Source organism: Phyllostomus hastatus, unplaced genomic scaffold, assembly GCF_019186645.2.
Source record: "Phyllostomus hastatus isolate PE091 unplaced genomic scaffold, TTU_PhHast_1.1 phas_contig_34, whole genome shotgun sequence".
NCBI lineage: Eukaryota > Metazoa > Chordata > Mammalia > Chiroptera > Phyllostomidae > Phyllostomus > Phyllostomus hastatus.
The window spans coordinates 57,231,406-57,348,654 of NW_025333857.1; the positions used below are offsets into that span (position 1 = coordinate 57,231,406).

At 41.2% G+C, this 117,249-nt stretch overlaps 2 protein-coding genes across 2 annotated transcripts; both read right to left on the reverse strand.

Moving 5' to 3' along the window:
- Positions 1–332: 332 nt before the first annotated feature.
- TMEM245 (transmembrane protein 245) lies at positions 333–82,632 on the reverse strand. Its single transcript, XM_045840224.1, has 17 exons — positions 82,006–82,632; positions 71,930–72,047; positions 70,370–70,471; positions 64,276–64,392; positions 61,599–61,811; positions 58,575–58,744; positions 51,014–51,118; positions 46,562–46,644; positions 43,374–43,464; positions 36,784–36,882; positions 35,700–35,831; positions 32,820–32,942; positions 32,545–32,690; positions 21,803–21,903; positions 20,259–20,433; positions 17,860–18,054; positions 333–5,285 (listed from the first exon to the last, which is right to left on the reverse strand). Exons 1-17 carry the CDS (start codon positions 82,591–82,593, stop codon positions 5,240–5,242), a joined length of 2,604 nt encoding a protein of 867 aa, XP_045696180.1. The 5' UTR covers positions 82,594–82,632; the 3' UTR covers positions 333–5,239.
- Positions 82,633–86,892: 4,260 nt separating this feature from the next.
- Positions 86,893–116,772, reverse strand: FRRS1L (ferric chelate reductase 1 like). The gene is given in 7 exon segments (XM_045840885.1): positions 86,893–92,685; positions 95,653–95,899; positions 99,476–99,614; positions 102,205–102,289; positions 116,361–116,633; positions 116,636–116,744; positions 116,746–116,772. Coding segments are annotated over 7 exon segments (1,053 nt in total). The 3' UTR covers positions 86,893–92,512.
- Between the last annotated feature and the right edge of the window lie 477 nt (positions 116,773–117,249).

Below are 117,249 nucleotides of genomic sequence, written 5' to 3' on the forward strand. Positions count from 1 at the left end.
ACATTTTTTCCACCCTCTGACCTCTTCCTCCCCAGCAACCCCCACCTCACCATTTCCTTACCTCCCCACCTTAAGGCCACCTTATCCTGTGTACTGAGGGCTCCAACCTCAGCCTTGGACCCTTTCTTTCGCCTCTTTAAGGTGCCCAGTATCCACTCCATGGACACATTTTCCGTTATGTAAGTTGCCCATATTTCATAAAAATTCAGTGGAGGCACTGGTGCCAAAGGAAAAGATATAAGACCTAAGAGGCAGATGGATATATTTATGAAAGTCTGACTTCACCAAAGATCACATTTCTCAACGGAAATAAGACTAAGTTTACTACCTGATTCATTCAACACTGATTTTATTTCAAAATATAAATATTTTACATTTACAAAGAAGTTACATCAGTAGGTTGTCAAAGCAAGTTAAAGCTAAGAAACAGCATTTGTGAGAGAATAAAGATCTGTTGTTGTAATGGAATACTTTTTTACTTTCGAACCCTCTCTACTTCGCCTGAGAATGCAGAGATGACACATTTTCCAAAATTACTTAAGCAATCACACCATATTGTCCAATCTTGGTTTAAAAATCAAATGGTATTTGAAATACACGGCAGCCACCTACACAAATGGCAGTGCAAGGAACAAAAGAAGAGTTTTCTTTGGGAGAGTTATAAAAGGAGTTACATTTTCTGAGTCACCACAATAAAGAAACGGTATTTGATAATAAGCCAAAATGTACTATTTTAAGAATTGCTTCCACACCTTTCATTGTAAAATATAAATCTAGAAGGGAAATGAGAAACCAGGTGTGAATAATTCTGGACTTGGAGTCAGAAATCCTGACTGAATTCTGGCTCCATTATTGTGTGGTATAAACTTAAGGGAAAAATCACAGAAACCCTTCTGAGCCGCCAGTGCCTCATTTGATAATACGTAACATCTGCCTGTCTCACAGGGCTGTTACAAAAGCAGTCCAAAAGCACCATACAAAAGCGTTATTAAAACGCAGTATCAATGTATCACCACTGTACCTGCACATTAATTGATCCTTGCAAAACTTGCAAAACTAAACACAAATACTGATTTCACACACCATAGGGGGAAAGACTATACTTTAGGTATAGCTCTGAAGGGCAAGTAAGTCTGCTTTCTAGTATCGCACTGAACTTTGAGGTTCGTTACAATTACAGGGTACCATGGAAAGAGATTTACCATTCAGACTTCCCATTATGGATGTCATCTCCCACAAGAGCTGTAAATTTACTGCAGAGCCACGTTTCCCAAGGGACCAGCAGTATGTTGAGATGCTCTGAGGAAAGGAGGATGGGGGCGCAGTTTAAGGTCAAACAAGTCTAAGGAAACAGTCTTTGTCCCTTAGACAGTCCTTTATAACTGTCTAAGGAAACAGTTATAAATTCACACTATATAATTGCACATTCAAACCCTTTAGAAGTCCTACAGAAAGAACACAAACCAAGCATCCCTCAATTTTAATTAACCATGGAGTCCCTCCCCACATACACACTTTTATTTTCTTATACCATCTAATAGCATACCCTTGAACTACTGCTATAAGGAACACATTTTTCCAAAAGCCACTCAACTACAAGGAAAAGGGAAGGGAAGTAGAACAATGGGGTGAGAGAAAAAAGAACGTATATTCTGTGAATTCTGTTACTAGCTGGCTTTGTGTGTGTTACAAAAACCACCTGAACCTATGGATTTGTTTCCTTCTCTAGAAAATGACAGAATCACTGAAGTATACAGGCCCATTCTAGCACAGAATGTCTATGACACTAGCAAATAGTTAAAAAAAAAAAAAGAGAACTGTAAATCAGGTCTATCAAAAATAGTTATGGTTTCAGGCAGTATGCACTTTTTTTGGTAAGGTCCTCAGTTAATAAAATGAATGTATTTTGATGGCAAACATGGAAAGGGGAGTAATTAATAAAAACAAAAGTATCTGTTCTTAGCTGGAACTAGCCTTTGCAAGTCTGCTGTCAGAGAGTATTTCTACTGTGGGTCTTGGAAGACGCTCAGAGGAGACCAGACACCAGGACCAGAGTATGAGCGGGGGGTACTTGCTATAAACCCGAGGGTGAAAGCTCTGGCTAGCTCACTTAAAATCACTTTGCTCCAATCTAACCCTCGTGGCCTGAACTTCCGAGCATTTCTTGCCCAGCAGTGACGCGTCCTGAGGCACTGAACACAATGAAAGTGAGAACTAGCAGTACTAGGAGGCCCTGAGCGGTCAGGATGGGTTCAGATGAGTTCCCATTGAAAACACCAAGGTTAGCCAGAGGGCCCTATCTGCAAGCCCTTGAGCAGCTAGCCTTTTTAAACTGAATAAACATCTGCTATTTTCAAGGGCTACTGACGTTGTTTAAACAAAGCATCTCCACAACAATTCTTGGGTATCCTTCCACTGTCCAGGGTCAACCTCCACCAGTCTCAGAAGTCAAGGGAACACCCTGCCAGCTAACCACCTCTAATGGGAGACAGTGTAGGATTCTTGCAAATTTAAAAATAAGTAAGACTGGTATCTAAGGCAGTCTGACAGAGATCCCTTCCAGAAACACTGAGAGTGGTAAGAATTGTGAAACTGAAGTAGGATTCATATGACATAGAGTTTATGCTGAATGTCACATGCCTTGCCCTCTCTGAGAGGGGGGGCCACATTGGTGTGGAGAGCGTTTATCTCCTCCTCCACTCAGTTCACAACTGAATAGTCAATGTGAACTAATCTTGAATACAGCAGTAAAATGCAGGCCATTGTGGTAGGAGTTCTGTACTCTGTTTGTACTGAAGCTACTTCTACTTCATCGGTGCAATTTCTCCTTTCTGGGTCAAAGCCTGAGACTCTGAGGGTTGGTCATCCTTGAGACTTGAGCTTGAGATTCCTATCTTTTCATACCACTTGTCAGCATGCCCTGTTAAAATTCTGCAGAACCCCTCTCCGCATCTGAGGGGGCATGTTTCTGCTTCTGAGGGTTCCAGGAAACCCTCTGCTAGCTGTCCAGCTTCCCAGTCCTCCCAGTTGCTGGAGTGCTGGGCCACTTCACATTTCTTGACCAGGACAGTGCAGCGCTGTGGGCCACCTCTGTTCCTGACGTTCAGGGTGACGTTATTACATCACTGCCCATTTGGGAAGCTCTAATCTATTCTCTCAGAGCACAGAGTTCTCCCCACTATACCTGATATTCACACAAATAATTATGACAAGCTACAGCCATACATTAGCTCAGGTTTAGTTTTTGCAACATCACTTTGTACAGCTCAAACCACTTGGGAAGAACATAATCTGTATATGCACCCTAACTCATTGTGTATACTTACCTCTTACAAATATGTGCTGATTATAGCCATAAACTTTCCTTTATGCAATTAACAAAAACAAACCTGATTTCTTTTTTAACTCCTTTAATAGAAAATTTTCTTTTTAGCAGTATGTATGATCTGGCTACACTTTGATGTGAGAGAAGGCCTTCTCATGAGTTATTCCCTACAGTACCCTGCACAGCATCTGGCAGGCAACCTAGAGTCTGGCAAACTCCCAGTAAAGGTTTTGCTGAATGAATGATTAAACAACAGGCTGCAAAAAATAATGAGGTATTCAGTGGCCGAATGAAATACCTGGTGTTATATCAAATTATAATTGCTGAAGGATTCATAGTAAAAATACGAGACCTGCATGCACTCTCCTGTATGAACAGTCGAAGACCTTATTGTAGCCTCCCTTCTAGACAGAGTTTTTCTTAAGAAACATCAGAATAAGTTTAACTTAATTATCACTAACAATGCTTCTTGGTGAGAAGGGTCTTAGAAAAAATAGTTTCTACTTTTGTTTTGCAAAAAACGTGATCTCTGACACTAAAGAGCCATTTCTCCTCCACATTCCCTCAGGGGCGGAGAAAGAGCCCAAGGACTGTTTTCACTTAACGGAAAGGGCCCAAGGCCGGGAGCTCGGTCCTAGTCCTGGCCCTGTGGTTAACTGCAGGACAAGTCCAAGGACACCTATTCCATCTCACTGCACTGGAAACACTGAAGAGATTAAGGAGAAACACGACAGTATAGCAGAGTTTGAGGGCTTACGGAGTCAGAGAGTTGAGCTCAAATCTTACTAAATTCAGGGCTTTGAGTTGGTCGCTTTTCTGAACCTTGGCTTCCCCATCTGTGTGAAACTGTTACAAAACAAGATAAAGCTGTACGAAAGGTTATGTGATGTTGTTGTGAAATAATTATACTCAGAGAGACTCTACAAAACGTAAAGCACTATGCTGGTTATTGTGATAACTGACATACTTAAAAAGTCACCTAGAGAGTCTTGTGTGCAAGGCACTGTGCTGAGTGATGGAAAAATGCTACATAAATACCAAATCCTACTCTATCAGTACCTAAGGGGCAGAATTCCAAATAAAGAAACGGATACATTACCAAATCAAAGTACTGCTGCACCTGAGATTTTTCACTTAAGACATTTTGAAAGGAAAAAAATCACAACTTGAATTCTATCATATTGTTACCATTAATAATAGCAGCTTATACATATTTCACTTCAATGTGGTCTGCCAAGTTTTGGAATTTTGGCAACGGTGTGATGGGGGATGGAGAAAAAAGGAAGTGGATAAAAATCTTTAGTCTGTCTGTCTCTCCCATGGTTGCGACATAAAACTAACTGAACTTGAAATAAGCCACTCCGCCCTAACACTTAAGATTAGTCCTTCCTCAGAGAGGACTGTACACTGTGGGAAGACTCATTTTCCTGCTCAAGTAACTACATACTCAAAAGTGAAAGCCCTTTTCATCGAAAAGTGACTCGTCAAAAAGTGTATGAACAGATTTCTTAAAACAAGAGAAAAATTACATTGTATGCCCTGTTACAGCAGGTAGTTTAAGGGCTCTTAAAAATAACTTTATAAATACATATTCTAATCATAATATAGACAAGCAAAGGGGGGAAATTTCAAGCCATGGTACCAGTGTACAAACGGAAACTTTTCAAGCCATCTTAGCAACGGTGAGGTGTGCAAACCACATTTCGGAGCGCTAACGCTGTGCTTTAAAATGGCAAAGCAGCCCACAGCCAGTTCGCTCTTGTCCGTGCCTGCGGTGTGGAAGGCCAGGCGGCTTCTGCTCCTTCTCCTGGGCTCTGCGTGCTAGGCACAGCTGAACGGACAGAAGGCCATAGCTGAGCTGAACTCACAGTCCAGGATGAACCTCCTAGAGAAATCACTGCAGCGGCAGCTGTGTCAGTCTACCGAAGATTTCACATCTTCAGAAATGTCATGGAAAGTCCTAGGAGAAGAAAAGATAAACTGATTACTTTTGCTTTTGGAAATGAGGGCGTGGGAAGAATAAAACCACAGATACTAAAAAAGAGAAAGGAAAAACAGCATCTAACCAGTAATTAATTGCCATAGAATAATACCACCTTGTTTTTATCATCTGAGAGCCTTGATGAGGTGAGATAGTCATTTTTAATACGTTCACAAGTTGACATTTTGAATCCTGTTTCAAAGTCTGCTAGGTGTCTCTCATTCTTTAGTAACAAGAAGTCAAATTCTTTTTGCTGAGGCCTTTATCTCCCATCCAAAACACTATTTCCCTTGAAACTAATGACCATGTGACTAAATTCTAGCGAATGCGATGTAAGTGCAAGTGTTGTGTGACTTCTGGGCCGTGTCCTTAAAAGAGAGGGTGATCTTCTTCCCTCCCCCACCCTTCTTGCTGGCTGGCAAGTGTACGTAACGACTTTAAGAGAAAAACACTAAAAGATCAAAGACCAAACACTAAGTGGACAAGTTTTATAGCAAAACAGGAAACCTGACCCAGCAGAGGCCATGCTCTGAGGGATGTGGTTCTGGGCAGGAAAAGTGGGCTTAGGGCTTCTCATCAAATTACCTGGTACTGAACTGCATCTGACCCACACCGGGCAAGCTGAGTGAATATTACTACTTGGCAGGTAATACCTGGGCTGGATAGAGGTGGTGTGCTGCACCTGTGAGGTGCCTACCTCAGGACGGTAGTAGCTACTTTGCCTTTACTACATAATTTATATGCCCAGGCTAGGAATGTCACCGAGTCAGGTCTGTATCTGTGTTGGCAGCCAAATGGCCAGGTCAGAGTTTATCAATGAGTGTCAGCTCAAGCATCCATCTTTGATGAAAAGACCTCACACCAAGGCTGGCAGAATATCAAGGAGGGAGGCTCAGCATGCATGTTTGTGGAACAGTTATGCCAGCCCTGTACTGCCTACTTACGGGCTGCTTTCGTTTGAGGGTAATACACTTCTTGCTTGTTTAAGTCATTTGAGTTCTGTTGACAATGGGTATTTTGAGTTTGTTTTGGGTTATATAAAGTCAAATCTATCTTAAAGGGTACAACTATGAAGCAGAAGTTCATTACCACCCTTTTTGATAGAAGTTACCTTGCTCCTATACAACATCACAAATTAGGAAGACAGTAACACATCTGAGCTTAAAAAGCTTGTTTTCAAAACAATTTTTAAAATTAATTATATTTTATTGATTATGCTATTACAGTTGTCCTGACTTTCCTCCTTTGCCCCAGTACCCCCCATCCCCTCAGACAATCCCCCGCCATTGTTCATGTCCATAGGTCATGCATGTAAGCTGACTACTCCATCTCCTATACTGGACTTTACATCCCCGTGACTATTCTGTAACTACCTATTGGTACTGCTTAATCCCTCATCTCTTCACCCATTCCCCCTCACCCCTCCCATCTGGGAACCATCAAAATGCTCTCTGTATCCATGATTCCATCTCTGTTCTTGTTTGCTTAGTTTGTTTTTTAGATCCAATTGTTGATAGATTTGTATCTTTTGCCACTTTATTGTTCATAGTTTTGATCTTCTTTTTCTTAAATAAGTCCCTTTAACATTTCATGTAATAATGGTTTGGTGACAATGAAGTCCTTTAGTCTTTTTTGGTCTAGGAAACTCTTTATCTGCCCTTTGATTCTAAATGATAAATTTGCTGGGTAAGCAATGACCTGACCTGGGTAAGGTCCCTGATTTTCTTCACTTTGACTATTTCTTGTCAATCCCTTGTCAGCCCCCAAAGTTTATTTTGAGAAATCAGCTGACAGTCTTATGGCAACTCCCCTATAGGTAACTAACTTCTCTTGCTGCTTTTAAGATTCTCTCTTTATCTTTAACCTTTGGCAGTTTAATTATGATGTCTTGGAGTGGACCTCTTTGGGTCCATCTTCTTTAACATTCTCTGTGCTTCCTGGACTTGCATGTCTAGTTCCTTCACCAAATTAGGGAAGTTTTCTTTCATTACTTTTTCAAATAGACTTCTAATTTCTTACTTTCTCTTCTCCTTCTAACACCCCTATGACTCAAATTTGGACCTCTTGAAGTTGGATGAGGGGCTGCTTCCACTATCCTCAGGAGCTTTTTAAACTTTTTTCTTCTTGTTGTTCTGCATGGTTGTTTTTTGCTTCCTTGTGTTCCAAATCATTGATTTTATTCTCAGCTTCATCCAATCTACTGTTGTTTCCCTGTAAATTGTTTTTATTTCAATTAGTGTATCCTTTGTTTCTGATTGGGTCTTTTTTATACTGTTGAGGTCCTCACTAAGTTCCCTGAGCATCCTTATAACGAGTGTTTTGAACTCTGCATCTGATAGATTGCTTAGCTCCATTTCATTTAGCTCTTTTTCTGGAGTTTTGATCTGTTCTTTCATTTGGGCCATGTTTCTTTGTCTCTTCATTTTGACAACCTCCCTGTGTATGTTTTTATGTATTCAGTAGAACTGCTTTGACTCTGTGTCATGGTAGTGTGATCTATTGTAGTAGGTGTCCTATAGGGTCCAGTGGCACAGCCTCCCCTATCACCCAAGTAGGGTACTCAAGGTGTGACCTTAGTGTGGGCTGAATACATCCTCCTCTTGTAGTTGAGCCTTCATTGCTGTTGGCAGATCAATGGGAGGGATTTTCCCAGGCCAGTCAGCGGCAAGGATTGGCTGTGACCTCGAACCATCAACCTCCATAATTTGTGGAGGATCAGCTGTGCCAGGGCACAATGGTGATGCTATGACATGGTCTGTAGCCATGGTGCTGCTTGTTTGAAAGGATTTAGGAAGTTATGAAGCATGAGCCAAGATCAGCCATTCATATGGAAAAGCAGCTTGGGCAGGCCCATAAGTGAGGGAGGGGGTCGAAGTCTCTGGGGACCTCCATGGTGGGTCAAACAGTGTTAGCCAGGTTGATGGGAGTCTCAGATATGGCACCAGCTTGCTGGCTCTGTGGGGGGAGGGTTTAGAAAAGGGACAATGGCCTCTGCTCCCTTTGATACCAGATACTTCAGTTTCTTCTAGTATGCCACTGGTGCCTTTCAAGCTGCAACCCCAGTGCTGAAGCTGAGAGGAAGTGAGTCTGAGTAGGTGATTCAGTGTGTGGATTCTTTAAGAGGAACTACTTGGGGCTTCAGCAGTTTCTTCCACCAACTCAATCCCACTATTTTTTGCAGCCAGAAGTTGTAGGGACTTATCTTCCTGGCACTGGAACCCTGGGCCGTGGGTCCTGGTGTGGGGCTGGGATTCCTTGCTCCCAAGATATCCCTCCCGAATTTTTATCCACCACACGTGGGTGTGGGACCAGCCCATTCCACATCTGTGCCTCTCGTACCAGTCTGGATGGATGTGGTTTCTTTAATTCCGTAGGTGTCAGACTTCTATTCAACTTGATTTCTGACAGTTCTGAGTGATGGCTGTTCTATATTTTAGTTGTTAATGTGGTTGTGTGAAGACGTGAGTCATATCTGCCTACGCTACCATCTTGACTAAAAGTCTGCCTCAAAACGATTTTAAAATCTTCAACTTATATTAACTTGTAGTCACATCACTAGACCATGTTGTTAATTCTTACATTATCATTCAAATAAAGCTCATTTTATTTTCATACCTGTAACCAAGTATTAAAAAGATTACTTAACTTCATTAGAAATAGGCCTAAAATAGAATATAAGAAGTATTCCAAAACTTCAGGGAAATATTCAGTCATAGAAACAAAAGATAACCAAAAGTTGTTATTAGGCACAAATCCACACCCATGCCACCTCTTACTCCTTCTGTCTTCCCACTTTTCAGTTCATATGAATATTCAGGGTGACTATGGTTGCTAGAGAGGGCAGAGATTAAAGACGAACCTTTCGTACAAGGTTAGGAGTACTTCACTCTCAAGAGGGGCACGGGAAAAATGTCACAGAGAAGAGACTGCATCAAGGATGCTCGATTATCCCGAGGCTCTTTCAGTGGGCGGTGTCCCAAGTCTCCGTCTGAAGCACGCCTCTAATTAGCACAGCTCTGCTTCCCAAGGAACAGCTCGGAGGAAGAGGTGAGCGAGCTTCCTGGCCATGGCTCCTGTGGCTTTAATAGGGTTTATGTGTATGACATGGCTAAAACCACCATATTGAATATATGCTGACAGACCTAGGAACTGAAATAAGTTGTTTCCTTAAATATTTTCATTCTGAGAAAAATTCCACCAAACTAAGATTTATATATACACGCATGTCTTATATGTATTATCTATCAATCGATCAAATCAGGGATTCTCCATAGCATCCCTATTGACATTTTTGTACGTTAAAGGTTTAGCAGCATCCCTGTCTTTACGAACCACAATTGTTACAATGAAAAGGTGTCCAGGCATTGACTAATGTCCCTTGAAGGGAGCAAAAGTACGCCCCCCCAACCATTGTCCTATTTACTTATATCATTGCTCTAGGTATCAGTTTATTTGTGTGTCTACTTTTCACAGTCTCACCAAAATTTGTGTGTAACATCTGTACAGAGGCAAAGCTGACTACCAACTGTCTCAGCCGACAAGAACCCTAGGTAGCACTCAATTCTGTGAAGCCCTGGAAAAGCTTTACAGCCAACAGCCAAAAACAGGCCAATACCACAACTCATTTCCACAAAAACAGATGTTTTTATTCATCCCCTGACATCTTTTCAAATTTCTAAGATACCTGCAGTTTTAATCTCTATTAAATTCCTCTAAATTATGAATGAAAAGTTCTGCCTCGGGGCAAGGATGCATGAAATAAGATTAAGACTGTGGTTGGCCTGCTGACTGCCTTCCGTTGACAAGTAAGCTTAGCTGTAACCTTGAAATTCATACCTACTATTCCAGTCTGCCTCCAGGCCAAGAAAGCTTCCAGATGGACTCAGAAGAAAGAAAACAAAATTAAGCAAGCTGAGAAAACAGTTACTAAGGGTTTTCCATCTCAACATTATATATTCTTTAGATGTTTAGGGTGGTGATGTTGGTATGCGTGTAAAACTCTACAGACGTAACATTCAACTTAAACAAGCTTCCAAGTAACTCCTAGAAAACAAACCTCAAAACCTAGACATGGAGAAATAATTTCTTCTAAAATGCTTTTTAAAAACTGAATTTATTTAAAACAAAAATACAAAACAAAAATAGTTTATTCATCCTCTATCTGTTCCCACCCCCACTTCCAGCAACCAAATTGCTCTCTTTATCTGTGAGCTTGGTTTATTTATTTTTTCAATTCCACACATAAGAGACATCATAAGGTATTTGTCTTTCTCTGATTTCTTTCCGGCCTCATCAAGAGGCACAGAGCTAACTAATTAGCAGGGCTCTTACAACTGTAACTCTCTAGATTAGGAGGAAACAAGAAATAAAGACTACATTGACAGCACGGTAGTGTCTTATCTAAACTACCATAGTAGAGTCTTCTTTCCTAAACCGTAAGGACGGTTATGCTCCGAAGAGCCCTGTGGCCCAATGAGCAATGCACAATGGGAGCACATGTGGCGGGCGAACAGAGGACAGCTGCTCCTGCAATGGCAATGGGGACTGTGAAGTGTGGTTTCTCACTTACAACCTTGTGCTCCTTGAAAATGTTCAGGGATCTGCTTCCCAAAAAAGTTTCAATGCAATTTTTAAAAATTTCATTTATGTAAATCTTTAAATCTTTTCTGATTTAACAACTTAAGAGCTGTTGACTCTTAGCCCCCCCAAGATGCAGAAAAAACTTTGAACATTTGAAATACAAAGCTTTAAAGTGACTAACTGAACTTCAGTTGGCTGGGCAGGCTGAGTTCCCAAGCCCTCACCGGCACACAGGCACGAAACTTGTGATCACTGTCATGTCACGTCAACACTATTACGCATATCCTTCCCTTCCAACAAATACGGAATACAGTTCTAAGAACAAGGTTTACTACGTTCCCTCTGTCTTTATCAACCTCAAGGTTATAGTGCAATCATCTTTTTATCAAATCTTCTCTTGGTTTCACTAACCTATTAATTCATCAGATTTTCACCGAGCACTTTCTTGTGTGCCAAACAGCAAGCTAGGAATGGTAAACAGTGGTAAACAGGTTTGCCATAGTTCCTACTTCAGAAGGCTTACCAACTAGTGAGAAAGACAACTAATTAAGCGCACATTTACATGTGTTAGGTTCCAACAGGAGGAGTACAGTAGGCTATGGGGACACGCAGCAGGGACATCTTGTTGTCGGTGGAGATTAGGCTCTTCCACAGTATCACAAGGAAAGCATTCCAAGGACCCATGCATGGGAGACCGTGGGGTGACAAGATGGTTTATTCCTGTGGAAATAGAAGCTCCCCCCAGGTTCCCAATGTCCCATCTCCCTCTGTCCCACCATGGAAAAGTCCAACTGTGTCCTCAGCAAGACCAAGACAAAAGCCAGTGTCCAGAGCTGCTTCATATTAATGCTTAGTCATCTGGAGCCCAAAGGCAGCTGCTAAGTGATCTCAGTCCCCATCCAGGTAGCTTACTTAGCTTGTTCCCAGAAGCTCCAGTGGCGGAGTCCATAAAACTGCTGGCCAAGTGGCCGCTAAGGCCACAAGGCTATGGAGAGAGAATGCGCAAGCTCATGGGCAAGCACACCACCAGGTGGGCAAGAGAGAGAGCTCAGTCCTGTCGGAGCCCACGCCACCTGCTGTGAGCCCCGGTGCTGCCAGGCCCACATGGTCGCTGTTCCTGGGCGAGACAGTGAGCGAAGGAATGGTGAGTGCATTACAGGGTGCTGCGGGCATGGGGTGGGGGCACCCTTGCTTTTTATCCTTGGTAATATATTAGCTTGGGCCTGGGACAGACCAAGTGCTTTTTCAAAAGAACCAATCATCTTCTCAGGTTTTTGTGGACTTGGGATGGGTTTACCTCCCAACCAATCCCTTCTCTCCCCAGGCTAGACAGACAGGCCTCTTTGCTCAAGCATCTCCCCCCATTCCCCGCAACAACCCAGTACTGGAGAGAGAGAGGCATAGGAGGATTGTTAATCCGCCTGGCAGAGCAATGCCGAGACTCCCGGGAGTATGAAAAGCTCTAGCTTCCTGGTGAAGTTCACAGGCTCCTGCTTCCCATGGTCGTAAGCTCAACATCTAGTCCCCTTTCCCTTTTTCCCTTATCAATATCTAGTTAGTTAAATACCAACGGTAACAATCGTACCCAGTCTAGAGAGTTCCAGCAATGCTCTTCAAAGAAAAGTACTTTAAGTACAGACCATAACACTGGGGCTCAGCTAGGAGGGTAGTGCTCTTAGCAGAGGGGAAAAAGTGCAAAGGTGCCACTGACCTCAGGGAACGAGAACAAGTTCAGTAAGGCTAGAAATAAAACACAAGGCAGGCAGCAGAGAGGTGAGTCTGCAGAGGTAAACAGAAGACACAGAAGGTCTGACAGGCCAGCTTAACGTTTCAACTTTATCTTTAAGACCAGGGAAAGCCACTGTGGGCATTTAAGTGTAGGGGGCATAACAGTCACATTTCAGGAAAACCAGAGAGGCTGTGCGGGAGCACAAAAAACAACTTTCCTCCCACGTTCTAAATATTCCTATCTGTGCTAAAAATCCAATTAACATGAGAAAGATGAACAAAAACAATGTCCAAAATGTATTCCAGATGCACACTTGGACTGTCATCAGAGACCCAAAGACACACTGGACAGTTGAGGCTTATATGCCACTTGGGACAAAGGAGAGGGGAGGCAGGGGTTTGGGAGTTCCAAGGAAAAGCAGGCAAATCACAGGTAGCTGAGAAAGAGCAAACCAGGTAAACAAATTCCTGCTGGGCCACCCAGAGACAATGGGACACAGAAGGGAGCTCAACAAACAGGCTTTGCTAGATTTCTCCCTGCCTGCCACATTTGGTTTATATTAAGATGCTAACGAGATGTTCCTTTCCCTTCATAGGTTTTTCTATCTGAATTCCTTTAGGCAGGTAAGGGGGGAAGACCCAAGGTTCTTTCTGAGTCTCCTGTTTGTTAATAACCAGCTTAAAAATCAATACCCCGAAAGCCATGCACTGGGATGGCAAAACACCGGCCCCCCTCACCTGCACTGTGGAGAGCTCCCTGGAGGCAAGCAGACTGGAGGGGCCGGGACCAGCACTGGGTCACCCCACTGGAAACACAGAGGAATGAACAGGTCCAGGTAACTTACAAGCAACAGAGTCAACGAAGAGGCAACAGTGAACAGAGCGGGGAGCTCATTAGCTCCCTGTCCAACTCTGGATTTCTCTCCTTTCCCCTCTTTATGCCAAACCAGGACGATGGGAAGTACGCTCCAACTAAAATCCTAAGGTTAATGTAAAGGTCTGCAGGTTCTCCAAAAACACTACCATCTCTGGAGAACATCTTTGTTATCTCATTTTGCAAGGATTGGAAAGAAAATTTCATGAAATAGCAGTGAGTTATTACTATCTCACTGAGAAAAATAAAGCCAAGCTCCCAAAGGACCACGGTGGTCTGTCACCTTTGGCGGAGTGAAGGTGTGACCGAGGGCAAAAGAAAACTACTGCAGAGAACAGCGGTCCCTGGAAGAGTTCCTGGGAGAGTCTCCTACTTTCTCATTATAGGTTTTCTGAGCTTACTATTCAGGGATTGCTGCTCCGTTTTTGGTAGGAGTGAAATAAGTACATCAAATCAAGTCTGATTATCCTGTCCAAATATCAAGACAGCACTCAACATGCATGACTGCAGGAGTGTTTTTGTCCTTCCTCACACTTTCAACAGCCCCGGTGTAAACAGAGACAAGAGAAGACGATGAGCCCAAAGCTGTGCTGTGTTCACAGCACCCACCACCATCAAATACTGCATTCGCCACTATGGACAGGGGTCCTCCCTCCTTCCTCTCTCCTCAGGAGGACCGATGACCATCCATCTGAAGATAAGTGGTCATGCACTGAAATAGTCTTGCAAGTGGGTCTGTTCAGCCACCAGGGCCTGCATCAGCACTTAGAAGGTTAAGTCTGCCTAATCAAACATACCCCCTCTTTTATCACAATGTAACAACATCAGTTCCCAAGATGAGCCAAATCCTTCCCTAAGTCATGCCTCTGTAGAGACTATTCCTTCATAGCCCATTTGTTCCTCCAACTAGGAATTGAACACATTCCAAGTACAAAACACTGTTGACAGGTGCTGTGGATACATCCGTTAACTAAAACTGACATGCCCCTGCAGTAACAGCAGCCACAGTCAAGTGGGAAAAGACAGACAGGCCATCAAGAGTATAAATGAAAACTGTCCTGCAGGGGCAAGCTACAAGGTGCTGTCCGTGAGAGCATTAGACTAGCAGGAAGGGCGTAACCTAACCTTGGGCGTAGGGAAGGCTTCTCTGAAGAACTGACGTTTGCGCTGCAATCTGATGAATGATTAGGATTAATTAAGCAAGGGAAACTGGGTGGAGGGGAAGAGTCCATCCATGTAGAGAAAGCAGCACGTATGAAGGCCCAGAGTTTGAGTGGGGCCTGGGGTGCAGCTCAGAGAGCCTGGGGACATGTTTTAGCTTCAGTGAGACAGGCCAGGTCACAGTGGGTAGAGCCTTATTAGCCACATCTAGGATTTTCGCCTTCCTCCTAAAACCAATGAGGCCCGTTTTGGTAGAACGACCGCAATGAGATGTGCCTCCATCCTGAAATGGGGGATGGACTGGAGAACAGAAAGAGCGGAGGCTCGGCGAGCAGTGGGGAGACGAGGATGACCAGAGCAATCGTCCGGGCGAGAAACCCAGCAGCTGGGCCCACTTAGCCCAGGGGTGGCGCTAAGACCAAGATGCAAGGACAGATGTGAGGTAAAGAGGGTGAATGAGGAGATGGGAAGTAATAAGGATTAGTACACAATGAATGGCACATGGAAGTGGAGGGTAATATTTACTGACAAAGGAGAGAGAGAATTTTTTTTCTTTTTAATCTTCACCCGAGGACACACCTACTGACTTTAGAGGGGGAGGAGGAGAGAGGGTTAGAGAAATATCAAGGTGAGAAACATTGATTGGTGGTTGCTTCTCGAAAGTACTCGGGAATGAACCCACAACCTAGGCATGTGCCCTGACTAGGAATCGAACCTGTAACTGATTCCTAGTTTGACTGGTTTACGGGACGAGGCTCCAACCACCTGAGCCACACGGGCCAGGGCAGGAGAGTGTTTTTTTCTCCTGTGGAAGGGATGGTTTGTGAGGAAGAAAGGCCTTTAGCTGAAACACACCAGCCCAGCTGATTTTTAGCTCTGTGACTACAAGCAAGTTATCCTCTTTAGAGAGGATAACTTGATTTCCTCATCTATGAAACACCAAAAACAACCATTCCTAATCTCATGAAAACAGCAGACAGATTAAGTAAAATAAGACAATGCATGTAAAGTTTTATCACAGAACTTCCACACAGGAAGTCCCAATAAATATCACCAGTGGTGGTGGTGATTACTATTTAAGATGTGATTTAGACTTCCCACCAAAGAGGGATGTATTGAACACACATTTCCTTTAGGTCCTCTCAGAACCCCATTATAATGCCAGTAAAAGTATTTTAAGTCACAAATCTACCTGAAAAAAGGTAAAACAAAAGAGCACCCACGAGGCAAGAGCAACAAACTTTCAGGAGGTGGGAAGCAGATGGGCAGCTGCTTTGTCCCCCTGCACCCTAAAAAGCAGAATCCTAAACCAGCCGTGGGAAAAAGCCCAGAACAATCTAATTTATTCTGCAAAATCCCCCATGCGGCTCAGGAATTGGAGATATCGAGTAACTCTGGAAGTGCGGCTGAAGGTGGGGCTAAACACAGAACCACCTTCAAGTCTGCTTCAGAAGCAGCAAGGCCCACTGCTCCAACATCCTCACCCAGCCAAGCAACTGCCCCGACCCTTGGCAGAAAATTAGTTTCCCCTCCTCGGGAGAAGGTAAAACAAAAAGTCCCTGGACTAGGAAACAGCAGGAAGAGATGGGGGCGGGGAAGTGCACTGACAGTGGATGATTAAGTGAATGTTTACATCTTGAACACTGTCCAGCCCCTCTCCCTGCCTTGGCTTCCAGGATGTTGGCAGCCAAGCCTCAACCTGCAGGCAGGAGATTAGAAGACCTTTCTCTGAGGAATTTACTAGCCCCAAAGGGGAACCAAAAAGCACTGACAACGAAGGCTGCAAAAGCCGATGGCCCTGCCAGACCACACACACAACCTGCCCACAGCTCTTGAGTGAGGGTCTCACTCTTGTGACGAGACAAGAGCCCAACATATCTGATCTCTGATATCATGATTATGTTGTGTTGATACAATACAAATGAGGGGTTTTTATGGATACAATTAAGGTCTCTAATCAGTTGACTTTAATCAAAAGAAAAGTATGCTGGCTGGACCTGGCTTAATCAGGTTAGCCCTTTAAAAAAGGGTTTTAGCGGAGACAGAAGTCAAAAAAACACTCGCCGCACTGGCCTTAAAGAAGCAAACAGCCATGTACGAATGGCCTAGAGGGGTAGCCTTCAGGAGCTACAAGGCTCAGTTCCACAACTGCAAGGACATGAATTCTGCTAATAATAAGCAAGCTTGAAAGAGGACCCCGATCCACAGATAAAACCCCAGCTGCAGCTGACACCCTGACCATGGCCTTGTCACATCCTAAGCAGAAGATCAAGCTGAACTCTGCCTGGTCTCCTGACCCATGGGGATTAATAAATGTATATTGCTTTAAGACACTAAGTTAGTGTAATCTGTTATATATCATTAAAAACTGATATAAACCTGTATACTAACAAAGGTAAATTTTATTTACGTAAATATTACCTCAATAAACCAGGATGAAAAAAAATATGATAGCAGACATGGAAACCTCTTTGGAGGTTTCGAAGATAAAATAGGAGAAATCACCCAGAAAATTATGATTTCAATGTCTGTACTTGCAAAATAACAACTTATAACTCCCTACTGATACACTCAAATATTTTTTCCCAACTTTCTGTTCTGAAAAAGTATAAACCTGATTATCAGAAAGACCAGTTTTAGATTCACCGGCTGTTAACATTTTGCTAGTCACTTTCTCCCTATCTCAGCTTTGGCTGCACTATCTGAAAGTAAGCTGCAGCATCATGACATCTCAGCCCTGAGGGATATTCTCCACATAGCCAAAGCCTCACTGTCACGCCTGACAAATGTAACAGTGGTGTAACAGTATTACTTAATGTACGGTCCATACTCAAAAGTCTCCAACTGTTCCAGAAATGTTCTCTATAGCTTCTTCCCATTCCAAATCCAAGACCCTATTACAGAGTCATGCACTGCATTTGATGACCCTACATCCTGAGTCTCCTGTAACCTGGTGTACCATGTCCCCAAACAGTCTTTTATATTTTTCATTTAATTTTGGTCATTCATGACATTAACAATTCTGACCCAATTTAGTATTCAACTGTTCCTGGTATACAAAATCCAATGGTTTTGCTTCATTAGTGCCTACTACAGTCTTCAGCAGAGTGTAGGCACTGAAATACCTGCATTCTGACAGTCTACACAGGTCAAGAAGACAGAGACAGGGTAGTTCCTTCCACCATTTAAGGTCCCTCTACTGTGACTCACCGCTGGGTGTGAGCAGGCCACGGGGTCTGGTTTGGCATGGGCACTGAATTCGTGGGACTCACAAGCATGGCACTATAGATATTGGAAGCGACCACAAGGATACAGAGGAGGATGGGCCCGATGATTGCCCCTTCAAGGCCCAGGTAGTATGCTCCACCAGCCACCGCCAAGCCGGTCAAGTAAGGATGGCCACCTCTGGAATGAAGAGCACACAGATTAGCTCACGACTTTCAACAAACACGAACCCCGGAGTAAATCTGAAACACATTCTCTAACACCATGTGCGTTCTCTAACACACAGGCTTTTGACTACATTATCAGCTTTCTTCAGATTATCTCAATGCGAATAACTGAACACTGTAATAACACTGAGATGCAAGAATTTTCTGGCTCACCTACACAACACGTCTGACATCTGCCTTGCATACAGGCCCAACAGCTGAAGGAGTGAAGTCGGCAACGTGAACTGGTACCTTGCACCCATCATGTTGCTGCCCGAAGAGGGTTAATGCTGGCTTAGGATCGGAGTATATTGGACACCTCCATCAAGAATAATTAAGTGAGCCCAATTTAGCATGTAATTTTTTAATTGTGCTTTTTTAAAGATGACAACAATACAATAGCATTCTTGTTACTCATAGGGCAGCCTCCTAAAATACAGTTTTTAATACAGGTTGTGATAAAGTCATCAGGAGGAAAACAGCTGCCACGAACCTGAATATTTTATCACGGGAGAGTCATCACTGCCCTCCAGCTTATCACAGTACCACTCACAAACTGGATGAAATAAGATACTTTATGGCAGCCCAGCACACTGATCACAAAAACAATGGCCACTGACATCAGGGGAACTTGGAAAAGGTATGGTTCTGGGTGTTTCTAGTCTTTAAACACACATGACTACAGTTTAGTGAGGGGCAAATGACAAATATCCTGGAAGGATGTTTTGTATTCTACTATAGTTCAATAAGTGATATTTAAGGTAAATGAGTCTTCAGGAAACCAATACATTATATTTACTTGTCTTCCTTATTCCAAAAAAGGATCCAGGGCAATATTCCATATATGCTATGTCAATAAGCTTCTCCCCTAAATGATATATCTAAGTAAAGTTTCCATCAAAAATGTTTACTGCTTAAAAACATGTCTGAGACCTTTTCAATAAAAGCCTAATTTATTAAAAAGTAAAACAATTTATCCCAAACCTTGCATGTCCTAATGATGCTGGTTAAATAAGGTATTATTTTATTAAGAAAAAATCACATAAATCTTCAATTTTACCTAGAAACCTTAATATAGAATGTGCAGTAAAGTTTAAAGAAAGGAAGGCGCTTAGCTATCGACTGCACCTATTCCCACTGTTTAAATTTGAACTTGAAGCACTAGCTAACTGCCCTCTGATGTTTTCCTTCAGCCCTTCATCTTCTCTCTCAAGTATCAGGCATAAAAGCTCCTGTAAGTACGGCTGGTTTATGGAGTTGATTGTTGTGTTTTGTTCTGGGTTTCTGGGGTTTCAGAGTAGTTCTACATCACTTGTTTTCTATTTCAACTTACTAGAGAGAAAACAGGTGACATTCAATTTGTCCTTTATATAATTTCCAATTACCTGAAGAGTGTACTCTTTCTATAAACTTGGACCCCATCTACCCTTATTGTGATGTGGTTTACTTTAAGAAAACTTAGTACTTCATTATGATAGCTTCAGTAGGCTATAGCCTGAATTTGAGAAGCTGATCAAAATTCAACATGTGGTTACATCCTAGATTTTAATAAGTAATGCGAATCTGAATACGTAACTAAATGAGAACTAGCTTGATTTAATGCAATTTCTAGAAGAAATATCAAATCCTACAAAAGTATACATTTATTTTTGATATTATTTGGCCAAAGTTTGGCTTCTGCCTTGTATTTAACTTGTACTCAGCAAAGAAACATACTATACAATATCGTAAGTAAAAAAGCTGTTTGTCCTATATTAGCTTGAGGAGGTCTGATTTTACATGGAAATCGCCAGACATACAACGTAATGATGTTTTTCTCCAAAAGCAAAGAAGTTCTGAAAATATCACTAACTTGTTACATTAAATGTTTTATGTACTTCTAGTAATATTTCTTTCCTAGATTAACTGTCACTAAATCAGATAATTATTCACAATTTTGTTTTAACCCATGCTCTCATATATTAAGTAATATATAATACCAAAATATCTTACAAACAATATTAATTATATTAAAGTAAACTTCAGTTATATCAGTGGAATCACAGAAGGCGACTTCACTAAAAACTTCTACCGGCTGTCCTTTCTTCTAGTTTCAAAAGAAAAAGAAAAAAAACCCTCTTCAAAAAGGACACAGAAATCCCTGGATATGATTCACCGGAAGTTCTGTGGAATACTTACCCTGATATATCAGAATAGATGGCAGTATCTACAAAGTATGTTGGCAAGAGATGAAAAACCAACAGTAAGATGGCTTTGCACCCTAAGCCTTGTGTGAGCCACAGGTCCAGAACTGCAGGTATGGCTGCCCAGTACGTCCCCAGAAACGGCACTGCTCCAAGGATTGCTGCTAAAGCTAGTAAAAGATTAATTAAGAAATGCAACTGAACACCATCATCAAAACAATAACAAAAGAACAGAACACAGACACTAGCTCATCCTACTCAAAAATTTCCACCAAACAAGTTAAATATCAACTCAAATTTTCGGGGAATGATACGCCCTTGTGGAACTGACTTTGCTAGTTAAATGAAGGTCCAGTATGTTAAAACTTTGTACTGAAAATCTTTCTAAAATGTGTGTTTACTTCATAAGTCTATTCTTAGGCAACAAAATTTTTGCATCTTGCAGTTGTTATTTTGAATCAATGATTAGTTAATATACAGTTTTATAATGTGACTATAGAACATTGGTCAAAATTTGTACTGAGCCCAAAGCCAAATCAGAAATTAGCTTCTATCGCTCAGATATGACTACACATTCTTTACCTTGATTCTTTCTAATAAAAAATGGAATGCAATTTAAAAATAGCAAACACTCAGCTAGCCCAAGGACCTCATTACCCAAGCTTGTCCCCTTCCAGAGCAGTGTGTTAGAGCGCTCTACACAGCGCGTGGCTCTCCTGACTACGAGTCAAGCAGACGTGGATCCGTTAGCCAAGTCTGTGACCCCAGAGAACTGTGGTTCCTCATCTGTGCAACAAGGACCTCACCCACCCTGCCTGCTTCACGGGCCTGTCGTAAAACCACCTCACAGGCTCCCGGGGTGCTCGCATGTCAGAGGGTGGTTTTGTGGACAACAAAGTAGGAGAAAACCTGGATGAACTTGGGAACGTAAAGAAAGAAGGGAGCACAAAGCAAAGAGGAAAACAATGGTGGTACAGGCAAATGTGGAAAGCAGATGTATCTAGGAAGACAAGCAGCCACAGAAATAAAGAAAAAAATGGGAGGAGAGGAGCAGAGATAACATACAGGAAAAGTAAAAGGTCATTAAACCATCCTGGTGCTCATGGAATGTGGGTATTATCAGAACAGACCTCAAGAGGGGTGGACAGAGTTTATGGGCCCTCAGAAGCACTCATCTCGCCTGTGGGACCGTCTCCTTGCTGGGACAAAGCTATGTGACCAACTCATTGCTCCCTGCCAGTAAGTTTGATTCAAACATTTACTGAGCTCCAATTACGTGCTAGGTGTGCTTAGTGGGAGGGCATTCATTCATTTAACAAATACTTATGCAGAGCTTTCTGTGTGCTGGGTATTGCTCTAGCTACTGGGTATACAGCAATAAATAAGCATTAAAAATCATATTCCTGCTCCTAATCTGGACTAGATTAGATCTCAAAACTCAGTATTTTAAATTTGAGGAAAATGACACTTCCCAGTGTATGCAAAATGGCTTAACTTTCCTTAAATAGAGGGCAGCAGAAGTTATGACACCACTGTTACCTGATGGTATGAAGACAATGTTGATGCCAAATATAGTATGAGTCAGCCAGGTGTACAGTCCGTAGAAGCCAGCCATTTTGAGGGAAGCATCGAACACCCCTCTGGAATGCCCAAAGATAAGAGGGAAAGTAAATAAACACAGCAGAGTGCGATGCAGAAAAATCACTATGTCTAGGCTTCTGGCTACTTCATTACAAATCAGATAACAGCTTCAATTTTACCAGTGCCCAAGGATGCTGCTTTTATTTGTTTCATAGAAACATAAAGACCGTATTTTAAAACCCAGAAATATGTTTCCTAAACTATTGTTTCACATTTCTTTCTAGTGAAAAGATAACTGAAATGAAACACCTTTATATACCCTGGTCACTGAAATAATTAATTTTTCACTTCCAAAGCAGATCTTTTACTACCAAAACAGATGAAAAGGAAATGCAGCGTGAATATCATATTTCTGAGGATTTAGTTAAACTCGAAGGCCTCCAGGCCGGGGCCAGCCCTCCCCTTTGGGAAGAGCAAGTGAGGGACAATATAACTCGATTAACTCCGCAGTAACGTCTGAGATGAAAATGCAAAAGGGGTAAAAGCAGACACACATTCAGTGATTAATAGGACGGAAGCCCATAAAAATCTGCAATCTCAGGCACTTCGTTTATGCTTTTCAACTAGAAGATTACAAAGACAACAGTGCACAGGGAGGAGAAATAAGGGACTGCTCGGAGAGCGCACAAAGGCAGCGAGCGAGTCTTCAGTCACCACGGGCATCGCACAACCACAAAACCAGGATCCCGATTCCGGAGGGCCCAGGAGAGGGGCGCTCGTCTACTCGCGAGGGAAGGAAAAGCTATCTGCAATGGAGAAAGCAGAGGCTGTGGCAGCAGCGGTGCACTGAACACAGAGAAGGAAACACCACGTTTTTCCAAAGTGCCCCAAGAGGTTTACTGTAAGAATACAGTCAAGCTCTGAAACCTGGTGACTCGGTCATTCAATAGGGTTTGGAGACAGGGATTTGGTGACAGAGTGGCTCCCCAAACTGTGAAAACTTCTTTGTCGTCCCGACCAGCAGTTTTTACTCAAGAATGTCTCAAAGGTGCCATGTGACCTCTGGCAGTAAGGTCACAAACTAAAGTGGTTATCACAAAGGCCAAAAGGAAGGGAGATGGCCCATAGGAAACAGACAAGGTCTGAACAGTAAAACTGACTGGAGGAGACAGAGGAAAAGGAAAGTGGCGGGGAGGGGGGAGAATGGCAGCATCCCGCAGACCGGGAGAACCCAGAAAGGGAGAGGACATCGAAGAAAAGGCCACACATTCAGTTTGGTCAACGGTTAGAAAAAGGATGATGACAGTACCCTAAGGTAGCTGGGAACAAGAGACAAGGCTTGACAGAGGACAGAAGATCTGAGGTGGACCAGAATGGGTTAATCACAGGGAAGGATGAGATCTCCCAAGCGGGAAGCGTAGAAAATGGGGCAGTGGGCTGTGTTCTCCTAAGGGACCTCCAGACAAAGACACACCAGCCGAGAGACAAGGAAACCATTTCTGGAGTGGGAGGAAAATCACTAGTGTGGTCTTCCCAGAGACAAGGGAGGAAGAAGCTTCTGAGAAGGAGGGGATAATAAGATCAAATATCACACAGAGATTAAGGAGAATAAATCTGAGAAAAAAAGTACAGAATAAAGTCAATGAGAAAAAATGCAGATGTAGTACCTTCATCAACCTTATGTTATTTTTTTTAAACTTTAGGTTATTTTAACAATTTGAAGCTGAAGATAAGCTGACATCAAAGGTTCAACAGAACATCACAACAGAATCGCCTGTCTGGGTGGCGAGTAAGCGCCACTCAACCCAAGGAGGACAACTCCAGCAAACGGCACGTTCTTCCTTCTTCCGTCTTCAGGAATACTGACTGTTCATGATATTCTCACTAAGGCAACGTTCAAGTAATTTTGTGAACGCTAAATGCATCATATATTGTTTGCAGTTACTAACATATTCATGTAACCCAAAGAGAGGAAAAGGCAGTAATTTCCCTCCATCTTATGACTTATGATCTGACATACAGCTTTATAAAACAGCAGAGGAAAATCTCCTAACAATTTACTAAGAAAAATTTTTAATTCCCTCAAATTCCTAGCCATGTTTCTTTTTCCTGTATCAGCTTTACTGAACTATAATTTATGAACAATAAAACTCACCAACTTTAAGTACATAATTCAGTAGACTTTGACAAATGTCATAACCACCACTACAATCAAAATCCAGAACGTTCCTATCACCCCAAAAAGTGCCCCCTCGTGCCTTTTCATAGTCAGTCCCTCCCTAAACCTGGGTCTCTGAAAGCCACGGTGTGTGCCTTCTCCAGCTCTGCCTTCTCTACAGGAGTCAGGGAAGGCAACGAGGACAGAAGAAGGGGTCAGAGAGGAAAAGGGGTATGAAGGTACTAAGCAAACCGGCCTTGAAGGCAGAGGAAGAGGCCACAAGCCAAGGAGTGCAGGCAGCCTCTAGAAGCTGGAGAAGACAATGAGACGATTATCATTTATTTCTGAATCTACGTACTAGATCATTTTGGGACACTAACTCAAAATCTAAGCACCCAATTCAGTAAAGGCCAAGATGTCGGGTGAAAATTTATTTCTGGTATCCAGATTTCTGTCATATATTACTAATATTTTCCCATGCAGGTCGACCGGATACCTAATGGTCCTCGAAGCCAACAGACCACCCAACAGGAGCGTGGTCAGTTGCATGACAGCCTGAATCTGGTCCCCGCCAGGACCTTGATGACATAATGGCTATCCTATCCCAGCTGACACTTCCGAAGGGGAGCTGGAGCTCAGTATGTACTTCTTCAGACAAACTGGGGTCTTGTTCACCCCACTAGAGTGAAATGTTCAGGAAAACAGAAGTGGATCATGGGGGTGAGGAGCAGAGGCACGGGGAGCAATGGGACAGGCCACAAATGATGCTCACAGTGCGTGCGCCCACGCTCGCCGGCACAACTTGAGGCAGAGCTCCTGTGTCCCACTCTGGCCTTCGGTGAGCCCGGTGCCTGGACCCGGAGGTAGTCTGCCAGCGATGTAGTTCCTGGACACAGCAACTGTGAGTGGGTCATCCTTGCCTTTCCATCTGAAATAGCCCAGGCCCTCATTTGAAGGTTTTGTTGTTGTTTTTTAACTGAACTACATTCCCAGTTTAACTGATGTCCTTGATTTCTGACCAGAGGTCTCTTTTCTGGATGAACAAGGGGACCTAACAGGAATCAGTGAAATTATATATGCGTCATGTAACACAGAGCTTGACACAAACGTTAGGGCAGAGGATGGACTGAAAAAAAGGATGAGACTGGAGATCAAGGGCTCAGTGCTTAGGAGGCCACTGAGAGACAGAACAGTGGGAACCAAAGGAGTGGCAGGAGGGGGAAGACAGGGATGAGGTGAATGAGTGAGAAACGTTAGGGAAGGAAGACTAATAAGACATGGATTCAGCAGATAGAACAGGGAAATGGGAGTCAGGAGACCCGAGACAGTCTGGCTCTGTCACCAACTGCTTTGGAATTCTAGTCCCAGCATTTAACCACGACGTGACCCTGAAAACCATATAAATTCAGAGCCTCACTTTCCTTGAGGAGATAACAGCAGTCACTTTGTAGTGTTATTACAAAGATTAATAATGCAATTAAAGTGCTAAGCTTAGTCCCTGGTACACAGTAAGAACTCAATTAAATTGGGGCTATTATAGAATTTTGTCATTATTTCCAATTAGCATTACAAGGCTAGAAATAATGCACATAGTTTCTCTTTTCTCCTTCCAGGTTTTGGAAGTATACTTATTTTTGCTTTCTGCTGAAGAGGTACAGGGTATGACAATGCTGAAAATTCGAGTAGCATACCACAAAGTTTTGGATTAGTTATTTTAAATTATGAGACACTGATCAGCTTACATGAGCAATAACCCAAAATACTGAGGATGCGATTGATCACTCATCTCTCAGGAATCTAAAACTCAATTTGCTAGAATGATTCACTTTCACAATCAAAGATTTATCTGGCATATAACTAATGACATGAACAATACAGTTTGAATGGGCTACCAGAAATCACTAGTGTAATCAGTGCGAGCACATTCTTACAATCATACCAATGAAAGATCATCCTCTTACTGATATCAACCCATTAATCAATACTTTTTGGATCCTCAGATTGGAGGAGTATTTTCTCATCTTACCTACAAGACAGATATTATGAGACCCTTCATCAAATCCCTTTCAAAAATCACAACAGCTATGATTTGTGGCATTTTCTAAGAGTGGTTATGTATGCCTTGTGCTAGGTGACTACATGGTACCATCCAGCATTACCCTTCCCTTCATAAATGCTCACAACCATGTATCAAGCCTCTACTGCAGAAATGTACAGAAAACCTATGTCAAGTTCACCAGTGTAATGTGTATGAAACAAAGTGTTCCTCCACTTTCTACCTCAGTCCTCTATTTTGAATAGTTCTTGTGCTCAGTCTTCTGGGACTTCTCCTTTCAGTGATTCTCAAATATTGACAGTTGCTTTCTAACTACATCTCCAGGCTCTTGAAGAGAATTAAATTCAGAAGACTCTGGAGGCTCCTTTCCTCCCTGCTTTTGGTAGCACAGCTGTGTTCACTTAACGGGTCTGATTTAGCTCAATGGAAGAAGAGACTGGATTGATAACAGCCACTGAGTGTTTCTACAAGGTCACATCCTCACTCAGACACCTTCCACTGTTAGATGTCAGTCCTATGGACCTCTGGGACCCAGCACCATTGCAGACTGCTCTGGGGCAGGGTCCCCCCTACTGGAAGGTATGCCATAGTGCATCCAATCCAGTTAGGCCCCAACAAAGCACACACCTGAGAAGAAAAGTTGCAGGTCCAAGCTTTTTGCTTCTAAGCTTTTCCCTGAAAAATGCTATTGTATATTTATACTGCAGTGTGCAGTACAGATGTGTGTGCCCATGCCTCATTAACACAACTACATCTCTAACTCCTCTGCACCAGGGGCTTGAGCCAATTTCAAATGATTCGTTAGAATTTTAATTCTTCTTCATCGTTATAACCTCCACCTTCATTCTTCATAAACTCTAAGCTGAAACTGTAACTCTTTCACAAGCTCCCTAAGACTATTTCAGTTATCAGTCCTCTCTCATTTCTGACCAAAATATTCTTCTCATTACTTTTCTAAGCTGAATGAGAGAAAACCAGCCAGGCAACTTAGGATTTGATCAGATAACCTGCTTTTAATGGAATGAGATCTGAATCACAAAAGGGAGTAGGGAGAACGGCAGACCAGAGTGAAGAAGCTCCAGGCCCACAGAACACGCAGGGCCCTTGACCACCAACAAGTAGGAAGCACACGTCTAAGGAAGAAGAGAAATGAAGAAAAGGAGAGGGAAGTGTCCACAGTAAAACTCTGCCTACTTCTAACATGTCCTCACACTGCTTCTGCCATCTTTTCTTTCTCAAGGCCAAACAGGAAGACCACCAGACTACTATTACCCCAGGAAACAGCAGACATTTTTCCTCATCAGCACCTGACCCTCCCTGCGATACACTGCACCTTAAGTAGGTGAGCTAGTGGAGGGGGCAGGCCAGCTTCCAGAGACACAGCCCACAGTCGTCTCCCCTTACCCGCAGGGCACACGGTCCAAGCCCCTCAGTGGTTGCCAGAAACCATGGATAGTACCAAACCCTACATACGCTGTGTTCTTTTTCCTATACATACAACCTTTTCACTTGAAGGAAGCACTTTACAGCTTTTCTTCAGCATGTCCAGACTGCCAGCATCACTGCTCTTGTGCTTTGGGGCCATTATTTTAAGTAAAATAAGGGTGACATGAACACAAGCACTGCCACACCCCAAGTGCCGACCTGATAACCAATAAGGGAGCTAAGTGGCTCACGGCAGGAGCACACACAGCGTGGACACACTGGACAAAGGGCTGATTCACAACCCAGGCAAGATAAAGCAAGACAGCGTGAGATTTCATCACACTCCACAGAACGACACACAATTTAAAACCGACGAATTGTTTATTTCCAGAATTATCCATGTAGTATTTCCTGACCACGGTTGGCCACAGGTAACTGACACCATGAGAAGCAAAACTTAGGATAAGGGGAAGACTACCGTATAAAATCACCAGCTGGAAAAGGGATCCCCCCAGCTCCCTTCATTACTTCCTAACCTCTTGAGAAGTTCTATCTCCTTCCCTTTCCTGGCTCGTCCGCCTCAGTAAAATGTACCAAAACCTGGTGAATGCTGGGGGTTCCCAGTCCGGAGAGGAATGGTCATACTGCGTGTGCGTGCAGGCCTGGAGCACTGCGGAGGGGCCCGGGGAGCAGGCGCTAACATGGAGACCTTCCGTTCCCACTGGAAACAGTAGGTCACACACACAAGCACACTCCAGTGCCATCACATTCGATCACCCAGAGACCTTGGCCTCAGGAATATTAAGTCAGTAGTTGTAGCTCATTAATGCATGGTTTTGTGTCTTCAACAATGCGTAGTCATTACAGATGCTTTCTCCAATGCTAAGCAAATAATTAACAAGGGGTTGTTTCAATAATATAGGCAAAGAGCAAACAGCAAACATTTGTATCTCAACACTAATTCTAGTATAACCCTATTAAAATAAATTTAGTAATATTTAAAGCAACACAATGAGAAACTAAATACAAGGCAAAGTTTCTTAAGGTCATTTTCCTTGGAAACTTAAGGAAGTAAAAGATTAGGTTTATTAGACTGATCTTTAATCAGGTAGGTTAAATAGGCATTATATTTACTGATTATTTGATTATTAGGTCATTAAATTAAAATTAATTAGAATTTATAATTATAAATTAAAGTAATAATTATTCATTATTACTGATACTATTTAAGATCTCTAATTTAATTTCTTAATTATGCATAAGAGATTCCGTCTCTCAATCTGATGTTAAGGGACATATCTCTTCAAATAGATGAAAATACATTTTCTAACAGCTTTAAACTCTTCCTTATACACTTTAATTTAAACATATGTTTTTCCCACCTTAAATCCATAAGAATCTTTCCAATGAACATTTAATTTGCTCCAAGTAAAAAATGGAAATACTGATTTACTAAATTACCAACGCTGATTTTGTTAAAGACCAAGTACTTTTAATCCAACAAAACTGAGGGATAAGAGGGGGAAGCATGTTCACTTTCCAAATGAAAATCTCACAATACATACATTCTCCCATCAAATTCATCAGCAGGAGTCCCACCCACTGGCACCGAAAGCTGTGATCCCACAAGCAAGAGCCATACCCGTGTGCATGCACTCATGTGAAAATATCACACACACTAAATTGCACTGAGGCCGTGAAACATGCAACTTAGTAATGTGCAATATCTCCACCAGAGCAAGCAGAATGGGAGCATCGGGGAGGAAGGGTGCGAGGCAAACATTCAGGACTCAACATGCTCTAAGGGTGGGAGAATGGTTTGGGGATGAAGGATGCATGCCACTCACTCAAAAGTTCATGAAATGAAAACTCAACCACAAATGTGTTTCATTTAGAGTGCTTATTCAGGCTTGCAAAACAACTAAATTTCAAAAATTCAATGAGACAGTGATTACAAAGTAGCCATGTATTTCAAAAGGCAAAGTTTGAAAAACAAAGACATTTTCACTGTCTAGTCATGCACAATAACTCTCAATTTCAATTCCACTTTTAATTTATTAATACATTAATAAATATAAAATGACATTAATGACCGGCTTAACTGCAACGTCGATAATGACTACAATTGCTTACTGATATTGCTAATAATTTGCAAACTAAATTACATGCCCAGGACACTATAGTAATATTTTCATAATCATTCATATAATATTTTTCCACTTAAAGTGCTTCTCCAGAAAGAAATATATTCCATGTTGAACACAGTCATTCAGAATGAAAAGTTGGACAAGAGCACTGAGGAACTTGAACCCACTGTTCTCATACACAAGACAGGATTCTTGAAAGGCATCGATGTTAAACTTGTACATTTTTATTTAAGTCTTAAATTTGACCCAGTAAAGATGAAAATAGACCCAAAGCACATAGACCGCTTAAAACCACCCTGAATTATAACCTTTAATTTATGTAACTTGAAATAGCAGTGGTTAGAAAAATGGCCCAGGCTGTAACAAGTTCTCTAGTCTGCATAATTATTTTCAGACTCACAAAAAACTATCAGTTTTGACAACCATTAGGATTTTAGTTCTGGTACTAAGGATTATTAAAAATAATTTTCTGTATTAAAAATAAGATAATAAAATAAATGGGTTTTGTCCAAGTACACTCTGGAACCAAGACAAGGGCTACCGCTAAGAGTGAGTGATTAGTGTGTACGAACCCAAGATAATAAGGCAAATCTAATTTGTAGAAAGACACTGATTTCCTAGTATACCTGTAGATGACCACACTCTTCTAATTTCAAATTCCCTCCTGAGCCAAAGACCTGAATGTTTAGCTGTCAATTTCATGTGTCCACTGACAGTCTTAACAGAACCACAAATTTAACTCACGATGTTCTCCCCCAGCCAGCTCCTCCTGGAAGAAGGTACCATGGTATACCAGAAGGATAATGAGCTTTCAATCAGCTGCACCTAGGTGCAGGCCACAGCCCTGCTTACCAGTTCCAAGCAACGATGACATTGAAAAATTGAGTTTAAAACAAAAGATAACTTGATTTTCATACCAAACATGCCATGAAAAAGAGGTGATTCAACGACCAACATTCAGAGGATGGTCAGCAAGTGGTTCACTCTAAGAAACCAGAACTAGCCCTGGCTGGTGTGGCTCAGTGGATTGAGCACCAGACTATGAAGCAAAGGGTCGGTGGTTCAATTCCCAGTCAGGGCACATTCCAGGGTTGCAGGTCCAGTCCCCAGTAGGGGGTGCATGAGAGGCAACCACATATAGATATTTCTCTCTCTCTCTTTGTCCCTCCCGTACCCTCTCCCCTAAAAATAAATAAACAAACAAATAAGAAAGAAAGAAACCAGAACAAGAAAAATTTCAAACACTGAGATTTGAAGGTAGAAAAACTTTTGTGAGAGTAAGAGCCAGTGCTAATAAAGATTACTTTAGGAAAATACAGTATCATCTGTCTTGAAGTTCTTTATAAACAAGGAAGACATTTTTCTGTAAAGCTTGGCTTAGCCACACTGACTATAGAGGATTCTGCCAGGCTTTGAGATGGCGGATTCAACAGCTTTATTCCATTGGGAAGACAGAAGGTTATTTTCCTTTTTGGTAATTTTTTTTGAGTCAGATGTCACTTAGATAAACTAAAATTACTCTACTGCTGGAGTTTCATTGTTCATTTACTCAATAAAGATGGTAACTAACAGTCTCACAGGATTAGAAGGCATGCTAAATTAAAGCCAGTAAGTTCTTTGTGAAGAATAGCTTCACCCTGAAAGCTCCCAAACTTGGAATATTTACATGGCTGGGCCCTATGATACCCAAGGGCACCAGAGAAGATGAGGACTTTTTTCAAAATTCAAAACAAAAAAATGATGTCTAATCAAGGAAGCAAGATACCGATGAAGACTTCACCCAGGCTTTGCTGGCAGGAAAACGTCAGAAAACCTACCAAAGTTTCCAGAGAGAAGATATTTCAGCTGCACTCATCCTTTTTAAATGTAAGAGGGTTTTCCAAAGCTCAAAGGGGCATCTTTACCAACTGTTACATGAGTACAGTGAAAAAATAAGCCAAGCTCAGTCAGACAGGATTATCAGGTCAAATTAAGATTTCTGCAGAAGATTGGTTCCAAGCATAGTAATTTTTACAAATATGTGGAAACAAAAATGCCAGCCAAAGATCCGCAATTCAAGAGAAAATTACAACCAACTGGCTAACCACTAATTAGAAAAAGCAGCACCAATGGATAACATGAGAATTTACTATGAGCAGCTATTCATAAAAAGTAAAAACGGAGTCAAGTGTTAATGATAAAGTCAGAGCAATGAGGGACAAAGGCAGACCTTCAGTCTCTCCCTACTGAAAATGATGAGGGGGAAAAGTAAAAGGGGGGCAAGAGACAGTCACCTGGAGAGGGCACAGGAAGAATAAATATTGAAGAATCATCTCATTCAGAAACCAAGCCTGCAATACACAGACCCCAGAAGACATGATGGAAGTTTCTGGACAGAACCAGCAACACACACAGAGCCTAAGACTTAAGAGATAACCAAAAACTTTGCATCGCTCTAGTATCCAACTTAGCCCCTGCAGCGGGCCCAGCCTGGCTGCAGAGGGCCCAGCCTGGCTGCAGGGGGCGAGAGGAAGAAACAGGGAGGCCACCTGAGCCTCACCGGACTTCCTGAGAACAGAAGGGTTCTGAGAGGAGGCGAGGTGTACGTGTGTGTGAGGAGGGCTTTCCTGAGCAACTGCCATAATGATTAGCAGCTAAAGCAAGAGCCTGAGGAGGAAACGAATGGGGACAGGCCATTAAGTCTTTGTAAACCACAGGCTGGAGAACAGGATATTGAAGCTGTTTTGAAATTTTTTCTTATCAACATCTGCACTGCTCATATTATTCTCACAAAAGGAGATTAAAAATTTTGAAGACACTGGCTCCCTCACTACTTTCACACTGAATGTTACCAGGAAGGCTCAAGACAGAAAACAGGCTTCTGGTGGGAAGGAGATTCTGAAGGAAGGAAGAATTGCATGAATCTTATCCCTACCTGATAGCTTCTTCCACAGACTGGCCAATAATATTAGAAGAAGGACCTGGCTGAGAGAGTGGTGTCAGGCTTATCACCCACTTCACTGGCTTGTAGTACTCATCACTGGAACTTAATAGATAAAATAGTGTGGTCAGGAAAATTATCTGCAAAACAAAGGACAGTATCTCCTAAAAAATCGCATTTGGAAATTATAGGAAGGAAACACAAATGGAACCAAGACGATGCTTTCCTGTGGAAGGAAACGTGATGTGTTCGTATCTGCGCGTACATACCAGGGACAGCACGAAGTTGAGAAGGGCCGTCCCGCTGTAGAAGAGGATGGTCAGGAGTGTAGTGACGGTGGTGAAAAGCAGGCTCACGTTCCGGCTCATCACAATCCACAGAGACTCTAGGATCTGGGAGGGAACACAGTATCAGAACTAATCCTCAGGAAAGAAATTTCTACAGGTATATAGTGTGCTTTTTATTTTTAATTTTTTAAAAAATTTACTGATTTGACAGAGAGAAAGGGAGGGAGGGAGAGAGAAATATCAGCTTGTTGTTCCAGTTATTGATGCATTTGTTGATATTTTATTGGTTGAGTCTTGAATATGTCCTGACTGGGGATCGAACCTGCAACCTTGGCATATTGGGACGACGGTCTCACGAAGAAAATGATTAAGTGAATTATGGTGAAGCTATAATATTAGGCCACCATTAAAACCATCTCTATTATATAGCATAGGAAAGTATTTTATGATAAAATGCTCAGTTTAAAAAACAGGATAGGAAAACTTTATACATAGCATGATTATGATGATGTAAAAATGACTGTGCACAGAAAAAATACCCATAGGAGAATATGTCAAAATGCAACCTGTGGTTATACTTAGCTTGTAGGCTCAGAATGTGGTCATGAAAATCTAGCATTTGTCTTATTAGCTTCCTCCCCTCTTGCCACCTTCAACTTGGCTTCATCTACAACTACCAAAGCATCTTCACGAAAATCACAGTAGAAGAAATGAACAGGGAGGACCAAGGGCAGAGCTCTGCAGCGCAAGATCGTTTCTCACAGAGCTGATGACCCTTATGTTAAGACCTCCTGATTCAACCACTCCACCACCTGCAAGTTTACTACAACCAGGTATTAAAATAAAGGCTATTAATGTATGTTAAATATGACTAAAGGAAGATGTATAGTATCTACAGCACACCTACATGTTTTCATTTCCTATTTCTTCATAAATCTAAATTCCTTTAAGATGTCTATTCAATTCTCCCCAAGTAATTAAAAACGTGGAAGCAAAATTATCAAAAAAACACTTCCCCTTAATTTTCAAAATACTCCCATGAACCTCACAACAACAACAACACACGAGAAGAAATGCAGAGGACATCTTTATTCACAGATAGGCAAACTGCAGCTCAGAGCTCTTTAAAAACTTGCCGGAGGGCCGGGAGCTGCTAATACGTGGAACTGGAGCCAGGACCAGAACTCACAACGCCTAATTTCACTTTGGTGCCCTTTCCAAAACTGCAGCTCTGTGTTTTGTCAGACGTTCAAGTTATACCATCTGTGCTGTGAAAGGCCTACCCAGTCCTTTCCTACCTCAAATGCGCCACTTATAAAGGCACATTTTGTTGTCCACGGCATTTCTTGCAAACCTCAGCTCAGTCTTCCTAAGAGAACTTTGGCAGATGGGTTTCGTTTACAAAAACTCCTTACATAAAATCTTGAAAATGTTTCACAATGCCTACAAAAATATGCATGACTGACTGTTTGACCCTGTGGGGTAAAGGAATGGATGAATAATAGCACTGATTCCAAAAAACAAACCAACAATGCCCTTACTTGTGAGTTTGACAAGCATTCTTTTGGGAGTCTCAGTCATTTTGGAATTTTTATCAAAAAAGAGTTTGAATAGTTTCTGGGTCACATTGATAGGGAATGCCCTGTGGTAATGCTTAAGAAATTAACTGAATTCATTAATTGGAGACTGGTAGTTGCCAAGATCAAGTAACCTTTCTGTGTATTCAAGGGGGTTTGGAAGGAAGGTTCATAGAACGTAAGAAAAAGCTGTTGGGCAATACTAGTATATAATTTATTAACCTTGATTAATAAATTCAATAAATTCAATAAATGTAAAATAAAAAAATTTTTAAAAATGGCAGTTGTTTCTGGAAAATGAGACTGAAGTGAAGTACGGAGTTGGGCATTGCTTCTTTTTTTTTTAATTTAAAATCTTAAAGCATTTTTTAGTTTTTGGCTATGATCATCTATTATTTCCATAAAAGTTAAATTAAAAAAATCCAGCATTGCAAACCCTGACTTTCATTAACTTGATGAAAGTCCCAAAGATATTCACTAACATTCTCCTCATCTCTGCAAGAAGTCACAGGCTGAGACACCCCACAAGGTACACTATGGATGAGGAGCTGTCATTAAAACCTAGCAACACCTGCTAGCTGTTCCTTGCCGACTTCCCTTCGTTGTAGAAAAGGCAGAGGTAGATGGTGCATGGGGGGAAAACTGTATTTCCATCTGCCAAAGGGCTTCGCTTGTCAAAAAGAAAACAAAAACAAAAAAACAGCTCCTTCTGGGACTGGGGGGAAAACAGGGGTCTGGGGGGACATTCTGGTCAGCCTGTGGGGATGAGGGCACCAATCCCAGAATCAGCATCTCTTGGTTATTCTTCTGTCACAAAGGAGACATCAGGGCAGCTGCACCTGAGGTCTATGGCTTTTGAACATCTTTCTAGTTCACTGAGAATTTTCAAAACTGCAAATGTTGCCCTTAGCCAGGTGGCTCAGTTGGTCGGAGCATCATCCTGTAAACCAAAAGGATGTGGGTTCAATTCCCAGTCAGGGTACATACCTAGGTTGCAGGTTCAAACCCCAGTCAGGGCACATACAGGAGGCAATTGATTGATGTTTCTCACACTGATATTTCTGTTTCTCTTTTTTTTCTCTCTTTCTCCACCCTTTCCTCTCTCTCTAAAATCAATAAAAACATACCCTCAAGTGTGGATTAAAATAAATAAATAAAACTGCAAATGCTGTGGCATTGAAAACAGGGTATGGTAACTAAAAACCTTTAAGTGTACAAACAAAACTGGAAATCAGTGTTTCTGTTTCCTTCTAACTCCAGCTTAACTGTGAATACTACTTCTTACAGAAAGAAATGTCTCAATGTTCTCGTGGATGAAGGACGCGACATCCTGCCAGTCCAGAATGTCTCCCAGCCAGCTATTCTGACGACTTATGTGCATCTTGTGTCCTTTGTGCCTTCCAGAATGGGTTACGTTCTATGGAATAAAACAGTTCACACATGAGATCTCCATCTTAACCTAAAGAATAGAAAGTATAAATAACCTATTTTGTTTTAGGTCCACTTGACAGCACTTTAGTAAATACACAAAAGTGAGAAACTCTGCATTCTTTAAGAAATCAATCAAGAACTCCACCTAAACACATGAAAGATATATTTTTCCATTTTCATGCTACTGAGTCTCGGCCCAGCTCACGTGCTTCTCTCCTAAGCACATTTGTGAACACCCTTTATTCCTGTGTATTCTTCAACTGCACACAACTACAGCATTACCTTCACTTTCCCCCTCCTTTTTAGCCCCTCTACCTTTTTCTTAGTCTCTCATTTTTGCTTTTCCCCTCCTTTCCTCATCTCCCTTATTAATCTTCCACAAAACATAAAGAGAGGGGTGGGGGAGGGAGACGAATACGAAAAAGTTCACCTAAAATTAATACAATGATATGTACCAATTACCTCTCACTAAAATATCAAAGGAAAAAGAATATGAAAAAGAAACAAGGGGGAATCTAACTTGTCTGTCTGGAAGAGAATTACATTGGCAGGAACGCAGGAATAACCAGATTTGAAAGAGATATGAATAAACAATTTTACCTGTTTGTTTTTTTTTAAATGCAGCCACTAGAAAAGTTAACATTAGTTGGCTTGCATTACATTTCTCCTGCACACAGCTAGTCTAGACGACGAGAAGCTACTGATGATCACGAACAGAAGACGGAATACTGAGACACCAGAGGGACTGATAGGTTCTCCCTTGGAGATTAACCATTAACTCACTCTGACTTTTAGTGACCTAAGGCTTAGAACTTGCAGCTTAAAAATTTCAATAAAGGAAACCTCAGTATTAACACAATCCTATCTAGTTACTGGGTCTCTAAAATAAAAAGACTCTTATTAGTTTACCATTGAAATCCTTAGGTAAAATAACTTACCTTTACAAACCAAGAATGATACAGTCTGTCCCAAAGTTCTAGTACTTGCTTTTCAATCACAGCAGTATTGTTCACCTTATCTCCAAGAATTTTATGAAGCTGGAAGAAACACAGACAGATACAATCTGGTTTAATATTTCAGGCAATATTACAGTAAAATGAATATACTCTGGGTCTTCACATTTGTTCCAAATCAAACTGAAATGTTCCAGACTATTTAATTGCCTCTAGCCACATTATGTTCTTTTCATAAACTTTGCTCTTCAGTATTCCCAGTAAATTTCCTCTCTCTCAGCTTTTACTTCTTTTTTTCTTTCCTCTATCACTAGGTGCTTAGGAGAGCCACTTCAGGCTGTAGGAAAAAATGGTACAGATAAAGCCATGATTATGGACTCCTCTGATCACATCTGCCCAGAGTAAAAGCTTTCCATGTGACCCAGAGCCCATCCATTACACAGAAATCTCCTGTTACACTTATCACTGTTGTTAAGAGTGGTCACAGAACTTTTAAGTGATATTTTAGAACCTTAGCTCTAAAAGTAAATATTTCCATTAGCTTGCTGAGAGATATCAGGTCTCAGAGTTGTGAGTGACTAGACTGGCTTCAAGATGTATGGGAATTAAGTACATTTGTGATAACTTAGAGAAAGGTTATTTATTAAAATATTTTATTCCAGCCCTGGCTGGTGTGGCTCAGTGGATTGAGCACTGGCCTGCAAACCAAAGGGTTGCTGGTTCAGTTCCCAGTCAGGACACATGCCTGGGTTGCAGGCCAGGTCCCCAGTAGGGGGCGCAGGACAGGCAACCACACACTGATGCTTCTCTCTCTTTCTCCCTCTGCTTCTCTCTCTTTCTTCTTCTCTAGTGAAAAGAGTGACCACTTTCCATTAAAAATATTCCTTTAAAAATAAATAAATAAAATCTTTAAAAAAAAATCTTATTCAACATTTTATGTGCTATTAAAACCATATGGTAACATTAAAGACACTTTTTAAGGGATAAGCACTGATTTGTAGCCCCACTCTACTTAATAAAACTGGCAACTTCCTTCATTTTCATTTTCTTTGTAACTTTCTGCCTGTTTACATAGACATAATTTACAATTCTATATTTCACATTGTAAGGATTTCATATTTTGTCTTCAACACTGACCTTCACCTTTACTTTTAATGGTTTCAATAGTTACTAAGTTTTGATATTATTATTTAATAATTACCAAATCACAGGATATATAGATGGTTCCCAATTTTTAATGTCACAAGTGACATTGCAATGAACTTCCTTAAACTGGTATTTTTTCTTATTTCTAATAGTAAGATAAATGTGCAGGAATCAAAGGACATGAACATTTTAATGGTTCTTGCTATACATTGTTAAATTGTCTTCTATAAGGATTATACCAATTAATACTTTCCAACATCATATAAATAAACCAATTCTCCCAAAGCCTTATAGACAACTGATAAAACTTTCAGATAATTTAACTGGTGTGAAACACTAATTATTTATCCTTTTCTTCTCTAGTGAAAAGAGTGACCATTTTCCATCTTGGTTTTCAATGTGTATTTCCCTTTGTGTGGCCTTTTGCCATCTTGATGCTGGCCTTATAAATACTTAAACCAGTTCTTAGACACGTTCAGTGCAAATGTATCTGCCGAATGTTCTCCTTTATATTTATTTGATTTATTCATAAACCAAACACAAATCAGTGACTAGCAAAGCCATTTATCTTTCATTACATTTTACAATTTACAAATGGCTTTCATTACTACATTATGTAATCTTTACAACTTTACGTTAGAGAGAAAATAGTTTTGTTGCCACCTTGTTCTTTTGAGAAAATAGATTTAGAAAGGATCTATGATAGGCCCAGGGCTATGCGGCCAAATGGCAGAGTCAGAATTACAAGTTCTCTACGGTTCTTCCAACCACTGCCTTAGAACCTATGAACAATTAAAAAGCACAATTACCACTGGTCTGAATTCCTTTAGTTTCTTTAGATTTATATTTTATATATTATGACTGTCAGATACTCCCAAACTCTCTGTTACCAATTCTTTCCATCATTTTCCTATCAGCTTCTGAAATCGCCCTTTAACCAGAAGAGGCCGAGAGCAGCTACCGACAGCCTCTTTTCCAGACTGTCTGCACAGTGGCCTCTATGGCAATACAGCCCCACTTCAAACTGACCTCTGCGTTAGCAGTCCCACTGCAGCACAACAGCGAATACCTGACATACAACCACGATAACAGGAAAGCGGAGCTCAGCACAATTTTACAGCATATTGTAAGACGCTCTTTTCTCATTCATGGTGCCATCAACATAGCAGCACACTACAGACCTAGAACACTGTCCTGCAACACTGCAATACACACTGCAAGTTGCAAGAAGACTGGCCAGAGAGCAGAGCGTCTAATACACGCATCACTGTTATTAAAAGAATCACTAAAGCATACATACTGTTGGTGACAACAAGATATACTCTTTAAACATGAAAAACAAGGACGCACTAAGGGCAGTCAGAATGCCATTTGAGAACTGACTGACTTAAGGCGAACAACCTCATCCATGAAGTGGGGATAAGTTGGTACTCATCTTGCGTGAAGTCTGTGGCATCTGCATAGCTGACCAAGTCCATCTTGCAACAGTTCCTTCTCTCAGCCTCGGTGACACACCCAGTCTCGTTTCCCTCCTACCTCACAGGCTACTCCTCCTCAGTCTTCTCTGCCTCGAGGACCTGAGGTGCTCCAGGCGTCTAACTCTGATTCTCTTCTACCTACACTCTCTCCTTAGGCCATTACTGTGGGCTGAATTGGGCCCCCTCCCAATATTCATGTTGAAGTCCTAACCCAGCACCTCAGAATATGGCTATTTAGAGGCAGGGTCTGTAAAGCAGTAAATAAGGTAAAATAACGTCACCAGGAGGGGCCCCCATCCAGTCCTTATTAAAGAAAGAAAAAGAATACAACACAGACATACTCAGAGGGAAGACCACGTGAAGACACGAGACATCTTCAAGCCAGGGAAAGAAGCCTCAGAAGAAACCAGTCCTGCTGACGCTTTGATCTTGGACTTCCAGCCTCCAGAATTATGAGAACACAAGCTCTGTTGTGAAAGCCACCCAGTCCGTGGTACTCTGTTATGGCAGCCCCAGCAAACCAATGCAAGCCATCTCATCCAACCCGATGAGTGCCATCTGAGGACACTCAAGCCTTCACCTACAGCCAGGTCTTTCTGCTGGGCTCCAGCTATGTATGTCCGATTGCCTTCTGTGATATCTCTATTTAGATATCTAGTGGGTATCTCAAACATTATACAGCCCCAGCAGAAGTACTGGTCTATCTGTAACACCTATACCCCACTACCACCTCCAAGCTCTTCCACCAAGCTCTTCCATCTCAGTAAGTGGCACACCTGCCCGAGTTCAGCAAACCAAAATCTTCCTTCCCTTTCACTCCATTCTAATCTGTAATTCCTCGTGGATTTTTGAGGTTTTCATAACAACCTCAAAATATCCCAGATAGGACCATTTATCTGAATCTCCACTTCCACAGTCCTCGTCCAAGTCACCAACATTTCGCCTGGACTGCCAACATAATAATCTCTTAACTGGTCTCCCGGCCTTCTCCACCCCTGCCCCCTTCCCCATAAGGCAGCACAAATGAGTCGTCTATATCCTAAATCAGGTTTCTGTTTTAAATCCATTAACTTTTACCTCTGTAACTACAAGAAAATCCCAACTTCTTATCATGACCTACAGCTTGTCGCGTCATCATGTTCACCACTGCAGCCACACTGGCCTTCCTGTTCCCCTCCCCGCAGCTTGCTCCCATCTCAGAGACTTTGAATGTGTTGTTCCTCAGCCTGAAACATTATTTTTCCAGACCTTCACAAACTGTCACCTCCTCATCACTCGAATCTTAGTGAAACATCACCTCAGACATTCTCTGGCCGTCCTGGCTATGGCACCACCCCGAGGCACTCTCTACCACATTATCTGCTTACCTTGATCACCGCACTTTTAGATCTGAGTTTATCTGTTTACATGTTTACGGTCTGTCTCCTCTCACCAGAGTGCAAGCGCCAGGAGAGTGGTAACTCTCTGGCTTACTGCTTTTCCCCTAGCACTTGCAACAGTGCCCCGCACGTTTGTGAACTAGCTGTCACTGTCTTCACTCGAGTCACGGGAGAAGGGACAGAGCAAACACATCATTTATGCTCTTGCTGTCTTAGGGCAGCACCTTCAGGTGTAAATTTTAGAATGGGCACAACAAGCAGAAAGGATGGCTCAGACAAGGATGGTGAGTGAAGAAAGTGAACTTGATGCTGAGAAAAAAGCACGCTGTGAGGAGAAACCAAACAAAGCACAGGGGACAGATGGCACAGGGCTGACTAAGCCGCCTAGGGGCGGAAAGACAGGAGCTTTCTCTATTCAAACTTAAACGCTCCCCAAAAAAGTCTTTTCCTTTTCTGAGCATGGCGTTTTTTTCTAGCTTCAGCTCTTAGGACTAGGTTCTAACATGATTCTTAGCTGTGTAAGTTCTGAGCTTATTAGAAAGCTACCTCTGCAATTACAATGGGTCTTCTTTCTTAAACAACTTTATTGAGATAGAATTCATACGCCTTACAATTTAGTCATTAAAGTGTATAAGTCAATAGTTTTTAGGATATTCTGAGTTAGGCAACCATTACCACAATCAATTTGGGAACATTTTCATCACCCTCCCCAAAAAACTCCACACTCATTAGCAATCACTCCCCCGTTTCTCACCAAACCCTTCTGCCCTGGGAACCACAACTTCACTTTCTACAGACATGCCTCTTCTGTACATTTCATACACATGGAAGCACACATACGTGGTCTTTTAGGGCTGCTTCTTTTACTCAGCACAGTGTTTTCAAGGTCCATCCATGATACAGAATCTATTAGTCCTTCGTTCCTCCTTATGGCCAAATTAAGTGGATATACCGCATATTATTTACCCATTCAGCTGCTGATGGACATTCAGTGGCTGCTTTTAGATATCATCCCTCTGTCTTCTAAGTCAAGATCACAAATTTTTTTTGTTTTTTTTTTCCCACAATTTTGGTTAATAATGCCCATCTCTTTTCAACTACCTCAGCTTTTAGAACTTTGAGCTAAAGGTTTCAAACTTATCTTTTCTCTAAGTAATTTAAAATTTACTTCTTTAAAATCTAAGTCACATTTCTTTAGTTACTCAAATTCCCTTTCCTTATCCTTTTCCCAAACAGTTAAGAATTCCAGAATAAAAATCTTTCCCAAACAGGTAAATAAAGAACTAAACACCATGCTTTCAACATAGTAACTCAGCCAAAACATTTCTGGAAGACTAAACGCATTCTGCAATGGTTGGATCTTCCTTCTGTGCCAGTTTGGAGATCTATATCCCTAAAACTTTTCAATAATGGTTTTTAAAGACTACCATGCACAGATCAATTCAATTACCTGGCTATCAAAGACTTCCCTGTGCTGACTGATTATCTGTTATGGACTCAAGAAAATCGATAATATATGTATTTCTCTTAACTTGACCACAATTCTATCCTTAAGGTAGTGCATTACTATATACATGCGTACAGTATAATGTTCAAGATAACTTTTCTTTTTTGAGACTTGTTTTGACTTTTGAACACAGAGTCACATACTAGCCCTTTTTTTCTGGGCATGTATCTCACTGCAACCAATTTTATCAGTCCCTAAATGATCCTAATTACTTCACTGCATTAAAACTTCAAATTATCTTCGTTCCCACAGACTGCACGAGGGGTAAGAAAGAACACCCCAAATCCATGTCATGGGATCTGACCCTTCACCACAACAGCGGTATTTTTCCATCTTTCCTTTCCTCTTCCCAAAGCTTTAGTCAAGCTCGTCTCCTCAAACACACTCGTACTTCTACACCCTGGCTTACATAAATAGCTCTTCTTAAAATACACTCTTCCTCCTCTTTATTCATCCAAGACCTATCATTCCTTCAAGGTTTATTTCAACTGCCATTTTAAAGCATTTAACCCTCAGATCCAGGCACACATTTCCAGCATACTACAATAAGAAAGAGCAAAAAATTTGGAATCAGTCTTCAGCAGTTTGACCAAGCTCTGCAATTCACTACCTGACCACTGGGAATTTACCTAGGCTTACTGTGTTGGTTCTTCATCTGTAAGTAAGCAAAATAATTCAGATTACTGCAGCTCTCTTGAAAAGAAAACAAATCAGAAACTGCAAAGCCCAGATATCAAATAATAAAATGTAATATGCCCCAATACTCCATCCCAGAGCCTTATTTGACCACCAAGTTTAGTGATCATTCCTTCCTAATGCACAAACAATGAATCATATCTATCTTGAATGAGAATTGAATGGCCAACTATGTTTGTTCAGGCTACTAGCACTATTCAGTATAATTACCCAGGTTTAATTTCAGTGTATGTTGTTTGTCGACTTGTAGATATATTTCAAAATGAAAATTATTCTAAACATAATCTCCAAGTATGCTTCATCAAAGCAAGAAATCACCACCAATAAAGACCTTGCAAAGAAAAAGCCACAAAGAGGCTCTTCTCTTACCTTGTGGGTTATCCATTCTCGTCCATACTGATACACGTTGTTAGCTGCAGAATTAAGGGCTCTTTGGACTACCTGAGCCTCAGGAAGCCAACTAATTCAAAATAAAGAAAGAAAAAAAAGAAAAATTACTACACTTTTAGTGTTCTGCACCAGTAACTATTTGAACCCAATGCATTTAAATAATCAGTAACTGACAGACAGCTGATAAGTCATCAACACAGAGATACAAATGAATCACACACAGGAATCCTTGACTTCTCTGCCTAACTGGACAAATTCTAATATATGAAATAGCTCTTCAAGCTTTCCTTATCTTTTAGATCCACTTTCCCTACAGCCTCTCAGTCATTCTGCTCTGCTGGGTTTTTCTGACCCTCAAATCCTGAGCCATTTGCCATATTCAGATAGCACCAGAGAAAGCGATTCTGAAATTATGATGGTCAGCATCTGGGATCCACAATGGTGGTTCTCAAACTGCGGTCCATGGACCTGAAACACCAGAACTGCTTAGAAACCTGGCCCTAACCCAGACCCACTGAAAACCGAACTCTGGGGCCAGAGTCCAGCCATCAGTACCAACAAGCCCTGAAGGTGACTCTGGTGCATGCTAACATTGGAGAGCCACTGATCTGAGGAAGTAGAGACAATAAAAAAAGTAAGAGGGTGAATCACTGTTTTCAATGTTCTATTTATTGAAGATCATTTTCTTTCAGATGTGAGGAACTCCTGAGCAGAGTTCCATCTGTACAAAGAACTGCAGTCTACAAACGTGACTCCTAATGTGGCAGTGAGAAGTGGCCTCCCCATCTCCTTGTCAACTAAACAGGCTTTTCCTTTCATCAGCAATAGATGACACATGCCCAATGTTTTCCAAAGGAAAAAATATTTTCATATATTCTCTCTCCTTTTTTTAAAGGACTTTATTTATTTATTTTTAAAGAGAAGGGAAGAGAGGGAAAGAAACACTAATATGTGAAATATTGATCAGTTGCCTCTCGCACACCCCAACTGGGGGCCCGCAACCCCGTCAAGGTTAAGTCAAAGAACCCTTACCGCAATCTTTCAGCTCCCAGGCTGGCGCTCGACTCACTGGGCCACACCAGCCAGGGCCACATACGCTAACTGCTCCTCACAATGTTGTATACTAAAGATGTTGACATTCACAAATTGGTTTGCATCTTTAATATTAACCAGTTCATCACATACTCCACATAAACCAAGTATTTATGAAGCTTTTACAAAGTTTCAGTCAGTTCAAGTATTTCTTAGCAAGACAAAACTTTAGAGATACTTATAATAATCTTACAGTACAAGGATATGACCAGGAAATTTGGATCTCTAAATAGAGATGTGATTTGGGAGAAATTAATTTAAGTAGCCTTTAAATTACTCTAGTATTTATAGATTCAACAGTGGTTTGAAGGGACTCCTAATTATTTTCAATTACACAGTACTATATCTTTATGGGGAAAGTTGTATCCTGTAGTGATATTCAAAAGCGTAGGACTTGCAGAGGCGTCTGGATAGACCCGTAATGACGAACAGACATCTATCAGGCCTGATAAAAAGTCCTGCTGGCTTCAGTGAAGACACTCCACTAACACACTCATGCAGGTGTCTTAAGAGCAACAGATACGAGAAGTTGTCCTGAGGCCGAGTCAAAGGCCTTATTCAGTCTAGACCTCCCTGCAATAAGCGCCCTCTAGGGACCGTGGGGCCTGTAACACCCAAGCAACCTTGGCTGTGACCAGCTGGGATGTGCCTCGATCTTACACCAAACACAGCTTCTCTACTGAGCTCCTTCCTTAGGACAGTCACTACTTCAGCAAATTACTACCACACTTTTCCTCCTATAATGCACACTAATTTGCCCCAATTTTTTAGGGAAAAATAAGGATGTGTATTATACGTGGATAGTACCTGAAATACCTTGTATCTGTTCTTGTGATTTGTAATTATTTGTTACAAAAAACCTCTTATACCATAATATGTCCAAAAATAAATGTTAAAATTCCTTTATAATACAAAAAACCAAGTATCTAAATATAAATAAATAAGTAACTGAATTAAAAAATTAAAATGGAAGATTTTTCTCCTGAAAGTTTGGGCCAAAAACATGGGTGTGCACTATACACAGCAAAAATACAGTGATTTTCCAACTCTCAGTAGAAACCAAGTTCCTTCCGTTAGGAATAGCCTACCCTCACCTTTCTGGGTAAAGGTTAATCTACACCACAGTATGACCTTTAAAGAGAACAGCCCCAAGAATTATGCAGAAGTAAAGGGAAATTTCTGACATACCGTGTATGTTTCTACATACTTTCTAGTCAGTAGAAAGTAGAAAACGGGTTCCAAACTAACAGAATTGCCCAAGACAAGAATTAAGATGTGCTCTAACTTCAACTTCATTTTCTCTGAAGCTCTGCTAGGATGATGACCCTACCCTAAGTCTTTCAAATTCATCCACCAGCTCACCAAGCACATCCACAGAGAGGGCACCTACATGAGACATATACAATGTGCCCCATACTGGCAGAAAATATATTTGATCAATTCTTCATTGTATCCCCTCCATTAGGACTACCCACAGAATTTCTCACAAGGTCAACTGCCTTCTTCGGGGCAGGAATTTACTGAATACTGAGATTTGCAAGAAACCAGTACTATTAATTCATATCTAACCCCACCAATTTGCTGCAAAAGAATCAGACCTTCCATGAACGACCAAAGTCTAAACAGCTTTTTAAAACCCTCCTACAAGGAGGAATACTCCATCAGAAGCACAGGGTGAAGTGCTGACTCTGCCACTGGGGGATCATTACCTCAAGTCCTTAACCTCTGATCCTGTTTCCTGGTTTGGGCAACAGTGATAATCTCTTTAACCTACTGCACAGTCACTGTCAGGAAGACAGGACACAATGCAGGTGACCGTACTTTGTAAATCCGAACAAGCTGTGAACTGCAAACCTCGATTCAGATGTAAGTACTATAAACCGTGTCTGAAACCTTAAGCACTTCCCCAATGCCCCCTCTCCCACATTACGTGCAATTCTCGTGCAAAAATGACAACTTCCATCAAAGCTTTAGCAAACGCAATCTTTTCTCCTTCAAGGCAGCCGCCTGAAGACCACCTCATACTGAACCTAGGTCGTGCAACTATTTTTGTCATTGCAAAACAATATTCTTACTTTGCCCACTCAGGGTGATTTGCTAGAGTTTCATTAATCAAGCTGCTTGTGACTTCGATCATGTGTACGCTCTCTTGATGGACCTGCATCACAGAGGAGGAGAGAAAAGAATCTCAATAAAAAGTGAATGCAACTCTACATTTATTTTTCTACACTATTACTGGAACAATATTTTGGAGTCAGATAACCACACATCTTAGTTACAAACAATTTAGGAACCTGCACTCAGCAGCTGCTACACATAACACCGTGTGACGCACACTATGGGAAATACATGGACATAACAGCGCCTTGCCTTCAGGAAACTCAATGATTCACTTAAGAGAAATATGTAAATAAATACATATACACAGTAATATACAAATATATTTAGTTCATATATGTGTATGTATATGTAAGCAGTATCACATGAGCCTAAAGAATTATAATGCAATGTGAGATACACAGGCAAACATAAGCAACTGAGGAAGGTTTCTGAGTAAAAAAAAAAAAAAAAAAAAAGCCAGCTGAAACTGTTCCAAATTTACCTTGCTCAATAATCGGCAAAATGAGGGAGATAAAAAATTAAACCCAAGCCAATGTCAGGGGACAGGCTCTGCAGGATTTTACTTTGTTTAAATTTATTAAGCACGTTGAGCATACGGTTTATCCTCACAAGTATTCCATACTTAATTGAAAAGAACATGATTCTGCTACTGTCAATTAGGTCAAATTGACTGACAGCATTTTCAAGGCTTTTAATCCTCATTAATTTTCAACCTACTTATTCTCCTATTACATGAAGAGTATTATTCAATCTCTAACTATAATCTTTGATTTGTCTATTTCTCCTTCTAATTCTGAATATTTTGCTCCAATATTTAGAGCTCCGTTGTTAGAATATACACATCCATAATTGTTGTATCCTACTGCAGTATTAACTCATTATAAAAGTCTTTTATTTGTTTCTAGTAATATTTAATTATGTTGTCTGATATTAATATAATCACGCCACATCTCCTATGTTTACAGTTCACATGGTATATCATTTTTAATCCTTTTACTACCAAATCCTTTAATATCTTTGCATTTAAAGTGTTATCTCTTATGTGATTCAGTTGGAAACTGCTTTTTTATATCATCTGAAATATCTGTATTTTTCAATTGTTTAGTTGCCTCCCATTTAATACAAGCATTGAGATGACTGGATTTAGGTCTGCTATTTTGCTATTGCTTTCCAACCATCTCATCTCTATGGCTCCTCTTTTACAGACACCTTTTGTATTAGGGAATTATTTTCATAGCATTTCAGCGGCCCTAAAACTAGGGTTATTTAGTGGTTGTGACTTATCTTAAACGTATCACACCTAGCATTATTAATTTATCATGATCTCTTTCACGCTAATACTAACTTACTTCCAGTAAAGTATTTCAAGGAATCCATGCTCTTCAGATTGGATATTTTTATTGATCTTTCTTCAAGTTCACTGATTTTTTTCCCTTGATTTCAAATCTACTGATGTGTCTATCTAATTTCCTACTTGTTATTGTTCTTTGCAGCCCTAAGATTTCTATTTGGTTCTGTTTTTAGTGTCCATTTCTCTGTTGAGAGTCTGCATGTGTTTGTTCTTGGCATACTTTTAATTCTTTGAATATATTTACAATAGGTGCTGTGAAGCTTTTGTCTGCTAAATCCAACACCTGGGCCACTTAAGTGTCCATCTCTTTGATTGTTTTGTCTTTGCCCCTGAGTATGAGTCACATTCTTCTATTTCTTTGTATGTCTAGTAATTCTTGGCTAGAAACTGGACACTAAAAACATGTTGTAGCAACTCTGGATTATTTTGTTCTTCTGAGAGCTGTGTTATTTTGTTTCATTAAGTAGCTACCTTATCTGTACTCAAACCAAAAAAAAAAAAACAAAAACAAAAAAAACAAACAAACAACCCCAAAACAAAAATTTCGATCATCCCTGCCACTGATGTCTCTGCTCAGTGGTTTTTATTCATTGATTTATCCACTTATTTTAAAGCCTAATCCCTAAGGGTTTTCCCTGGACCTGCATAGCTTAGCAGTCAGCTGAATAATTCTGGCAAACACCACCCTCAGAAGCTTCACAAAAGAAAAGCTTCCTCCTCCGCAACCTGAGATGTGTGCAAGGAGAAATGCAATCAAAGGCACAAATCTGCAAAGCTCCCCAGGCGTCAACATGCACAGGGCTCCCATACACATACATAGGTTGGCAATCAGTCTAAGATGAGAAGCTTAGTAATTTCAGCCCTTATATGGCTTTCTTGCTTCCAGAATCTCCTGCTTTAATTTAGAGCTGCTCTGCTGTCAGCCCCAAACCACATCCATCACTTCCCACAGGGCAAGTTGCAAGTTCTTGCTGTCTAAGTGAGGAAGGATGAGAATAACTCCAAGCAAGAAAGCCACAAACTACCTGTTTTTACTAGGTGCAGTAGTAGTTTTTTATGAGCAAATACTCCTCAAGGTGGCTAACTGATCATTTTCCAATGTCCTGATATGGCATTTTAACATTTTTCTCCACTTTATTCTTGTTTTCTGTGGAGAGCAATTACCTGATATCCTCACCCTGCTATTACCCTACAGTATATTAGGAAGATAGAGCCAAAAAGGCCCCTGGAACAAACTGGATGTAGATACAAACAAAAGATAGTAGTCAAGGATGACCCCGAGGCTTTTCACCTGAGCAAGCAGAATGGAACTGCTGTTTACTAAAATGGGAAGACTGTAAGAAGAACAGACAAGCGAGGGGAGTCTGAAATTCAGTTCTGACATGCTGCATTTGAGCTGTCTACTAGACACTCACATAGACACTGTCATGGTGTTTTACAGAATGATCCCTTTATTGGCTAAGAGAATAAATTAGATAACTGGTAGGTTTCCTTCAAAAGCTCAGTTGGCCTGAGTCCTAGAGGACAAAGAAGTGGTTCAGTAACATATGTTATCAAAGTTCAAGGAAGCAAAAGCTCATTGAACAGAATGAGCAAAGAAAAAAAAAACTTGAAAGATGAACTAAGTGACATGGGCAGGCGAGAAGACCCTATGAAAAGCGGCAAAGAAGAAAAAGTGGAATAGAAGACAAGCAGGAGAGAGAAAAGAAAGGAAAACAAAAGACCATACTAGTGAAAAGGTTTCTCTAAGATCAAGAACGAAAGATTATACAGTGACAGGTTTAGGTGAAATATGATGAAAACAAAGGTCTCTAAACAAGTCTGTACAGTCCATATAAGTAACTGTACTATACATAATTAATGCCCAAAGAAAAGATAGGAACTGTATAAAGACAGAAACAGAAGTACTAGGAGAGCAGGTTTTTAGGAGCAAATGGTAAGAATGAGGGCACACTGAGACTGAGAAGAACAGGACATCCAATAGAGATGTCATGTAGCAAAAAACAATGCAATCCTTTAGCAAATGGCTGCATATTAGGTTGTGTATCAGTAAGTCACTACTATATCTCTACAGTACTATATAAACATTTTTCATGTTCATGATTCTTTGAACACAGCAAATCAAAATCTGGATTGTGGAGTTCGGCAAAGTCAGATGAACTAAAGGTTAAACTACACTATAGAAATCAGAAAAACAGAAGTCAGTAAGTTATCACTGAAGAGACACTTTTAGCTGCACTCGGAAGAACAATTTTCTTTGATGAGTGTTATGAACTGAATGATTATATTCCCCCAAATTCATATGCTGAGATCCTAACCTCCAATGCAATGATTAAGAGGTCGGGCCTCTGAGAAGTAATTAGGTCATGAGGGTGGAGCCTTCACGAATGAGGTTAGTGCCCTTGTAAGAGCACAGGAGAGAGAGGACCTTTCTCCCCACTTTGCAGGGATACAAAGAGAAGACGGCCATCTGTAAACCAGAAAAGCGGCCCTCACCAAGAACTTAACCCTGCTGGAACCTGACCTGGGGCTTCCGCCTCCAGAACTGAGGAATAACTGTTGTTCAAGCTGCCTAGTCTATGGTACTGTTACAGCAGTCTGAGCAAAGAAGGGGAAGAGGAAATGCAAGCTGGAAGGACCCGGAGACTGAGAAATAAGGATCAATGGTGTATCAGCAGAAGGGCCAATGAGACAAGAAGGAAAGGAGCTAGTCAAAAAATTCTGATCTAGTAAACAAGGTACTAACTAGATTACAAGCTGTAACACTAGATCATAGTTTTCCTGTTCACAGAAGAAGCTGCTTATTCCTCTGTATCTCAATTTTGTCATCTGTATTTACCTGAGGTATATGCTGATGATAAAATAAAAATGCATGTAAAAATATACTAAGCAAATTCATAGCAAAACCAGTAATACAAAATTTACAAATGTTTTAGCTGCTATACATATTTACAAGCAAAGTTAACATTTTACATTCTGTTTCTACCAGCTGGTTATCCATACAAATCTAGCAATTAAGAGTTGATTAATGGTAACAGGAACTGCTGTACTCTACCTTTGCAGTCAGGAGCAGGGCTAAAAGAAGGGTTCCTATCACTAACAAAAATATGATGAAAATGCTAATTATTTTGTCTAACATCTTCTCCAACCAGATGATCATCTGCACAGAAATGAAAAAGAAAATTAATTAAAGTACAACTTAATAAAAACACACATGCATTCAAATACAATGACGACAAAACAGGATATTCAGCACTGCGAAGCAGACTATGGAATAATGACTAAAGCAGTGAAAGCTGTAGGCAACTTTATAAAATTAACGAACAGTATTAATTACTGCTGTTATATAAAGAGTTTATTATTGTCATATCTAAGAAAAAGCAGTCAATTTGAACATAACCTTTATGTTTGAATTCTCGTACTGTGGTATATCTACATTTCAAATTATAATTTACAATCTGGTAAATATTCTAAATAAAATAAAGACCATTAGCCAACTTCAAGTTTTATGAAATTTTACTGTCAATGAGCAAATATAGATGACTTTAGAAAAAATATGCCTTTTATAAAACAGCTATGCCCAAAATTATGCATAGATAAAATAGGAGCAAATTAAAATAGGAATTACTTTCAATGTTTTTCCTTTGATGTTGTTGGAGTTACAAAAACAGTAATAATAAAAAGTTAATGTTATGATCATGATAAATACTAATTTCAGAATTATAGTTCCTCTGGGTGGGAAAAAATCAGGAAGGAATACACCTCAATTATATAATTAATGTTACATCTTTTAATATTTAAAATAATCCATAATAAAATACTTCTAAAACATTACATTCTACTGAAATTTTCTATTATTTTTAAAACATTAGTTATATGAAAAATAACTGACTGAAAATAAAAAATAATCAATAAAATTGTGTTCTCCCTAAATTTGTAAAAAAGACTTTTATTTATTTATTTTTTGAGAGAGGGAAAGGGAGGGAGGGAGAGAGGGAGAGACACATCGACGTGAGACACATCGGTCAGCTGCCTCTCACACGCAGGGGGCAAACCCGCAGCCCGGGCATGCACGAACCAGTGAGCTTTCACTTTGCAGGACGCTGCCCAACCAAATGAGCCACACCAGTTGGGGCCCTAAGTGCTATTAGACAGTCTATTTTGAGTATGACTTCTCTTAGGTTTCACAATCACAAATAATCCTACCCATAAAAGTTTTAGTTTCAGAATATATCATTCCGATAGATTTGTAGAATTCCTTCCATGCAAAGCTATTATTTAACAGTTAGAAAACGCAATCAATTAGACATATGACTGCTGAAATACCACTTTGCACGCCTCAACCCCAGCATGAGCTACAGCATCACTGAAGAAGTTATTCCTAACTTAAATCTGAAATATGCTCTCCAAACAATGAGTTAAGCATCCAAAAGCAAAAAAAAAAAGGTGGTTAAAGTGGGGGGGGGGGGGCATGACTTATAAAACATTTATTTTCCACTCAAGGCTTAAAAGCCTGCATCCCCTTTATCTTTCGTGAAGGAAACTGTCACTAAGAGATCAATGCTATTGTAAACTCAAGAATAAAATGTTCATCTTCCATCTTGACAATTAGAGCTTCAAACAGAAAAGTTAATTTTCAGTGCATGCTACCAAAGCATTGAAGACAATGCAGAGATTTAAAAAAATAACAGGTTTCTAAGATATGGAAGGTCAGACATCGTATTTTGAATATAAGTTGTAAAATCAATGAAACTGGAAAGTTCCACAATCCGAAACCAACTCTACACCTCCTTCTTGAGACAACGCCCCAAAGAAAGGGCTAGTGTTGTATTATTCCTCTTTGTTCTTCAAAATCTCAGTGAATGGCACACAGTAAAAGCTAAGTTAACACATATCTAAATAGGCCAGCATAAATAAAATAATTTCAGAATTAAGACCAGATTTGTATTCACAAATTACAACTTCTGAAAATAGCTTGGGAGCCTCCATTTTTTAATGAAAAGTCATATCCTAAAATGTATTTTTTTTAACATAAATGTCCTATTTACAAAGTACAAATATCTAAATTTATGTCTGGGTATTTTTAACATATAAAACAAAGAATATTCACAAACATTATGTACATCAACATTACAAAATCAAATGTTATGTTTTTCAACAAGAGTAGAATTTTCCTATCATAAACCGTGTAACAAAGGGTTGTAAAAAAAACCCACATTAAGAGCCACCTAAACAAAAATTTACATTCAAGGGATAATAGTAAGGGTTAGATATTTCACTCAAAATTTAAAATAAACAAAATCATTTAGGATACTCAATACATAAGGTAAAAAAGTTAAAGGGGTTTCTATTCACATTATGGCTGGCTAACATTAGATGGAAAAAAAAACAGACAAAAAGAGAGACTACAAAAGAGACAGAGGAGCAGGAAAGACAGGTGCAGGCTTATTAAAGAATAAAGGGAGACAGAAAAGGTCAAGATAAGAGAAGGAAAAAATGTGGGGAGGAGGGAGTTGGTGTGTAGAACTAAGGACCAAAAGAGGAGGAAAAACAAAATGAACAGAAAACTTTTTTGGAGGAAAAGAACTCCCTGGAAGAGTGAATGGAACAAAACTCAGAGGAAACACTCACACACAGAAAGACAAACACACACGGAGGAAGCACACACAATGGAGAAGGGGAAGGAGGGGGGAGAGAATCCTGAGGAGTGCCAGAGGCTCTGCTCCTGGACTGCCCCTGCCCTGCACTCTGTGTTGGGCAAAGGAAACCACACCCCTGTCAACCGTGCCTTGCTCATGGAAACTGCAGTCCCTAGAACTTTCCCCAGTCTTCCACGCTGTGAGAATTATTTTGGTTTTTGAACTTTATTTTCTAAAAGGAGGAGAAATTTTCAAATGACATTCTGAATGTTTTAAGTGAAAAAACGTAGAGGTGTTGATGAATTTATAGTTATATCAAGACACTCAAATTTCTAAACTACTGGTCTTATTTATCAAGCTATCTAAAAAGTGTCATGCCACTACTTAGTTTTCGATTCTACCATGAAGGTAGGCCTGTAGGATTTTATTTTGCTTTGTTTTTTAACTACATCTAGGTGAGTCTCAGTACATATAACCAACACTAAGAAATAATTAAGCCTTGGGAAGGAAGTAGGCCGCAATTTAATTAACCATAAGATGTGTTGTCTCTCACCCTCACTTCTCTCAGTTCCTACTCCACTCTACTTGAACTTGGAACACTGCCATTTTCTGACCTTGGAAGTAATAAAATAATCTTCAGTTCTCTCTTGCCAGGTGGCTCAAATGGTTGGAGCGTGTCCCACAGACTAAAGAACTGTAGGTTCAATCCCTAGCCAGGGCACATTCCTGGGTTGCGGGTTTATCCCCCAATGGGGTAGGTGGTGGGAGGGAGGGGCAATCAATCAATGTTTCTCTCTCACATTGACGTTTCTCTTTCTCTCTCTAAGATCAATGGGAATATCCTAGGGTGAAGATTTTTAAAAATAAAAAAAAAATAATCATCTTCAACCCATTTACATGCTCTCCTAGAGCACACACTCTCAGAACTTCAAGCAGTCACTCCACCTCTGCATCAGTGGTTTACCTATGCTACATGGAATCAGCAAGGACAAGAAAAAAGCTACTTGGTCTCTTAGGAATCTTTTAAAACTCACTCATTAGTCAGCTGTGAATTAGGCTCATAAATTAGGTAATCTAACTCATTTAGCTTTAACTCAAACTAAACCTAATGACTTTAGGCCTCCTTTCTATCATCTCTTGAGGAAAACTTTATTTCAACATATATATACAAATTAGGAAAAAACATTAAACTACCTACTTTGATCAGAAATAAGAAAAAAGTGACGTTTGCAGAACTATCACCAGCCAAGGATTAAACTAATTTACTTAGACTAGTTTTGTGGGAAATGGAGGTGTATAAACCATCCGTGTGTGTGTGTGTGTTCTAGTTACAGTTTACACACTGCTTATTTTCAACCCAAAATTTAATCCTTTAGGCATTATCAAGTCTCCCCTTTCCTGTTTCAACAGAATGAAATCCTAATCTCTGCACATAAAAGTGTCATTCTGATCTATTTCCATCTTTTTCTTAAAGCCTGTGATAATATCTGCACTGAAAACTTTCAGAGTTTACTGTATTTAAACACAATGCATGTAAACGATGTTACCCTCTTGCTATCTGTCCTAGGGATTCAATGAAATTAAATCTAGAACTACCACACTCAGACTATATGTTAGAGGTGTATCACTTCAATTATGTCTGGATTAGCCATTACGGAAGTTACTAAAAATGTACCTTTAAAATTCCAAGCCAATCATGGAAATCATTTACCACAGATACAACCTACATCTTGGGAAACACATGAAGTTAGATGTCATAGGTCATGATATCATCTTTTTTAAGTTAAAAATAAAATTTGGGAATACTAGTTATAAAAAAAAGACAATACACAAAATCACCAGGCTAGGGAACTGCACAAAATAACTTCACAGATTCATCTTCGGAAAACTTCCTGTGTCACGTAAAGGAAAACTAGCAGTGAAGATCCCTCGCCCCTTGTCAGGAACGACTGCCGATGCGCTCTCACACTTCCCGGGGACGCGGGGGTCAGACTGACCCTCCAGAGCTGCACAGGCGTGGGAACCACAGTGCATGCAAGGACTACAAGACAGAACTTCTTACACACACTCCAGCAGGGAGATACCACCCATATCCTGAATAAAACAACTTTGGGATTTCAGAAAAATTGTACTGTGACAGTATCAATGCTTCATGACCTTCCATAGCTTATAATTAGGACTTTAATAACAAAAATTTAGTTGTGATACAGACAGAAACAGAGTGAGAATGGAGATACAGGGAGAAGTTACAGAACTGAACAGTAAAAACCAACATCCACGTGTTCATTTACCTTCTTATTTAGCCAGTGCCAGAGCTTGAGGATGGGGGGTAAGGTGAGGAAGAGAAGATAAGAACAGTGGAATATCATTAGAGAATGCAATAACAGTATGAGAAGAAAGAAAAGAAAGTCACTGACAGCATGAGGAGGAAATTATCCCAGACAAAAGAAAAACTAGGAAAAAAACCGTAATGCATTAACAAAGTTACAAAATCACGTGAATGTAGTACTCCTGTAAGATATACAATGATTACAATGAAGATAACCACAAGCTTTGCTGGCAATTCAACAATTAAAAACACATAAAATAAGCTGAAAGTTTGTAGCTTTCAATAGCCACACTAAATTCCAAATATTAGAGTAATAATTAAGATCCTTTCACACATCATGTACCGAAAGGATTTTCAGTCTCTGTATAAACCAGTTTGTGTTCCTATGTTACATTTTCATTGAACTTTGTAGTTGCAGCTTTATAGTATTAGTTATTCAAAGTAAAACATCTCAGTGCTCCTTTGGAACAGAGGACACCTCGCCAAAATGCAGGCATATCTAAGGTTCTGCTTCTATTTGGTGTATTTCCTTCTACCCCAATTTTTAAGCACACACACTTTTCTACAAGAAAAGCAAGTTATTACAGTGGAAAGACAAAGACATTAAACAGTTTGAACTGCTAAATCTGCTCTAATAAGATAAAGCTTCATCCCAATACCAGGGAGATATGATAAATATGTTGAAATTTATGCAAAGTCTTAGATTCCTTCTTATTTTAAAAAAGTTTAAAAAATTAGTGAAAATACAAATAGGCAAATTACAAACGAAAAATATGCTTAGCCAATAAGGATATAAAAGGATAATCAGCCTTACTTTTATTTTTTAAAATTTTAGATTAAAACAACACTGAGATACTTTTTACAAAACCAAAAAGGCCTTTTTGTCACTATGATATTCCTTGGAAAGGGCTCAAGGAACTAGGTATTCCATATGTTGCACTGGTGGGAAATACAAAACTGGTAAATTCTCTGGAAGACAGGAGGTATGTGAGAAAATGTACCCCTTGCTTCTTCTCCTTTGACCCAGGATATTGTACTACGCGTTTAAAGGTTTACGACCTCCCCTCTACATGCACTCCAGTACTATTCTCATCTACATCTACACTGGTTTCGCCTACAGTATTTCCCAATCTTAAGTCACGATTAGACCTGTTAAAGAAAACGGTGACTAGCCGCTGTGATGAAGTCCAGCTCGCACAGCATGGCACACAGAAAGACCTTCTTGTTCCAGCCGTACCTGCCCCTCCAGGCTCACCGCCCAGTAATCACCATTTCATACACCCAGCCCTGACCAGCTTCTTGGCCACCCCTAAGCATTCACGTTGTGGAAGTCTCTGGGCCTTTGCACTGCTCTAGCCACATAACTCCCGCTTGTGCTTCAGAATTTGCCCTAGCATCATCCCCTCTACAAAACCACCCCTCTCCCACTGCCTCACCAACAGTGAGTCATTTTTTTCCCTCAGTACTACAACTGTATCCCATCCATATTGGGTTGGCCAAAAAGTTCGTTCGGTTCCCCCGAAACTGCTCTGTAGCACTTAGTTATTCTTATCTTCATTCAAAACAATTTTGTTAGATTGTATTGAGACTACTGTCGTATCAGTGTGCATTTTAAAAAAAGTATCAAAATTGGTGAATTTTTTGTGTAGCTATTTTAATCTTGAAGATGGAAGAAAATCTGCAACATTTTTGGCATATTATGCTTTATTATTTCAAGAAAGGTAAAAATGTAACAAGTGCAAAAAAATATTTGTGCAGTGTATGGAGAAGGTGCTGTGACTGATTGAACCCTTGTCAAGGCGGTTTGTAAAGTTTCGTGCTGGAGATTCTCATTGGACGATGCTCCACAGTCAGGTAGACCAGCCAAAGTTGACAGCGATCAAACTGAGACATTACTTGGAACAATCCACATTATACCACACAGGAAACAGCCAACATACTCAAAATAACCAAATCAATAAAGTTACTGGTGAAAATGAAAAATGTCTTATTTTACGGTAAAAACTAAATGGACTTTTTGGCCAACCCCATACTCTTCCTCCACAAATTGTAACAGCTAACACTTGTATAGAGTTCACTGTGCACGTAATAACTCATTTAACACACAAACCAATCTATGAGGTACATGCTTTACACTCATTGTGTTAATAAGGAAACAAAGGCAGTGATAGATTAAGAAATTTATCCAAGGTCACACAGCTAAGAAATAGCTGAACTGGGACTTGAAACCAGAATTTGGATTCAGAGCCCATGCTAAGCCTCTGAATCTAACAACTGTGTCTAAATTTTAACGGACTGCTCTCTCTCCCTCAACAGAACTTCAGCATCTAGGTGTCCATGATTCATCTGCTCTTCCCTAGACCTGGAAATTATTCCAAAAATATTTACTGAACTGAGCCACTACCTGGCTATATAATTTTTACAAGTCAGTTAACGTCCCTGGATTTCAATTTGATTGAACTTATAATTATTTAAAATAAATATATCCTATCCTTATATAAACCACAATTATAAACATTAAATGTCATTAGAGAATTAGATTTTAAATGTGTTGTCAAAAATTCCAGTATAAACACTAAATAGGACATTTCCTACAATGAAATATACAAACTCCATTAAAACAGTCCCAGTTCTTAAAAATACAATACCTTGCTATCAACTTTTAGCAGGAATTTCCCGAGCCCGATGACTGGCCACGGCGCTAGAGCTTCCTGCCGCTCCCTGAGGAAGTTCTCCACGGCCTGCCACCACACGTAGCAGCGCTGCTCCAAGAAGTTCACAACTCCAAAGTGAATGATGAGCTTTTTGAGTACCCAGACTACAAAGAAGATAAGAAGTACATGTATGAACAAACAGAGATTACAAAGTCATAACGGGAAAAGGTCCTCTAGTTTCATGTGACCTTTCTAAAACAGTAAAGCTAGTATTGACATGAAAATCAATTTTAAAAAAGGAGAGGGGGAGGTAAGGAAATCCAAGGTATTCCAAACTGATGGTATTGGGACAAACAACTTCTCACACAGTCTCCACTTGCCCTTATACATACCACCTTCTTTGTAGAGGCTGAAGCCCTGAAGTAGTCCGGGATTATTTTACAGCCTGTATACATGTAAGCTACTCTGACCGTGACAATTCCAGTGACTACAACCTGAGGCCTCACACCTTGCCCCTTCTGGGGTAAAGAATACTCATCCCTGACATGTCCTAATCCCTTTGGCTATTATAGCTGCTTTGGCCACTCAGTTTCTATTTTTTTATGTGTAACGACCAAGAACATAAAGGTATTCCACGTGCATCATGGTTTTATGCCACTGCAGGTAACATTTTCATTTATGTTCTTATTTCTCTACTTGATGTTGCTCTATACATCTGCATCTATTTTTTTAAGATTTATTTATTTGTTTGTTTGTTTGTTTGTTTGTTTATTTTTAGAGAAGGAAGGGAGGGAGGGAGGGAGAGAGAGAGAGAGAGATATCAATGTGCAGTTGCTGGGGCTTCTGGCCTGCAACCCAGGAATGTACCCTGGCTGGGAATCGAACCTGAGACACTTTGGTTCCCAGGCCAGCTCAATCCACTGAGCTATGCCAGCCAGGGCTTTGCATCTATTTTTTTAATTCCTACTCAAGGAGATTTTTTCATGCTTTTAGACAGCGAAAAAGGGAGAGAGAGTTTAGGGACAGGTATTGTGGGGGTGAGACAGCGGGGACAGAACAACCTAGGCATGTGCCCGGACTGGGGATCAAACCCATGCCCTTTTGATCTGCGCTGCCCAACCAACTGAGCCACACCAGCCAGGGACGTACATCCCAATCGTTTACCAGTCTGCAGTAGAGCAGCAGGCTGGGCACACGCAGGGCTGTTCTGAATGGCCTCTGAGGCTGGGCGCTGCGCACCTTCACTCACAGACCACAACATGAATGCAGCCCTCTGCAGTTAGGCTGTGAGGTGACCCCTCAAGCAGGGTTTAAATTTCCTGTTAAAGGCCAACTACGAAAGTGGTGAGACTAGAAAGAAGTGTTACTTACCTGTGAAGGAAACCTTCAAGTTTGAATAATTGACCCAACCACTACAATTTCTCTAACTCCAGGTGTTTCTAAATGCTTCACGGTTTACTGTTTTGAACCATGAGCTCAGCTTTATATACCAGTTCCACAATTCCTTCATTGGCATTTTTAAATCTCTAGAGAGGCCCCAAGAGAGTTCCTATAGTCTCTAGAATAAGCCCAGGTATCTATAGACTGTAGATATCTTCGGGGACAACCCTGTTCCCTGCCTGCTGTCCCGAGCCGTGTCAAATTCCTATGATGGCCTGAGAATTATGAAGTGACTACAACAAAAGTAATGCTTGCTAATAATAAACTTCAAAGAAAAAGGGTTTCCAATAGTGCCTGACTCGTGATTTTCCAGCATAAATGAAATCATCTGGCAAAACCAAAGAAGTATGAAACAATCCAGAAGAGCAACTTAAGCTGTCACTAAGCATCTCTATAAATTCCCTAACAGAAAGCATGGCTGCATGAACTCTGTGACTTGCTTAATTACAACTGTCCTTGCCCCAACTGCCAAACAGTTTTGCTTGAAGATGTAATAAGCAGATACAAACTTCAACCATGTACATTTCATGTTCCCTAAGGACAGGCACTATACAGTGTTCTGTTCATAACAAATCTTTAAAGAAGCGGTATTTAATTAACTGCCCAATTTAATGAGAATAATAAGTTTGAAAAGTAATGATCTAGAAGAATAAAGGTCCAATAAGGTTAGAGCATGGTAGAAAACAGCCTTCTAATAATCCAATTACATTTAAATCAACAGTGAGAAACTCTGATGTGGGAGACAGGACTAATCAGATGCAGGAGGTGTCTACAGGGCAGGATCCTGAGCATCAGCTGGGCACTTCATAAAGTTAGCAAAGGCTGTGACTGCAACAAGAAAAAAAACCCAAACACCCAGGAAATTATAAAAGACTCTTCTACAATGCACCTGAGTCAGCGAAAACTCTTCCTTGCTCTTGACAGCATTAAAGGTCACCTTTAGGAAGTATCGAGGTGGGCCTTAAATTACCATGGTATTCAGGCACAAAGACCTAGTTTAATGATTCATGAAAAGTTATATACTTCCACTTTGATATAAAACATATAATGTATATATAATATACTTTTCTGCCAGACAAAAATATCACAACTTTGCATACATATAGTTCTTAAAACCTACATTTCTACTTAATTAAAAATGCAATGTAAAATGTAAAGTGCACTTCATTCAGAGCAGCGCTGAAAATTCAATCATAAACCCCAAAATCCAGAGTGCTAACCTTCTCCTCCACAGAACCACGGACGGCCGAGCAGTCAACTCTCCACGCAGCACTGTCAGGCTGTAATGCCACACAAAACTGCAAGAGGCTAAGTATATTTTTGAGCTTAAGAGAGAAATATTGGGACTTCCGGCAAGATGGAGGCATAGGTGGACGCACCGTACCTCCACGCACAACCAAGATTAGAACAACGACAATTTAGAGGCAGAATAAAAGAGAAATATTAAGAAGGGATCAAGGAATAAATTTCAAAATAATGCTTATTATTTAAATGTAAACATATGATCATTTAATTAAAAAAAGAGTAAAATTACCCCAAGTATTAAAATCCAAAAGTAAGAGACAAAAATATGTTTACCTGCAATCGGCACTGGCAGCAGCTGCACAATCCACAGGTTCAGCCACAGCTGGACGGCAATGATGGCCCAAACGAGAGCCACGAAGTAGACATCGCTCGTCTTCTTCTTCCTGAGGAACGTCCCAATTTCTGGCTTCTGTCTGCCCAGCGTGGGTGAAGGGGAGGAAGAGGAAGAGGACAGTGTTGGAGGGGGTTCTCCTCTGTCCATGGTTTCTGGAGAAAGAAACAAAACAAGTCACCCCCCCCATCTTAGTCCTCAGCAGTGAACGGTAATACAGAGTAGTTCACTAAGCTGCTCTACTTTAAGCCTTCAAAGTCTTCAAAATGTACTCTGACCGTATGATTTCATTGGGCTGAAAAAATAAGATCCGGATATATGTCTCCATATACACTGAAATATATGTGATGTATTAACAATGTCAACAGTGTTTAAATTTAGGGAAATTAATTAAATCCATTGGGGGTAGGTGGGGTACGGGGAATACTTTATTTTTACTTTATACTGTTCAAGCTTTTTATGACATATATCTTTATTAATATAGTCATCATTTTAAAAAACTAAAGAAAAATATATAATAAAATAGCTGAGAATTATAATTAGTTCATGAAAATGACTCTGGTTTGGGTCATTTTAAAACCTTATGGTTTTAAAGCAACAAATATTAACATATAGAATTCCTGTGTTTAAAAATTTCTCTTTTAATATAACTTTATATTAGATGCATTTACATATATTTCTGACACAATGGGGCTCTTCATTGTCATTTCATCTAAAATGGAGCCAACTGCTCTTACAAGAACCCAGGCTTTGAAACGTGTGTTTCTGATTTTCTTTTAGAATGAGACATAAAACAAGATTGCTGGCGGTAGTTTTCAGGGCTATATTATTTCTACTTCCTAATTTTACCAAAACATACATGACTCATATATCAGAAAACATGTAACTCTTAAAGCAATATTACTCAGTATATACCATGATGATAGAAATGAGTTAAGATCCTAAAACTTGCATTTTGTCTGCCATAAATACAAGTTATCGACAAAAGTATATATTTCAGAAAGTCTCAACAAAAGAAAAGAGAAACAAGACCACTCATAGTCTCAGCCCTGTACCTGCCCCACAGTCTTTACAGTTGTACACAGCTGGATGGTGTTCCACTTATCCCTGTCCACCTTCTCTTCAGCTGAACACCAGCCCCAGGAGAGCCAAGAACTTGTCTGTCTCGTTATCACTTCCCTGAATTCCTAGCACACAGAACAGTACCTGACAGAGTGCACTCAGTAAGTATTTGTTGAAAGAATGCCTTCCCTGTATTCAAAATTTTCATAAGCAAGTACACAGCAGCCCTGAGTGCTACATCATAACTTGCTCAGTGTTCCTTTTAACACTAAATGTTTAGTTGTAGTAAATTTTTACTACTGATATAACCAGTACCACGGTAAATCAGCCCGCCTGTTAGTTACTAGAACTAAGACTCTTTCCTGAGGTTTGGTGCTAAAGTCCAAGCTAGTTACGTATCTGTTTCACTTTCCTCTCTGAGTTACCTTTCTAATTGGAAACTTCATGTTGGTGGACGTGGCAGACATTTAGAAGATGAGTAAGTCCCTAACCAAAACATCATCCCTTTCCACTTTGAAAACATGATTCAGTATGCAAGACAAGTAAGTTGTCCTTCTACCCCAAATGCATTTTTCTTAGCTGACCCCTTCCTTCAAGACTTTTCTTTAAAAAAAAAAAAAAAGATTTTATTTATTTTTTAGAGAGGGGAAGGGACAGAAAAAGAGGGAGAGAAACATCAATGTGTGGTTGCCTCTCATGCACCCCCAACTGGGGACCTGGCCCACAATCCAGGCATGTACCCTGACTGGGAATCGAACCAGCGACCCACCAGCGACCCTCTGGTTTGTGGGAAAGCACTCAATCCACTGAACCACACCAGCCTCAACTCCAAAACCTCTGGCACTAATGGACCTCTTGGCACAGGCAGAGTAGCCTTTCACATTCTTGAACTCTGTGTGAGTACAGTGTGGCTTTAAAGCTGATGTAAATCAACCAGCTGGATCTCACAGGAGCACTGGCCTCAGGACAACCAAAGGTGTCTGTTGTAACAGAAACAGCCAACATATTAACAGCATAAGGCATGCAAAGCAAACTGTGAGAAGCAAGTAATGCCAGAGAAATGGATGACTAGAAGTTGGAAAGCAAAAGCCAAAAGGAAGATTTGGAGAAAGAGAACCACCACCAAAAAAGCAACATAAAAAGCAACAGCAAACTAGAACAATGGAGGAGAACTGTGAGCTTTGGGAGAAACAGAAAATATAAAAAGGATTAAGTGGGGGAAAATACAGACAAAGGTAAATAGGGCACTGAGAAAAGGAAAAATAATATGAAATTAGGGTGAGAAATAACAAAAAAAAGAAAAAGAAGCATTTTTAAAAAAGGTAAAGAATGAAGAATCAAGGTGAGAACCTAAGAAGGTAAATAATTAAATATATGAAAAAGGTCATATGTGAGAACAAAGTTGAGAAGCAAAAAGTGTAAGAATAGGAATCAGAGAGAAAAATGAAGGACCAGTACTAGCATTTTGTAACCCTAGTGTCTTTCTTCATTTTATACTCTGTGCTCATTTCATTTTCCAGAATGCTTTTGAAGGCATTCCATCCAAAGGTCAGTCACCTTCAGGCTGGGCCGAGGGCTGGTCTTCCGTGCCGGACTCATACCCTGTGATGGAGATAGCCAAGGTGGCCAGCGTGGAGGCGGCCATGGAGATAACTTGCCCGGGTAACTCTGCCCCTGTAAAACATGCATGCATTTAAAGAACTTTTTAAAGCACATGAACAAAGTGGGAAATAACTTGCAAATACACATAATTCTACATTTCAAACGCAATAAAACAAAATAGTTATCAATGACCCACCAGACCAGTGATTATTTGCCAAGGGAGAATGCTTAAGAATCAACAGGAAAGTCTGCTAAATACGCAGGTTCCTGGATTCTGTCTCTCTCATTTGGGAACTTCATGCCCGTACATGTGGCAGATAATGGATACATAAGCAGAAAGTGCCACATTTGTATTTTTTAACTTCACAGGTTAATTTTAATACACCTTTCGGCTGAAAAACACTGCCACACCAAGCCTGTGAGCTTCCTGCGTATAGACCATCTCACCCTCCTTTGCATTACTAGCTTGTAGTACCGGATAGGACAGTCCATACTTGGTGCTCCCAATTATAACGTTCCACAAATGAATATGTAAATGTACGGGTATTGTGCAAAACTATATACATCTATAAAGTACATAATTCAGCACAGGCAAAATCCATTACTTAAAAATCTAAAAAAATATCATTACCCTGTTGCATGTTATATGTTTCCATGTTAAGTTCTTCATAGGTAGTACACCAAAATTAACCATTTGCACTAGCCTCAAATAAAACATTTACTGGCCAGTAAGATTGGCCAGTAACTATTAGCCTTTAATCTGATATGGCAAACAGCACAGACTAGCTAACATAATACCAGGTTTTAGAATGCTTTTCTGCACCCTGGAGACTGGAAAGCTCAAGACTGTATTTCCTGCACTCCCTTGCAGCTAAGGTACCACATGGATGAAGTTTCTATCAAGCAGGCACACCTGTGCAAGACTTGAAGCCCAAAGTGAGTCACTGTAATTTGGAAGCCACATACATGTCAAACAGTCACAAAGACATGTGGCTTTTCCACAGAAACTTAAAAGGAAGTTCCAGATGTTGTGCTGTCTACTCTATAACTTTGTGGCAGGCGGCAGCAAGTATGGAACTTCTGCTCAAACAGCCCTTGGATGTCAATGAGCATTCCTCCTGGCTGCATTACTTCTGCCCGTGTCGGATACAAGCAGACGTGTGCCTGGTCTTTCCAAAAATTCTATATGCAAAAATTCTGTATGCTAATCAGTACCTCTTTCTACTTAGACTAGTTAGTATGGATTCCATTGTCCACAACTAAGAACACTGATCATTCCCCTTATTACCAAATAATACACCCACATTCATACAGCTGGGACCTTACTTTTGGTAGGCCAATACTCAATGCGACAACATAGAGTTCTGACAAGCCAATGAATTTCAGCTCCAAATGAACTACACGTACCCAATAAATGAAACCTTCACAAATACTAACTTGTTTTCCAACTTGCTGATATCACCAAAATACACAGTAAATATTCAGTGAATCACAGCTAAATCAATGAAAACTATGCAATATCATACTGGTTAATACATAAATGAGTTAATGTGTTTTTAGACCGCCTGAACTTCACAAAGCAATAAAAAGAGCACACCAAAAAAATCAACAAAGAGTATCTGAAAATTATGGATGTAAGATTTGGATACTGATCTTACCACTAAGACTGATATCTACCTGTACCTCAAAATCCCCAAGGATTTGGGAAGAAGGATAAACTAGACAGAAAAACCCCAGAACTAAGAAACTAGACAAAGTTATAGTATTAGCAAAAAAGTCCCAGCTAAAAACAGACACACAGACAAGGAAACATAATCTTGGGACCCAAGAACCTAAACAAAAAAGAGCACCCAAGGCTTCAGTGTCAACCTGCCCAGGGATGGGGCCAGTGTCCACAGGAGGCCCGATAACAGGGATCCACGCAAGTCTGAAGAAGCAGGCCACTGACATCAGCAATTAGCAGCCTCGCTCCAGGGGACAGCAATGCTCAGTCCAGCAAACCACATAACAATAGCACATCACACGTTCAAACAGTGTCTGTTAGTCAGCAATGGGCAAAATAACATTTTTAAAAATCAGGGGGAAATATATTTTGAAACCAGTCTAAATAAGGAGACTTGATCTACTTTGTTCTCTTTTACAGGGATAATGGCAGTTGCCAGAAATACATCCAAGGATGCTTACTGGAAGGAGGCCCTGCAAACCCAGTGAAACCTCCCCAGCATGCACAGCACCCTGTGAAGGAGGCTTGTGTCTCCATTACTAACGTAGAAACTACATCTCCTCTCAGTGGCTTCTAGTATCACTTCACTATACTTCTGGTCAGTAATGAGGATGTGGATATGCACCAGTAGGAGTTTCTCTAGGTCTATTTAACTGACAGTGTCAGAAATGGGGAGTGGGAGATGCGCAGTAAAACATCTGAGTTTGTTCTCTTTTTCTTTTTCCAACTGGGGTTTAAGTGGACCAAACATTTTCACTCGCAATGCATGCTATCCTAAAACAATTAAGGCAACTACCAAGCCTTCCTGAGAAGATACTCCTGGTCATTTATAAACAATTACCAATGTTAGCAGAAACAGACTCAGTTTATACTTTACTTGCCATACTTCTCAGGCTGGATGCCCCGGTGTTGAAGATAACATCTGATGTGTTTCTCTAGCTTTTGAAAAAAGCATTTCTCATACTAAGAGTAAATGGCTGAGCCTGAGTTTCTTCATCTGTAGAATAAGTACAATACCAATCTCACTGGATTACTAGGAAAATTAAATGAGACAGCATGTTTAAAGAGTCCAACAGGGCCTTACCCATGCTGTCAATACTAACAATAACGCTAGTGTTCCTCTTTGCTCACAGGCTAACGAAGCACATCAAAGCTGGACTGAGGTTTCTACCAAGTGAGACTTCTGGGATCCAGGAGACAGAGGGGCTAGGTCCAGAAGCTGCAGTAAGCCAACAGGGCCGACACTGGAGACTGAAGGAGCTGACACCCACAACTTAGTTCAAAAGGATCATCCATCAGTACCTCTAGGATGACTGGATGACTGACGCTTGTTCAAAGAGCACTAGGCTTAGGGTCAATGCCCTCAGTTCATATCTTAGCTCCACCAGTCACGTGAGGGACCGTAAGCAAGTCAGTTAATCTCTGGAATAAAATGCCTTCATCTGCAAAATGGGGACAATCATTCTATAAGGTTTTGACGGTTGTTTTACTTGTGGATTTAAAATAAAAGTGTGGTAGGCATTGAACATTTTTCCCCTACATTATCTTGGGGTTCCAGGAAATACCAAGCAAGAGCTCCCGAGGTCTAAGAGAAAATCACTGAGTGAGGCCCCTGGGTTCAGAAGGAACCTCTGAAACTAACTCAGCAATAATCTACAAGAAGAGTTTTCTGGACATAAATAAACTCATGCTTTGCATTCTGATGAAATCCAAAGGATTAATTCTGTGAATCCTGTGAACCACAGATCATACAAGTGTCCGCAGCAGCGAAGGATTCAAAGCTCAGAAGACACAGAGAAAGACACCTACACAGGTGACTGGGCTACCAGAGCGGGCCCCACCACGGGGCCATGGGCAGACCAGGAAGGAAGGAAAGCACACGGCAACACACCGAAGTGCCCTGTCCTGATCACATTACAGTGACACCAACAGGCGGGGACGGACGATGATAAAAGGAGACCACGGTCCCAACACGGACTAGATGCCGTGACTTCTGGTGCCTAAGAGAAACAAGGTCCTAGGGACAAGAGGAAAAAAATACTCAGAAGTTTATAAAAAATATTTGACAGATGTATTTTATGATAAGGATCATCTAGACTAGAAGTCCATAAAAAGATTCTAGGTCTAGAATAACCTATTCGGAAGCAGGCTGGAGTGAGAGTGAACAGAACAAGATGTTGGTTGTTTCCACATTTCCAAATCTGCTCACAGCATGTCCTCTGTGTTCCTGTGATTCCCTTCCTTGTAAGTGTCCAGAATACAAATACCAGAAATCTGGCCGACACGCCAGTGCGCTCCTATCCTGGGTACAGGCCTGATAGAAATATTAAACATGGCTCAGAACTGGGTCTTAGAATTCTTGTTCTCACAGCTCTCTAGGCTGCCATCACGAGCTGACGAGAATTTATACCCAAGAAAAAATCCTCCTAAAAACCTTGGGTTTTAGACCTGTGTTATTCAAGTTAAGTATTTGAAATAAAGTATTCACTCTGGACAAGGCAGTCAAAAGGAGAAAACTGTCCTGGGGTGAGGCGTAAGCAGAGCCATATGAACCACTACTATTAGGGGAAAGGAAAGAAAAAAAGGAGGTAAAGCTAACCAGAGGGACAAGCAGAGGCCACCAAGTTTTCTTTACCAGATGCCAAAACAGAAAGTTTACTTCTCCTGCTCTGCTGTATAACCACAGAGTCTAAAAGGCTGTGGTCAGGAAGACAAGCTGAGCAAACAGAAGAGAACAGAAAGACAGCAAAATATAAAATAAAATCTTTCCTGTTTTCCACTGTCAGAAAGTAATTAAGGTTTCTTTGTTTCAGGTAGTTATGTGAAAATTCTACACAACTGTTTTTTCTTATGACTGTCAGATGTCACTCATTTAACAAATAAAGTAATTTTAAAAAGCAACTTAATTAAAAATAACTTCTGTAAGGCACTGTACAAATACACCAAAGTGCCACAAATAGCCTTGTGATTCACATAAAATAAAGATGCTAAAAATAATGTTGTAGAAGTACATTTGACACAGAACGGTGCTCGTGACATCAAGTCTAAAATGTAGGTCACAAAAGAGAATGTTCACTATGATCCAGGCATAAAAACCACTAGTTAACGTTTTGGTATAATCTGTGGGCAGTAGGATTTTGAGTGCTTTTTACTTTCTTTTTGTTTCTCTGTATTTCCTAACTTAATTGTGACAAACTCATATCTGAAAAATTAATTTTCTAAAAATCTGCTACAATTAACAATTTGCTCTTTTAGTTTACGTATAACCATCAGAAAGAAGCAAGGGACAAGTGTCAACCACTTGTAGAAACTGTGCGCTCTTCAGAGTTACCTCTCAGACACAGCTGCATCCACACGCCTGGGTAACCAGGAGTCCAGGAGAACCACGACCGCCTCTGGACACTGCTCCCAGACACACCCTCGCTGCCCCCTTACCACTCATTAGAAATCTGTACCTTTAACAAACTGTTTTTGGATAAAAACCACTTGCAGCCAAAAATAATCTTTAAAAGAACATGGTGTATTCAACATTGTAGTAGAAGTTTTAACCAGAGTAATCACGCAAAAAGAAGAAATAAATGGCATGCAAATTAAAAGGAAGAAGTAAAACTATCTTTATTTGCAGATGACATGCTATTATATACACAAAACCCTAAACAATTTACAAAAAAAACTATTAAATAAACAAATTCAGCAAAGTTGTAGCATACAAGATCAGCAGGGGTAAATATTCATGGCCTTGAATTTGGCAATGAAATAGAACACCAAAAGCACAAGCAATAAAAAACTGGAAAATTCATAAATATGTGGAAGTTTAACAACACACTTCTGATTAATCAATGTGTCAAAGAAGAAATCAAAAGGGAAATCACATAGTATCTTGACCCAGGGAAAATGGAAACACAACAAATCAAAATTTATGAGGTGTAAAAGTAGCTTTTAAGAGGGCAATTTACAGCTATAAATGCCAACATTAAGAAAAAAGAAATATCTCAAATAACCTAACTACAGAGTTTCCTTTTGGGGTGATGAAATATCTTAGGATAAGATGGAGGTAATGGTTGCACACACTGTGAATGTACTAAGTACTCATTTAAAATAGTTAATGGTTATGCTCTATGAATTATACCCCAATAAAAAAAGCAGAAAAGGGGGGTGAGGTATAGTCAAACAACCTAATATATGTTAAACAAATTTATTGTTCAGAAAATACCACTGGTTTTTAAACGGATTTAAAACTGTTTCATCATAGCATGTTTTTAAAATAAAAATACTCTCCCAAATATTTCCTAACAACAATTATTAATAGAATGCCCTATTTCTTACCAGCAGACTCTTTTCCGTTCTGTTTTTCATAAAGGGTGCCCACAGACATCAGGAAAACAATAACCAGGAATACTGGAATTCTCCATGAGCCGGCCAGAGATGCTGCAAATTATTAAGAGTTAACATTTTTAATGAAATAAAAACCCAGCACTTGTCTTTAAAAGAATCTGTTTACTAGACTAACAGAACCATTTGACATCTATGTTAACAAAATTGTTTCACCGGGGAAAATTTTAAAAACCAGCCATCAGACAGGTGGAACCTAACTTCAGGACTTCTCTCAGGAAGTCCGGTCTCATCAGAGGCCTCGGGCCCTGGGAGTGGGTGTGCACCAGCCTACCGCCAACAGGCTGCCGTCCCCTGAGGATCCAAATCCATTCAGAAGCATGTCATCGAGCCCTCCCACCCTCCATTTAATCCCAGAATTACCCACACCAGGCAGAGATCCTACTCGTGTAGCCTGACTTGATTTCCTGAAAATACCACTGGATGTGGTCTCTCTCAAGAAAGGTGAAATGGCCCAAAACTGCACTGCAAAAGGCTTCAATGCATCCTTGGTGCACAACAAAAATGCTAACAAGTGGCTACCCATTAGCCATTTGCAGTTCTTTGAGTTTGTCTAGAGCCTCATGGGCATACAGCCACCTTTCTCAAACTCAAAATGAGACAAAGCCCAAAGCCCATAGTCAGGGGATCCTGCTGATGATCTCCTCGTCTCTGCTTAGAGTTTGGTGTCAGACACGACATCCATTGCGGATCAGGAGATTCCAAGTCCGCAAAGCCAGGGAGTAACGCTTCATTTCAACACCAAACTCTAAGCAGAGACTTATTTTTAACCAACTCTTTAAAAAAAATTTTTAACAATAAGCAGCTCTAAAAACTATCTACTGCTCTCAGCTACTGGGTTTTGTTTTTAAACTAGAACTGTTTCCAAACACTCACACTTGGAGATGAGGGTCCCTGAAAAACCACCCAGCAGCCATTCAGCCAGCAGTGCAGTCTGCAATGAAGCGAAGCAGCTCTGACACTGATCCTTCTAAGGCTGAGCAGAGATTTTTCTCTCTGAAGCTACCCACTGCTCCAACATCTCTCCCCACCGGTTTCAAACACTCCTTCGCAGGAGAGGCTTCCGATTTTATATCCTCCTTACCTCCACCTCTCCCCACCCCCGCAGCCCAGCTCTTCTCTTATCCAGAGCAAACATCTATGGTTCCTTCCACTGTTTCTCACAGGTGATTCTGAGCACCTCTTATCACACCTGACTGCTTATCTGCATCCTTCTTCAGTGTGACACTCAGAAATGGCCCTGAGAGCCCAAGTGTGCCCTACTTTTTAAGATATATCTATTTTTAAAGGACCTTTCTGAAAACGAACATTCAATATAATTAAAAGATAGCATAACATTTTCATTAAAAATTAATAAAATATTAAAGGACATTTTCTAAAGATTTAAAAAATTTTTAAATGCAGTATATAACACTACAAAAAAAACATCGCTTTGATTTGCACAGTCGGCTGCTGCTTAACTTAAGCTAGACTTTCTTAGAAAAAGTGACCCACCTAAATGAAAGAGCAATATAATCCAGACGGGAATTGAAATTGCTCTTAAGTAGCGTTCAGTGCTTGCATTCCACTTGAATGAAACAGTCAACACATAGCCAACCACCAACGTCCAGATCTTCAATAAATGAAATACAGACACAGTTGTAAAATACACACACAAGAAAATAAACATACAACTATGCAAGGTGCGCAAGCATCTATACCGCATGGGAGCTGTGGTTACAACACAGGTAAGATGAAGGCAGGTGGTGCTAACCCGAGCATGTGCAGGCTTTCCTCTGTTTGGGTAAACTCAGTTTTAAAGGAAACAGGCATTTAAACCCCATGCAGTGATGCCATTTAAATCGTTTTCAGGAAAAAATACATATAGCTTTAAGATATATTAAAGTTCAAAAACTATTGTATGCATAAAGATACTTGAAATAAAATATTCCATTTTTAAGCCATGAACTTAAGAGCGTAATCTTGTAAAATTCTTGAAGTTTTCTCTATAGATTAATGTTTAGAAAAGAAAAAAGAAAAGCTTTCCAAAAAGAATCAGGTTAAAAGATCCATTACAGCCTATGAAATATGCTTCTTACTACGAAAATAATTTTTTAAAGCGAAAAGAAGATGGCAGCTGAAGTGTGACCCTGATAAAGTAATCTACCTAACAGATGGTTTGAGCCTAGTCCAGAGTTATATGCACATTTGAAGAAGGGTGCTGAAAAGAAAATATTACTAGAGGAAGAAACAGCAAGACTTGAAAACCAAAGAACTGGCCAGGGTGCCCTCCCCAGTCTTCCCCACTCTGACCCTAAACGACTGGCACTGCAAGAAGCATCAACACGGCCCATGCACAAGCTCTCTGATAACCTCACATTGTAATAGAACATTTACAAAGGTGGAAGGAATATATAATCCAGAACAAATGTGAATAGCAGGAACATACCAAAATAACCTAAACCTTAAAAAGAGAAGGTAAATCAAAACAAAAGAAGAAACTTTTAAGCTATAATTCAGAAAATGAAGAAAAAGGAACTGATATGATCACTACAAAAGACAGAAAAAAACTACCTCCTACTTTATTTTGGTCATATATACCAATAAAAATAGTCTTCATGTCCTACAAATGTTTATAACTTTGGAACTGAGAATCCAGCTTTAGAATCTTACTAAATAATAATAAACTCTATTTAAAAAAAAAGCTCATCAGAGTATAATTTAGAATACTGAAAAGCAGATAAACTAAAGTTCAACAACTAGTAAATGGTTAATTATAGATCATTCAATTAAGAAAATGTTCTACAATCATTAAAATAGGTTTCACAGGCAAGACTATATAATTAAAAATGTTCCTAAGAATATCAAGGAAAAGCAAAACACAAAAACACATATGACATGATTATATCTACTGTATGGTAAGGAAAAAGAAATGTACTAAGAAATTAACGGTTGTTTTGTGGTAGTAAGATTTTTTCCTTTCACTTTTTCCTGTATTTTCCAAATTGGCTTTCATAAGCACTAATTCTTTTATAATGAAAAGGACATTAAAATATTCTTCCTCAGGCAATCGGTTAGGTGAAACATTACAGAGATCATAAGCCCCAGATTACAAACATTACATGGGAAGTGGCAGTACAGCTGCTACAAGCTGGCAGGACCACACAGATTTAACCCTGGGAATTCAGACACTCTGAGGTGTCACTGTGGAGCTCAGAACGAAATCAGAGTATAATAATAGTACAGCGCTTAACCTTTACTATGCACCAGGCCCTGTTCTAAGGCATTGTCTGCACGAGCTCATTTAATTCTCATAAATCCAAGAAATAAGTATTATTATTCCCATTTTACATATTAAAGAAATTGCTTAAAAGTGACAGAGCAGGATCAGAACCCAGAAATCTGGCTCCAGAGCCTGCTTTCTTAACCAGAAGAAGAAAAAAGGATAGTGCTAAAAAAAACTTTTTAGAAAAAGCAGCTCCAATATTCACAGGAAAAAATAAAAAACCGTCGATCTAGGCAACTACAAATGGATGCAATAAAAAAGGATCCTTAGCAAATGGATGGTCTGCAGTGGCAGGCTGCACAGGGGTAATGAGCCCCACACTATTAAACGTGAAGTCAGTAATTTAGATGAAAGACTAGGAGAAATATTAACCAAACTCATGGATTATACAAAATTGGGCTTAGTCAATAAAACCGAGATAATGGTGATTCAAAAAGATATCTTGAAGTTAGAACAGTGAGCTAACTCAAGTAAGATTAAATTTAACAGGGAGAAATGCAAAGTTCTGCTCTGAGATTCAAAACTCAACTGCACAAGCACAGAATGGGAAGAGGGCAGCTAAACTACCTTTTACCTCAGTGTGAGTCAGAAGTATAACTGGTGTGAATGCCTATCAATGAAAGTACAAGAGTCACATCAAGGTAAATGACTGCTTTAATGACATTTGCACTACTGAACCACATCAGCAATAAAATTCAGTCTGGGAAAGGAAATGGAAATCACAACAGAAGAGATATGGATGTAGCCAGGGGAAAAGCTGTTTTAGCTATGAAAAGAAAAGGAAGTGTCAAGATTTGATAGCTATCTTTAAATAGCTGGGGAAATGTCATCTGGGAAAGCACAGGACTTAATTTTCTGTGGTTATGATAGCAGAAATAGGTGAGATTAGGAAGCAACACATTTCAGCTCAATATGAGGATAAATCTGTCTAACAACTGTAGCAATCTAAAAATGGAATCAGCTACAATCACTGAAAGTGTTTGAGCAAGAGCTGACCGTGAGTCAGGGATGACAAAGTAGGACAGAAAGTCTGCCCTCAGCGAGAAGTTGAACTAGACGAACAGAGAAAGGACAAACTTTCAGAGTTTAAGTCTATACTTTAATACCAAGACTTTTCAGTACTTAGGAATCTTTAGTACTTAGTACTTTAGTACTTACGACTTTTGTTTCTTTTCAGTACTTAGGAATCAGTATCACTATCAGGAAGAGAAAAATGTAACAGGCTGCATACTCAGGATTTTTTTAAGGGAAACTCATGGTCCAAAGTGAATCTTAAACTCACAAATAACCTCATTTCAGTTTAAAATAACCACTGAAATATACTCCTGAGTTCCACTGCTGAGAATTTGGTTTACTGAAGCACTATACACTGTGTAGACAGTCATATTTGCTTTTTTTTTTTTAGAAGTGAAAGTGTCAAAAACTCAGCTTTAAAAGCTTTCTACCTGGGGTTCACCAAGATATGGAAGTGCTGCTTCTTAAAAGAGCCACCCTTTAGGTTTTGGTTCTTGGTAGAAGTTTTGGAGCTTTGGTATATTTATGTTAAATGCTTTAAGAATTCATGATCTTGGTCCAGGGATGGTGATACTGTGCCATTTTCTTCTTCCTCATACAAAAATATTCACTGTAGCAGTTTAAGATATTAATAAATTGATAATGACCTAAATATCATTGTACAGAGGACTATTTAAATAATGGTATCTCCAAAGATGGAACAATTATTCAGACTTTCAAAGGTCTGATGAATATCTATATTCAATGGCACAGTACAAATTTATGCAAGTGCAAATTTATAATGGTGAACATGTACTCTCATAAATGTTAAGCAATATACAAGGTCCAGCAGAAGTAAGGGTTGTTTGCCCTGGCTGGTGTAGCTCAGTGGATTGGGCACCAGCTGCGAACCAAAGCATCGCAGGTTCAATTCCCAGTCAGGGTACATGCCTGTGTTGCAGGCCACGGCCCCCAGCAACTGCACACTGATGTTTCTCTCTCTCTTTCTCCCTCCCTTCCCTCTCTAAAAATAAATAAATAAAATCTTAAAAAAAAAAGAAAAAGAAGGCTTGTTTGAGTGTGGTTAGCAGGGTAATAATATGGATGTAATCATTTACATTTTTAATTTGAACATTTCACCTAAAATGTCATATGGTGTGATTTGAGTGTGATATTGCTATGTTACAAATTACATTATGATTATGATTTTGTAATAAAAAAGGGCCATTATTTGTGTTGGACCCTGTATTATAACTGGATGGTTTGATTTCAGAAGTTAATTTGCTTTTTTTTTTAAAGATTTTATTTATTCATTCTCAGAGAGGGAAGGGAGGAAGAGAGAGAGAGAGAGAGAGAGAGAGAAACATCAATGTGCGGTTGCTGGGGGTCATGGCCTGCAACCCAGGCATGTACCCTGACTGGGAATCGAACCTGCGACACTGCTTTTTTAATACATAATTTTTTTTATTGCTTTTCAAGTATAGTTGTCTCCAATTTACTTCTTTATGCTTTTCTTCAATTACTGAATTTTCTCCTGAGTATTGCTATTTTTATAAATGGAATGTTTTTACTTAAAAAATATTTTGGCTTATTTTGAATTTTTCTTCAATATTTTGAAGTGCTTCCTCAGAAGAGTCACAGAATATTATTAGTTCAAAGAGTATGATCATTTATAAAACACTTTAGAGTTTCTATTAGGCCATTATGATTATACAAGTACTAATATTTACAGATCTTTATCAGATTGTCCTAACACAAATTCAGAGTTAAAATAATCTGGTAGGAACACTTTCAAAAGCCATCTTAAAAAAAAGTTTTTATACTATATTGCTATTAAAAAGAAGTATATCTGTAAGTGCTACCAAGGAAAGATATCCACAATACAACAATAAGTTAAAGTGCAAGGTGCAGAGTTTTATGCTGTACCATTTTTGTTTTAACAATCGGAAATCCTATACTCGATGTCCACACAGGCGCAGAAGTAAGCTCAGAAGACAGCTCACCAGTAACCACAGCAGCACCCGCCCCCGCCCCGTGGGAACAGTGCGGAGGGGAGACCGCCACCCGCTTTCACCAGGCCAGCATCTGCACAGTTTATGTTGTTTTTATAAAACAAGCACGTCTTACCTGAGTCAACTTTTATACTGCTAACTATTCTTTAAATAACTGAAACTGAAAATGAGGATTTGTACATTCATATTTCATTTATAATTTCTAGTACGGATTCCTAAAAGGATGACTGTGTTTTTTACTTGTCTCTCAGTGATATGCTTAGCTTCCGAGCAAACCTGTTAAAAGTATTAATTTCCTTCCCAGCAACCCTCAATGGGCAACAGTTTATATGTAAGAGGTCATACTTTCCCAAATGTATGCTCTTCAAAACAATGTGTCCTTTCAAAACACACATTCAATACTTACTTGAAAGCACTATATGAGACTCTGCACAATGTGTGCTAGATACTACATAAGACTCTGCATAAAAATTGGCAGTATTTATTTAGCACCACAAGTAGAGCAAACTAATAATCACAGTCCTTTTATTTGACTTATTATCCACATGTACTTTCTGATTAGAAAATGTTAAATGCATAAACCACAAGTAAATTTTGCCTTTTAAACTATGTCTTTTTTTTTTATTTTTTTAAAAGATTTTATTTATTTACTTTTACAGACAGGGAGGAGGGAGGGAGAGAAACTGCTGTGCAGAACAGATACATGGATCTGTTGCCTCTTGCACGCACCCCCTGGGGACCTGGCCCACAACCCAGGCATGTGCCCTGACTAGGAATCCAGCCAATGACATTTTGGTTCACAGACTGGCGTTCAATCCACTGAGCCACACCAGCCAGGGCACATTGTTTTATTTATTGTCATCTGGGCATTAAATGGAAAAACAACTTGGCTGGCTTCTGTTGCACGTTTTTGTAAAACACTTTCCTACGTCTTGTACAAGAGAATTAACCAACAGACTTCTCCCAAAGTTATGGAGCCACAGCCCTAATTATAGCCCAACCAACTACTCCTCCAGGTACTTCATTCTCCTTTAAGACAGCTTAATGCTAATTTGAAAATTGTTCTCTTTATGGTATGGGAACTTAAGAGTCACGAATCTTTCAAAATCACAATCTGGAAAGCTTCCTCCTTACTGTTGCCAGGCCAGCAAAACCGCACCTCGAGAAGGGCTCAGGAGTGGCACTGAGTAGGCCTGGATGGCAACTGCACACTTCCCAAGAGCTCACCTGCAACACTGCCAAGCTCTTGGGAGCTGTAAAACCGAACACCAAGGAGCCTTCAAAATCATTCAAGCTACTCCCACACTTCACACAACTTGGGCTGTGTGGCCCAGAGAAGAACTCTGATCTGTTCAAGGTCATGAAGCAAGTTACTGGCAGAGCTTAGCTTAGAATTTACACTCTTCTCATCTTTCAGCCACCATTCTTTTCTACCTCATGGCTCTTTGTAAAGTCAAACGAAAACAATTGGATTAAGACACCATGGAGAACACAAATCTATTACTACTGTAGAAACTGTAAGCAGTCCTCAAATTTTCCACGAAGTCTGAAGTAATGGACAGAGGAAAAGCAAAATACTCCCAGCAAAGAGAGATGGTGGTGCAGGAGCAGCCACTCGCTTTTCAGATTTATCCTGACCATTCTACACCCTGGGGAGATGCCAAGAACCCTAAGGACTGAGTCACGCGAGAGCTTGGAGCAACAGATGACTTTTTTGAAGTGTTGAGAAATCACTTACTAAGTCAGTACAATATTGTAATATATTTGAAACTGTTCAAAAAGAAATACTCGTACCATAAATGTAAGCAGGATGGAGTGTTAGGAGACCAGAATCATGAAAAAGAGCTAGGAGTCACTGAAGTAACCCACAAGCAGAGGGAAGAGGAGCTGAACTGCAAAGATAAACTGGGAGCACAGGCAAATACAGGCACTGAAGACACCACAAAGGAAAACTGGACAGGACTTGGAAATAAGTCAAGAGATTCAAGGATAAAAGCAAAGAAGAAAACAGAGACGGCTGAGGTTTCTAGATGACTAGAATGCAAGGGTCTTTCGGGGAATACAAGTGGTTAGTCCAATCCTGATGTCCTCTTTTCTTCCTAATGACTAAAATCAAATCACACTACAAAAATTAAACTAGAAATTTAAATGCAACGTATTGGGGGACTTTTTTAAAATCCTCATTGAAGGTCTTGGTGACAAAGGGACTGCAATAGCTGACAGGCCTGTTGAACACCATTTACTAACAGAAAAAGTAGATCAACCTCTACTCAGTCTTCTCACCTGTGACATCCCTCCTCCCGCACAGGGTTGTTATGAGAATGAAGCAGCACACGTGAAAGCACCTAATCCAGGGCCTGGCTCATGACTCAGAGGTTGCATCTTGAATGCATGTATTAACAGCTCTCCAGAATGCTGACATGCCTAAATGTAACTTCTCTCTCTGCCTCTCCCACCTATACCTCTGTTTGGCAGCAGGCTCAAATTTACAAGTTGTCTAGAAAGCATACTCTTTTTCTATAACAGACAGCTCTGCTTGGGATTACAAAACCAAACTGGCTGTGAACCATGAGAGAGAGGAGTCACAGAGTGGGCCCCGGGCTCATTCACATGACCCATTTCCCAGTCCTGTCAGGCCTTCACCAGCACCTTTGGCTGAGAGCTGACAGCCCCTTGTCTCTGCTTCCCAGGTGCACCTCAGCCCCATCCAAACACCCACCGCAGCACTGAACCAAAACTGAAAGCCTGTTTCTCTCAAACTCAGGTCCACATCCTGGCTCTACTTTCCCTTTAGCCCTCTACCACTCCCTACCCACTTCTAATGATCTCATAGGGTCTCTTTTATAATGGGTCTTCTTCACCGCCTCCTCTTCTCCCTTGCCCCCACTACTTCAGCCAAAGAGCTAAGTTTCAAGTCTTTTTAAAATCATTAATTGGCTTGACCTTCCTCCCTCCTTCTAGCCCAATCAATACTGGTCTATCTTCTCTTCTGCTCATCCACAAACCATACAAGGGCATTTACATAAAATGCAAAGATGGGGGTTTATCTTCAGTAAAAAGACATTCAAAACTAGACACACTGAGCTGTGAGCACCTTTTTACAAGCATGCAATTCCTCACCTCTTTCCACCATCTGAGAGTGACTGGCAGAAATGCTTCATTTTCCACTAATCATGCCAATTTGCCCATGTATTCAACATCTTATTGTAGTACAAAAATACACCTGGCTGGCATAGCTCAGTGGATTGAGCTCGGACTGCAAACCAAAGTGTCGCAGGTTCGATTCCCAGTCAGGGTACATGCCTGGGTTGCAGGCCATGACCCCCAGCAACCGCACATTGATGTTTCTCTCTCTCTCTTTCTCCCTCCATTCCCTCTCTAAAAATAAACAAATAAAATCTTAAAAAAAAGAGAAAATACACTATACATGTTAGGGCTTTCTTTTTTGATTTCTCACAGTGTAATGGATAAACCACTTTGTCTTAGCTATAGTAATTTACAGTAAATCTTATTATCAAGTCAAAAAATGTTAGCAGAATCTATAGACGTGTCTGACTTTGACAAGACTGAATTTCTTGAGGACAGAAATCAAGTCACAGTAATCTTTATACTCTCAGCAGTCTGCTTTCTACATAAGAGGCATTCAGTGAACTTAACTGAAATGTAAAACAAGGTAAAGAAGAAAGAACACGGAACTGGGACTCCATAAATGTGAACCATGGATTTATTCACAATATGAGTGACTTTGGGACAGTCACATTCTCTGGACCTCAGAAACCTCTCCTGAAGAGAGGCAGGCATCAGGCAGTACAGAGTAAATTAACTCTAGGATCGCTTCCACCTGACAATCTAGCAAGCCCCCGGAGTTGAAAAGGGGTGGCTGCCCATCTCTCCCCCTACATCTGAAATAGCCCAGTCCCCCCCTTAGAGGTCAAGGCTTCTGTCTGACCACTTAACAGTTGTACACAGGCAGCATTGCGAAATTATGGATGAGGGGCTCCCCAATAATTGGTGGTTAATGAGCATACAGGATGGAAGAAAAGTAGGTTTGCAGGTGTGAGTACATGAAACACCGAGTTTATTCTTGCACTCTTATGAATTATTTTCCATATGAACTGGAAACATACTTTTGCCCCACCCTGTATATCCATGTCTGTCACTTCCATGAGATTACGTTCACGCATCATTACATGCACCCTGAAGTCAGAGCCTGCATCTGACTCCTTTTAAATCCTTTGCAAAGCTCAGTCCCTAACATAATCCACTTTTAACTTGACCTGAGAGGTGGTATTGATAGAGCAAGAGAAGACAGGAATTTTGGAATCAATCATTACCAATAACTTAGAGCAAGTCAAAACTCTACTGGATAGGGAGAATTATTTTGCAACTTGATGTCAAAGTTCACTGAACACTAACAAAAGTGAATACAATTACTTTTAAATGATCCTGTTCAACTAGTCTACAACCTGATCTGAGTTAGGAAATGGGTCCCTAGATGATCTTTGAAATCCCTTCCAATTCTAAAGCTCCCTGATTTTCTAAGAGTAAGACCAGGGTGATCCAACAATCAGGAATCTACCTCTCTTTCACTCAGTCTGCTTAAGTGGTACAGCAGTCCTTGTACAACACAAGTAGTTCCCAAAAAGCAGTGTGGCCTGGAAGAATCCCAGGTGGCTCAGCACCCAGTGCCTAGCACCAAATATACTGAAATCATCTGAACTGAGAGGCAGCCCTGGACTATTAAGAAAGCTTTGTTTTAGGACTTGAGAAATCTGAGTCAACCAGTCCCCTACTTGTCCCTAAGTATCCCTAGACGGGTAAGAAGTCACCTCTCATATCATCACAGGCTCCACTAGGATTTCTATGGTCCGTTCCAGGCCTGACATCCAGAAAAGTCCCACGTGAGCAGAACTGAAGATGGCCACAACATCCCTCACCCCCACGACCAGGAGTAAATTCAAGTCCATCTGCCAATGCTCTTAAGCCCCTTCTCGCAAAGCGGAAAAGTGATTCCCAACAGGTGACACGTCCCCCTTAAAGGGTCTATTAGGATGGTGGCGGGGAGGCGCAGGGAGGCTGTTTCAAACCACACCCGTCCTCTCCTTAGAGGTAAGTGTGCCAAGTTCCTCAAATGCAAGGGAAGGAAGCGGAGACTGACATTGCCGCACAGGTGTGGACCTTTGGTCGTCCTTGCACATTAAGGAGGAATTGCAGCATCACACCCCAGTGCACTGGGGCTGCAGAGAAGGGTGCTGTGTGCCCGCCGGGACCCCGGAGGGACCGGGCCAAGGCTCACTCACCCACAGACTGCTGAAGTAGTCCAGCCCGCGGCAAATGAGCTCGCCGACGTAGGCCAGCAGCACCTGTACACCCAGGTAGCTGCCCAGGCTGTAAAGGCCGTAGAGGAGGGGGCCGCCGGTGCCGAGCAGCAGCAGCAGCCGGCGGCGGCGCAGCGCCTGCTCGCCTAGGGCCTCGACGCCGTAGTCTGCAAAGCAGAGCGGCAGCAGCAGTGCGGCCAGCACGATGGGCGTGTGCGCGCGGTGCAGGCGCTGCAGCCAGTGGCGGCCCAGGCGCGTGAGCGAGCTCTTGAAGGGGTGCAGGAAGGTGCCGCACAGCACGGCCCACAGCAGCGGCCGCAGGAAGGCCTCCAAAATGAAGTAGACGAGCACAGCGGCGCCGCAGCACAGGCACACGAACAGCACGGCCCCGGTGTTGTAGAAGGCCTGCTTGATGGGCTTGTCGAAGCGTAGCGCCAAGGCCGGCGTCCGCGGGGTCTCCCCGCAGCCGCTGCCGCTACTGGGCCCGACGGCACGCGGCACCCGCGGCGCCCGGCCCGGGGACTCCCGCGGACTAGACGCTTCGGCAGGACCGCCACTACCGTCAGCCATGGTGGCTTTGCCGCCGCCTCCGAGAGCCCGTACAGTAAAGCCGGGCGAGTGCCGCCAGCGAGAGGCAGGACCGACGGCGCGCGGCGTCGTGGGAGTTGTAGTTTCTAATTGGCCACCGAGCATTACAGGACCTTTAGCAAACTACAACTCCCAGAGAGTACAGGGCAAATCCCTTCGCTCCATTCTCTCATTGGTCCCTGCAGGAGTCAAGTAACAGGTTTCTGAGCTCAAAATCTTACGAGAGGAATAGGAAAAAAAAAAAAATTCCCTTCACCCATTGGTTAATGTCAATTTTGCGGGAAGCGGAATCCCTAAAGAGGCACTACATTCACAGATTGAAAACCCAGGCTGCTCATTAGAATCCGGGGGGGCGGGGGAGGGGTACTGATTAAAAGACTGATTCCCAGATTCTATTTTATCGATTTATGAATAAACACAAAGTATGTACTCTGGTATATTTGGCAGAATTTTAAATAGCGATTACCATACGGCAGGCCCTGTTCTAAGTGCCTCATAGAAGCTCATTCCTATTAACTCAATCCTTAGAACAGTCCCGCAAAGAGGAACACTGAAGCACAGAGAATTTCAGCACCTTGCCAAGGGTACACAGCTAGGAGGTGGCAAAGGAAGGATTCGAACTCCGAGTCTGGCTCCTAACATCTATTCTCTTAACTGCTTTGCTAATTGGTCTAACAGGGATCCTGTGGCATATTTTTTAAAGCTCCTCGGAGGACTGTAATGTGCAACTACCGTTGACAGCTATTGGCGTAGGAGTCAGTGTGGGAGCAATCTAGATTCCTGAAAGAGCGCTAGATCGGAGTCTCCTATTGCCACTGTCTCTTTTTGAGAACTGATGTCAGGTCAATTAAGCCCCCAATCCCAATTTCCCCTCTGTCACAGGAGAATGATAATGACAGACGCTCTTGTCTTGGAAGAGAAAAAAGAAGGTCTGGGGCAGTGCAAGGTGCTTTTGCTCCGTTGGGGAGGGTCTAGAATCCAAGCCTACAGGCTGTATCTCAAAATCTGCATTTTTATTTAAGAAGCGGAAGGGAGGGAGGGAAAGTAAATGAGGAAGCCTTTAATGAGTAACCAACATGTGAGTGCTTTGAAATCTTGCAAATTATCCCTTTTGTTTTCAGTAAGCTTTTTTTCTTTTTCAGTAAGTTTTAAAGTAAAAGAAAAAGTAATTTCTTTCCTTCTCATTTTTGTTTTTCTAGTGGTCTATGGACTCTGACTCTGTAAATATTTTGTTTCAGTTGTCCTACATTTTGCTTTGCTAACAAATTCTAGTCACATTTGTTTTCAGTATCCATTTTACACTGACTTATATTCTCATTTATGTAACAACAGTGCCTCAGTCTCCCTCCCAAAAAATCCTGAGTAATTTCAAGGGGGACTCACATATACCCAGAAACATGAGTCAACCACCAACCACCCTATGTACACCCTGCTGCCCCCACAGCTCACTGAGTTCAGTGCCTGTCATAAGATTGCCAGAGCCTGTGTCATTATTCCCAGATCCTGGATACTTCCAAACTTCTAATCCTCAGGGTACCAAAGCAGAGCTGGGTTCCACTCAGAGATGGAAGGGAAGTCTTCCTTTTGTCACCCAAGTCCTAAACCAGATCACTTGTGCCCAGTGTATTGTTATCTGCTCTCATGAAGAGTTCCTTCCATGTCTGACCTGGAATCCTCTAACCACAGCATCTCAAAACCCATTCAAAGGGTCAGTGAAGGAACAAAAACTAAACCATCTCTTCTGCCCTCCTCCAACCAAAGTCTCTGTTCTCTTCCTCTAATTACAAAATGAAAGATTTCTTGTTGCATAAATGTATCTATCAATGGATGTGAACAGAAACTGACATATGCACTTGTTTATACACTCTTGGTATCACACCAATGTCTCTGCCCTTTTGCACACTCCCAATTCTCTGCAGTGGGAGTATGATCTTTCCAATGTAATCTGATCTCTTCAAAGCCTCCTTACCCTGTAGGAAGGTGTCCAAACTCTTTACTACAACATCCAAGGTCCAAGGTGAGGATTCTGTCTTACTTCTCACCATTCCCTGCCTCATCCTTTATCCCCTAGAATGTGGTGGCCCCCAAAGTATCCAGGGCATAATCCCTAGAACCTGAGAAGTGTGTCACCTTATGTAGTAACAGGCACTTTGCAGATAAGATTAAGATTTTGAGGTGGGGAGACTAGCTTCGGTTATACAGGTGGGGCCTAAATGTAATCACAAGTGTCTTTATCAGAAGGTGAGCGGGAGGTTAGACAGAAGAGAAGAAATGATTTGACCACAGAGACAGACATTGGCACAGTGAAGCCATGAGCCAAAGTATAAGCATAGCTACACCAGCTGGAAGGGGCAAGGAAGGATCCGCTCCCCTGCAGTTCCCAGAGGAAAGCAGCCCCGCCAACACCGTGATTTTCATTCCATAAGATTCCGTTCAGACTTCCGCCCTCCAGAACGGCAAGAGAATACATTTCTGTTGTTCTACGCCACGAAGTGTATGGTAATTCATTTACAGCTGCAGTAGGAAACTAAGACAAACCTTGCCCAGTGACAGTGATTCCCAAACACATCCTTATGGTTATTCTTCTGAGGGTGCTCTTCTCTTTCTTGGGGATGCTTCTTCACACCCGTGGCCTGCTTTCCTGCCCCTTCCTTCAGATGCAGCATCACTGCTACCTCCCGCCTTCCTGGCTCACCAGGCTGGATGAGGGTGTCCCTAGTCCAGGTTTGCACCACACCTGAGTATCTTCTTACCGCAGCAGTCAGGAACAGGTATTACATGGTGTTTGTGTGTCTGACTCCCCAACTAGGCTGTGAGTCTCTTCGGGGTAGCGATCAAAAGCTGTCCTTCCTGGAGCCCTCCATAGGGATTGGCACATAAGAGTTTTCAATAAATATGTATTGAGTGGATGAAGAAACAAATGATGAAAGCTTCTTGACTTCCTGGATGCAGGTGAATTTTCCATCCTCTCCACTTCAGCTGTCTCTTATAGTTTCCCCCCTGGCCCTTGGACCTGGGACTGAGCCTTACGAAATTTCCAAGTCAAACATCAACCAGGGTTAGGACTGACATCTGGGCTACCTCCTGAGAATGGTGCAAAATAAATACCAGAGGGAACACCTAACACACCAAAAACGAAACAAAATATTTGTTTTGGGGGATGAGGATTAGAGCCTATGTGCAGAATGTGGTAATGCTTATGAGGCAGGAATTTCTTTATTAGAAAAAGAACCCTGAAATTTACTTATAAAAAACATTGTATTTAGTTTTACATGTTTAAACTTCAGTCACCTTCAAAGGACTCTCCACTTGATGCAATACACCTATCGATATATTTTATTTCCACTGGCTACAACAGTCTTTGAACTCGTCGATTTTGATGTCTTTTAGTGCTTCTGCCATTTTTTGTTTCACCTCTTCCACATCAGCAAAAATGTTTGAGGACAGTTTTAATCTGGGGAACCAAAATCGTTGTTTGGTGTGAGATCGGGTAAATAGAGAGAGTGGGGCACTGGGGTCATGCCTTTTTTTTTTCAGCAAAAATTGCTGAACATTCAGTGTGGTGTGGGCAGGTGCACTTGTAAATAAGCCATTATCAAATGGGCAAACACATTGACAGAGTCTTCAAAAACGATTCATTGAAGCTGAACACAGCCTCTCACACCACCACCAGCTGGTGCACTGGTACAGACAGGTTTCTAGAACACTCACCTAGCAGGGGAAGCCTGTGCTACAAGTGGTAGCCCTCCAGAGGATAACTCTACTTTTGTGGAGGGGGGTCCTCCCCTCATGATTCTTTATCCATGTTCCTTGAGTTTCTCAACCCAGCCCAAGTAGTACCAGCAGTTCAGCTATACATCCTGCAATCTCAATAACTCTTTGATAATTCATAAGGCTTTACGACCAAACTTTAACTATTCTTAATGTATAATAGGATTTAGTTACCAATAAGACTAATAATTGAAATTCTTCTAGCTAGTTATGCACTATTAACCAAGTAACACACTTTAAATGGGATCACTATAGGCCTCCATTTACTATTTCACAAAGGTATTAAGTTGAAGCTATAAATACAGATTTATTTTGCAAATGGTTTCTCCCCAAGGATTTTTTCCTGACTACTGCGACGTAATTTTCCTCTTTGTCGAACAAGAAAGGCTGTCATCTTCTTTCAGGTCTATAACTTCAAGGAGACTTTACTGATTAAAGGATGTAAAAGAAACAAATAGAAAACCAAAAATGCACCAGAGCAAAGCATTAAGGAATTATAAACCTCCTTTAATTACATTAACAGGATGAATTTCAAACCATGTTGACAATTTATATTTTAAAGTTTAAATCTAGTTAATATAGTCTAACTGTGATATAATCCTCTAAGGATAAAAGTATTCGTGATGGCAAATCGACAGTACAATCATTTAGGTAGCATTTAGGAATATTGCTACTTTACATAAATAGAAATCCTTGTCTTTATTAGTAAGGTACCACACATCTTAGAGTAAAAATTCACATGGGACAGGCTTATAAATACACATAAATCTCAAAATCAATCACAGTTGAACATTAGGTACATAATTATTATAAAACAAATATAACCCATCAATGTCTATTTAAAGGCATCATTTTTACAAAATAGTATTTTATAGACAATCTCAAAAAAGTATATTCTTACTCCTGGAGCCAGATTGTTGCAGCATATCAGCGCAGCTGTGGGAATAAGGCATGTGGAGAAGCTGCATTTACTCTTCCAGGTGGCCAGGACATTCTGTGTGATGAAATGGTACCCACTCCAGTGACCTGCGCAAATGCCACAACCCCTGCAACACCCCGCAACCCGGGAGAATCGCTTACTCTCCAAAAGAATGGAATGGAACAGCTACTTGCCTAATAGCAAACATCTGGGGTGGGGGTGGGGGGGGACTGAAAACATTGGTCAAATATCAGGATATTTTTAAATGAAAAATTCCAGAGATAAATGATTCACTTAAGTTTTTCAGCCATACTTAAAATCACATTAGCGTAGCCACTATTTTCATGAAAAGTAACTTATACTTAAGTCATCTATTAAATAGAAAAACAAAGAACTTCAACCTGAAACTAAACAACTGAATAGCTAAAGAAAGAATCTAATTAAATACAAACCAAGTATGGGTTGCATCAACATGCTGTGTACTCCATTAACACGAGTCTTAGTTTCTTAACTAACAGTATAGAAAAGCTATACTCAACAGTGATACCTTAAATGTTCTTAAGAATTCACATAATGTTGAATGGAGGAGGCAAGGCTTAATAAAAGACCTAGGAATCCTTTCTATAAACTGAGTCACTAGAAACTCCAGGGTCATTTTGCCTGTATACACACAATGTTTTATCCTTGGGCTATAAAGTCATCAAGAGATCAGAAACAGAAACAATCTCAGCAAGGACCTTCAGATAGTCATGGTATGTATACATGTGTAAACACACCTTTAGGCATTTATGTGTAAACACACACAGACCTCATCATGTATGTACAAATATATATATATATACACCAAGAATAAGCAAACTGTTCACTAAACATAACCAATTCTGCTTAGAGAACAAAGGCATACAATACAATTATATACAACAAAGTATACGCATCTCAGCATTTGCTCTATTTCAGTGGATCTCTAACATTTTTCCATTATGTCACACAAGGTAGATGACATTGTCACATGTGTAAAACATTCCGGTAGCAATAGCAGATTTTGATTAAAATTTGTTTAAATGTCTACAGGAAAAGAAATGAAACATGGTAATCCCCACTATGAAGAGCAATGCATCAGTAAAAGTCACCCGTGACTACCGCAGCTTAGATAAAATAATGCTGCTGCTTACCCAGCCCTGACTTAACAGCCAACACTTTCGCATCAACTCCAGAAAACCCGTTAGAATGGAAGTGCCTGGGAATGCTTTTATCACGATAACAATTAGTCAACTGTACTTTATAAGCCAATTGCTCACTAATTTCAATATTTTTACAATCAACCAGCAACACGTTGCCGGCAGTGTGTACTTTACAATCAATAGTGACACATGGGTGTGTCTCTCAGCTGAGAGCCAGGGGAACCTGCAGCCCATGTTTGTGTGGCCTGCAAGCTGAGAAGGGTGTTTCCACTTTAAAAATGTGTTTTTTTTTAATCTAAAGAACATTTATGACATGTAAAAATTAGGTGAAGTTCCAATTTCAGTGCTGGCTAAGGCTTATGGGAACACAGCCACGCTCGTTGGTTTACTGAATGGTCTATGACAGAGTTGAACAGTTGGAAACAGAGACCAAAAAACCTAAAAGTTTTACCACCTTGCCCCTTTAGAAAAAGTTTGCTGACCCCCTAGGCTAGAGCTAAGAATGATACACAGCCTCAGTGGTAATATCTTTTAGGCACAAAATCCTATGTATAGAGAGTAAAGTTAACTATAGAAATAGTAGTGAAAACCACTGGGGATTTCCTTAATGACAAAAGCTAACTTAATTAAACAGGGCTCCCGTATTTTGTCTGAAATGGTGTTTACCAATTTATCTTTGAGACTACTGGGGAGCAATAAAAGTGCACTGGAGTCCAAGTTAGAAGACTCAGGTTTTAGGCAAGCCATTTTTAAAAATGAACCAAGACAAATACTAGCCTTACCCAATCTGTGTATTAATTTAAAATAAAACTATTAAAAGCTCTAAAATGACTGGCAAAATAATCAAAATAAAATAAAGAAAAAAAAAGCTGATAGAAAGTAAAATGTTCTCCTTTCCCCAAATATAACTATACAAAGTCCTTCTTTTCATTGTAAATTACTCTAGCTAATTTGAGTGTGGATAGTAGGTTCCATTTAATAAAAGTTTTAATGAAAGTGCATGAAGGCATGAATGTGTAGGAAACCATATCACCTCCCTAGGCCTCAGCTGCCCCTTTGTAAAACAAGTGCATCGGATTAAACTGTCTCTAAAGTCCTTCCCAGCCCTGGCAATTTATGCCAAATGACTACCCTCAGTTTTTTCATCTGTAAAATCGGATTAATAATAGAATCTGTTTCCCACGTTTGTTGTGAGGATTAAATGTGTTAATCCACATAGAGTGCTTAGAACAGCACTATACATAGAGCTAGCATTGTTATTCTACAAAAACACAGGTGGGTCTCTCCCTGCAACAAGTACAATGTTAGAAAGTGGAATGCAAAGATAAAATAGGAGTTGATTATCTCATATTAGTTAAGAATGAATGAAATTGAAGTCTACGAAGTTTTAACTCCAATGTGTCTGTAAACTGACGATTCTCTGAGATGATGGTTAAATGCTGTCCTGCCTCCCAGCTCTGTGAATTCTTATTTCTGAGCCATGGTTATTACTAAGAATGTCACCTATGTTTTGCAGGGCAAAACAGCATTGCTACTAATGATCTTTCATTTATCTTTGAAAAGACAGAATTCAGTGTTTACTAAAGGGATGGTTTATGGTTTGACTGTAGGTGGAAGAGTATAAAAATGTTGGCCAGTTTGACAATGTCTATGAAATACACATCTTCTGACCCAAAGAAGCTTGCCATAGAAGTACTGTTTTGTTTATTTACTCATTCAACACATGTTTGCCAAATACCTACCACTTAGTAGTGTGCGTGACAATGATGAATACCAAGAAATGACTACTTCCTGCTTTAGGGAGTTAGCAGGGAGGAGGCGCCAGCAGTTACAGTAACTGTGATAGGGAAGCCCAGTGTGCTACAAGAGCGTTTGGCAGGGACCTAAGCCTACCTGGTCCAGGGGGGTTGGAGGAAGAAGTATTTAAGCTGTGGCCTGAAAGATGAGCAGGAGTTCAGCAAGCACAGGAAGTGGATGGAGAATGTTGGGGCACAGGCGACAGGAGGAGGAAGAAAGCAAGCCTGAAGAGCAGAGAGCAGTTCAGTCTTGCTGGGTCAGAGCAAGTGAGGAGTGGTGACAAAAGAAGATACTGGAGGTAATCAAAGTGGCTTGCATTTTACGCTAATGGCAGTGAGATATCATTGAAAGTTCTGAGCACAATGTGCAACATTGGTAACCATAGTAGGACCAATTCATGAAAGAAGTAGCTTGACCTGAAATGTTAAGCAGAATAAAAATCCATTCATTTACTTCTTCCCTGCCAGCTACAGGGACTAGCTGAAGTCTCTCTTTAACTTTAAACTATGTATAGCTGAACTATAATACACATTAGAGAATGAAATATAAAAATATTTGCTCTTTTATTTACAATGTGGGTGCCCGCATACTCAGTGTCTTCACTACTAAACCACCATCCTCAGCCACGGCCAGAGGGCTTAGTTTTGGGGCGATGGTCATCAGGTGGAACCAAGGACTTGAACCAAATGTCTCCGCTTTAAGTCCTACCCAGTTCCTTTGCTCACCTGACGTCAGCTACCCTGTCAGCTAACCCACCTGCAATGAGGGTTATTTCTCCTACATTCCTCAGATGAGCTTGGTGAACTGTGCAATGTTGCAGAATGTCCATGTTTTTCTTCTTTCTGTTCAGTTCCAGAAGAATTCGAAAGCTCTCCCCAAAGGGGAATTTACACCTTTGACATGAATCCCAAGGATGGCGATAGAAATCACAGTCTCCAGTTTGTTTAATCAAAAAACCCACACAGGTGGATCCAGCTTTAAAGCAAGGGGGGCAAGCCAAGGGGACCCCAAAACTCTGCAATGGGAATGCCTCAGCAGCAGAACCACATCCGTAAGAGTCTTTTCTTCTAAACGGGCTGTTAACACAGACATTGAAAACAAAGGAACCTTTGGAGTCCTTTGAAAAAATAGGAAATACATTACATCAAAGCATTATTATAAATCATGCGGACTGCCAATCCAATTTACAAGCCTGAACAAGTCTGAATGGATCATCTAGGTGAATTCACTTTATGGGTCATTTCCCATTTGCTGATTTAAAAAAAAAATCTCATCTTTGAAAAGTTTCTACTCCAAATTCCACAATCTGCAAAATTGGTTTATTGTCAAAATGCTTAAAATTTTTATAAAGATGATTTGTCTATTATATTACTATTTAATTATACTCAGTGTATGCTGACTCTGACAACAGAATTAGCTACAACCACAGATGAATACCTTCATTTATAAAACACAGTGGCAGAAGAGTCCATATTCCACTAAAAATGTCCATATTTTCTATCATTAACATAATTTTACATCTTCAGGAACACTCAACTCTATTCCTAACCTTTCCAACAGCAATAAAAAATGTTCTATCGTACCTACTCACTAACTGAGAAGAAATTTCAAAAAAAAACACGAACCATTTTCAAATCATTGTAAGCTCCTCCATTATCCCCATTAGCTGTGTAATTACCCAAAAGCACTTCAGCTTTATGGAAATTTGAAAGTTCTTCTGCCTAAAAGTTTAGCTGACGGTGAACTACGTCATCCAGTGAAGTTCTCTTTAGTAACACTCCAAGGGAGTCCCCTGAGCTATAGCTGAAAGAGTAAAGGTTGTTTAGAGACGTGATTTCTACACTTAGCTCTTTGTCTACCTTGCTGCGTGTCATCTGACCAAGTGGCCAAGGACACATGGCATGTGGGTCACAGAAAGGCACCCCTCCTGAGTCTCAAATCCCATTCAGTAAGACGGCAATAATAATTTTCATCGAGCCAACTCAGAGATGTTGTGAAATTCAAATAAGAAAACATCTGACGGTGCTTAGAAAAGTTTTAAGTTCTTCCCAAAAGTATGGGGTCATTATTAAACAATCCTCTTTGATTAGAAAAGAAGCTTGTTTTTTCTTCCAAAAAGCTGAAACCATATGAGTCTTTTTTTTTAAATAACAGAAGCTAAAATTACACTGCTTATTATTTAAGAATATATATACTTTCTAACTCATTTAACTCGTTGGCTTTGCAGCTGTGATTAAGGGGTTCCCATCAGTAAGTAGAAAGTCAGGGCAACAATGAGAAGCAAACAAAACGGAGAGGAGAAGGTCTGATAGGCAGCTGACGGCATAAAAATGTCTTCATACTTGTAAATACTGACAACGCGCTCCGAAGCTGGTGGCGAGTCTATATCGTGTCGGGTGATAGAGCCTTAGGAAAGAAATAAGAAGGAAGGGAGCAATCAAAAAAAAAAAAAAGCACAGATTTAAAATGATATACATAAACAATAGTAAAATGCAACAAAGCCTTTCGTGTTGAATATGTAAGCAGCAATTATAAAGACCTGGAATCAGGTATAAGACCGTCAGAATTCTCTATAATTGCACCTATAGCAAAGAACAGAGAAATTAGTTAAATTCATCCAAAAAGACTGGCTGTCATGAATCTGCACACCCCCTACCAGAATGATGCCATTGGTCTCTCCGTGGCACCCCAGTTTTAAGCCTGCTCCTTACTATTGTATGAATGCCTGCTTTTGAGGTCTCGAATGGGTTTTATCTTGTTAATACCAAAGGGAAAACTATATTTTGGTTTCGAAGAGCTACTAATTTTTTCCCTCAAGGATATATATTTGATACATGGATTGTCAACAACTCCTGAACACACTGCACTCCCTTCCAGGGGAAGCCTCTCTCGCGTTGTCTGGCGGACAAAGGGGAGCCTGCCTGGGCCAGACCAGGGAGCGTGTGGTGTGCTGTGTGCTCGGCGTGTGTGTGTGTGTGTGTGTCTCCGTGTCTTTCTGGCAGGGTGGGATGGGACAATACAGGAAGTAGGAGGGTTAAAGTACCGAATAAATATTTGGACAGGAAAATTGTTTTTTAATGTGAGTAGAAGTGGAAAGAGGAAAAGGCTGTGTGTACAGGCAACTTGAAAGAACTGCTGTTGATGAGAAGTGCCTGCCCTCCTAAGCCACGTGAACCTCCATATGGGTACGAGTCCTAGGAATAATCCACATGAAACTTGGGTTAGGGAAACTAAGGCAGAAGAGCTCAGGGCAAAGGTCTGTTTGGAAATAGAGCTCAGAGTGCGGGTTTTTAAAGTCCCATCTGCTAGGGAAGCCGTGCCGAACGTGACATCGATTCCCTGTCCCAGTGTCCATGCTGGCTCCTGTTGGCACACATCAAACTCCACCGGTTGGCAGGAGAATTTCCTCTCAACATGTCCCTCTCACCTGTCCTACCTAACTGGCTCCTTGATCACTGACACAGACAGCTAGGCTTAACCAAGCAGCTCATGCTTCCCTTAAGGGAAATCTAATCCACACCCTGCTTCAATCACCTCTGAGAGACCTTAAGAGAATGAAAAGTTCTGATCAACAGAGAGGTGTTAGAAGGGCATTCAAGAGACAGGAAGAACAGGAGCCTGACTATGGGGTGGGGATGTGCCTGTTTTGCTTGGAGACAATGAGCAGAACAGAAGTCCTGAGCGATGTTATCAGGCCAGGCAGGAAGGCCTGAAATGTCGACTATTATGCCACATATGTAAGAAGATGACCTTCTGAAGTACAGCACTTTCCAGTTTGTAAAGCAATTTCAAATACTTGTTTTCATTTCATGCTTACAATAAGCCTATAAAGTTGGTATCTTTATTATCCCCATTTTAGAGATAAAGAAATTGGAATTCAGAATTTAGATAAAGGCTCGACACAGCTACCAAGGGGCAAAAATAATGCACAAATCCAGAGTTTTAGATGCCAAAGCACATCATTTTAAATGAGTTCATTTCCCCAGGCTAAGATATAATTCATTTCCCAGGGCACTAAAAGATGTAACTGCAGATCCACTGTTGGTAATCTGGGAAATAAGTAAATGGGAAAAATGTCACAATTATGAAGGCATCCAAATGTTTTCCTAAATAGAAACAGGCAAAAAAAAAAAAGGTATGAAATCTTCAGACTATCAGTGGAAACAATTTGACGGAAAAAAAAAGGCAGATCAGGCATTAACACACAGTTAATGAGCACACGGTAAAGAAAGATGCAGCTCCCAGGAGCCAGAAGACTCTCCTTCTGGACTGCAAACAACTCAGGTCCATTTTTGGTCAGGCCATGAGGCTGATCAACCCCGGGAATGCTGGGGCTGATCACTGGGTAATTTTTTTTTAAATATTTTTTATTTATTTTTTTAGAGAGGGAAGGGAGGGGGGGAGAGAGAGAGAGGGAGAGAGAGAGAGAAACATCAATGTACGGTTGCTGGGGGTTATGGCCTGCAACCCAGGAATGTACCCTGGCTGGGAATCGAACCTGGGACACTTTGGTTCCCAGCCCGAGCTCAATCCACTGAGCTACGCCAGCCAGAGCTATCACTGGGTAATTTGATTTTAGCAGCCTCTCAAAGGTCTCGTGGTATCCTCGGGTCTTTGTTGTGGAAGAGCCTTGTCACCCACAGTAAGGCAATCAATGGACCAGCATCACTGGGAAGGTTGTTAGAAATGCAGAGTCTCAGGCCTCACCCCAGACCTGCTGACTGACTTTCATTTCAACAACACAGCCAGGCAATTTCTATAGATGATAAAATTCAAGGAGTAAGGGGCTGAATTAAAGGATAACTTGGTGGATTTGTGACCATCAGTTTAGTCACAACATGAGTACTATTGATACATTTGTCAATCTCTAGAGATGTCTCCAGAAGCCCTTTCCTGCTCAGTAATTTTTACACTTAGAGCATAATGGCTAAGAGTTATCACTGACTTTGCAGTCAGACACACCTAGGATGGAATATTAGTTCTCTCATTAGTTAGTGATAGAGCCTTGCACAAGTTCCTTAATCTTGCTAAAACAAGGTACCTACACCTCTCAGGGATATGATGAGGAATGCATGGGAACATGGTGAGAATAAAATACAGCCCCCACACCCACAAATAGCAGACAGATGACCTGTTTCTTTAAGCACTTAGCTCATCATATGTTATCTTGTATTGTTCTGGCTATGCCTGTGCACAGCTTGTCCCTGTGTATGTCCCTGTGTGTGATCAGTCCACTATAACTTCTGAAGGCAGCATCATTTCTCCTTTTTAAAAATATTATTCCAAGCACTTATCACTCTCTTGTCCAATAAATAATGAACACCAGCACAGCGGTGTCTGGTGTTTCATCCAGATGCCAAAATGTAAGCTTACCCTGAATGGCCGGACCCCAAGCAAACAGGTAATACCAACTCAAATGCAGGTCAACGATGGTTTCATCTCTGGGAACGTTCACAGGGCGCTTAAATCTGCAGGTGACTCGATTGTTCTCAAAAACTCCCTCTTCGTCTCTGGCCGGATTTCTCTGAATCTCCTTTGCCCACTGGCCTACATTATAGAAGTGCTGTATGCGGACCCTGCCATTGTCATCATGGACGCAGGCCATGACGTCATCGCCACCCTAACATGAAAAATAACAAAGAAGAACATTTTTTTGCAAACTTTTCTGCTAAAAAGAAATTTCACGCAGAAATATACGGGGTGTGGCAGAAGTAACTCCTGTTTGAGTGTGCTTGGTAGGGTATGTGAATGTCTTGCACAAGATGGACAGCAATTTGAACATGTCACCTAAAATGTCACATGGTGTGCTTGAGTGTGATACTGTTATGTTACAGAATTACTTGCTTATGATTTTGTAACAAAAGGTTTTATAATAAAAAGGGGGCCTTATTTATGCTGGACCCTATATATTCCATTGCCTCTGTAATTTGAATTCCCATCCCCCAAATTATTTTAAATGTCATTAAAAAGCTTTAACCAAGTGACCAAAGTTAGCATCACAATGGCTGACATCAACTGCCTCTTGTTGTGATGTTCCAAGAGGAGAATATTACCATCTACCTAATATTCCTGCCAAAAACACATAAACGAAACTAATCATGAAAAACCAATCAGGCAAATCCAAATGGAGAGTCGGTCTATAAAAGAAAAATTGTCCTATAATCATCAAAAAGGTCAATGTCATAAAAGACTACATACACAAAGGCTTTTAAGAAACTATTTCAAAATAAACAAGACCACAGACGCATGACAACTGATGGTGTGGTGTTCCCAGACAGAATCCCAGGTCACAACGTAAAAATTCCCATAAATACCAGTATTAGGACAACCGGCAACATTTGAAAATGGACAGTATATTGGGTAATAGTCACAGATCAGTGTTGAACTTCCTGAATTTAATAAGTAAATTGATTTCATCTCCAAAGTTCCCAGAAAATAGTAAAAATAATAATAATAAGTAGAAGCAGTAGAGAGATAAAGTAGGTGTGGCAAAATGTTAACATTTGTGGGAACGTTCTGGAACTAGATAGTGGTAATAGTTGTACCCTGTGAATGTAATTGAGGCCACTGAATTGTACACTTTATTTCTTTTAAATTTAACTTATTATTTTACTTATTTATTTTTAGAGAGAGGGGAAGAGAGGGAGAAGGAGAGGGATAGGAACATTGATGTCCCAAAGAAACATCAATCGGTTGCCTCTCACACACCCATAACCGGGGACCTGGCCCACAACCCAGGCATGTGCCCTGACCGGGAATTGAACCAGTGATGCCCAATACACAGAGCCAAACCAGCCAGGGCTTAATTGTATACTTTAAAATGGTTAAAATGGTAGATTTTATGTTATGCACATTTTACCACAATAAAAGAGTTATTATTCGGTGACTCTAGGTAAAATATACAATACTGTACTATCCTTGCAGCTTGTCTGTAGGTTTAAAATTTTTTTCAAAACAAGTCAAAAAATGTAGAAGTTGTTCATCAATTCTAACAAATGCACTACTCTGTGTAAGATGTCGATAATGGCGGGGGGGGGGCATTTGTCTATTTGGGGGCAGAGGGTGTGTAGAAATTTTCCATGCCCATTATTCAATGTTTTTGAATCCTCACATGAGGATATGCTTAGAGAGAGGAAAGGAGAGAGAGAGAGAAACATCAATATGAGAGAGAAACATTGATCAGCTGCCTCCCGCTCACTCCCCAATCAAGGATCAAACCCACAAGGTAGGTATGTGCCCTGACTGGGAATCAAACCCACCACCTTTTGGTGCATGGGACAATGCTCCAACCAACTATTCAATTTTGCTGTGAACCTAAAACTTCTCTAAACAATAAAGTCTAATATGAAAACAATGCACGGTTTCAAAAAAGTTAAAGGCTAATTAAAAGGGGTTCCATTTTGTTTTCCAACATATCAGGTTTTTAAAAAAAATTAATCTGTGCTTCTTAAAATAATAGGAGAAGGAAAGAGGTCTGTATTGTAAAGCTCTTTAGGCAGCAAAATGTCAGCACATCATATTGGAATGTTCCTCCATCAAACCCCCGCTCCGAGCCCCATAATCATAACAGCTGCACCATGACTGCAAACACAGTTCAGGACAGGAAACAGTCAACTGCAATCCAAGCGAGCTTCTGGGCATGGCACACACCTGTTTCTCCCACTGACACAACACTACAGTAGGAGATAGGTGATGTAGATTCATAGCTATTCCATCTTACCAGTTGGACCCATTGTCTTACTGCCTGGGCTGGGAATGGAAGGAGGCTCATTCTCCTGGTGACGTCTCCAAGAACAAAGCCCCTGGAGCTCTGACTGCTTGGACTGCTCTCTCAGTTTCTTCCTACCACCCACTCACAACTTCCTATCATCCATTAGCAAAGCCTAATGCATGACCTTCAAAACATATCCAAAATCTGCCCTGGCTGGTGTGGCTCCATGGACTGAATGCCAGCCTGTGAACCAAAGGGTCACCAGTTCAATTCCCAGTCAGGGCACATGCCTGGGTTGCAGGCCAGGTCCCCAGCAGGGAGCACGTGAGAAGCAACCACACGTTGACGTTTCTTTCCCTCCCTTTTTCCTCCCTTCCTCTCTCTCTAAAAATAAATAAATAAATAAACTCCTTTAAAACACCACATCCAAAATCTGAGCATGACTCACTACCACCAGTGCCGTAATCCTGGGCTGAGCTGCCCTCTTCTCACTGCCTGAGTCTCAAGCAGGCCAGGTAATGAGAAGAGAAAGGGTCCTCTAAACAGAGCAGCAGCATGTGCAAAGGTACAGAGGCCTAATAAACTCGAGCTGCTTCAGAAGCACCCTGGAACATGGAAGTGGCAAATGATGGGGCTACAGAGAAAAGAGGGAAGAACACAGCAGAGGCACAGCGAGAAGCAGAGGCAGGAGATGGACAGCTGCCTGGGTTCCTGATGCCCCGGCTCTTCCTGGCCACAGTCCTTTCTGAGGTCCAGATGTGTTCCTGCCCAGGGGTACAGTGGAAGACTGAACTATTAGACCCAGTTCTCAAGTCCCCTGTAGTGATATTATATACCCTAACCTTTGCAGGGCCTCTTGGTAGGGGGAGTGTGCATCCTTGCCCCTTCATTTTGGGCTTGGCTGTGTGACTGACTTTGGGCAATGGATTGTTAGCAGCTGTGGCATGAGCAGAGTTTGAAATAAGTTTGGATTGCTCTTGCACTCCTGCCTCTGCCACAAAAATCACAGGCCTTGGTACCTGCTGGTTCCAGAACGATTAGGAAAAAAACCTGAATCCAACCCATGGACTGGAGCCCAGCTGATTCCCAGCCAATCCACACACATGTGAGCAAGGAATAAGTGCTTACTATTATAAACCATGTACTTTGAGAGGCTTTTCATGCAGCATTTCTGTGGAAATAGCTAATAAATGCAGGTACCATGAAACATCTTGTGTTCTCATAACCAACCCTTCCTTTTCTGTTTTGCTAGCTTGAATTTTTAACTTGCAACCAGAGAGCCATGCTAATATAATCATTATTCTGCTTTGATGAATGTCTTTGCTTTGTGATGCTTTGCAAAAGACAATCAAATGCCAGAAATCATCTTCTATTTAAAAGCGGCATGGTAGCTTAGAGAAACATAAGCATACCCGTTCTCTAAACTCTAAAGTCACACAGCAAACTAGAGAGAAAGATAAGCTTCTGGCATGATGTGTGTCTTACCATTTTCCTGTCTGAAGAGAATCCAACTGCTACCCAGCCATCGGTGTCTGCACTCAGCTCAAATTCCACATCAGCCCCTATTATCCGGTAGCTAAGGAAGTAGTCACAGGTCTCTGCATTACAGCCTGGTTTGCCGTATCTGTAGGAAACATCAAAAGAGACATTACTCAAGAGGGTAAAGGGGGTCAAATATACGGTGATGGAAGGAGACTGTACTTTGAGTGGTGAGCACACAATGGAATATACAAATGATATGTTAGAGAATTGTGCACCTAAGACTTACACTTAATAAATAAAACACACATCACTCCTTCATCTTCTTATTCAAAATACATTAAGAGAACATCTATGTATCAGGCAGGATGCTAAGTGACATTATTGAATAAATTGGATCTTTGCCCCCTGGGGTCCCAAAAACCATTTCACTCAGTTAGGAGGGACCTCGGAGATGATCTGCTCCACTTTATCTACACATAAACAGGGGTCCGGAGATGGGAAGGGGCTTTCCTGAGGTTGCACAGTAAGTCAGTGGCTGCAGCAGGACTTGAACCTGCGCCTCCAACCCCTCAGCCAGTGTTCTAGTGTACTATATTAGTGTCTCTCAAATACTAATTATTACTGAACTATTTCTGAATCCATTTTAGAGGGGAAGATGCTCTGACTTAATAATTTACATTATTTATTGTTAACTAAATGTATACCAGTTCCTTTTACTTTAAAATTTGCAATTGAGCTAATACCAAGTTGTGAATTAAGTATACATGTAAACTAAACTACAAAAGCAGGGACATTTAAACTTGCATCATTCGTGTGATGGATGATGCAGTTTTACTTAAAGTAAAATTCTGCTTTCAAGCATGTAATACGTCTGACTCTATCATGCAGGGTCTTCTGACTGAGCATGTTCTTACTGTTCAACATGATTCACTCTCCTCCACTTGCACCTGAACTGCTGCAAAACCCTTGGATGTCCAATGCACCAAAGGAACACCTCATCCCATACTCACCAAGTGTGGATGCCTCATCTGTGTATAAAATTTGCCTATTTGCTCTACTTGTACCAACACAACTACAGGTTCAGACACTAAAGCACGCAGCAGTGTAAGGTGATTATCCACATCCTCAGATTATGAATGCATTCATCTTTTAAAGAAGCATCAATGAAATGAAGACACAAATTTATTTTATTTATTTTTAAATTTACCTGAACAGTTTTTAAATTTAAAAAAATTAAAAAGTTTTTTATCACACTTGCCATTCCACATTATATCAGTCTTAAGTGCACAGCACAGAGGTTAGACATTTCTGTAATTTCCAAAGTGATCTCCCTGGTAAGTCTAGCACCCACCTGACACCACACACAGTTATTATTGAACAATATCACTGACTACCTTCCCTGTGCTGTACTTTACATCCCCGTGACTATTTCATAACTATCCATTTATACTTCTTAAGCCCTCCCCCTTTTCACCCACCCCCCTCCCATCTGGCAGTCATCAGTCTGTTCTTGCATCTGTGAGGCTGTTTCTGTTTTGAAAACACAAGTTTACATTTTCTCACAAAGAACTTGTGGATCCTTTAAGAACTGACAAGCCTAGTTTGAGGAACACTGCTTTACACCATTTTCAGAAGGACAGAAAATTGTCGCAATGGGTGGGACCATCTGAACTTGGATGGGAAGTGTCTGAAGGATCAAGACGAATCTGCTACGTGTTGATCGAGGAGGGAGGCAAGGACCAGGCCACTCAGCTGCCGGGTACTCTGAGCGGCCAGGATGAGACGTAAGTTCCAGAAAACATGGAACTGGGGTGAAAAAGGTTACAAAAAGTTAAAGGAAAAACGAATGAGACAGGAAGCAGGTCATTCCGAAGCCAACAGGGTACTAAAATTCTTTCACTTTTCAAAAATATCCCCCAATCACCAGAATTACATATTACTGACCATCTTCCTAAATATTAGTATTATTGGATTTTAAAAAAATTCCTTAGAAATGTCCTAGTAATCCAAAGAAAGCTTAAACCCCCTATAATTCAGTTTTTCTCCTTAAGCCTTGAACCAAAAAAATAAATAAATAAAAATAAAAACTTCAGAGCAACGGTCAATGAAATCTTTGCTTACGGACAATTTGTTTCAGGAAAAAAATAATTCAAACAGAGGAAGGCTTTTCCAACAGCACAGAGCTAACGAAGTGGGAGGCCCACAGTCTGCACCACCGTTCTCCAGCTCCAGCCCATCATGTCCGGATAGAACACTACCAATAATCATGTAAGGACTCACTGCACCCTAGATAACAGGGTGGCCACACTAATCAATGCTTAATGACTAGGTAGCAGCATACAGAGACCAGTAAGTCATGACCGTTTGAAAAGGAATTGGGTATCAGACATGTCCATCATTGCCTGTCCCATCCACACTCCCTCGTAATGAGCAAGGACCTATTCTGTGTCACGTGATTCTCCTTCATACAGCCAATTGGTCTGGAGTAGACACCTGTGCCAATGGCGGTACAGTGAAAAATGAAGAATGTTCCCGTGTCAAGCTGCGTGTGAGAGCTTAAGGCCTTTAAGACCAAAAACGGAGGAGGCCATGGGAAACAGGCCACATTGCAGTTGAAGTTAGGGAGGGGTACAGGCCCTGGGTTAGAATGCACGGCTTGCCATTTCGATGCTACCCTGAGAAGTAAATCAATATCTTAGTCTTAAAGTCTTCCAGCTCACAGATCTACCAACCTAAAGCATCCCTTCGTTTTTCCGCAGTCCTCCACTTTGATTTTGGCAAACGGGTCCACAGGAGGAGCAGTAGGGAAGGGGTAACCTGTGAGAGGAAAGGGCAACAGTGAGAGCACAGAATGCTTAGCAAGTCCAGTAACTACTTTTCCGAGGAGAATTTTTAAAAATGCATTACCATTTTCTATCACTCATCCAGATGTGTGCCAGGTCTCAGAAAAGGGCGCCACGTTAGCCTAATTACCCTCTCTGTGAATAGAGAGTGCGGGGTACACATCTTTGAGCAGAGCTTTACGTGTTAACTGAGAATAAGTGGCATCTTCCTCCTTTGACAGGCGAGGAGCCCAAAGCACTGAGGGGAGGCATGATTTCATATACATATCAGCTCCCCACTGTGCACTGGGAGTTTAAAAATCACTGCTTTACAGGTTCGATTCCCAGTCAGGGCACATGCTTGGGTTGCAGGCCACAGCCCCCAGCAACGGCACACTGACATTTCTCTCTCTTTCCCCCTCCCGTCCCTCTCTAAAAATAAATAAATAAAATCTTTAAAAAATCACTACTTTAGCACAACACACACTGTAAGAGCAAAAAATTAACCATGATCCATGTGTATATTCAACAGTAGAGGTTTTCCATTTATATATGTGATAACAGAATATTTCCATTACTGTGAACTTCCTTTTTTTGAGCTTCGTGAGAACTTTAATAGCACAAAATGTGTATCGCTACAAGGTAGACAGGAATTGTAAACTGTATGTAATGACACAAAACGCTAGCTAGAGAGATGAAGAATGCACAGTCACTTTGGCTCAGGGAATTCCAATAACTCCAACAACTGGTTCACTTCAAAGTCCCTCTTCCTGGCCGAGTCTCCTATTTCCCTTTTTTGGAACAGTAAACGTGTGTACCACGCTCAAAGTAGCGGGTTGCGCTTTTCAACATGCACATTTGTGCAGTTTTGCTCTTGACTCTGTTCATACATATTTTAAGCCAGTTTTCATCAAACAGAAGAAAAATGAAGTCTGCTTTTTCATCTCTAAATTATACACAGGTGTAAAGCTTTTTAAACAGCAGTCTTAAAAATGTCAACCGCTAATGCTTGGGCTGTGCTCTCCAATCACATAATCTGCTCATCACAAATCTGGGTGGGAGCATAAACCTGTACCCTGTATGTTAGGGTTACCAGTAAATACCGCATTATTTCACCAATGAGAAGGTCTACTGTGGCCCTGTAATAAATAGTCCAAAATTTCACTGATATTTTAGAGAAAAAGGGCAGACCTGAATTTATTTTCAATGTTGAAGATAATATTATAAGTACACCCAAGTTCAATCGCACCACTGATATAGCTGCTACTGAAGTTCAGAAGAGGGTAATGTATTGCCTGTAAAAAGTTGCTCTTATTTTAAGAATAGTTTTACTTTTCCCTTCCAGGTTACCACTTGTAATACAAACTGTATATTATAGCAGTTTAGTTGGTGAGCTCTCTCAACTTTACCATCCTTTGCAATTTTATTCAGGCTTTTCAAAATCCATGGGCCATCAGATTTTCATTCTCCCCAAAGAAATTTGAATATGAACACCTGAAATAAATAGGTTATAAGAAGGCAATCCAATGTTACCAGGTTTAAGAATAAAAAAGAAACAAGTTATAATAAAAAATGCCCAAAATTATTTAGCATCCATTGCTACAAAGAAAAAACTAAAATAATTCAGAAAATTATTTTGTATAGATCATTTTTTTCTTAGACAGCCAGCTATATGTTTAAAAAACAGTCAGAAATTAAGTTTTTGTTTAAACTGTATGTTATTTTCCACTTAAATTTTACAAAACTTGATGAGAGAGAAAAAAGAGTTAGACAGTTTCTACAAACTGGCACACCTGGTCGCCACAGGGTTTTTATTCAAGTCAACCTGGTGCACTTTATTCAATGCGGAAATAGCTAGTCTTAAAATTAACAATGATTCTCTGAATATTCAACAGTCATGTCCTTGCCATAAACAGTAATTACTCATATTCAACATGTGAAACATATAACGGTATCTATCCTTCAGAGTCATGCTATGTGTTCTGAAATCCAACAAATTTCCTTGAAATAACTGGTAATCCTGATGCTTTCCAACAATTTGGGCCTAAAGCTTCACATTTTGGAAACAAACAAAAAAGAAAGGTATGACATTGAAGGAAGCTGCTGAGAGCTCTGGAACTTCGGGAGTTTAATATAACGGAAAAGATGGCTACAAAGAAGACGAACTTCCACTTTGCATTAAGCTGCATATAACATTTTCATGTCTCACTAAACTCTTTGAGCACATTGTTTCTATCAGCTGTGTATGTTTCTTGTAACATTACTTAGTGTCGTAATGCATTAAACCGTACACTGAAGGGCAAGCCTGCACTATGCTTCCAGCTGTGACAAAAGTAATTTTCCCCTGGACTGTTTCCTCCACGCAGAAAGGAACCACGCATGATTCACTTGCATTCACTGCCCAGCATCGTGCCTGGCACTGGCCACTGAATAAATGACTGTCCAATGCTTTTTAAGCGAGATTTTGTGTATTTTGCTCTATTAATTATCCTTTAAGAAAAACGAACAAACAAACCCCACTGGGCTGCACATTCCTGGCGCACAACCGTGCATTGTGGACAGTTCACCTCTACTGCCCTAGACCTTGACCACATGCTAAAATACAGCCCTCTCTCTCCACCACCTTCTAACAACTGGGCCAAACGCATTACTCCTTCTAGTTCTATGCTTATTTTATGCTAAGTTCTATATCCACTTTAGTGCCATAGACTGAATCCTGCCTTACATGAGTTTTTTGTTTCTCTCTTACTATATATTGAGTAACTGCTGAGTATTGCAAATTGTGTTAAGCCTTTTCACACAGCGTTCTTCCTCATATTTCCCACTACAATGCAGAGGCCATTATTTTTCTCAGAATATTTATCCAGGAGCACAATGGCTACTTATGTTTTTAAGAGTCTGTAGCTGACTGATAAAGTTAATGTCTTGTCATGTGGCTTTGGACTCAGGTTCCTCATCTTCTTCCATTTTTTCAAACATATTACCCTTACTACTTCCTAGCATCTAGAATAATACATGGGCACACAGCAGATTTCCAGCTCAATAAATGCCATCATTATAACTATTGGATGATTACTATTAAATTTTGTAAACTAGACTGAGAACTAATACCTACTGGGTAAGACTGTCCCTATAAAAAGTACAGGTTTCTAAGTTCCAGATAACAGCAAGTTTTGGAACAAAACTAATCATATATGTCCTGAACTAGTTTAATAGTGTTGGCAAAGAGCTTATTTCTTGGGGCTCTTCTAGCACTAATTTCCCATTATTATAACTAAAAGCAGGTCCAACTGCCTGTCGTTACAAAAGCCAGTACTTGAGAGGCAGGTGCAGATGTAAAGGAAAGTGGTTTATTTTCCCGTGCTGGCCATCTAGAAGATGGAGGACTGTTGTCTCAAAGTCCATCTCCTGGGAAGACCGGGGTCTCACTTCTCAAAGCCCATCTCCACCTCTCAGTGGAGGCAGAGGTTTTTATAAGGAGGGAGAGGGGAACAGAAGAACAAAGAGATCCAGGGAGGGGATTGAAAAGTGCTCTGCGTGCAGACGAGCACAGTCCATTCCCATGAGGGGGGTGATGGTCCGGTGTGCATCATTCCGGGTTAGTCATCCCGCCTTCACGTCATCCCGGGTCCATGGCCAAGGTCAGCAAATCTCCCAGAGCTGAGATGGCAGATGGTTGGAGTCTGTATCTTTTAATACTAGTTCCTAGGACTCTTATACAAACATGCTGTTCGTCTACAAGCTGCATATTAGTCAGAGTCAGCACTTACAGCAACAATGTCAACAGAATGGTGGGGTGGGTTACAATTCCCTCTTACCATTTTCCAGTTACATTATTTTATATATTTCTAAAACTCAGAATGACACTCTCTCTGTCGAATAGATTTGGGCATCCATTTAAGGACAACATTTTCCCTTGTTTTGTAAGCTGTTGTATGCTAAACTTTGGTTGGCCTTTGTCCTTGGTTCCTGAAAGACTAGGTGCTTGGAATTTTCCAAGTAATGATTGTCTTTCTTATTCATGAGCCCCTGGGATCACACCTGAGTTTATGCTACAAGATGGGATGACTCAGGATGGGGGCTAGAAGCCTGGCCACATAATTAGAGGGCTGGGACTTAGAGGTAGCCCCCCCCTCCAAAGAGGGAGTAAGGGACAGAGAATCAAGTTCAATTACTATAGCCAATGATTAAATCAGTCGTGCCTATGTAATGAAGCCCCAGGAGGAACTGTGGACACTGAAGTTCAGGGGAGCTTCCTAGTTGGTGAACACACTGAGGTGCCAGGAAGGTGACATGCCCTGATTCCACGAGGAGGGGGCATGGAAATTCTGCAGTTGAGAGCCCCCTGGACCTCGCCCTGCGTGGGTCTTCATTGACTGTTCCTGAGTTGTTTTTTTCCTAACAAAAATATACTATGAGACATGCTAGTGGGTAGCCCCTGAATTGGTAGCCAGTTGGTCTGAAGTGAGGACAGTCTCTCTGTGGAGCATGTCCTTGAACATGTGATAACTCTGGGTCATTAATACCAGAAATAAATTTCAGTATATTAGTTGGGGTTGGCATCAGAATATAAGCAGATTTTATAATATTACACATTTTCCCTGGAATTAAATGATCTATCTGGCATACAATAAGTTTGGACTGTGTGCCAGTATTTAAGATCCTGCCAAGATGCAAAAAAGGCTTTTATGTTTCCAACACCAGTATCCCGAAAGTCTTCCTGCATTTTTACCTTGTAAGGTATAAATTACCTAAAGTGCCTTTAGCAGAACTTGGATCTGAAGTTCAGGTTCCAGGCACAGTTCCTCACTGTGCCAACAGTGCTGCTTTCTTTGCCTTGCTGTCCACAGCTGCACTGCACTGGCCTGTCCTTGGCCATGCCCAAGGTCTAGAAGCACCTGAGCACAGCAGACTAATGGCCACTGTCCCTATGTTTCTTTTTATCAGTGTTACAGGGTCCAACACAAATAACGCCCCTTTTTTATTATAAAATTCTTTATTATAAAATCATAAGCATGTAATTCTATAACATAACAATATCACACTCAAGCACACCATATGACATTTTAGGTGAAATGTTCAAATTAAAATGATAAATTATTACATCCATATTATAATCTTACCAACTGCACTCAAGCAGGCATTACTTCTGCTGGACCCTGTACGTATCTTGAAAATATGTGGTTTGTGTATGTTTTTAATCACACAAATGACACTGTACACTGAATCTCATCGTGTTTATTATTTCCTTTGGAAACCTATCCATATATGTTAGTGTGAGACCTGTTATTACCCCTGACGGAGAAGTATTCTGTGATGTGCATGTAACATTTTCTGAAATATTCTCCCAGGTTTGGACACCTAAAGTGCCTCCAGTCTTTGGTTTCTCTAATAATGAAGCGACAGACATCCTTACACATTTCCTATAGAATACGCAACAGATTTTCATTTCAATAAACCCTAGGGAACAATGGCTGAAGAATCTTTAGTGCCACAATGTTCAGTGATATAGGTTTTTGGTCCTTTTATTACTTGGTCTTGGGTCTTTTTCATAAGAGTCTGTGTGCATTTTCCAGATATAAATTCCTTATTGATTTCAGATGTTGTAATTTTTTCTCCCAGTCTGCCCCTGATCTTATTTTCTTCTGTGATGTTCTTTATTGGACCAAAATCCTTAATGTACTCAAGGAAATAATTTTCGTTTTTTGGTTTGTGCATTTTTAGAGCATTGCCTAAGAGATCAAAGTCCACTCTAAGGACAGGAAGATATTCTTGTACATGTTTAGTTATTAACTTTGTAGTACTGCCTTCACATGTAGATGTAACCCATGTGGAATTTATTTTTTAAAGATTGTAATTAGCTTATTTTTAGAGAGAGGGGAAGGGAGGAAGAGGGAGAGAAACATCGATGTGTGAGAGATGTGTAGGAGACACATCAGTTGCCTCTCGTGTGCCCCCAGTTGGGGACCTGGCCCACAACCCAGGCATGTGCCCTGACTGGGAATCAAACCGGCCACCTTTTAGTTCACAGGCTAGCACTCAATCCATTGAGCCATACCAGCCAGGGCTGGAATTTATTTTTTATATGGTATGAAGTAAAAAATGTTTAACTTTTTCTCCTACATTGAATCAATTTTTCTCAACACCATTTACTAAATAATTCATCTTTTCCCTAATGAATTATGACAACACCTCAGTTATTCACTAGTTCTCCTGTAAACTTAGGTCTATTTCTGAATTTTAAGGGTTTTTTTTTGTTGTTGTTATTTGTTCTGTTTTTGGTTTACATGACTGTTCCTGGGCCAGGACCACACTATTTCAATTGCTAGGCTTTGTAACACATCTTAGTATTCGGCAAGGCAAAACCGTCTTAGCAATTCACGAAACTCAATTCTTCCATGTGAAGTACAGTAATCGATTTGTCAAGTTCTCTCCAAAAATGCTCCCGGGCATGTGTCTGGGGCTACATTAGATGTTCAGATAAACTGGGGGAGCATTGACACCCTTAAGATACCAAGTTATTCCTTCCAAGATGATGGTATATCTCTCCATTCTGTCACATCTTTTATATCCCGTGATAGTTTACATTTTTCTCCATGCAGTACTGATGCATTCTTGGTTAGGTGAAATCTGGATACCTTAGATTTTTGTTGCTATTTTAAACAATACCTTGTTTCCTTTACCTTCCCTAGTTTATTGTTGCTAGAAGAGAGCTTTTGGTTTATGTGTGTTTGTAGAAACCTTACTGCATTCTCCTGATTATGTCTGTTTGTCGATTCTTGGTTTCTATGTAAATGTTCAGATCAAGACAGATTGGTGAACAACGGCCCTCCCCACCACTCCGGAGGCCAGCCTCAGACCCTCTGGGACCACTCTAGTAATCTCCCAGGGCTGTGCTTTCTTTCTTTATGTGTTCATTGGTATTTTTTAATTCTTCTTTTCTCATAGCAGCATTTAAGCCCAACAACCAACTGCCTCTACAGTGTATAGATGTCAATGTGAACAAAACCAAGTTCTCTCTGTGTTCCGATTTCATTTCATTTTTGTTTCATGCTGCGACCTTTGACCACTGTCCTTAGCAAGCATATTGGAGCCTTGTAGTTGATTGTTAGTGGCATTAATTAAAATGTAGTTGTAGATATTTTTGCTCATAACAGCTGGGATGGCATGACCATGGAGATAAATATCCAACTGGTAATGGTATCGATTACAGCAATGTTCTGTCACAAGACCACCAGGTGGCATGGCCTCGAGAGCTATTGCATCCTTTGTCCCTTGTCTTGTCAATCATTAGTCCCTGAGTTATACTGTGACAAAAGCACTGTAACAGGTGTCTGGTAGCAGAGAACACTTCATGCAAAATGCTGGGCCATCTGTCCACTCCGGCCTAATCTTCCAGGAAGGAAATTACGCTATAATAAATTCTGTTCTATTCTATGAAGTCACCTGCTTCGTCTTTCAGTCTAAAGATACCTTCTCATTAGAGTGGCCATTACACCTTTGCCCCACCATCAGACAAGAGGTTTCCACCTGGATATTCCACAAGTGCATCAGTTCCATATGCCCAACACGGAGCTCCCCCAATGCCCAGATGCTCTTCCTCCTGTGCTATCTGCTGCAGTGAATAATGTCACTGCCCACCCACAGTCTCCCAGCCCCGAAGCCTCGGTCCTAGATCTCTCCACCCGGTACATTACTTACTCATCATCCCTTCTATTCGCACCTTTGACACCCAAGCCTGCCCTTCTGTTTCGGTAGATCTCCTATCAGATCCCCCACCCCCCTCCTACTGCTTCCACTGTGTGCCATCTTTCTAAAACGGGAACCTGGTCTTGTCACAACACTGTTTAAAAGACCTTTACTGATCTCCTCTCTTTCCTACACTTACTTGTATTCCTTGGTCTTGAGACATATGGGTTAGACCAATGGTCCCCAACCTTTTTGGCACCAGGGGCTGGTTTTGTGGGACACAAATTTTCCATGGATGGTAACGTGGGGGGGATGGTTTTAGGATGATTTAAGCACATTTCATTCAAGTTCACCTCCTCCTGTGCAGCCTGGTTCCTAGCAGGCCTGGACTGGTACCTGTCTATGGCCCAGAGGTTGGGGACCCCTGAGCTAGACCCCCGAGATATGGCCAGTTCTTCCACACCTTAGTTTGTCCATTCCCCATTTTTTATTACTGATTTTTTAATTTTACCTGTTTGTTTGCTTTTCCTTGTTCCTCTCCCTCCATTTTGGTGCCATTTTTTTCTTTTTCTCTAAAATCAAAACTTACTGAGACCAAATAATATCAGTTTAGGGCCAATTTTTTTCCCTCCTTCTTTCTCTTTCCTTCTTCTCACATGTGCCCTGTAAACCCTTCCAATAACTATTCTGTTGTGAGAACAACTAAGCCACTTTTTCTCCCTTCAGGTATTTCTATATGACAAGAGGTACTTATTTTCTTGGTTGATTTTTTTCAGGTTCTCAACATGGTTTTGTGGTTTCCATCCCTGTCTTATTCACAGACACTATCTGTTCCCTTCTCGTAATCCCGCGGGCCTATTTGGCCATACTCTACTGGGTGGTTAATGGCTTCTCGTTTGCTATTTATTGCCTCTAATTAACTGCTTGGATCACAGCCCTCAGGTATTAATTTAGGACTTGATTCCTTGATATTTTAACCGGAAATTATCTGTTCCAGTCTCCAAAAGCTACAGCATCAGCCTCTTTCTCTTTCTGGACTGCCTGAGTTGTCGTTTCTGCTCATCAGAGTCGTATAATGAAGTACAAGTGTCAAGGGACTTGGGAAAATTGAAAGCTCCGCACCCACACGGAGCCCGGTCAGTGAGGCTTTCGAGATGCACTCCTCCACTCAGGAACTTGCAGTTCTTAACTGCCTGCCTCCCAATGCCACACCCCTCTTCTCAAGTTCACTCAAAAAAAAAAAATACTCCTTTCAGCCTGTCCCACTGCATTTCCTAGTGCATGACAACAGGGGCCCTCTATTCCAGGCAGGCTGGACCCCTTGCGTACCTCATCCAATAAGTCAATCAACAACCACACAGCTCTCTGCTGCCTTCCGGCTGTGTGCTTTAGCTGAGACATTTACATTTTCTGTGGGTCAGTTTTCTTAACCCTAAGGTGAAGATAATAATAGTACCTAAGTCAGAGTGTTGCTATAAAGATTGACGTTCATATGTAGAAGGCACTAAGAACAGTGCCTGGAACATAGTAAGTACTTATTAATAATTAGTTCCAATTAGTGTTACTATTGGGCTAGATTCATGGGAGATACAATGACAAATGAGATGTAGATTATTTATCTTTAAAGATATGGATTATTTTTATAAATTATTTACCTTTTTTGTGATTTGTTCCTGTTTTGCTTTCCTATCCCAGAGAGCAAATGTCTATGCACCACCGCCAGGGGAAAAGTGTGGAGGGAACATCTAGACATAAATGTTTATGCGTAGGGTGATGAGTTATGCAGCCACGCACACTACAGAGTCGATGTAGGAAGAATGCGTGCAGATGAAGGAAACCATGCCCTTCCCCAAGCTCTGCTCTTCTCTCTGCTGCCGCACTAGCTCTTTCCCAAGGTAGGGGAAATCCTGGTCGGTACTCAAGGGTCAGAGCCTCACGGACTGGGCAGGGTTGCCTGTGGCCAGACTCAGGGTCTGTTCCAGGATGTGTTCCTGCAACCTGGCCTGCAGGTCTCAGCAGCAGGGAGAAGCGAGCAGGAGGCTTCACGTGGGACTTCCCCTAAGGCAACACCCAGCTCCGTTTTTTTTCCAGAGCACCCTCAGAATAGGCCCTTGGCCCATAATCATGCGGTAATCTGTTGCACATTCTACAGTCGTTCTACTACTATATAGATTCTGGGTCAAGAACTTCAAAATGAAGAGATATGAGAGTGGTAGGGTTCAAGCATCAAGACATTATTCACACTCCTGACCCTAGACAGCAAAAAGGGCCATGGCAGGCTCGATACAGTGCTGTGGGTAAACATCCTTGCCTAGTGGCAGGACATGGGAGAGGGAGAAAGTTAGGGGAGGCTCCCTGAGAGAGGCGACGTTTGAGCTGGGACTGTAGGAATGAGGAGTATAGACTAAGAATGTGGGAACCTCTGAGAATTCTGAAAACTAACATAGTTAAACCAAAACATAATTTAATTTAAAAAAGTGAACATAGGAAGTGATTAGAGACACCAAGTCGGCCAGTGACCGGCCTCTGGCTTTGCAGTTCTTGGGCAATCTGGACACACCGCACAAATGGCACCTGGAGGGTGGGTAATGGTCAGTGGGCTCGCCCACAGGCTCAGTGAATTCTCCATTCCCAACCCTATTATTCTAATTCCCTCTTGCCAATTTCCTATTACTAAGCTACCTTTTCATTAAAAACTCAGTTTCCTGGCTACTTTGACCTTCAGAAGAAGGTACCCTGTGTAGAAAAAATAAGTAGCCCAATCCCTAGAAAAAAGACAACCCTGTTTATGCGGATAGAATAGCTTAAAGGTACCATTTCCACCTCTTCATGTTGGGAACGGCCCTGCCTGGTATCAGAAGCTGTAACCCCCACCTAGGCTAAGCCTAAGGGAAGGCCCTTGGAACTGTAAGCCAGCAAGGAGACAAAAGCTTATCTCTCTGGCAGGAGCACTGCTTCATTTATAACTGAACCCCAAAGCTTGGTCGGTTAGCCAAAGATGGATAAGATTCCCCAAGGGGGGAATTACCTAAGACAGGCACGATCACGTGGGAGGCCCCCAAAAGGACTTTGGGGGCTACAGCAAAAGAGGGTGATGGACCCTCGCTCCTCGGCTTTGACACAGCCTGAGTCCTCATCATCTGGGAGAAAAATCTCCTTATCTCTTGGTTGCCTTAGTTCCCTTGCTCCACCTAAGCCTGAAACAATGACAGGGTGGTGCAACTCTGTGCTGAAAAGGGCAGGTTCCCCGGGTGATCAGGCCTAAGAAAGAACATGTAAATTCCTGTGAAACCTTCTTTGTTTAGAATGCTCTCAGTTGAATGAGAAGGGTCCAAGGAGGAAGTTAGTTTGTTCCTTAAAGTTTTACAGCTGTTTGACCCTGACTCAAAATAGGCCCTCAGACTTCCTTGTTATCTATTGTTTGATCCTTACTTCCTAGCAATGAGTAATGAGCTTTTACCTGAATTCTTATGCAAACAAAACCAATAAAAAGCCTCTCCAGAGGGAGAACAGCGTGCTCTCCCCATCAGGGAGGGTGGCCAAGTGGCGCCCTCCAGGAGAGAGGGTGGCCAAGGTGCTCCCCAAGTGAGGAGTGGCCCTGCTGTTCCTATTCCCCCAAGGGACCTGGTTGTCTCGGTGTATGTTTTTTCTCGTGCTTTGACGAGCCATCCACAGCGTTCCGTGATCACTGCTGGCCGGTGACCCATGCATCATCTTCACTTGCTACTTCCAGCAAATCACTCAGGCTCCCTCCTTCCTCCTCCACTGAATCCACGCCAGGAAAATCTACCCATTTCCTCAGGTCCTGAATGCACCCGCTATTTGTTGAGTCTTCACACTACTGGGCTTCCCCTTGGCATGGGGCTCTGTTTCCTGACATGCTTCTTGCCTGTACCTTCTTGCTGGGATGCCCTGTAGGACATTACCTGGCTCTGTTTCTCCCCGTTTGGCAGTCCCCTTTGAAGGTGGTGTCACTCATTATTCCTGAGGATCTTGGGAAAGTCTCTATTCAAGACCCACAGGGCTAAAGCCCAGGCCCAGGGTAATCTAGTGGAGTACTGCCCCTTGAGAAGCTCGCTCCACAAACACCCCACTAGCACCCACCAGATGATGGTAGGACTGGCATGTGAAGACGAGTGAGGTGGTCAGCGAGAAGAGTAGAAGAACAGATAGTGAAAGCTCAGGGTGAGAGGAGCAGCGGAATGAGAAAGGGCCGTAAAAGGAAGCTGGGCCAGAGAGGACATTCTAGATGAATAAGTTGAAGCTCCATTCAGGGAGCAGGTTGGAATTGTCACTGATTTTTGAGGGTCAAGGCCAGGCTTCAGGCTGTACCTGCAGAATGGGGGAGAGGAGCAAGCAGACAATCTGGGGATCTGTATGCACATCACAGGCCCTGCTGCCCCTGCGCAGCCACCTCACCTAAAAGTCCTCCCTCTTCTGTCCCAGCAAGGTCTTTCGTACTTCCCAGCTAACTCAACTGGCTCTATAGAGCCTTCCTATGGCTGCAGCCCACCTGATGTCCGTGTTCATAAAACCGTCTGGACTACACAACTAACTTCATTCTCTCTTCAGGTGCAAAGTGACATAGAGCACCTGGCCTCGTGCTTCATTTGTTAGGTCCGTGTGCTCAATGAGTTATAAGCTCTCACGTGGCACATCTGAGCCACCTGGCAGTGTACTAGGTTGACTACAAACAGAATAAATATGTATTAGACGTTTTCAGAAGTAGATGGACTTTGGAATATTTATTATTTTCCAGAGTAACAGACTCTTCTTCTGCTCATTGTCCTCCCACACTCCCTCCCCCCATTCTTTCCTTCTTCCTGGTCACATGGTTGCCTAGGTTGAAGACTACATTTCCCAGCCTCCCTTGCAGCTAGGTCATATAATTATATTCTTGCCAAAGGAATGTGAGCAGCAGTGATCTGTGCAACTAGCCTAAAAAAGAAACTGCTTCCTTTCTTTCTCCTTTCCTCAAGCTTAAGCAAGGACATGCAAGCAACTCAAATTCCATACAGATGAGGACAAAGCCTTAGGAGATGGTGGAGCAAAGAGATAGAAGGAACCTAGGTCCCTGAATGACCTTGTGGATCAGAGCTGTCCCACTAGCCCAGACCAGCCAGACGCATGTGAGAGAAAAACAGTCTATCTTATTTAAGCCACTGTATATTGAGATCTCTGTTTCAGCAGTTAAGCTTCTACCCAACTAATTTATTTCCCTAAATCTCTTCTCCCCATCTTCCTTAATACAATGATTCCAATTTTTTTAATTGGGCATATTACTTCTCTGTGGAAAGGCTACATTTCCCAGCCTCCTTTGCACCTATGAGTGACCACATGACTAAGTTAAGTATAAGTAGAATTGTTATATGGGACTTCTGAGAAATCTCTTTATAGTCAGTGACCTTCTCCTTCCTACTTTCTCTTTCCTACTGTCTGGAAAGTAAATGTAATGGCAGGAGGTCAAGCAGCCATTTTTGGATCATGAAGTTACAGCCTAAGAATTGTAAAGAAGCAGAAGACCAGGATCCAGTGTCTCTGATGATCAGATCTGGGCTGGCTATTTCTAGATTTCATTTTTTAAAAAACTATTGCTCTTAGCGGAAGAAAAGGAAAATCACTACTTTCCAGACTGCAGGAAAAAAGAGGCCAGTTTCCATTTTTCTGAATAGAATCAGCTTGGCTTTTGTGCTCACTGAAGCATCTCCACCGGGAGGTCTGTGGCTGACAAACCCCAGTCTCGGCTCAGCAGGCCCCAACAATGGTGGCTCACACTAGGGGACCATAACATTCACGGTAACAGAAAAGAAGTGGGATGGAGGCAGGGAAGGAGATGTGACCCAGCTCGGCGGCAGGGCAATGGGCACGGACAGAACACTAGGAGGTTAGGGAGCTTGCCATTGCAAATCTAGGTCAATACACACAGGGAGGAAATAAGGCAACATCTTTCTTTAATTCGTTATTTCTGCTTTCCACCGACTGCTCTGATCTCACACACCCCAGACCAAGGGCAGTTTCCCCCCCAAAAACACCCCTTCCCCCACCCCCCGACAGAGATGTGGAAGCCAGATCCTGAACACCCGGGGTGCCCCACCTGTCCGAAGCTTCGCAGGACTTGGCTGCACACCTCCCTCTCTGAGCCTCAGTCTCCCCATCTGTAAAGCAGACCGCAGGTGGAAGGCGCTGACCGCTAGCTCTTCGGGTCCCGTCCCCAGGAGGATGGGGGTCTGAGCCCTGCGCTCTCCGTCCCGCTGTGCCAGAGCTGCCTCCATTCGCATCCTTACCCACATTCCGCCCTCGCTTCCGCTCCTGCCACCACCCCTGCCCCCCACCCCGCGTCTCCCTTTCCGCAACCCTTTACCCTCCCGTAACCTCACCTTCCTCGGACAGGTAGCGCAGGTCATAGAACTCCCCCGCGAACGTGCCGTAGGAGGAGTCGTGGCGCGGCACCGCCTCATCTGTGCCCGCGTCCCCCCGCGCGCGGCCCCGGGGTCCTCGGCCCCCTGGTCCCGCGCCGTCGTCCGCAGGGCTGGCGGCGCAGGCGACCGGCCCGACCAGCAGCAGCGAGAGCAGCGGCAGCCAGGCCCCCGGGCTCTGCCGGAGCGGCCGCGCCATCGCTGCGCACCAAGCCCACAGCCAGGCCGCTCGGCCGCAGCGGGGGCGCCACGGCGCGGGCCGGGACTTCGCCACCTCCGCCGCCACCAGCACGCGCCGGTCCGTCCCCCGCCCGCAGCCCGCGCAGCCGCGAAACCGCCTGCACCCGCCACCGCCTGGCCCCGGTCTGCGCATCCTCGCTTGGGCCTGAAGCCTCCCCCCTTTTCTACCATCTGTTCCTCTTCGCCAAGCTCTTTCCTTCTTAGCTTCCTCCGTCCTTTCTCCCAGCCGCTGCATTTCTGCTCCCTCCCTCCACGTGTCTCCCACAGACACAGATCATCCCTTCTAGACTCGCTACTCAGAACGTGTCCTCAGATCAGCGGCATCCGCATCCCAGATACCTTGTTAGCATTTTCCCCCTCACTGCGGACACATGAATCGAGATCTGCAAGTGACCGAGACCCCCGAAAGACCCCAAAGTACGTTCAGGTTTAAGAAGAGCTCCTTACACACACCCTGTCAGGATTGCTGCCTCCCCGACCTTGTTTAAGAACTTTTTGATGTATACAAAGCACTTACTATGCCCATGTCTTAGGGGCATCACCTAAGTTGAAATAGGAGGACCCTCACTATAAGTAAACTGAGGCGCTTAAAGTCAGAGGCAAACTAGAG

Bases quoted from the DNA above. Each gene is read 5' to 3' on its own strand.
- TMEM245 (XM_045840224.1), bottom strand. From the start codon at position 82,593: ATGGCTGACGGTAGTGGCGGTCCTGCCGAAGCGTCTAGTCCGCGGGAG. The intron at 46,645-51,013 runs GTAGAGTACAGC...TCTGTGATGCAG, and splicing joins CCCTGCTCCTGACTGCAAAG to GTCCATCAAGAGAGCGTACA. The intron at 43,465-46,561 runs GTAAGAATATTG...ATTTTGAATTAG, and splicing joins AATCACCCTGAGTGGGCAAA to TTGGCTTCCTGAGGCTCAGG.